At 34.2% G+C, this 144,179-nt stretch overlaps 5 protein-coding genes, 3 long non-coding RNA genes and 8 pseudogenes across 13 annotated transcripts; 7 read left to right on the top strand and 9 right to left on the bottom strand.

The window, feature by feature from the left end:
- The first annotated feature begins 2,246 nt into the window (after positions 1 to 2,246).
- LOC145614235 (uncharacterized) lies at positions 2,247 to 6,228 on the top strand. Of its 4 annotated transcripts, XR_014107076.1 has the most exons (5): positions 2,247 to 2,339; positions 2,924 to 3,041; positions 4,341 to 4,567; positions 4,673 to 4,742; positions 5,816 to 6,228. It is a non-coding gene; the product is annotated as an uncharacterized LOC145614235 (long non-coding RNA). The 4 variants fall into 4 exon arrangements; XR_014107074.1 differs by lacking the exon at positions 2,247 to 2,339 and having other exon boundaries at positions 2,346 to 3,041; positions 4,368 to 4,567; XR_014107073.1 differs by lacking the exon at positions 2,247 to 2,339 and having other exon boundaries at positions 2,346 to 3,041.
- A 4,830-nt stretch (positions 6,229 to 11,058) lies between these two features.
- On the top strand, positions 11,059 to 11,682 carry LOC145614434 (histone H3.2). Its single transcript, XM_081669493.1, has one exon. The coding sequence runs from the start codon at positions 11,121 to 11,123 to the stop codon at positions 11,529 to 11,531; it is 411 nt and encodes a 136-aa protein (XP_081525619.1). The 5' UTR covers positions 11,059 to 11,120; the 3' UTR covers positions 11,532 to 11,682.
- A 4,928-nt stretch (positions 11,683 to 16,610) lies between these two features.
- LOC145615142 (protein WHAT'S THIS FACTOR 1 homolog, chloroplastic-like) lies at positions 16,611 to 18,387 on the bottom strand. The gene has a single exon (XM_081670214.1). It carries the CDS (start codon positions 18,354 to 18,356, stop codon positions 17,106 to 17,108), a length of 1,251 nt encoding a protein of 416 aa, XP_081526340.1. The 5' UTR covers positions 18,357 to 18,387; the 3' UTR covers positions 16,611 to 17,105.
- A 19,104-nt stretch (positions 18,388 to 37,491) lies between these two features.
- Positions 37,492 to 38,635, bottom strand: LOC145614794 (vacuolar iron transporter homolog 2 pseudogene; annotated as a pseudogene).
- Positions 38,636 to 47,380: 8,745 nt separating this feature from the next.
- LOC145613723 (vacuolar iron transporter homolog 4 pseudogene) lies at positions 47,381 to 47,974 on the bottom strand (annotated as a pseudogene).
- An 8,417-nt stretch (positions 47,975 to 56,391) lies between these two features.
- Positions 56,392 to 57,701, top strand: LOC145615032 (uncharacterized). Its single transcript, XR_014107206.1, has 3 exons — positions 56,392 to 56,664; positions 56,899 to 56,951; positions 57,623 to 57,701. It is a non-coding gene; the product is annotated as an uncharacterized LOC145615032 (long non-coding RNA).
- Positions 57,702 to 70,810: 13,109 nt separating this feature from the next.
- LOC145613722 (putative lipid-binding protein AIR1B pseudogene) lies at positions 70,811 to 71,176 on the bottom strand (annotated as a pseudogene).
- Positions 71,177 to 73,765: 2,589 nt separating this feature from the next.
- Positions 73,766 to 74,134, top strand: LOC145613721 (putative lipid-binding protein AIR1B pseudogene; annotated as a pseudogene).
- A 3,080-nt stretch (positions 74,135 to 77,214) lies between these two features.
- LOC145613720 (putative lipid-binding protein AIR1B pseudogene) lies at positions 77,215 to 77,583 on the top strand (annotated as a pseudogene).
- Positions 77,584 to 86,652: 9,069 nt separating this feature from the next.
- Positions 86,653 to 87,579, bottom strand: LOC145614446 (vacuolar iron transporter homolog 3 pseudogene; annotated as a pseudogene).
- A 3,792-nt stretch (positions 87,580 to 91,371) lies between these two features.
- LOC145613719 (vacuolar iron transporter homolog 1 pseudogene) lies at positions 91,372 to 91,983 on the bottom strand (annotated as a pseudogene).
- Positions 91,984 to 99,864: 7,881 nt separating this feature from the next.
- Positions 99,865 to 100,677, bottom strand: LOC145615187 (vacuolar iron transporter homolog 4 pseudogene; annotated as a pseudogene).
- Positions 100,678 to 104,852: 4,175 nt separating this feature from the next.
- On the bottom strand, positions 104,853 to 106,030 carry LOC145614576 (vacuolar iron transporter homolog 4-like). The gene has a single exon (XM_081669633.1). It carries the CDS (start codon positions 105,950 to 105,952, stop codon positions 105,275 to 105,277), a length of 678 nt encoding a protein of 225 aa, XP_081525759.1. The 5' UTR covers positions 105,953 to 106,030; the 3' UTR covers positions 104,853 to 105,274.
- Positions 106,031 to 113,422: 7,392 nt separating this feature from the next.
- Positions 113,423 to 117,007, top strand: LOC145614624 (uncharacterized). Of its 3 annotated transcripts, XR_014107131.1 has the most exons (7): positions 113,423 to 113,839; positions 114,046 to 114,285; positions 115,132 to 115,303; positions 115,512 to 115,947; positions 116,047 to 116,109; positions 116,242 to 116,395; positions 116,650 to 117,007. It is a non-coding gene; the product is annotated as an uncharacterized LOC145614624 (long non-coding RNA). The 3 variants fall into 3 exon arrangements; XR_014107129.1 differs by having other exon boundaries at positions 115,132 to 115,947; XR_014107130.1 differs by having other exon boundaries at positions 113,423 to 113,880; positions 115,132 to 115,947.
- Positions 117,008 to 120,828: 3,821 nt separating this feature from the next.
- LOC145614371 (transcription factor VIP1-like) lies at positions 120,829 to 130,906 on the top strand. Its single transcript, XM_081669422.1, has 4 exons — positions 120,829 to 121,553; positions 126,328 to 126,460; positions 130,107 to 130,191; positions 130,342 to 130,906. Exons 1-4 carry the CDS (start codon positions 120,952 to 120,954, stop codon positions 130,698 to 130,700), a joined length of 1,179 nt encoding a protein of 392 aa, XP_081525548.1. The 5' UTR covers positions 120,829 to 120,951; the 3' UTR covers positions 130,701 to 130,906.
- An 874-nt stretch (positions 130,907 to 131,780) lies between these two features.
- LOC145614343 (galactinol--sucrose galactosyltransferase-like) lies at positions 131,781 to 136,149 on the bottom strand. The gene is made up of 4 exons (XM_081669390.1): positions 134,826 to 136,149; positions 133,653 to 133,830; positions 132,823 to 133,190; positions 131,781 to 132,506 (listed from the first exon to the last, which is right to left on the bottom strand). The coding sequence occupies exons 1-4, from the start codon at positions 136,056 to 136,058 to the stop codon at positions 131,955 to 131,957; spliced, it is 2,331 nt and encodes a 776-aa protein (XP_081525516.1). The 5' UTR covers positions 136,059 to 136,149; the 3' UTR covers positions 131,781 to 131,954.
- Between the last annotated feature and the right edge of the window lie 8,030 nt (positions 136,150 to 144,179).

The raw sequence follows: 144,179 nt of genomic DNA, 5'->3' as shown, positions 1-144,179 counted from the left end.
TATATTTTTTCTTACCAGATGAGTGATTTCTCGTGAAGCCGACCATTTTTTGTTGTTTAATAATGTTATAGCAAACGAAGAGAACAACAGTTCTGGTCTATGGAGGTTATAATTCGCACTAAGATTTTTTAAGTGATGAGCAATTCTATGGGTTATTTATAGGCTAATACATCTCAGTAGTTAAAATTTCTGGAGCTTGTTGAATAGGTTCCTGAAAAATGGAAACCAGATTCCAATTTCGATTCAAAATATCTTGTCTTTTAATATATATTTTACTTTTTGCAAAATTATTTCTATGGGTTATTCATATGCTAATACATCTCAGTATTTAAAATTTCTAGAACTTGTTGAATAGGTTACTAAAAAATGGAAACTAGGTTCCAGTTTCGATTCAGAATATCTTGTCTTTTGATGTATATTTTACTTTTTGCCTCTAAAGGTCACTTGAGGTTGAGGCAGCATTTCTTGCCCAAATTGTAAGATATCCTGCAAAAAATTTATCAATTTTTTATAAGAGGGAGCCCCTGTTAATAAATTATTTTGTCTGCCAACAAAAGTAATAATGTATGTTTACTGTTCATATTTATACAATTACTTTTACATGTTGAAATACTAATTTATATACTACGTAAATTTGTTAATGTTTTTATAAATTTGTTAGTTAATGTGTTTAATTATGAAGTCCTTTATATTAATTTATGTTAGACCTGTCAAATGGGTCGTTCAGGTCAATTCGGGTTTCGGGTCAAATTCATGTCATTTTTTCGGGTTACGTTTGGGTCGGGTCAATTTTTAGGACCAATATTCGGGTCAATTTCGGATCGAGTCAATTCGGGTCTAGTCAGTTCGGGTTGGGTCAATGCGGGTTAGGCTAAGTTTGTTGGGTCACCAAATTAAATTCACTTACAAAAATAGTTGGTAAAATAGTAAAAAAAAAAAATTTAAAAAAATTTTAAAAAAAAAAGAATGAAAGAAAGAAAGAAGCCTTAAATTAAGTAATTAACCATTTTACTCTATTCAATTCCGGGTCACTTTGGGTCGAGTGACTTCGGATCTGGTAGATTCGAGTCAATTAATTCGGGTTAAAATCAGGTTGGGTCGCTTCGAGTCAATTAATTCGGGTTAAAATCAGGTTGGGTCGCTTCAAGTTCAGGTCGGGTCTTTTCGAGTCGGGTTAAAGTCAGGTCAAGTTCAGGTTTCGGGTTAAAGTCAAGTCAAGTTCAGGTTTCGGGTAAATTTCAGGTCGGGTCTTTTCGAGTCGGGTTAGTTTGGGTCATTTTCAAGTCAATCGGGTCACAGGTCGGGTCAGGATTATCAGGTCTAATTTATATACATAATCTCGATAGTTTTTCATTAAAGTAAATTAAAATTTTTGCAGTCATTTTATCACGATGATATCTATTATCTTTATTATATAAGTCAAGAGAGGGAGGGGGGGGGAGTGAAAAGTTGGTGTTCAACTTTTTAACTATCCAAATTGTCTCTATAAGACTGCCAGATTACGCTAGTTTATAAAATTCTACTAGCTTTAAGAATTTGCCAAAATTAAGAAAAGAAAAAATAAAAATAAAATTATCATAATTATTGCAATCTTTCGAGAAAACAAATATTATATGAAAGTCAATAAAATATAAAAATAATATTCTCTTGCCTTTTTTTTATGCATCACTTGCCTAATTTTGGGTATTTCTTTTAAATGCATTACTTGCGTTATTTAATTTTTTAATGCATCATTTTTATATTTGATAATTTTGTATCATGATTCATTATGCTTTTCTAAAACCCCACCCAAAATTTAGGAAAAGTTGTGATAAATAAAAACATTTGGTCGGTCTTCCAAAAATATAGTAGTATAAAACATCCTTTTGGTTATTCCAAAAAAAAAAAGCCCCTTTGACAGCTATATGTTCAAAATAGAACTTGAATGGTTGGTAACTGGTTTAATAAGTTAATTATGACATGTGTCGTTATGTGATTGATATTAGTTGTTTAATGTCGACCCCCTTTATCAACCACCGGCCGCCTAGTAACCACCACCACCATATCCCCAACCGATTTCCCTACCATTTTTTTCATCCAAGGTTGTCACTCCTTCTCTATGATACAAGCACATGAATCTAAATGATCTATTTTACCTAAAATTATACAGTACTTTTCCTCAAAGTAACAGTAAAATACCCTCTTTGCCCTTATTTGTTGTTTGTTGCCAAGTGGTGTTACCTTACTCTCTCCCTTTCTTGTTTAGAGGAAGCTCGAAAAAACCAATTGAGTCGTCCGAGTTCGAACACGACGACGATTTGGATGAAGGCGAGGACAACTCAAATGCCGGAAACAAGAAGGTTAGATCTCTCTTCTCTTAAACTCTAATTTCAGATCTCTCACTTTAATATCTGGGTTGGATTTTTGTGTTGAGTTTGGAAATTAGGGTTTGATTTTCTTTTTTTTTTTTTTTTTTAATTTCAAAATCTGGGGATTTTTGGTGTTAGTTTTTGGGGATTGTTAGCACGATTAATGTGTTAATATATGATTCTTGGCCTTGCCTTTGCGTGTTCATTTTTCGCTTGCCATTTTTAGTTCTTTCCTCAATTGTTTTAGACGACTAGTGGAGCAGAAATTATTTAGCTTTTGATTGGACTATTATCACCTTGTTAAGTTGGAACTATTAATTCTTGTTTTAACGCTTTGTTCTTGTTACCCTTTGTTAAAGAAAATTATTGATTTAGGGTGCTCAATTAAATGTAAATAATTGCTGTATTGTTCATGTTGATTGGCATCGGAGTAGTATTGTATTGAGTTTTGAGAGTTGATTTCCTAGATAAAGATCAAGTTTGTGCAGGGAAATCAACTCCCAATACATATCTAAATTATAGAAGTTTTTACTTTTTCTTTTATTCTGGCCTTTGTGTGACTAAAAAACTTGAAGAGTGATCCTGTACTTGCTCAAGCCATATCTGGGAAAGATTTAACATCTCAGTAGACTATAGGAGATTTTGCGGCAACGCCATCATCAAAAGACGAGGCAAAAAGAAGAGGAGGAACTTGTAAGTATCCTCTCTTTGTAGCTATCTTCAACTATGATTTGGATTGATTTCAATTCATGTGATTTGCAATAAACTTTCTTCAGTGGTATGAAGTTTAGTATATACTACTCAGGAGATTTTTTGTTTGTAGATTTTAGGTATGAGGTACAAGTTTAGAATGACTAAAATGTTTACGTAACTTTGGTTTGGGAGAAATTTCAATTTCTAAACTCATATCTCAAATCACAAGGTATGAGGTGTAGATACCCAAAGAGGTGGGTTGGTATAGCTCATAACAAACCTCTTAAGTACATATTTGATGCTTTGAAAGTGAAGCGCTTATTTGAATTGTGAATTCGGCTGTAGCTTTAAGCACTAAATAGGACTATAAACTTTACTGTAATTGTATAACGGGTTTCATTTTCTGTGACTAAAATTGAGTTTAAAAATGGTTTTCTGCTCTCTTCTTTGTGAGGGCTGCTTAGTAAGGGTGTGCTTTTCTCTTTTTTCAGAGGATAGTGACGGTTTGCTTTTACTGTGGCTATACCACTGATGCACATAGCTCATGCTGTGATTTGAGGACTGTGATTTGAGGATTCTATGTGATGATCAATTTGCTTTGGATTCAGAGACTTTTATAAAGTTGTTCATTTTTTGTCGCTTATTGTTGTTTTAGCAGGTTATCATGAGTTTCATGATATTTATTTCAGTTATTCAATTTCAGGTTATCATAATTTTATATGAGTTGGTGAAATTAGAGTATCTAATGTGTTGAAATTTGAACTTGTTGCTGCACTTTTGATGTAACATATTGGTGTATTCCTGCTGTATTCTTGTCATTGCAGTTTAAAAAAGCTCGTTTTCTGGTTGCTATTGGGTTTCCCAACTATGTTGTATATTTTGGTGGGGCGATCAAATTTTGTCAATTGTTTTTAAGGGTTTTGGTTTAGAGGAAGAATTGGGGGTAAGATAACTATATTGAGGGTTTTAAGGGTTCCTTCAAATTGGGTGTTAGATAATACGAAGTAATAATTAAGACTTCAGAGGATGATTGAGAAATAAGAAAAACAATGATTGAGACATTACTTTTCAAATTAAGTTTTGATTTTTAAAGAATGTTCGGCCAAATTGACTAACAACCATAGATTATATCAACAATGCATGCAAATGGACTCCGTAGATACTTAATTTATGTTTCGGTCTACTCGTGGTTCATTTTAAGATACAGGTTTTTGATTGAGGATCATAAGATATGAAATTCAGTATATACTTAATGCTGGCTTATACATGCTTGAAATCTCCTCTAATTGCCTCTACCAGATGAAGCTCATTGATGCCAAAATGCAGGAAAGGACCCCCTTTTTAGTGGTTAATTAGCATTGTGAAGATACTTGGGGATGTTGAAAGGGGGCACCAAGTTACAAATTATGAACCTCCCACTTCACTTGACCAACCAAAGGCAAAAAACCTCCTCATGTAACTCCTCCAATTTGATCTTCGTATAGCTTCTCCGAGTTATAGAAGTCCCTTCTTTTCAAATGACACAGGTGTCTTTATAATTTTGTATACTTTGTTGTAGCTACACTCTTTTGTGGCTGAAACTATCTTGTCTGATTTTTGAGTGAACTTTTTTCACTTTCAATGATTTGCAGAACTCTCGTTTATGTCTCAGGAGTTTACACTTATCTTGTTAGCAGTTTGGTTGTATTGCAGTTTTGTCAGGTGAGCAAGTTAACGGTCCTTTTTATTTATATACTTCCTCTGTTTCTATTTAGATGACCTATAGCTTGGGGCATGATTTTCAAGGAAGAGGAGAGAGAGTGAATATTGGGTACAAGTAAACCCTTGTTTATTAATTAAGTACATTCATTAGGTAATTAAACCAACAAAAGAAACAGCCCATTATACCACTCGCCAAACCCACCACCATTCACCACTGACCTATTCCTCAACTCTGCAAAACCACCGACACCAATTCCTGAACTCTGTAAAACACCTCCTTGTCCCACCAACCACCACCCATTGTACTCATTTCACAACATCTAATGATCTAATCAGTCCCAACCCACCACCCTCATTCAAACCACCGCCACCCTCGTCTAACCATAAAATTGGGCTTAGAGTGTGGTTTGTCCACATTAATTTGTTTCAGAGAATTTTCATTCAGTTCAATGATGTTCAGTTTAGAATATTGCAAATCTTATAGTTGTTTAATTAGGGGTTTATTGTTTCATGTCATTTGACCTAAAAGATCTTGTAAATGCTTGGTAGTATAAAGTAAATTGGGCAATCTTTTTAACTATTTGGCCTAGGGTTGATTGTAAGCTCTTTTGCCAAATTGCAATTAACCTGATATTTGAAATTTGAGCTGGGTGATATAAGTCTTTCTAAGTGTTTGGTCGTACTTTTGCAGATGAATCATGAATGACATATCTAGCCAACTTTTAAGCAAAATTATGTGTCGTGACATGTATGAAAATATATTATTCTGAAATTTCAAATTACATAAAACTTCCAAATAGCTATCCATTCAGATGTTTAATGTGGCTTGAAATTTCCTAAGAGTCAACAATAAAACGATAATGCTATTTACTGGTCAGATACTCAGATGCTAAAACAATATCCTGGTTTCAAGTTTCAAAGATCTTACTATCAACTTTAGTTAAACAACTTTAAAGCTGGGTGATATTTCTGCATTTGCTTGTTTATAGGACTATACTTTGTATTAATTTTCTTATGATTACAACATGTTCATATATATTTTAAATGGATTGTTCATACTTTTGATATCTTAGGTACAAATTCAAAAGGTAGCATCAACTACCAAAAGAATACCAAATAAAGAATGCATTACCTTATTAAGAACCTGTTCAAGAAAAGACAGTCAAAGAGAGGGCAACTCTTGAAGCTAATTAAAAGCTCTAGAAGAAGCAGCAACATTGGAAGCTGCTAAATGGTGCATAGCAAGCAGAGGAAACTGATCAACCGAAGCTGCTAATAAATAAAGCCTTTTTATTTATTGCAATGTTGATTTCAATTTTCTAGTAATAATTATTTCTTCTTATTTGAGTTTTTTTTCTTACTTTAAAAATGATCATTGTTAATTACTAATGATATTCAATTTTTGGTTGTCTACATACAATAGGTACGGCTAGGATTAACGCACCAATCCTATATTATAATGAAATGTTGTTCATTTTAATTTTCAGATATTCATTTCTCAAAATATATTTTATCTCAAAATGTTCTAATTTTTATTATTAAATGTTCATTTTTCAAAAGAAATGACAAGCTTGGTTGGAAGACTAGCCATAAATTTGCATTAATGGAGTAAGAATTATTGACTAGCCTATAATAGTAGGCCTGGATTGAAGAGGTTAAATGGTTTGGCCCATAATTTTCCCCCTCCATTTAAGGGTAATAATTTACACTAACCTTCCCTAGAGTTACACTCACTACTCAACAGAGCTTACAAATTCTAAATGAAACTTAACTAGAATAGCTCATACATTTCACATTCTCATCAAACAAACTTTTACTCAAGGAGGTAAGGAGATAATAACTCCTATAATGGCTATATGTAAATGCTTTTTTAGTGGGCTAGAACTCTAGAAGAGGGAAATAATGCGAAGCCAAAGACTAGTGGCGGGGATCTGTTCGCGGTGTGGTTTGGCAGCAAGAGTGGTGGACATGAAGATGGCCACCCAATATTGATTTGTTCGTCTCTATTTATTTGAAGTATTCATTGTTTGTTCATTTTATGTAGTGCAACCCTTAAATCTTATGGTAATTAATTAACTAAGGGCATGTTCACATTTACTGAACTGAGCTGAGCTAAACTGAACTGAGCTTAAATGAATATTTTATGAGAGAAGGAAATTAGGAGCTGAATTGAACTAAATTGATTGGAGCTTAACTGAATTGAACTAAATTGAACTAAACTGATTGAAGCTAAAGTGAATTGAAATTAAGTAAATATGAACAGACCCTAATTACTTGTAATATTATTCTAATGCCATGCATTTCATTTTACCTTAGATTATTTTCTTTAATTTTCGTATAATATCCTAATGTATTTGTTAGGGTAATAAATTCCACTAACCTCCCCTAGGGGCTAGGGTAACAATTACATGTCTTGTCAAAAAAAAAAAGTTAACAATTACATGCAAAATCTATATCTATATCTATAAAAATAATTTGAACTTGGTCTTGAGATTATCGTAAATTCTACATGACCATTGATTCAACTAGTGATTTTTATAATTATTAGTGAAAAAAATTGTATATATACTAATTTTCGGGCCCTTTTTTTTGGGGGGGGCCCTGTTCCGTCACCCACCTTGCACTGGCCCAGCCCCGTCACTGCTAGACAAAGTAAATATAACTCATGCAATAATTTTTAATTAGGAAGTTCCAAATATAAAACATTGCTTGGCAACTAAGCCACTCAAAGATAATTTTAACGTGTGCAAATTAAATATTATGACATTTATAATAAAAGTACATGTGCATATATTAAATTTAAACTGATTGCCAAATTTTAAAAATTTAAAGGAACGGTGATACTAAATAATGTATAATTTAAAGATCACAACAACTTTAGTAGAGATAAAGTTGAAAATCAAAACATTACAACCACTTAACCATTTCCTAACCCATCGTTAACCATTCCAAATTGAAAGGATAGTATAGGAATGTTATTTATATATATTATGTATTATATATTATACATATATATTAGTATATTACTATATTACCTTGTTCTTTTGGTGATTGCTCGTTACAAAAAAAGATGTTTCACAATGAGAATGATTGATCGATAAAAAGGAGGGAAAAAGTGATAAAATGAGATTTTAAACGTGAAGAAAATGAGTAAAGAAACAAGATTCTTATAAGGTGATTAACAAAGAACTTAAATGCACCAAGTACACTACTAGTCTAAGTATATTTATTTATAGAAAGCAAATTAATTAGGGTGGAAAACAAACCACCACATATATTTCTTTCATAGTTTCATATTCATATGCATGTTTTGAGACTATCTATTTTTGGTTAAGTAGATAAGCACGATCAAAATCATTATCACATTATGTTTGCAGTAATAGAGTTGATACTTTAACATGGAGAGTTCCTATTTTGATTAAGTGGAGAAGCACAATCAAATCATATTATTAGAGAATACCTGATTTTGGTTAAGTGGAAAAGCAAGATCAAATCATATTATTAGAGAATACCTGATTTTGGTTAAGTGGAAAAGAAAGATCAAATCATATATTTTTAAAAAAACCTGTTTTTGGTTTAGTGGAAAAACACGATCAAACCATCCATATATTTTGAGAATTATACCTTCTTTTGGGAATTACTTTTCAACTTGATTTGAAGAATAATGACATGATGAATATATGGTCCAAATTTGAGACATAGAAATGTTAATTGTTGAACTTACATACTCCTAATGTCATCCAAGACATTACATTTTGATCTAGTTGAGTGTTTTTCCTTCTTAAAAAGGAAAGCTTTATCACGTGAGAATACTCCGTATTAATATATACGTAGAGATTTTAGTAGAATTTTTACAACAAACATGTTGGCTAACCTTTTATTATAAACTTTAAGATTTTAATTTGCTATATTCCCATAACAAAAATTGAGAACGTATTATCTTCAAATATTGGAGTACATGTCTCACGACTCACGCCACCTCTATTTCCACTTTTATTGAAAAATTAAAGAAACTGAAATCGTGGTTTTGTAATTTTGTTTATTTTTTATACTGTACTAGCTAACCAACATGTCTCGTGACTTCTTGAGGGTGTTTTTTAGAAGGTTTACCAACTAACCAATGTGGAACGTAACCTAATAGAGGCATAGAGCTATTGAGTAATGAGGCCATCATTTAAGCTAATTTGAACTTATCTATGAGTAACATATATTGGACAACATTTGATTTAAGTCACAAATTTAATTAATGCCTGAATATAATTAGTTACCTATTGAATAAAACGCAATACCCAAGTGTGGACTCGATAACTACAAGCCAAGCTAAACATACTAACACGGTAACAAGTCGAAACCCTTTGTTACTTAAAGTGGGCCACAATCTACCAAACCAAGTTAACTTGAGATTCAATTTGTCTGCACAATTATGGACTCAACTTGAATTCAACTTGAAATAATGTTACCGCTCTACTTTTTTTTGAGGGGGGAGATTAAAATTCATTAATAATAAGCCATACGGCACTTACATAAGAAATCGTAATCGAACATTACTAAGACAATTGAACCAATTACAAGTTCGAAATAAAATAAACTACATTGCATGCGCAAATCGACTTCTTGAAATACCCTTGTCTCATATAACGCTGTCCTATGCAGCCTCTTGCAAGGGGGTCTGGCAATAAGTTATAGTTTCTGACGTGAACCTTAATTGACTCAGAAGTCTGTACTCCTCGACCTAAATTCAAATTTGGTGTCGTACACTTTATTATTGACAAGACAATCTCCGATTCAAACACGTATTTCGGCTTGGAAGCATAACCCTTCAGCCCAAACCAAAAGAAGATCAAACCAAAGCCCCATAGCAAAAAAAACCCGGCTCAAATCCTGCACCAGAAGATCGGCACACCGATTTGCACTCCCCATAGTACACAAACGCACCACACAAGAAGAAAAAATAACAAACCCGAATAAACCACACACACAAAGACAGAATAAAGAGACCTAAAAACCGCACACACCACTAATAGAAAAAACAGAAGGAGACCTAAAAAAGAAAACTAAGAACGTAAACATAACAACCGACCCCGCAGCCCATCCGAGCACCACCACCAATTCTACGAGATTCACCTACCCAAACCACACACCGCCAGACAGTAAAGCCCGAACCGCAGAGACCCGCCCGAGAGGCCCAAACCCCTGAACCGCGGCAGCGACGGCTAGAAGCACCAGACTGAGAACGGCCCTACACGAGCGACTCAGAGGGAGATAACTCTCCCTCCCCATTCTCCTACAAAACGTCGCAACGTCGGGCGAGGCGGTGGAGCAGAGAAACGGCGGGGAAGCGGAAAAGAAGATCGGCGGCATGCCGGCTGCAAGGCCGGTGAGGATAAGAGGCGGCCGATAAGGGGCAGCGGCGCTTGTTGCTAGGCCGACTGGACAAAAAACCAACACGAAAAACGAAAAAAACACCATAAGAAAGTAGATCGGAGGCTCGCCGACAATGTGGCATGGGCGGCGAGGCACACGCCCGCTGGCGAGCCTTATGGCCGGAGAAATTTTTTCGAGAAGGGTAGGGTTTTGGGAGAGAAAAAGCTAGAGAGAGAAAATTAATTTTAATCGGGATGTTACCGCTCTACTTGAGTTAATTAGATTCCTATAAGTTATTTTATTGAGTCAATCATGATACACATAAAAAACCTTATTAATAATAATCTAAACTCAATTTAACCTGCATCTGATTCAAGCTGAATTGAAATCTAACTTGAAATCATAATATCATCAAATAGATGCTATTTGTATACGAAGTATTATAATATTATTAGTGACAGGGCTTATTTGAAATCATGTTTTTATAGAAGCAAATTTTGTTGCCTATGCTATGGAAGTATGGAGGTTCACCTCATTAGCCTGCTAGATGTTACTACTAGAGCATTGGTGATTGCCCACTTAACGTGTGGCAGAGTATCTTAAATCTTCCAACTTTTGTTTGAGGTATTGACTATATACATATATTTTGTTTTTGAGGAAAGGTATTGATTATATTTTACCATTTTTTTGTGAAAAAAAAAATCTTACGGAGTTCTCGTACCATTTAGAAAAGAGAATAAAACGAGAACTAGTGATACACGGATCGCGATCTGTGTGCTCCCTCACAAACCCAATCTTCACTGTTCATTTTATTAAAATCGAACCCCTCAAAATCAACCTCAAAACACCTTTCAAACAAATCAAAAAACTCCAAATTTTCAAACTCCCGCCTTCTCTTTCCTATATAAACCCCCTCTCATCCAACCATTTTCGTTCATCTGAAACTCAAACATCCAAAAAAATCAAACTTCCCTCCATTTTCTCTCTCCTCTTAAACCTCCAAATCCACCATTAATGGCTCGCACAAAGCAAACTGCCCGTAAATCGACTGGCGGAAAAGCCCCAAGGAAGCAGCTAGCCACCAAGGCTGCTCGCAAGTCCGCCCCAGCCACCGGCGGAGTGAAAAAGCCCCATCGTTTCCGCCCCGGAACTGTTGCGCTTCGAGAGATCAGGAAGTACCAGAAGAGCACTGAGCTTCTCATCAGGAAGCTCCCATTTCAGAGGCTTGTAAGAGAAATTGCTCAGGATTTCAAGACCGATCTTCGCTTCCAAAGTTCCGCTGTCGCTGCTCTTCAGGAGGCTGCTGAGGCTTACTTGGTTGGTTTGTTTGAGGATACTAACCTTTGCGCTATTCATGCTAAGAGGGTTACTATTATGCCTAAGGATATTCAGCTTGCTCGGAGGATTCGTGGTGAAAGGGCTTGAGATTAAGTTTGGTTGATTTTGATTTTTAAATTAGGGTTTGTAATTTGGGGGTGAATTTGGGAAATTAGGGTTTTGTAGTGATGATTTGTGTATTTAAAATGGGAATCTGAATGTTTGTTTATGTTCAATGGTATTACGGAAATCTAATTATTCTTATGGTTTAATACTACTTTTGTTTAATTGCTCGTCATTCTTTTTTTTTTTTTTTAAAAATTTTGTTGAATGCTACTCGTATTATATTTTGATTTGAAATAAGAAATTATTCTGGGAAATTATTATAGGTTTGACTAATTAACCAAGTTAAATTATTTGTATCAATTTTGATGGTGATTTTGGACTAACATCTAATTAGAGTTTCTTTGTATTGGCAATATCACTAATTATGTTTTCTTTGTATTGGGAATCTGAGGAGGAAAGAATGCAAAAAATAATGTTAATCTGACAAAATTAATCTGTTCAACAAATCAGACAATTCTAATTTCTGTAGAGATTTTAAGCATCTGGATATAGGATGCTCATTTCTTGCTAGCTGCGGCAGTATGAAGACTATGAAAAATGAAACCCGAGCTACGCCCTTACATTACCATACTAATGGAGTACATACTGAAAACAGGACAAGATAAACTATGTTTGTTTGGTATGCAAATCACTACTACATGTAAGGATTAATCAGCAAATAGCTTCTGCTCAAGGACTTCGGGCTTGCACCTTGTTGAGTGCCAAAATTGCTAGTTTCTCACCGGAAAGGTTATACAATGTCTGTATCTGAATAAGAAATGCAGTTCTTTGACTCATTGCCCTCTTTTCCATCACTTGACAAATTTAAATGCAGATTGTGGTTGCCTGTTTTTATCGCGTAACTGGGGGAAGCTTCTTCTGACACAGGCAAAGGTATGAAACTCACCGAGGGAAATATTTTGTATGAGCTGAGGTGACCTTTTGTTTTTGGTAGCAACTTTTGACGCCTCAGAATAAGTTACTGTGAGATCATCCGAGCTTTCAACCAATACATGCACAGCACATCACTGAAAGGTGCATTACCATTTCTGCTAGCTCCGTATTTACTAAAAATAATTCCCCAGACAGCCAATTATGTTCTTGCCACATATACCAATAGATTCAGACATTTTCGGATCATATATCCGCAAAGTCAGATGTCTACTCAAACACAGCTTGAATGACCTGAGAAGAAAAATAAAGAATAATCAGGAGTTCAAACTGGTCTTATCTTAGCTGACTTCTTCAAGAGGCATGAGGCAATTCAATTCTTGATAAAAAGCTATTAAGCTGATACTGCATTACTGCCACAGGCTTGTTTGTTTTTTCAAGGTTAGTACTTCGTTTGGAAAGCAAAGGGAGCTCTTCATAATAATCTAGCAGTCTGAAAGCTGTTTAGGTAACATTAACTCCTCCGTACTCTGTTGAAAGAGTTTTAGATAAGCATAGACATGACAATGGCAGGCTACTTAAGCAAGTAGTCCATGACAGCAACTCCTACGTTATCTGCTCAGGCTCTTCAGCTTAATATAAGTGAAATAATTACTGCTAACTAAGCCATTAGTCACCTTCGTCATTGGTGCTGCTACTGCTGTATCTTAGGGTCATGTAATAAGGCTCAAAGAAAGAAAAGTACCATTGTAATAAATATAACAACTCAACATTTTTGCAAATTGCCTACAGTGCTTTAAAAAACAGGAATAGATTTTGTTTAACATTAATCAGACAACAGCATTATGGTAAAACATGGAAATTGATTATGGCACACCCTTAATTGATTTTGGCACACCCCTACGTGAGAAGAGCGTAGAAAACTGTGCTCTCACATAGGGGTGTGCCAAAATCAATTAAGGGTGTGCCAAAATCATTTTCCTAAAACATAGATGCATCATATTTAAGAAAAAAAACATCCTCAGCTACAGATCAAAAGTCCATATTTTACAATCTTACTCTTACAGAATTTTTGAAAGAGAATAACATGATGTATGTCACAAAGTTTTCATAATGCAGAGTTCTCAATGACAATCTGCTCAGGAAATAGAGCTTTATCTGACAGCTCAATTCCAAGATATTTGAGAAACTAATAAAGGAAAACATCAGGCTTGACGTTTAAAAGTAGTATGCACAATACAGAGAGCAAAAGTAAAAAAAAAAAAAAAAAAGAAGTGTAATCCATCCAATTTGACAAGTGGTTCATTCTTCTATATTGTGGCCCTCAGATCAAGTGATAAAATAACCACTTAATAGCAATTTTTCAAATAGTAAAGCATGCATCAACCAATGTTCTATAATAATGAAAATGAAATTAATGAAAAGCCATGGTAGTGCAAAATCAAGGCTAGAAATCTTGTTATGAAGTGCTTTGCTGTTCACCTATTTGAAGCATGTTCTGAGCTTTGAAGAGTTTGTCATCATGACTAGGTGGTATCGTTTGGAATAACCACGCAAAGTTTCCAGAAGATTCTTGTTTCAGAGAAGCAGGCTTGCAGGGTCATGCTGCAGAAAGACATAGACGTGTCATCCATATGGAAGCCATGAAATTTTTATTGCTACTCTTGCTGATCATACTTCATGGTAACTAGCAACAAGAAAATTTGCAGTTGCAGGAGATAATGAACAAGTAAACTAGCATTGCAGAGAAATAATATTAAAAAACTACTCTGTCCTTAAACATAGTGCAATTCACATTTGGTTAAAAGCAATAAACCCAGATATCAGTGCTTGATGCTTCATATCGCTCTTAGGTCCCATACATAAGAAACAAAGGGTCACACCGTAAACCAATAGAAATAAGTGGCTTTTGTGATGAAGAATTAACACCAGAGTACCAGGCATTTACAGCATAAGTTGCATATTCAAGAAATCTCCAGATATGTTCTTCACATGCTTCATTGTATAGATGAAGAATAAGAAGAGAACCTTTGATGGAAGAATGAATGACAAGGGGCATATTCTTTTGATGTAAGGTCTTACGGCTGTAAATAATTTCCTGTTCAAGAAGTTAGAAAAACTCAGTCAATTGAAAGTTAAAATAGACCGCAAAATTTAGATAACACCAGGAGATATCAGAATGATAGATTTAATTATTCCAATACACAAATATAAGAAAGAGAAAGTGTACATGCCTGGAGGTCTCTAGATAAGTATTTGGACAGTTCATCATTCTGTTTCTGATAATTATGCCAACAAATTCCCTTGGTTCTTGTCCTGCATAATAGTAAGCAGTTGATTGCTGATCGATTCCAGGCCAATTTTGGTCTCTTCTTGTGTTCGATTCTGATGATAGCATTTTGACATGTTAAGGTGAGTTTTTATCAGGAAATACTAGTACTAAAAGTGATGAGAGACTTGTAAGGGCATGGAGATTTCCTTGACAAGAAACAGAAAGAAAAGTATTTCCAAATTGCGGGAAATCAAAGTTCTTCAGGAGCCAATAATCTATATCAATATAACAATTTCAGTGTAAAATCTGAGCACCCACAGCTGAAGGGCTAAATGACGGTTACTAATCAATAGGCTCCCTTATATTAAAAATAAGGTGACTAACTAGCAATTTTAGTTCATATAACTATATAAGGGTTCAAAATCTACAAAAATCAGTGTAAACCCTTATTTTAAGTCACCTTTAGTCTTTCTCAGCATTGCTGCTCCTCTCATAGCACTGCTGCTCTTTATTAAGATCCTGCAGTGCAAGTTCATACAAAAATATGAAGAGAAAAACCCAAAGAAAAAAAATGTTTGCTAACATGATACCAAACTCCAATTTCACCAATATTTGCTATCACAATGCTTAATACAAGTATTCATCCTACATCTTATGTATACCTTTGGAGGGGTGGGGGGGTGGTTGCGTGGGCAGTTTGCTATCACAATTTCACCGAGTGTTTCATGCAACATCAAATTTCCAGAGGGAGACGCATAGTGGCAAGTTGGACAACCAGGGTAATTTTCATAGATTGAGGTCTCAAAGTCCTCAGACTCTCAGATGAATTGAGACATTCGACACTTGATTTAGGGTCAGGCTATCCAATGCAAACTATTTAAACAAATATAATTATCAGCAACAAAAACAAATCAAGAACAAGACTTCTATTGTAGAAAAACTTCAGATAGCATCTTACCAACTTGACATTCCACTTCAGATATTTTGGCACTCTCTGCATCCTTTTGAGATTCATCAAGACAATTTTCCAATTTGCATAAAAACGGGCAGAAAATTGTCTTTACAGCAAACAATTTGTTCTTTACAAGAGACCTTCCACCCATTTCAAATATGTCCACTTTGTAACGGAATTCAGGTCATTCCCAGAGGTTTAATAATAAGTAACTATTTTCAGAGCCTCTTATCCATCTTCTATGAGATCGAGGATGAAGTTGTGATCTAAACTGAAAGCTGTATTATTTTATATGTTGCAAAGCTCTTTTAATTTATAACGGCTGCATTAGCAATTACTCTACAAAAAATAAAACTTCAACATTCCATATTTCTTAATATTAGATCACTACCTTTAGGCAATTCAGATGTCAATATTCCACAATGTTGAAAACCACAGTACAGTATGAGTATGACTGTATGCGCCCATAATTCATTACAGATGGATGCTCAGCATAAATTGAAATATAAGTAAAACGAACTAAGCAGGAAGAGAAACAGAAATATTATATAAATACAGACTTAAGAACCGAAACAGCTACAAACATTCCTGTTTTTTGTTCTGTCACTAATATCTTCAGGATTAAAAATAACAATGACTTCTACATATAAAAGTTATATTTGTGTAAGACATAATCAGAAAATTAGTGACATCACAATCAGAAAAAAGGCTTGGAATGATTATATCTCATACAACATTTTTGAAAAAGAGTGCACCAAAATTGGCAAAATAAATCATTTGTACAAAGTTTTCAACCACTACAGGAATTCTTAATGGCAATCAAGTATTTCACTATAATCCACTGAAATTATATAGTGGTCTTGTTCACTTTACACTCAATTAGAGGGTAATAATGAGATCCAAAATCAAAAGAAAACAACATGCCTAATAATAAAAGTAATAAGAGCACAAGATAGAAGAGTTCAGATAAGAAAATACCCATTAATTTAATAAGAAAATGCACATCTTTTACATATAAGTATATCGCTCAGCCATTGCTGTCACAAAGAATCCTACAGCAGAGTACGCAGAAAGGAAGACCAAACCAAGATCAAAAGGGAAGTAAGGAGAAAAAAAAAAAAACCCTGCGATTTCCCTTGTATTTACAGCATTCCAGCTTTTATGAAGATTTCATCAACTTAAATCTCAACAAAAGGTGAATTACTCAAATATGGCACTTGAGTTTTCATCTCACAACCAGAATAGCATAGAGGTTTTACAGTATTGGATGCTATGTCAGAATCAAGGGTCATATTATTGCATGAGCTTCAGATCTTGGAATCCTATTGCTTTGTTTTGTTAGATTGGTTGAGAACTTCTAAGCTCATTCCATGTTACTATTCCTGATATAAGAAAACAGCAGCTAGATTCATTGTCCACTTAATTAGTGCCCAATCAATGAATACCACATATTCTCATTTTCTCAGGAATCGTCCTCAAATAGTATCTTGTAAAACCTTTTCCTTTCCTCAGGATCAAATAGACGTCCAGCCTGACCTACTGGATCTTCTTCTTCAGATATCTCCACATTCTTGTCCTTCCTTGTCTCTACTTTAGGCATTATTATACCTTTCTTCTTCCTCTTCTCTAAATTCAATAAACGCCCTCGCTGATTGTACTCATGCAACCCCTCTTGCATTAATTCCCCAAATTTGTCCTTCACCACAACTAGTGGATCCTTGTCAATCAGCTTTGAGGCATTATATCCCTCTCGGAGGAGAACCGTGTAGGTCTTATACTTGTTTGTTACATAGAATATGCCAGGATGTTTTAACAGCAAAACATTTAACTTCTCTGGCAAAGCAAACTCTCTCTTGAAGTGGCCTAGCTTTATGACAGACATTTTCTTCCAAAGAGTTAGTGATAATAATTCATGTACCAAGGCCACTGTCCTTTTCTCATGCTCCTTTGATCCTTCAACCAAGCTGCTTGGATTTGTGTAAGGTGATATATATGGCGTTGAATTGAACTCATTAAACCTCTCCCATGATTTAATCCATGTCGAAGGCAATGAACACGAAAAGTGAGGCTCTAAATTCTGCTTGCTAGCTGACATTTCAATGTGCGAAATCGGCAACTCAGGGTTCCATGACACAAGCTCGACCTCCATTGAACTTTTCCTCCCACTATAATTAATAAGCCGAAACATTTCTGAATATTTTGGAACTATTCTAATCAGATAATCATCAGGAAAACCGAAATTCCGCTTCAATTCATCAAGCTTTACCACATTAAGCCTTTGGTTTGAGCTCATCATCAAGATTTTCGCCAACCGCTCAGCAAATACAGGCTCCTGCTCTTCTTTGATGGCCTCTTCCTCCTCTACTAGGCACATCATTCTTTTGGTTAGTTGACAATAGAGCTCGTCGTTTTCTCGAAAGACCTCAAAGCAACATGGATACTTGTTTAGCCAATTGAGAGCTTTGCCTTGAAGATCAATGGTCTTGAACTTTTTCTGGATGAAATTAACAGGTGCTACCTGATTAGGGTATCTCAGGATTATGTTCTTAATTTGGTTATTCACAATCCAACGACGGTTATGGGTTAGAGCTGATTCAAGATCTGGGTCTTTCTTCATTGACCAAAGAGAAAAATCTCTAATGAAAATCGAAAAAGATGGCTTAGAACTGTTGTTTGTAAACTTCAGGTTTTGAGAGAACCTAATGATTTTCATGTTGAGCAGGTTTCGTTAAAAAAAACCCCTGTTAAAATAGAAAAAAGAGTATCAATATCTTGATAAATGCCAAGAGAACAATCAAAATGCAAAGATTTTATGAAAAAATTTAGCAGCATATGTTATATGCCAATGTGACTAATAGTAAGAAAAAAATGGCAGGGATACCATGAATGCGCGATTGATAGAACTGAAACTATGGTAGGTTCTGCCTCAGGCAAAAGGCATAAACTTCAGATTCAAGACATGTCCAGAATGTAGAGAGGATTAAAAGACCATCCATGTAAATTTTAGACAACTCTATATGAGTATTTCTGAAGAAAATACCTAAAATTTCACAAAGTTATGATTTTGGGACATAATACAACAATTTTTCTAAGTTCCTTCCCTAATTTTCAGACTGTAATGGATAAAAGACAAAGACAGAAAGTAACTCCCAATTATATTTTCAGCTAAATCACTGACTGTAAGCATTACACAAAAAGTAAACACAGCTCATAATGCAATCAAACCAACGAATTTTCTGCAGATTTTCATTTTATAATCAACTAAACTCAGAAAGAAAATCAATTGCAGCAGAATTCAGGAGGCAAAAAGCTATTAAAAGAAATAACTGCAACACATAGCAGGCAACTAGATGAACAGAAATATAATTTGATTACTTTCGGAACTCGAACCTAACATGAATGAAGACCATTATTAACACACTTATACAAAATCCGATACCCAATCAGCGAATAGAAAGGTTAATGCAACAAGTATAATATGGACTCACCCTAATTAGATTTCTAGGATTATGTTAAGAACTCGGAATTGATACTACTATTAAATAAAGGATCAAAATTATAAGTAATTTACATCTTAATGACTAATTTATCAAATACAAACAAACCCAAGAAAAAGCAAGGGAAATCCTAATATCACTATATCAGTACCTAAATACTCGAATTTGTCTGTTGCTCAAACTTATGTCATAGCAGATTATACTCAACAACAACTATACTAATAATAACAATTGACTTAATTAAAAAAAAAAAAAAAAATCATTGATTTATCTTATTAGATTTCTTGGGTTATTCAGAAAATGGAGAAGACACAAATGAATCTCTAAAATTTGTGATTTTCACTTTGGTTGTAAATTATTTCCCTAATTTTTACAGGTAAGTAATATTCAATAAAATTGAAATTGGGAAATGAATTTTGGAAATTTTAATCAACAATTGCAACAAGCATAACAATAATTGCAACAAACAAATTGAAAAGAGTGAGAAATAATTTGAGCAAAGTAAATGATTTGAGAAAGATTGAAGCTGAAATAAATGTACCTGAAAAAAATTAGAGATGAAGACAGTGAGATTGTTCGCAGGACAGAGAGTGAGAAATATTGGTCGGTGAACGGTGATGGTGGCTTACGGTGGAGACTGCCATAGTAGAGTGTTGAGTAGAGAGTATAGAATAAGAGACTTGTTAAGGTTTGTAATTGTGAGGCACTTTTCAAGTAGTTTTATTTTATTTTATTTTATTTTATTTTTGCTTAACATACATAATTAATTTATTTTTTTTTGGTGAAAAACATACAAAATTTTTAACAATCTAATATATATATATATATATATATATATATATATATATATATATATATATATATATATATATATATATATATATATGAGAAGTTCCTTAAAATGAAAAGGATGAGAAGGATTTATATATATATATATATATATATATATATATATATATATATATATATATAGGATTTTATTTTCTCAGTACGCCACGTAAGATTATAAATTTAAGTTGTAACCAATTAAATAAGAGATTATTAATTTCTTTTAGAATTAAATAATTCAAATGCCACGTAAGCAAAACTGGCGAATGAGATTTTTAAGTTTAAATCAATTAAATATTATATATTATCTTTTAATATTAGGAATTTTGATAAAAATATATAACAAATTTTAGCACATAAATAAAATAAAAAAAAATAATTTTAAAAAAATCAAACAAACCGTGTGATTACGGGCTTCATCTAGTGGAACAAATTTGGTAATTACAAACGGTAAACTATCCATTTTGCGGGTTACAACCATCACTTTTAATTTTTGCAATTTACAACAACAAAAAAGTCACCAAACATTTTAAACTACAACCAAAGATAACCCCGAGCCAATATTAGTTTTGGACCATTTATTGATATGATGACGTCATATTCCGTTAAAATGATCAAAAATTGGATTTTGATTGTATTTTAAAATGTTCTCTGATTGTTTTGGTGGTAAATTGCCACAATAAAAAGTGATGGTTACAACCCGCAAAATGGGGAATTTTACCGGTTGTAATTGATAAATTTTCCTAACAATGGTGGAGCATGATTTTTTAATCTAGAGGGACAAATTACAAAGGTTTAATACTTTGACATAAGTTACAAAAAAAAAAAAAAGAAATAATTTGTACTGCACTATTTAATTGAAATTGCATATGACAACTAGAGGTGTCCATAATTTGGATTAAAACCGAAAACCAATCCAATCTAAACCGAATTATCAAGTTGGATCGGATCCGAAGTTTGAATCGGATCGGATCGGATTCAGATTTTTTGAAAATTCGAATTTTCGGATTGGATTGGATAGACCCTAAATGGATCCAATCCAAACCGAAAAACGAATTGTAAAATTAAGCTTGTATAAATATGAATATCTGTGTTTTTTGAAGTTTAGTTAAAATACTTACTACTACATAAAATAAATTAGGGAGACTTTGTATTAATTAATTAATGACTTGATGTTGAACTATTTATTTTAATCATGGTTTCGAAGACTTGTATTTATATTAAAGATTTATTTTTATAATTGTATTAGACTCTTATAAAAAATAATGTATTATAATTCGGATTTTCGAATCGGATCCAAATAACCGAATTTTAGTCAGGTTGGATTGGAGAGAAATTCGGATCGGATTGGATTGGAAAAGTGAAAATCGAATTATATTTCGGATTGGAAAGGATTTGGAATAAATCCACACCATAAACCGAACGGACACCCTTAATGACTATCTATACTTATACTTATATATTAAAAGGTGTTTCTAACAATGCCAACGTGTCACGTAAGCTCCCCTCACTACGCCATGTCATCCATTCAACTACTCAGTATGCCACGTGGCTCTTCCTTCCATTGATTTTCATTACATGTCATGCATGCACTCATAATAAAAAAATAAAAAAAAGTTTTCCACAAGATTTGAACTCACAACTTCTAATTCTAAACTAATTTCTTATCACCAAGCTATGTGATTTTTTATGTAATTTTTTGAATACAAAATATTGATATGTAGCAAATGACAATATGAATAACAAATTTAATTACAAAAAAATTATATCATAAATTACAATGTATGTTAATGATCAGTTAGTTTCACGTAATAATCCAGGGCATCGCCCGAGCCCAAAAACTAGTTAATGTTGAAAAGAGGAGTTGCTAAAAGTGTCATCGCATATAAAGAAAAATTATCCAATAAAGGAATAAAATTTGTTTGTAAACCCCAATTCCAATTTATGTAAATAAATAATCAATAAATAGTTAAATACGAATCTTAAATTCAAAATCAAATTAGCTTTTTATAATCCTAATTGATGTGCCCTAACGTGCTCAACCCTCAACCATTGGAATCGTAACACCATATCACAACCTCAAACTAAAATCATCATTACCTTAGTATGTACTAAATTATCTTTTTATTTATTGACCATTCAAACTTCTTACATTTGAGCCGACAAGCTATGTGATTCCCATATGTCATTGTACATCTTGAGGTTCAATACTCTTTACTTTTACACCCTAACTTCTCAACAATAGTTTAATCTAAGTAGGGGTGAAAGTGAATCGGTGTAAAACCGAACCGAACCGAAAAACCGAACCGAATAAGGAATGTGGTTCGGTTTTTTGGGAGGGTGGTTCGGTTTCAGTGTCAAAAAAAAAAAAATCGATTTTCGGTTCGGTTTCGGTTCGGGAAATTGAAAAACCGAACAAAACCAAACCAAACCGAATTATAAGCCCAATCCTACAAAACCCTTGGCCCAAAACTAAATACCCTAGGTATATAATGAAAAATAAGAAAACCCTAATCACTCTCAGCCTCCCTCTCTCTCTTTCCACCCTTTCTCTCTCCTTTCCTCTTCTCCTCTTTCCCGGATTTCGCCCAATTTCCCGTTCTCTCTCCTCTTCTTCGCTTTCATTGTCTCATTCTCCTATTTTCTTTTCGTTTTTCTTGTCTCTCCTCGCCACCATTAACGAAAACATCGAGCTTTTGATTAATAAAATTCGAATTCGCTTCACCATTAACGAACACCATCAACTAAATTAAAGGTTTTGATTTCGAACACCATCAACTAAAGGTTTTTCATGTCAAATTCGACTATAAAAACTCTAGATCTAGAGTTTTCATGGTCGAATTTGACCATTAAAAACCCAAATTCGACGTTTTTTCGATGGAATGTGAGGTTTGTCCTCTTTTTCTTTCTTTTGATTTGGTTTGTGTTTTTTTTTTTCTACTAATTTTTGTCCAATTTTTTCTGATATTTCGGTGATTTTTATTCCAATTTTTAGTTCAATGAAATTAGGGTTTTATCTTAAATTTTTCGAATTTATAGCAATTCGATATTATAGTAATTATGTCTAGGAATGTTTGCGGATCTGGGTTAAAACTTGTTTAATTATGTATGTATAAATGGGTTTGGTTTCGTTTTGTTTGGTTTTAATTGGTGTGTTTTGGTTTGGATTTTTTTGCAAAATTTGATGTTTATGATGTTTGATATGAAAATTCGGTGTGGTTCGGTTTTTTTTAAGAAAACCGAAATTTAGGTGGTTTGGTTTGGTTCGGTTTCAAAGCTAAAGTGGTGCGGTGTGGTTTGCAAAATCAAGAAACCGAATTATGGTGGTTCGGTTTCAGTTTGGGCAAAAAACCAAACCGAAAACCGAACTTTCACCCCTAAATCTAAGAAGTCATAAGGGTCCTAAAGAGCATAGCCATCAATTAGTCTTTTCTAACGGGCATTAGGAGAGACAAGATGAAATAATATTATAAAATACAAAAAATAACAGTTTTGGAGAGATAATTACCAATTCTCAAGCCATTTCTCATACCTAGGTCATGGTCATGACTTCTGGCAAATCGTGGGCAAAAGATGATGGTGCGCCACTTATTTTGTAATACTTTGCCTATTATGTTATTTTTAATATTCTTTTTTATTGTTTTATGTGCATAATAAAAAAAGAACATATTTATGATTTGAGCAACCAAAGAGAGTATATGGACATAACTGAGTATGAGAATTGAACATGAACAAAGTGGAAGAGAGCAAAGCTATTGGTTGCCTAAGTCAATGGAAGAGAAATGCCATGTATTAAATATTTGATAACCACCATTGACGAGGAACTAGAAATGGAGGAAAGTTAGGCATTTACAAATGCACAACAAAGGGTATTCATGTAATTATACATATGTACAAACAAATGTGTTGAAACTTAAAGGTTTTGATGATGATGAACTTAAACTAAAGCAAACTCAACTAATAAAGGTTTTTAAGTGTTTGATTAGTTTAGGTGAAATTGATCTTGGTGATGGAAGAAGTAACTTGAGCTAAGAAGACATGAGGAAGTCTTTAAACAGAAAGTTAAACTATGAAGAAGAAGAAGAGTTCTCTAACAAGAACTAAGTTCCCTAACAGGAACTTGAAGACAGCATGCTGAGGTGTCAGCCTGGACTGCGAGTGAAGACAGTAAGTTCCTTTAGGAGCTTAGTCTGCGTGAAGCCCAAGTAACCTACTTATACAGAATATGACGCAGCAATATTATTTAGTTAAGATTTTATCTTCTAGATTTATTGTTAAATATGTTAAGTAGGTTATGCACGAAATTTATTAGAAGCGTGACAAGTTGCTTGGTAAATAAAGATAAAATTGGAAAAGATAAAAAAAGATAGATTTTATGAAAAGATTTTATTTAAAATTGTTTCTTAAAATCGGTTTGTTAAAAAGATTTTATTCTCTTTAATATTTATGTTTCCATCTTATTTTTCCAAAAAATATTTTCTTCAAGGGATTTACTTAAACCGTGTTTTAGGATAAGGCAAGTTAACTTGTTTATCTTTTAGAAAACCTACTTGCTATACAAGTTATACTTGTATAAATGGTAGAGATCGAATTGCTTTAGGTTTTTGTGAGTTTATGCGTAGAGAAATCACAGAGCTTTAATTGAGTAAGTTTACCAAGCTTCTAACCTTGTCATATTAGTTTCGGATTTCGTGCATAGCTTACATATCATATACTTCCTCCGTTTTCTTTTAGATGCAACACACACTTTTTCACGGTATTTAAGAAATGTGGGGTTCACATGATATAATACACTTTAAAATGGGATGAGTGGTTGTTAGGAGTGTAATTTAGTGGGCCATGTGCTTTAAATAAGGGAGTATAGTTTTTCCCTAAAGTAACTTTCCTTTTATAGTGTGTAGCAAGTATTGTGACATTTCCTTTTTAAGGAAGTGTTGCAAGTAAAAGAAAACAGAGGAAGTACTAGGTATCAATACTTGTATTGGTTGGGTTATTTGGGTGTTTGTATATTCTTATTTACATACAGTTTATGTAAGCTTCTAGTGTGAAGCTGAGAGTTTTTGTACTTTGGGAGTACGAATGAATCTAAGTGTGGTACTTAGATTGGTGTAGCAAGTTCGTTCTGGAACTTGTGAGTAAAGGTCTGATTATAGTAGGTCGTAACTTGGTGTTTGCCCTATTATAGTGAAGTTGTTTGTGGTTGAAATCCCTAAGGTAGGGTCGAGGTTTTACTTATTCCAGTTGGGCCCTGGAAGGTTTCCTCGTAAAATCTGTGTGACTTTGCAAGTTCCTATATGTATTGTTTTATAATTCTGCAAAAGTAGTCACTAGGAACTCACATACAATTCACCCCCTCTCTTGTATTGTTCGTCTCAACTAACAGAATGCATATTCTGATATCATTGGATGATCAAATGGTACCACTGAATATACAGTGATACTATATATGCACATAATGGTATTATATATGCATTTAGTTGTACAAAATTTATGCATAAATAGTACCACTAAGTAGGGCTGGCAATCCCTGACCCGACCCGAAGTTATTGAGAGAAACCCGAACCCGAACCCGAACAACCCGAATTTGACCCGATTTGACCAAAATGTCATATATTGTTGTAAGATTAAGTTTTAAACTATTTTTGATAGTTTTTAAGCACAACCCAAAATTGACCCGAAATCTAACCCGAACTCGACCTGCTGACCTGAATTGCCACCCCTACCACTGAGGATTCAATGGTTCCATATAAACTTTCAGTGGAATAATCAACATGTGGTCCCCCATCACGTGATACAATCCGACCAAAAAATAGGTGGGGTCCACCTACATACCTCTCTATTCCTATCTCTCTCCTCTTTTCTCTCTCTATCTTGTGTTTTTAAATTTTTTTAATCAATGTTATGCATTTATAAATGCCTAACTTTCCTCCCTTTAAAATTCCTCACCATTGACTTGGGCAACCAATGACTTTGCTTTAATGCAAGAGCATACACACCCTAATAGTGTAAAAACCCTGAATACTTGGTAACTATTAATGCATTAACTAAAATAAATGGTTCAGATTCTAGAGTCACCATATTATTTGAACTACCCAATTGATATTTCACTTTATCATCATCATCAATTACCTTACAACATGTGATTTCCACAGTAATAACACAAACCCTTTTGAACTATCACAATAGCTAGAATGTGTTTAAATGGTTTATTTTTGTGAATTTGGTCATTTAGGATGGTTTAGTTGGAGAAATAGATAAAACCAATGCACGATTTATTTAAATTTGGATTAAATGGGGCAGACTTAAAGGATATATGTATGGAATTATGTGTAGCAAATGTAATTTTTGTTGTTGGTATGGGAGAATAGGGTATCAACCGTTCGGTAACCTTGCAAAATTAACAACATCAGAAATTAAGGTGGGATAAGGCTCTAATATATGGTTTTCTTACGGGTTTCAATTTTCCAATATCAAATATATTGTCATTAGGTAACACATACCAGGCCAATTTTTGCAGCAAAGGAGACCTTCTATTTTCAAATGGAAAAATGGAAATTAAAAATCCAACCTTTGCACTATCTTCCCTTAAAAATTCAATCTTTTGTTTATCCCATTTAAATTTAATTTCAACATTTACCCCTATCTTCATTTAAATTTCCATTACCTGTTGGTGATCGGTTTTTATAAGTTATATGCCACGTGTCAGCTTTTAATAGGTCTATTTTTTTTTAATAATTATTAAGAAAACAAAAATAATTAAAAGAAAAAAAATAAAATCCCCGAGTCGTCGGTTATCTCTTATCCGGCGACATCAAGGCCGAGAATTCTCCCCATTGCCACCTCCACCTCTTCTTCTCCGGCGACATTAATCCCCTTCCCTTCCCTATCGCCACTTCTCTTTCACAGGCAACCCAACCCAACCCACGAATCCTAACAACCACTCAAAACCCCATTTCTCTCCTCTAAAACTCCAAACAGGTTGTGTGGTGGCTTCTACTTTTTTTATTTTTTTTATTTTTTTATTTATCAACAAAGTGCGAATTTCGATTTGAATTTTTCAATCTAAACTTATGATTTGCGGTTGTGGTGGTAGTTTGAATGTTTTGTAAGTTCAATTTTGGTGGTTAGTGGTGTTTCAATTTGGGGTTGTTGTGGTGAGTTCGAATTTGAGTGGGTTTGTGGGTTGTGGATGGATTGATGTTGGTTAATCTGTGGGTGGTCGAGTTTCTTCGATGCTAAATCAGTGGTAGTGGATGGTTGTCATGGTGGATGAGTCGATGGTGGTAGATGGTTGTCATGGTATATGACTATATGAGGAGTTGGGGGTGGTTGATGGGAGTAGGAGACGGTGGGCAGTGGTGAAGGATGGTTGTGGTTGATGACATTGGTGGGCAGTGGTGAAGGATGGTTGTGGCTGGCTAGTGGGTTTTCGTGGTGGGAGTGGAGGTGCGTGTTTTGGTGGTAAGTGTTTTGGGTGGTTGCGAGGGTTTCACGGTGGGTGGGGCTATGGTGGTAGCCATGGATGGGGGTAGCCATGGTAAGAGGAAAAAGATTTAGAATAAAAAAAAAAGATTTGAACATGCAATATTTAACAGGTTGGAACTTTCGATGAAGATAGGGGTAAATCGGTAAAGGTTGGATTTTTATGGGAAAAACAAAAGGTTGGATTTTAAGGGAAGAAAGTGTAAATGCTGGATTTTTAATTTTTATTTTTTCTTTTCAAATTTATCAATATAATTTTACAAAGAATAACCCTGTACTAACTTACTAACAAAGTGTTCTATAGCTTGAATTCTCTTTTCATCTTTAGATTTTGTGGTCAAATCAATAACAAAATCATCGCATTCTACAAACTACCTCTATTTTTGAAAGTTCGACTCACTTACTATTCATGTATGTAGTCAAAATAAAATAACTTTGACCATATTTTACATTCTATATATAAAAAACCATTAGCATATGGGATCTTATTAGTTTCCTCTAATTATAAAATTTTCAAATATGAGAACATAACCGAAGATATTAGAACATAGCCGAAGATATTACCAAGTCTTCACTGACATAATATGCATGCTTTAGTAGGGTCAGGCAGAACCGCTGTTCATGGTCAAAGATGTTCATTAGAGACCGCGTAAATGCAAAGTGAGTCGAACTTTCAGGAATGGAGGGAGTATTTCCTTACAACCAAGTAATTAGAAATCCAATTTTGTCCCTTTTTAGTCATGTACGATGATGCAAGATTTATTTTACAATCACTAGCTCTATTACATAAATAAAATTTAAATATTTACTGCATCTTATTCCAATGCACATAGGATTAGTATTATCGAAAAGTAAGAAATCTATATCTATCTATACACATATACATTTACATAGTATTTATAAACACAAACCATCATACGCATTATGCTACATGTTAATTTTATTTTTCACCAATACCATAACTTTTTTTTTTGTTTAATCCCCTTCCTCATATTAAAAAAAAAAACTAGCTTTAATTCAATACGTGTATGAATGTTGTTTGGTTCAGTTTTCCCCAACTTAATATCTTGTACAATTACATTCAATTTTTACCCCTTCTTCTCCTTCATAAACTATTCATTTTCCAATAAAAACATATTATAAATAAAAATTTATATTGTATACCTATAAATAAACAACCCGTGCATTGTATGGGGTAGAAGGCTAGTTACAATTTAGGTAGCATACCCTTGAGATTTGGTGTAGACCAAATTAAAAGAGTTTCTTAGAGATTTTGAGGTGCCACCGTGCCAATTCCATCATCATTTTCACCATTATTAGTATTCACATATTACCAGCTTTTTCTTCAAGCTTTCAGTCCAAAGTCTTCACTTGTTTGATCTTCTTCCATTTAAAAGAATATTCTTACAACAACTTTGGAAATTGGTGCTTGAATTAACAATTTTCCACACACTCAAAAAGAATTTGAGTGAAATTTGAAGAGTTATTAAATCAAAATATTCACTCTAGCATTTCAACAAACACCTTGAGTGCATGGATTAGTTTCAATACTTCCACAACAATAATGCTGGAACTGATAAAGTATCCGATAGAAGCGTTACCGCTTTAATACTAATGGTGTAAGCTATAAGCTTATATCTACATTAATGGCAGAATACTAAAAGACTAGAATAGACCAAAGGGAAAGAAAGAGAGAGAAGTAGAAGAGATAAGAAGAGATTGCAATTAGTAACAAAATTCATAGCAGAATTCTTAAAATTTAGATGACTACTTTAATTTGGTGCCATATAAATTAACTTTTTATTTTTTCTTATATAATCATATGTGTCACTAACTTTTAATATATTTCTTCTACAACCAATGCCTATACTAGGCCCTACTTTATTTTCGAATATTCGATGTTAGATCTCTCAGGTACAAAAGACTGAATATGCTAACTATTATATCCTAATGAATAAACAAAAATAACTTATTTAGTTTAATTTGCAAACTAATAATGCTAAAATGCTCTTGTGACTACAGTGTCCAGCTGTAAAAGACACTTCAAACCTACCATTTAGTAGATTTAGAAATACATCCATTGCCTACGGTAATGAGCATAGACAATGGAAATATATGTGCTTGTAAAATTAAATGTGTAGCATTACCTGATACCCCATGATGTATGAAGTTTGCATGATACGATATCCGACTAAAGAGAAATAGAGCCCATGTTGAAATATTTTAATATTCATCAATTATTTGTGTACCATTCGACAAAAAATGGTATAAAATATTTTTTTCATAATTATTCAAATGAAACTTGATAAATTGATGAATATATTATACATAATTGACTAATTGAGTGCTTATAATATACAAATGTACAAAAATATCATACACATAATTATAAGTGTGAATATATACAATATAATATACGTGCATTGTATATTTATTTGTTAATATATATATGATCTTTATGTAATTTGTTTTTTTTTCATATTTGTAAAATTATTTTAGTTTTGTAAGTCATTACAAAAATTTAGTTATATATTTTTTAATAAATTAATAAATTATTTACCATTTTTTATTAGATGCTAATATTTATTGATCTGTTTTTATTTAATATTTTTTTTTAATTTTTATTTTGAATGTTGAACCATTTGTCAAACCAATTTTTTTTTGAGTAAATTGATTACTACCAAGTTTTTGCCAAGCTACATGGGGTGAAGAGAACATACCAGAAAAGTATGTAGGCCAGACTCATGTTGGTGTAATCTTTGACTACTCCATCTAGATTTATACTTTCTATAATTATTATAATTGATTTAGAAAATCTCAAGGCCATATTATGCAATGATTGTGAGAAGAAAACAATTGCTACATACCACTGTATTCATCTCAAGTGTCTATTTTGTGATCTTACAACACTTGGCTTCTATGACATTCTATTGTAGCATTGAGATAACTTATTGTAACTCATAGAAATTGTCAAGCGAATTGACGTGTCTTGAGAAAATATATACATAAAATCTTTGTCTTGTGTATTTGATAGTTGTATAACTTTCCAAATGATTAAACTTTTAATTATTGATGGAAAAGATTGATAGAAAATAATGATTGAGTCATGTGTTTACATATGAACACAAATTTATGTGTATTATTGGGATATAATTATATTATCTTTGTCTTGGGTGTTTTCAATCGTGATATTTGTGCTATTGCTACCTATTACAACTTACTATGTGATGTATCTCTCTGGGTGGATCCTTTCTACGTACGCCCATGATTTAACAAATGTCTACTGTTGCCGTTGAGAAGAACGATGAAGAAATGGGTCTGGATGCTTGAATGGAAGCGGTTTGATGGTTATCTAATTTTGATTTTTATGCACCTTTAAATTTCTAAAAGTTTTGGACTTTGATTAGAGTTTTTTGGGACTTTTTATTTTAAGGTTATTAAATCTTCAGCCAATCGATCACCATCCACTTGTTACCACTGTCACTCTTCTCACTCTCTCTATTTTATTTTTGAGTAACACTATTGTAGGCGTCGTTCGAAATGCGCCTACGTTAAGCATGTGTGACTATGCTTGGCACTCTTAGGAAGTGGGAATTGACATGTACGATTAGGGACAAGGAAAGTAGGGAGCCGCCAACAAGTTTTTAAGGAACTTGTAAACCGTTCACGAATCATAAAAGGCAACCACGAAAAGGGACAACGAAAGGCAACAATGATTGACCCGTGAAGGTTACACCCCATTCATAATCCATGAGATTACTAACTCCATATGGTTCGGTACCACGAAAGGATGATCGGGAATGATGGTACAAAGTGAGTCATGGAGTCACATTCGCCCGTGTTGGCCTCTACTCGATTCTTATTGTGAAAAGTATTCCTGCGATCTCAAAGGCATGCAAACAAAATATTCAATTTGCTCCAAACTATTATTATGCTAAATTGGTTGAATATTAATGCACACATTATTCTAAAATATTGGTGACCACTTGATTTAATAACAAGATTAAAAAGGAACCTAAACCGGTTGTCCAAATTATCTTATTAGTCGTGATTTTCAATTACATATTCCCTTCAAACATGCAATATGGAGATCATAAATAATAATAGAATAAACATTAATATTGGAAGCAATCTAACAATAATAACGTTAGTCAAATCAAATTATAATAATAATCATAATATTAGCAATAAGAAATAATAATAAGTAATTAAATTAATTAATTACTCACATTACGCACGTTCCTTAAAATTGCTACATCATGAACAAATTGTCAGTAACTTCAATAAAAAATAAATCAAATTGAAATTAAATAAAAATAGAGTTGATTTGGTCCAAACCCTCAGTTATTTGTACCTTTCACGCCTTGGTTTAAGGACGGAACCTCGGGTGTTGTATGGACTCCTTGGAGTGCTTAAGGGAAGAATAGTGTTTAAGAATATAGGGTTAAGGGTTAGAATATGAGAGAAAGAGCATAGAAATGATTTTTGGTGTAAAAGAGAGGAAGAGAGAATGATTTGGTGCCCCGAACTGTAGAAAGGAGGGGGGTATTTATAGGAAAAATGAGCTGAGGGAACACACGAAACCCTAAAAAGATAAAAACCATAAAAAAATTGCACTGCGACACGGCAGAGGGCACCGTGACACGTTGCCTGGCACCGTCAGACGGGGCAAATTCCCGTGACACGGTGGACAGCTGTGTGACGCGGGAAATATTTAGGGTACGGGGAGTGAAACGCGTGAAGGGTTTACGCGGAAAAAGACACGAGAAAATTCCGTGACACGACATACTTACCGTGACACGGTAGTGTCCACCGTGGCACGGTACAGTACACCGTGTCACGGTATGGGAAAACACGGAAATTACACGGAAAATAGCACCATGACACGATGTTCAGTACCGTGACACGGTGCCAGGCACAGTCAGACGGGGCACACTCCCGTGACACGGTGCTTTTGCACTGTGCGCGGTGATTCCAGGTTTTTACCCATTTTTAAAATCATCATAACTTTTGATATGTAACTCGGAATAAGGAATATAATATATCATTGGAAAGCTTATCAAGTATACTTTCCAACTCAATTAGAATCAGGTAAAAATGATTTGTATATTTTAAGATATGGTCGTTTTAGTAGAAGGGTGTCGGTTTTGGGCCGAGTTTAGTGTTTGGCTCATATCTTCTTCGTTTAAATCGGAATTGGGCTTATGATATATGGTTTGAAAGCTTATTGAAAGGCCTATCCAACCAAATAATAATTGGATCAAAATTATATGGCCATAAAATCAGTTCAGCTCGGTTTTGTGATGTGGATACCAAAAGTGGAAAATAGGTTATGGTTTAGGGAAATGAACTAGAAATTGGATTGGTTTATGAAATATATTGGATAGAACATGGATTTAAGCACCTCAAAGATTAAATACTCAACCTGACCAATAATGGCGGAGAAAGATTGTTCATCATCGGATTTGGTTTTGGGGAGACATTTTTAGGTGTCTACAACTATGTTTGGATATAAAGAAATACAAGGAAAAGAAGAGAAGAGAAAGGGAGAGGGAGAGGGAGAGGGAGAGGGAGAGGGAGAGGGACAAATTCTATTGTTTGAATAAAAGATTGGGGGAATGAAGGGGAAGGAGAGGGAGGGATCCATTTTCCCTCTCTCTTTAATAAGCATAATCCCTTTAAAATTGGAGAGATTTGGAGGGAAAATAGAGCTCACCTCCCCCTTCCTTTCTTTTCCCTTCCCTTCCACTTTTTTCCCTCCCCTTCCTTTCCTTCCTTCTTTGCTATCCAAACAAACCCTAAGTGTTAGATCTAGTTTTTGATTGTTTTATGAGTAATGGTTGTTAGATGTAGTCTTGTTTGGACATTTGTGGGTTATTTATGAGGGTGGTTAGGGGCCTTTGTGGAATTATGGAGATGGTTAAGATTTTTTTGGTGGTTTTTGTGGTGGATGTGGTGATTTTTGAGATGGGTAGTACAATAAGTCGTGTGGGGGGGGGGGGGGGGGTTATCAGGCTCGTTTCTGAGAATTTCGTGGCCTATGGGCGAACTTAAAAATTGGGGCCCTAATCAACTAATACATATCTATATTATTAATAGGGGTTTAAAAAACATTTGGGTATGCAAAAATTAGTTTATACAAGTAGCACTTTATTAATAGTCTAATCATACATTTTATTAATGCCAATAACACTCAATAAGTCAATAGCACCTAAATTTCGCTAGCCATGAGAGTCAAATATACACAAAAAAAAAAAAAAAAAAAAAAATCAATCTCAATATCATGGTAGAAGCAACAACACCTACAACAAATATATAACTAAATTCATTATTCACGAAAAACAAAAGAAAACAGAATACAATCTACTCAATTCATTCTATAAATCATCAATATTTATTAATATGCTCCCTCCGTCCCTGAAAGAACGACCCATTTGGCCTAATTTTAGTCCCAAAAAGAATGACCCATTTGCATTAAAACACCCACCAATTTGCAACAATATTTGTGCAAAATTAGCTTTCCCATAAAAACATTTTGATTTTCCATGTAATTTTATTACTTTCTCTCTCTATTTTTTTTACAAACCCCATGTAAATTTATCTTTCTAACATACTTTTACTTCTTTTAATTTAACTTTCTTAATATCCGCGTAATCAACTCAAATTGGTCGTTCTTTCGGGGACGGAAGGAGTATTATTATTGGACTAATATTACGAGTATATAAATTCATATTTCTGATAAAAATTAAAATAACAGTTGAATAATTCGAAAAAATCACATTAAATAACGAAATCAACAAGTTGAATTTGTTTAATTCTTTAATTCGTATAATCTTCATAAAATAATATATATTTAAACATTAACACCCAAATTGAAATCAAAATATTAAAAATTAACACACAAATTAGTATGGAAATTAAATCTATCCAATTGAATAATAAAAATTGGGAACAAATTAAATAAGAAATTAGAAAAATTACCCAAATATATATATGATTATTGGTCGTCAAACTCATGATTGTCTATAGCTCATTTTCGAGCATCAAATCAAGTACCGTGAACCAGGAATCCAAATTTAAAGTGACAGATTACATAAATTAGGGGAAAGTGATGAGAAATACAAAATGTGAAGAACAGTTTTATTATAATTAAGATTTAAACGCTTATGGGTGACTACTAACTAGGGGAAAATACGGATATTATACTGTTAGTTTGGGAATTGATTTGGAGATTAAATTGACAATTAGTATTAATTCCTGGAGTACAATGGATCATGGTACTCCTTACACAATATGTTTGAGTTATTTTGCGTACACTTTATGTTATTTTGCTTAAATGTTGTGTTATTTTGTTACAACAATATGTTATTTACTTATTTACTTCACTCTCCATTCATGCTATTTTTATTTAACATAAAATAACAAGTACTTATTTAAAAATAACATGTATATAAATTGAAATAATAATAAGTTCACATCAAGATAACTTTAGCAGTGTTGAGTTTAAATAGAATCGAACACTTCAAGAGGTACTAAATTTCTTGACATGAACACATTTGAACCCTTAAATGGCTCCAAATCAATTGATTTATAAGAAACCCAGAAAATTGGAAGAAGAAAAGAGGAGAGAGAAAGTGTCTTTGTTTTGATTGGAATAGTGAGAGGAAGAGAGAGAGTGAGAGGTTGATTTCTGGGAAACCCAGAAAATTGGATGAAGAAAGGAAGAGAAAGTGTGTGATTTTGAGTTGGAGTAGTCGAGAGAGGAAGAGAGAGTGTGGGAGGAAGATGACTGAAAAAAAGAAGGCAAAATAACATACATTTATTTATAAATAACATATATATAAACTGAAATAATAAGAAGTTAATATCAAAATAACAAGAATTTATAAATCTGGAGTAGAGTAAGATAGAAATTGCGTAAATTGGGAAGGAAAACAAAGAGGAGATATTAGTGGAAGATTTTAAGTTGTAATTGATTATGGTTTTTTATATTTTTTTTATTTTTTTTTTTGACAACAGCAAAAATGACATTAATTAAAAAGTGTTTACAACATACACTAAGCAACATAAAATAAAACAAAGGGAATTAAAACTTGTAAACTTCATCTTCGTAGGGCATATGTTGTTTGAAATAACCTTCCTTCGGCTTTGAACATGCTTTCGAAGAAGGTAAAACTGACCTATGCTTGTCTTAGACCATACTTCTTTTGACGAGGCGGAGAAATTGCTTAAGAACCATTGGCAAACGGACATGATATTATATTTCCTTTGAAACTGGGCATAATGGGAATGGGGTGGAAGGAAGGAATTCTCACGACCATAAACAACGAACAAAGTCACAAATTGTGACTTGGTACCTTGAGCAACAGGCACCGGATTCTTCATTAAAGAAGAATTAAAGTTTGACGCGCTATAAACCCCCAAAGTTTTCATTTGGCGAGCCGCCTTCGGATTTGGGTTTTTCAAGGCAATGATCACTACAACCATTGCAAAGCAACTTTGAGGCAGAAAACAAATTAATCCTCTATCAAATTTTCGATATCTTAAATCGAAAATCAAAGCCAACACAAATCGTGAAAACAAAACCAGACCCTCACCACCCAAGCAAACTACTAAGCATCCCTTCACCGTCAAATAACCTTTGACCCTTAAAAGAAGCAGCAACTGCAAGAAACCATACTCAAAGGAGAATTGAAACAAACTCCACCACTCGGACACTAAAACTCCACCAATTGATTATGGTTTTGGAAATTGGAGTATTCAACTTCCCAAGAATGAAGGCAAAATTTCCATACATCCGATTCAATGCCTGCGCATTTTATTCTTTTGTTTTTACTTTATTTTTATTTTTATTTTTTTTCCACATAATTTAGGCTTTCGGATTTGGGGCCCTGGGCAGTTGCCCCGGCTGCCCTGGTCCAAATACGGGCCGGGTTATTTTTAAGGGGCATTGAATGGTGTCGTCATGGAGGGTGGGGGAAAGGGAGGGGAAATGCCGGAGCAAGGGGAACGGGTTGGGCGCCGGTTGCCGGCCACCAACAGTGGAGGGATGGCTGGTGGGGAGGGAGGGCCGTCACTGGTGGGGAAAGGGTTTTTTTTTAAAATATCAAATTTTTTTAAAAACATAGATACATAATTTATTTAAGTTATAGATTTTCTTTTTTGTAAAAAAATAACCAATGAGGACATGACACGTGCATTACTACCTGGTTTTTGGGAGAAAAAAAATACAAACTTGTGTTTATTTTGGGCAGATTTAAAAGTTGGGTTGTTTTGTGAGAACGAGGCAAAAGTTGATTTGTTGTTGTTAAATTTTCCTATTAATATTTTAATCATTTTAGGGTAACTTTACAATGGATGTACAACATTTATCGTACACTCGATTTTTTAAAAGTGTATTAGTAGAAGTAGCACATTTGGGAGAGAAAAGAATAAATTATCTAACCCTACATCTGTACAAGGAGTAAAAGAAATGAACTACACGTCTACACCGAACACGACCATTTATCAAGCTTGTAAAGACAACACATTATTTAAAGCATTAATATCTCTAATTTTCAATAAGTTAAAATTATAAAAAACTAGATATTGTTAGACCCTGTTCTCTTCACCTTAAAAAAATAATATAAAGTAAAAATAATTTTAGTTCAGTAAAGATAAGTTTAGTTCAGTAAAATTAATTTCAGTTCAGTAAAAATAATTTTAGTTCAGTAAAAATAAATTTAGTTCAGTAAAATTCAGTTTTCTTAAAGAAGAATTATAATAGAAAATCTATAAAAATAATTTCAGTTCAACAAAAAAAATTTCAGTTCAGTGTTATTAATTTAAGTTCAGTAAAATAATTTAAGTTCAGAAAAAATAATTTCAATTCAGTAAAAATAATTTCAGTTCAGCAAAATTAAGGTCAAAAGAACGGGGCCTTATAGTAATTATTTATTGAGATGATCTTAGCAATATCTCACACAAACTATATCTATACTTGCATATAAATCACAAAACTATAAAATAGACATTAAATTTTGGGGACGCAGTGGATGCATGCAACTGTGCAAACATCTAGCGTATATATATAGAAAGGTAAATATATGCTAATATCATATGTGAGAAACAAATTATAATTCGCTCAAGTCTCAACTACATATATATAAATCTCAGGGCTCTTTAATTTAGACAAAGACAACACAATATAAACATGTAACACTCTAGTTATATACTACAAATCTTTTTTCTTGTGGTTTACAAGGTCGTACTTAACCATTATTTACTTTTAAATCATAAACCAAATGACCCAATCAACTTGGTTAATCCAAAGGTTATAGCCATAGCAAGCCAACCACCCAACAAAACCCTTATAGAAGCCCTTACAAGGGGTGCTCTTCCTAGAAACGCCCCTAACCACCCAAACATTGCCAAAGCCGCAGTCACGGCCACCACCACCACCACAAGCCTCACCTTATAATCCTTAATAAATGATGCCGCCAATAGTGGTACCAAGGCCCCTAAAGAGAAGGCTAGGGCGGAAGCAAATGCTGCTTGTAACGGGTTTGGCAATCGCTCTTCCTCTTCTTCCTCATCCTTTTCTCCTTCCTTAACTTTCTCTCTTTTCATTTGAGCAACCTCAATATCAAGTTGGGAGTACACGGACACGAACTCTCCAATAGCCATGCTACATGCCCCGGCTACTAGGCCAGCAAAGCCGGTTAGGATCATTGCCTTGACATCTTGCTTCACCGCACCAACTCCTAGCATGAGTGATGCTGTTGAAACAAGCCCGTCATTGGCTCCTAAGACCGCGGCTCTAAGCCATTGAGAACGTTTCGAGTAGTCCATATCGGTGTTTTTATTATCATCACCTTGCTTTTGGCTCTCTTCATCAATGGTTGGTCTTATAATTTCCAACTTGGTTGGAGGGAAAGGTATTTGTTTAGTTGCCATTTTTATGAAATACAAAAGAAAGAAAAAGAAAAGAAAAAGAAAGAGACTAGTTTATTAAGTGCATGTAAAGGTATGTTGCAAGAGAAGGGTGCATGGGAGGGGTTTATAAGGAGGGTGGTAGGGGAAATTTTTTAGTGGGATTTTCCACCAAGAAAAACCACTTATTAATGGAAAGTAAAAGATTTATGTGTGAGATTGTACACATACATGAAAAACAAAATAGTTGCTTTATATCTAGTCAAAATCATCATTCATCAGTGAAATTTACTTTAGAAAAGTGGATTTTATATTGCTTTATTGGCTTTTTATCGACACTACTCTCTCCATCCCACATTAGTTTATCAGGTTTTTTACCTGTATATAGTATCAATTCATTTGTCTCTTTCTATTTTTGGCAAGTAACTACTGGTTGTTAATACTTATTCATTCCTTAGTTCTTTTAATTACCAAAACTTAGCGTCCCATTCTCTCTTTCGTTCAATAATAATAATAAAATAATTACTACTCCTTATCTCTCAACAATTTTACTCCGGACTTTCATTATTAAAATAACAATTGATAATCAGACTTCAAAACTCCATTTGAAACTAAAATTTTAATTTGGCTGGAGATAGAAAGTACAAATTTTACTTGGCACCTGGTGTTAGGTGCCCCAAAGGTTGAGTTCTTGCTTAATTATTTCTATTCTTTCTTTATTTTGCAAAATTTAAGATGAGCATTATTCACCAAATGAAGAAAAAAAAAACCATTTAGTAAATTCAAGAATGAGCTCATTGAACATTAATAATGAAGCCAATTTGTAGAACAAGCTTTATTTTCTCTTTAATTTTCTCAATTATTTGTTACTTTATTTATTATTTGTTATTTTATTTAATTAATATCTTTATTGTTTTTGAGTCTTGATGACCATCGCTGTTATAATAAAGCATGATATTGAAACATTAATAATAATCGCACTTATTGGAATCTTACCCTCAAAAACCCACCTTATTGATTGCAACAAATAGATTGTATGTTCAAGATTCAAAACAATTCGTAATGCATGCAAAAGGGTGGTAGCTTAGGTAGGAAGCTAGCTAAAGGCTTATTTTCTTGTAAAACTATATCTTTACAAATGTAAAATGTAATGTTTGAAGATTTTATTGTGTTACTTTTTCTTGAAATGTTCATAGGAGTATCATCGATTGAGCTAGATGTAGATAACCTTAAAAATTGCTTTGTTATGCATGTTTCAAGATTTCCTATCACAATTGGTACTCGTATTATTGTAACTCCTCCAATACGAAAGCAAAGACATACACTACTACTTCAATTGGAAGAGTTTCGTAAAATCTAACAAGAAAAGTTATCGCATTAGAGTTTGTGCAAGTGATGTGTTGATTGAGTTGGTAACCTTTATGGACTCGTAAGTAATTGAAAATCCGTTGATGTGAGGATGTAAATTATTTTTTTTAAAAAATGTTTTAACCAACAAAACCATTCACTTCACTTCTATGCTTATTTAAATATGTGTATGTAAAAGTTGATGTCACCTTGATCATGTCTTGATATGATGCTTTACTGCTTACGAATGATTTGTGAAGCTTTTTTGTAACTTTAATTACAAAATTTAAAATGCACATTAAGCTTAAATGTGAAAATAACAATTCGGTAAGATTATACTAATTGAGTATTTTGTTGAGCTTAAAATGTTTTCCCATTTGTTTTCCTCATTTTCATTTGGGTAATAAAGGAGTGAAAACAAATTTCCCACATAAATAACTCTCTAAATGATGAAAAATGTTTCTTTGAAAGAAAGATAAGCCATATTCTCCTTCATTCCCTCCCCCCTCCTCATTTATCATTTCCTCTAATCTCAACCATCTTCGTCAAACTTCTACTTCCATTTTCAACTTTCCTAAGAAAAGAAACATTTGAAAACTATTTTCCAATTGTGTTGCATGTTTCCGTTGAAAAGATGTTTTACGTTCTATTAAAATCAATTTTCATGAAAATTGTATTTATGTCAACCCAAATGGATAAAGGTACATTAAGAATTTAATTAGATTATTTTTTTGAAAGTCCACACTCTTGACAACAATATACTACCAAGATATTAAGTAGCTGAATTGTGTATACGATTCGTAGGGCCTATTCACATTTACTGAACTGAACTAAATTGAACTGATTGGAGCTGAACTAAACTAAACTGAACTTGTTAAACGCGGGCCTGGGCCATACCCGCAAACCATGAGAGATAGTCTACTTCACAAGATCAAAGGAGGTTCCATCCCAAAACCATATGGCAATAGAAGGAGTAGCCCCTTAGCCTTTTAAAGTATTTAACTCTCTCTTATTCAACCAATGTGGGACACTTATATGTGGTGATACACTTCAACAGAACTAAATTGAGCTGAGCTGAAATGAATATTTTATAAGAGAAAGAAATTAGAAACTGAACTGAATTGAACTGAAGTTAAGCTGAAATGAACAGGCTCATAGTGTAATGATATTATAAATGCTTGTAAAGCTATTATACTACATATATAGATTCTTAATTACAATGGCTCACTCATTTGTACAAGTGTTGATGTGAATCCATCCCACTAATATTTTTGCCTTTCAGTTAGTCGATGGGTGTCACGCTCACATGCATATCTAGTCTATACCATCTACATAGTCAATTGCTTTACAAAATTAAGAATTGTTGTGATTTTACTACCCACCGTTTGTTATCCAATTAGAATCCTCGTTATCACACCTGATCAACTACCTCCATTTTAAAAATAATGACCTATACAGTTCAAGGTTAATTATAATTCTCACAAACACATAAGAATAAAACAAGTGTGTATAGTCTACTAATAATCCGTATCTGAATCTATTTGATACTCCGTATTAAACTTATAGAATTAAATAATACTTGTACATGAGTTTGTTAGTTTTATAACATATATATTAATATTAGTTTAGACGTTTAGTTATATGTAATATTACCTCTATTTCATAATGAATTTATTTTGACATATACTTATCACATCATATCCTCTTACCCATAATCTCACCTTCTCTCCTACAACCCAAGCTCTTATACTATGTTAAAGTTTCGAGATAATGTGAAATGGATCTAGACAACCCGAACAAGGAGGAGGTGAGTTTGGCCCACAAACAAAGCAAAGGAAATCTCATACTAAAGTCAGTTAGCAATAGTAAGAGTAACTCCTCTACCTGATAATGTGGAAGTAACTCTCCTCTTTTTTCAATGTGGGACACTAACAAGTGGACTACAATAGATTTCAACACTATCTTTCTACTAATGTACTATTTTAATTTGTCTGCAATTGGTAAGATCTTCATAAAACATAGTTATTCAAAGTTGGAACCTAAGCTAGCTCTAGTTGAGCAACATCTATATTCTTTCTTACAAAATATAATGACCCATATGATATAAACCATTATCATTTAGTTTTGACACATATTTAGATAAAATCTTGTTATGAATTAGTTGGGACACCATTTATTAGCACTACTCAAAGCAATAAAATGAGACAAAATGGATTTTTGAGTGGAAAAGCACTAGTGAATATTATATAATAGAGTGTGCTCTTCGCAAGAATACCACCACTTGAAGTTGTATTATATTTGCATAGACGCAAGCAACACACGAGACGACATTTGCAAATCAAGTGATGGATACTATTACGTGCACTCAATTGGACTTAGGAGTGTATCATGCACTATGTTTTCTTTCATCCAATAATTGATTTATCAGAATTCAATAGCTAGCCCTCATGCATGATATAAGATTTAATGTAATGTTCTATTTCGATCTTTCAAAAACTTAAGTGCTAGACATGTATATAAAAGGACATAAAAGACCCGCATTTAGATATCACCTCCTGCGTTTTCTAATAGATAAACAGATAATATATAAATTGTTAACATACATTTAAGAGGGGAGGGGGGGGGAGGGGAGGGGGGGGGGGGGGGGAGGAAGGGTACCCCACCCCCACCCCCACCCCCACCCCCAAAGTGTCTCTAGTGAGATTGTATCCCATAATCTAAACTTTTTCATCAGACCAAAATTTACTTAGTGTTTTACTACTATACATGCATGTAATATCACGTAAAGTTAGATTTATAGTATACATATAAATTGTATTTTTACTTACGATACACCTTGGCATAACAGAGTGAACAATAAACTCTAAATCTTAGCAGCTTAACAATTTTTTCTTGTTAGTAGTAAAAAAATTTCAATTAATTTGTCTGTTTAATAATTATATCCCTGAATTAAAGTGCTTGTTAAAGTTTGGTGTGACAAGTAGATAAAAAGAAAGGAGTTAATTTAAGTATGTATTTTCAACCAGTCTTTCACTATGTATAATTTTAAAATGATGTGTAAATTTTCTACCAACTTAATTTGATAAGTTGTAATAAGCTTTTATTCTTTTATGTCAAATATACAAAAATTTATAATTAATTTTTGCAAGGACATTATTATATGTATCCACACCAAATTAATTATCACATAATTACGAAGATTAAACTTTAGAAATAGAAAATGAAATTAAGAAGTCTATAAAAATTATACCTTGAATGACAGTGTATTCTGATAACTGTAAACCTTTTAATGAAAACTAAAATTGCTTTGATTGAGGACTAAATTTGGAAAAGAAATTAGAGTCTTTGTTGATACTTCAATTATATAATCAACAACATGGGTCAACATCCAACGAATAGCAATGATTCAAAGTTTTACTCTAAAAAGTACTTTAGGGCCTATTCATATTTACTTAATTTCAGTTCAATTCAGTTCAGTTCAGCTCCAATCAGTTCAGTTCAGTTCAGTTCAGTTCAGTTCCAATCAGTTCAGTTCAGTTCATTTCAGTTCAGCTCTTAATTTCCCTCTCACATAAAATATTCATTTCAGCTTAATTCAGTTCAGTTCAGTTCAGTTCAGTTCCAATCAGTTCAGTTCAGTTCAGTTCCAATCAATTCAGTTCAGTTCAGTTCAGCTCCAATCAGTTCAGTTCAGTTCAGTTCAGCTCAGTTCAGTAAATATGAACAGGCCCTTAGTCGACAAAAGCTCAATTGTGACATCGATTTATCAGGAGATTGCTTGTGCTCTTATTTCTCACACCACTTGATAGCAAGTAAAATTGAACTTTCACTTGTTTAGGTTCAACCCTTAGTTTTGGTTCAACTCTAAAGGTATATATATAAATTGAAAACCGCAAAAAAAAAAAAAAAAAAAAAAAAAAAAAAAAAAACAGAAAACCACAAGTTTCACAACCAACATACTCCGTAACATATATGATAAGCTTAGCAAAACCCCATGATAATCGTTCAAAGGGGGCTAATCAATTTTGAGCAATAACCTACAAAGAAAAAATGGAGAATAGTACGTCTTACTTTTGAGCAGCAACCTACACAAAAATGATTGATAAAATAATCCTAAATTTAGGCATTAATATAACCCACAAAAGAAATAAAAATCAAGAATGAAGAATGATCTCAAGTTTGGTGGATAAAATAATAAAGATAGTCCAACTAAATTCACAACAAGGGTTTATGTTTGTTTAAGTTAATTAAATTTTAATGGCCCCATCAATTAAACACTAGAAAAGCCTCTTATATGCAGTGTACATAAAGGAGAAAAGGACAACTAACGTAGTGTTGGAGTATTTTAACAAAGGAGTGTGCTCTTCACACGAATACCACCAGTCCGATTTTATTATTATTGGAAGATTGAAACACATCCATGATTCCATGATCCAATTAAGTCTTTAATAACTGTTGTCAACCGTGTATATTGCCACCAAACAAGAGAACTTCTTTTTCTTTATAATCACCAATTAAAACTCTTTTGAATGACCAATTATAAGTAATGTTAGTAGAGAGTAAGGGATAGCTCAAGTGGTTAGAGCTTTTCTTCCGTTTTCAGAAGATTTTGGGATCGATTCTCATCCCCGTCCTTGTGGCTCTCTAAACACCAAATTAAAAAAAAAAAAAAAAAAAAAAAGAGAAGGTACTGTTAGCATGAAGACATGTGAGATTCCAATCTTTTGCCAATTGCCAGTATTTAAGCATTTTTGATCATCACTAAAACTAAGTACGTACTACTACTGTTTTATGTCCAAAAAAAACAAAAGGAAAATACATGGCTAATGTGTTAAAAAGAATATTTTATTACAAACAAGAGCTTCTGTTATTAAAGTTTCATTAACAATATGAAATTAATTAAACTTGAAGACGCAATTTACAAAATTGCATTGTTATGAATATCTAGATTAATTCTAAGCAATAATAGGTGTCTTACACTCTTACTACAAGTCTACAAGCACTTAATTATTAATTCACTAATTAGTAATTATGACCCTCTTCCATTGTTTCCTCTCAAGTACCTCATCCTATTTAATTTTAGCTACTAAAATTTTATTTTGAGATCCAAGACTTCCTTTCATTCTACTCCCTCTATCCCTATTTTTTTGCTCCATTGCAAATAATGGGGTCAAACTTCAAAAATTTTGACCATAAATTCTCATTAATCAATAAGAGGTAATATATAAGGTCTTGTTAGATTCGTCTCATTGTATATTTTATTAATATTGAGTTTTTATAATTTTCACGCGTAGGTATAAATAGGAATAAAGTGATTTACATTACAAGACGCATCTTGAAGACCGCGCAAAGTCCAATGGGGCAAAAAAAGAGGGACAGAAGGAGTATACAACAACGATCAAAAAAAAAAAAAAAAAAAAACCCGTATCTCCCATCATTGTATCTAGACTACCTAGTATCTACCACATTCTCAAAATAGACCTAAAACTTTGTACTTTGATACTACTAGTACATTAAGACGGAAGCGTACGTACTCCCTAGAATTCTTTAATTTCCAATCTAAATAAGCATTTTTGTTCTTTAATTAGATGAATTTATGCCTGCACTTATGCAATTTGAAGATTCGTTGTATCTTTTTGAGCTCGATTTAATGTATACCAACTATCGTGTGTTCTCTGCTCTTTTGTTCTTTAATCAAGCTCAATGGAAATGGGGGAACCAAAGCCAACAAAGGTAAATTATGCATGGTATGTCCTACAACATGCTCAAAAGCAATTCCTTAGGTTTCAAATTGGCAATTTCTTGTGATGAAGTTGTATTTAAGTTTTGTTTGTACTCTTTGTAACATTAGGGCTAGTAAAGCTCCTTTAAGTAGCTTAGTGAACTTAATCTATCGTTTGTAATACTTTATTTTGTTAATTAAGCTCATTTCAAATTTTTTTTTTTAAAAAAGAAAAATCTTACGATTGTTCCTAATTTTTACCAGACGACTTTTGGCATTGTGTGCTTGTGAAGCATTCTAAGGTAGCAAATACCCCATGAGGGATTCAATCAATTTGCATTGCTAGGTTGAACACATTGATGATAGCCCTACGTCCACTTAATTAGCCGCATACAGTCACGTGCACGGTAATTTATACATTAAAATTAGTCATGTAGCAATCAACGTAGTGGTGATTACAATAGTAGAAGTGTACTTCAATAATTTTTCAAGGGAAATCAATCTATACATACGACGCGAGTAGTTGGAAGACTTATGTTTCATGTAAAAGCCAACTAGCTTTGGTTAATTGATTAAAATATTCGGGGTTGTATTCAAAACTAATATCAAATTTCGTCTATGTAAATGCTCTTGTGCTCTGCACCATAATAGAAAATACGGAATTTATGCTTTCTGAATACAAATAATCCTTTCATCAATAAGTTAAGGCATAAAAGAAGAGATAAATGATCGACGTACACTCAAATCTCATGCTTAAAATTTTAATGCCTTTTTTTTTTTTAATGTAAAAAACTAAAGTATTTTTACATTTTAGTGTTGAACAAAGTTAAACTTAGGCCCTGTTTGATTCACCTTAATTTTGCTGAACTGAAATTATTTTTACTGAACTGGACTTATTTTTACTGAACTGAACTTAATTTTACTGAACTGAAATTATTTTTACTGAAATTAAATTATTTTTACTGAACTGAAATTATTTTTACTGATTTTCTATTATAATTCTTCTTTAAGAAAACTGAATTTTACTGAACTGAACTTATTTTTACTGAACTGAAATTATTTTTACTGAAATGAAATTAATTTTACTAGAACTAAACTTATTTTTACTGAACTGAAATTATTTTTACTTAATATTATTTTTTTAAGGTGAAAAGAACAGGGCCTTAATAACTTACCTAAAATAATCTTAATCTTGGTTTCATTCAGCTAAAATCTTTTATAGTAATACATAGATATTTAATATTAGGGACAGTTTTGCAATGGCTACAATAAAATTGTAGCCACTGTATCAAAAGAAATCTATACCGTTGATTATCATTATGTAAATAAAGGTCATTGATTTAAAAAAAAAAAGAAAAAAAACAAAAAAAAAAAAAACTGGACTACTACGAAAGCTCCCATTGGCTTCCATTAATGTTTGCTGCAAAGTATGAAGAACCAAACGATCCACTTAACGCGAAATCCATCAAGTGCAAGAATAAAGTTGATCCTATCCAATTTTCCATATACTGTACTTCGTATTAAACTATCCGATGCATAAAATTGTATTCCTTTTTTCAAGGTTATTAGCTGGCAGTTTTGATTAATTGTTTAGTTATACACTAATCCTTATCCATGTTTATTGTTCTTCCATTGTAATTTAATGGAGATTTAGGTTGATTTTATTTTATTTTTTTTATTTTTTTTTTTTAATTTGAAACCGGGAGATTTAGGTTGATGGTTGAATATGAAAATCATCAATGGCAGAGACAATCAAGAGTTTTTTTTCCCCCCAAAATAAAGCAATTTTAAAAATTATAATTTAGAAGTCAAATGTATGAATGGACAAGATTTATCATTAATATTTAAACGGTCAAGATTAAAAGTAATTACAGTGGCTACATTTTTTATGTAGCCATTGAAAAGTCATCCTTAATATTAGTACACATACAATGAAATAACTCAATAATGTTACCAATTTCGGTTTATCAATAATCCAAAGGTGACAACCATAGCCACCCAACCCCATAACAAAACCCTCAAAACAGCTCTAAACCCCGGAGCACCATCCAAAAACGCTCCAATCCACCCAAACACCGCCAACACGACGCTTATCGGGCCTTCAACCACACCTAGGGTTACATTGTAACCCTCCAAAAGCAATGCAACCGTCAAAGGCACTAGGGCTCCAACCGCGAAAGCAAAAGCTGCCGCGATAGCTGCCCTTATGGGATCCCTTCTAGGCTCATCATCATCCCTTTGACTAGACTCGTTATCGAGAGTTGAGTCTACGGAGATGAACTCGGCGATAGCCATGCTACAAGCCCCCGCTATTAGGCCTAGGAACCCGGTGACAATCATAGCATTGACATCTTGACTAACCGCACCCATACCTAACATGAGGGATGCGGTTGACACTAAACCATCGTTGGCGGCGAAGACAGTGGGTGCTAACCATTGAGCCGGTTTTGAGTGGTCCAAGTTATCTTCTTGATCTTTGTCATGTTTGATTGTACCTTCAATGTTGATGAAGACGGTTGGAGGAAGTTGTTTGTGCTCAGCCATTTGGTTAGAATTAGTTTGAGTGTTTAATTAGGTTTTATGAGAGAATGATTAGTAAGATAAAAGAAGTTTAGTGAGTAACTTAGTATAAGCTCTCTTAATTGGGTAGAGCTATTTATAGATTAGAGGGTGTTTCACGTTAGTGGAAAGGATCTCTCGATTACTAATTAATAGTCACATATACTAGTTTTTTTATATCTGAATATAATGTAATTGTAACTTTGTGAAAGAAGGTCTTGTAAAAAGGTGAAAGAAAATGCGTGAAGCATGCAAGAAGAGAATACAAGACAAAAACAGAAAAGCTAGAAAAGGCTATCTCCACCATTCAAGGAATATATAGTTATGTAATAGAATCATTTATTAAAATCCGTTATGACCACACTTCTTTAACAACAAAGTCTCTATCTTTACGATGAATGGTGTTGCATGAAAATTTTCTCTCATTTGTTTAATTTCTATTTTGACAATGCAAAGATTTTTAGAAATTTTTTTTTTTTTTTTTTTCCTTTTGCAAAGAGACTTAGGTATTGTTATATTCACTTTAATTTCATTATATTATCTTATCTTATCTTATTAGTCTTGAATTTATCAAACCCTATTAATTTATATAATTAACGTCATTATATTAAAACTAGGGTCACTATGTTCAGCATAACGTTGGCTGATACATGTAGAACTCAGGTTCACAACAATATTATTGTGAATCAGCTGATCCACAAAAGTTTTAATACAGGTCGACAAAATTAGGGTCACTATATTTAACATAATGTCGACTAACACATTGTGGATCTTAGGTCTACAATAATATTATTATAAATCAGATTAGCACAAGGTTTTTCCATTTTGTAAGATTAACTATGATACGCTCAATCTTAGTTTTTAAAATCACGTACGAACAGTATTCCGCCTTGCATGACGAATGTTGCGCAACTTGACGTTTAAATGAATTATATCAAATGATTGTCAACGTATATTTTAATTAAGAGTGGATAAAGGAATGCTGAGCGAGAAAAGCACGTAAATTAGGTAAATAACGCTAAAACATGCATATAAAAAATTAAGGAGTGTGCCATTCACACGAAGGCCTCAAGCACCCATTCTACAATATTCATGCACTTGAATTTGCTATCAATTTTCTAATAACTCCACAAAGCTCCACTAATAGTCTAATATCCATCATATTATAAACAATTACATGCATAAATGCAATAATGCATAATGTAGTATAAGTATTGTTTCGGGTGAAAACAATGGGACCCTGCTGAAGGTCCGAAGATGTGGTGAAAACTGGGCTCGGTCCAAGTGATGTTGGGCCGAGGGTTTCCTGCACAGCAAACACACGTAAACTAGCCTCGGGGGTGTTGCCGAGGAAGGCCCCTCCGATGCTAAAGTCAGTACAATGTGTAGAGAGAGAAAGTTATGCAAGGGAATTAATTGCTTGAGGCTTTTTTGTCAATCCATGTACAAATGCGATATTGATAGCTTTTATACCTTTGCATACATGGGAGAAGTGGGCCTTGGCCCAATTGACTTGCTTTGTGGACTGATCTTGACTTTAGCACATATGGAGAGTTGAACCTTGACCTTGGGCTTTTAATTGGATCATTTAATGACTAGGCCCAATTGGACTAAATTGGACCCAAACAACTTGCCCCCCAGACCCGATTTGGAAGTATGACGGGTCGGGTTTAATTAATCAGAAAAAAGGAGGGAAGTAAATGATTTAATTAATCCAAAAAATTTGAATTTAAATCGCAATTAATGAAATAACGGTGGCTGGATGAATGATTGTGGAAGTTGGACGGATAATGGGTGGTTAATCATGGGAACATGTGTTTAATGGTTACTTAGTGAGGTATTTAAGGGAAATTAAAGGCGCGGACTCCCAGAATTCCCATTTCTGGAAATATAAACAAGAGAACCGCTTTCTCTCCCCTCACTTCTTCACATACACGAACTCCGACTTGTGCAAAACCCTTGATTCCGCATCAAAACTTCCTTGAATCCCCGAGAATTAAGCTTAGAAACCGAAATTCGTCACTACCAACTTGTAGATCGGCAAATTCCGCTTCAGATTAAGGTAATTTCCTTTGATTTTAGTTTATTTTTCTTCGAATTCGAACTCTTTCCCTTTTTTTTCGACTTTTTCTTCAAAACTCAACAATGGTGAAAGGAGTCAGAGGTAGAGCCCGTGCTCCAAGAAGGGCAAGGCAAATTCCCGATCCTAGGAACAGGACTGGGACATGGAACGGACAAAGAGTGGGGCCTGACCCTGCTGAAGGGATCAGGGCGACTCCAATTTCTTCGGCGCCTCCTGAAGGAACGGAGGGGCCGAGCACTTCTGGACAGGACGAAGGTGTCCCTGCTGTGCTTTGGGATGTCCTTCCTGGATTTACTGAGTGGGAGGATGCTAAGGTAGCCTCAGCTATGATAAAGAACTACCCCTACCCATGGTGGGTAGAGCATGCTGATGTATATCGGTTTGCCGAGCAGATTGAGCTGCACTACGGCATTATGGAGGCCGATGGGTATTGGTGCCGAATGCCCCTAGCATCTGATAGAATCCATCGTCCACCCCCGGGGTATGTGGGGGTGTACACTAGACAGCTTCAGTATGGGCTGAGGTTCCTTTTGGATGAGTTCATCCGAGACATGCTCATCCATTACAAGATCTCCTTATGCCAGCTAACACCAGCCAGCATCCGAAGGGTGATGACTTACTTGTGGGTCTGTAAGTTTTTCAGATATACCCCAAATCTGCACTGCTTCAAGAAAGTCCATCGGTTGGTGCCGAATACTCAAAGTGGGCATGGACCTCATGGTCCTGGGTGGTATCGGATTGAGTCCCGACCCCAGTACCTGACAATGTGGCCGAATGATTCTTCAGATAAAGGCTGGAGAGGCCAATGGATCTGGGTTAGGGCACCCACAGATCCAGACCACCCTTATGTCTTCAGCGCCCCCCGATACCTCTCCAACCCTGACCCAGAGATGCTCAGCTTGGGTCCTTTAGAAAACGATGGCCAAGGAGACTTCAATCTCCATCAGGCCAGCATTTTTGGGAAGATGGACAACCCAGGGGGGATCGGTCGATTGAAAACAATTCCAGCAACCTGGCTCCCATATAACCATTATGTTTTCAAGGAGCATATGCTTGCTGCTATCGGCCTCAGCCGAAAGTTTAAAGATGGTAAGCTATTTCGGCTGGGGCCGAAGCCTTTTCTTTTTATTTTTTGCTTTCGCATTTATAACTTATCCAGCATTTTGATGTTGCTGAACTGACTTTTGCTCATTTTCTGCGTTCAGAGTTGAACGAGGTCACTGCCAGAATAGACTACGAGCGTCTCAGCGTTGACCAAGGGAGGACCATACTGACTCGGGCCCCCTCCATCACTGAGCCGAAGGATAGAGACGTTCATCTGGACTCGGCTCATTTCCAAATTGAAGCTTCTGCCCTCTATCAGCGGCAGAAACCTTGGTGGAAGAAGAGAGATCCCTGGTGCCAGCTGCTGGACGAGGAACTCGAAGCTGCTCGTACAGCCGAAGAGGTTGCACGGGCCATCGAAGCTTGTGAAGGAGGAGAAGGCTCCTCCAAAGCAGCTGAAGAAGCAGCAGCAGCAGCTAGGGACGCTGAGGAAGAAGACGAGGCTTTGCTGAAGACCTCGGTGAGTGACAGGGTAAAGTCGTATCCCCTAATCAAAAGTATTACCTAAGTCCTCTAACTAATGCAGATAGAGAAGTAGGGTCGAATCCACAGGGAAACTAGTCTTTCTATTCCTAATTAATTATTATAATCTAAATTATCAGGGTAACCAATGTTGTTGTAATTAAAGACTATACTACGAAGAATATGAGTAGGGAAAATAAAGTAGGGAGAAATCAAATATTAAAAGGCCTAGGGCATAGGTTCACCAATAAATAATATTCCAGGGTAAAACATATTAATCAATCATCAATGTATCAATTAATCAGATCATAAAGGGCTTTTGCTACGTATTACAATCACAGAGTTAATTTACCGGTATTAAATCTCATCTCTCAAATCTCGACTTAACCATTTATAAATTAAACTGCCTATTAAAACTAGGCCTTAATATTAGTTCTCATCTCTCGAATCTCGAATCAATATTGCTAAACTCATACAATTAAACCAGCGCTAATCTAATTGCATAGCATTAAATCAATCAATAGGAAATTAATCTAGCATTGACAATACAATAAATTACCCCCTCATATTATTTATGGATCCCCACAAACCCTAGAAAGGAAACTACTCGCGCATAATTAAAATTAAACTAATCAGAGCAATTAAAGAAAACATAACAATAATAATAACAATAATAATAATAATAATAATAATAATAATAATAATAATTACGTATGTATACTTAACTAACAAAATAAAAGCAAAGCATAATTGAAAAGATATGATGAGATTAAGAAAATATTGATACTAAAACTTAAAGAAAACTATAGTAAAATTAAATTAAAAGAAGTCAACTAAGACTTGCATAAAAACGAAATTGACGAACGAACGAACAAAACAAAGAAAATTCCTCACTGAACGAAATCACGGAAAAGAAAACTAAGCTAAAAATTATGAAAAATAATATCTAAGCTAACCTCCTAATAATATACTACTACTCCTATTTATAAACACTTCACCGCCAAAACAAAACTAAGTGGGCCTAACAACGAGCCCATTATAATGAAGCGAAACTGACGGCTTGCAGCATAAACTCGCCCGATCGGGCCCGGTCAATTAATTGGCCCAGCATCTCTAATTTTCTTTGTGATTGGGCTTCTTTTCCTTTGAACCCAAAATCCTTAGCTAGCTTGTTCATTACTTGATCCGAAATATTAAATTGGATCACCTCATAAATTGAGCCCTTATTCACCGAACTAAATTTCTTTAACTCGGCCTTGAGCTTTAAATATACGATCATAAAATACGATTCGACTCTAATATCTTCGTAGTGGCTCAATAAGCCCGAGAATCGTAATAAATCTGCAAATTCCTACAAAATGATACCAACTCTACGAAAACACTAGAAAGCGTATATTAGTAATAAAAATAGCTCCATGGAGCTCAAATAAGCACAAATATGACCGTGGGACGGGGAATAAAAATATATATAAAATAGACTTATCAGTGAGTTCTCAGACTTAGCTTTTCAGCTTCTTTTTTCTTCTCTTTTTTTTTTTTTTTTTTTTACTCACATTCTTCCTACCCCCCTGTCTTTTGTAGTCTGAAGAGAGCAAGAGACAAAGAGAAGGGAAAGCCCCTGCTCGTCCCGAAGATCAGATACAAGAAGAGTCTGAAGAATCAGACATGGACGAGCAACCTCTTCTCAAAAGAAGACGAATGATGGCCATCATTGGCCCTCACGATTTCCAGACGAGGCCGAGGCCCGTCGGCATTGAAATAAGAGAACCCGAGGAAGGCGGTGGATCGCCGAGGGTTCCTCATCCACCACCTCAATCACCACCGAAGACCCCTTCACCACCTCCTGAGATGGAGGTGGATCAGAAAACTCCCGATCCGAAGGGAGGGGTCCAAGAAGAGGTTCAAGAGAGTGCTGCTGTGCACAATGATGAAGATGCTGTGAAGCCCGATGCTGAGGGTTTCGCAGCTGATATTGCAAGAGAGGTTGAGGCTTTCGTCCTCACCCCTGAAGAAGCAGATGTCATAATAATTGACTCTGCTGAGAAGGAGGAAGAAGCTCAGGAAGAAGCTGAGCCATCTAAGGCTCAGGAAGCTCCATCATCATCCTTTCCTTCTTTCCAGACGCTGCAGTCTGGAGAAATGGGCTTCTCGGCCCCCCGCATTCCACTTCCAGATCACATCTGGGATCTCATATGGGGCCAGAACCGAGAAGGTGCTGCAGCCTACTTCGGCAATTTTGCTGGCCTATCCGAAGTAGACAGGGCGAGGATCTAGTCGCTGAAGGCCACTGCTAGGATGGGCGAATCCAGCAGATCAGTTCCAGACCCAGCAAGATCTAATAAACTGCCGATGATGCAGGTAAATTTCTTTCCTTGCCTTTATCTTTTTTCAGTTCAACTCTTCAGTTTAGTTTTTTTTTACTGACTTGTGCCTCTGTTTCCAGTTTGTGCACAATCAGACTCTCACTGTAGAGCTGATAGATTCCCTACAAGATAGGGTTGATGCCGCTGAGTACGAGAAGAAAGTGGCAGAGGAGGAGCTGAAGCTTGCTAAGCTGAAGCAAGCAGCAACTGAAGAAAAGCAGCAGAAGGGTGAAGAATATGAGAAGAAAGCTGCTGAGGCCCTTCAAACCTTCTGCGCTGCCATGGAAAAGGAAGTTTTTCCCCCACTGATAGAAGGGGAGAAATTCCTTCAGTAGCATATGGGAGTGGACATCTCCAAATTCAAAGCTGCCATTGAGAGCAGAATCAGAGAGGGAGCTGCTGCACAAGCCGAAGTGCAATAAAAGTTGGAAGCTCTTGAAGCCAGTAGAATGGCTGCTGAAGAGATGCTCCAAGCTTGAAATGTCCAACTCTCGGAAGCTGCTACTGCTGCTGGAACTCAGAGAGTTAAGCTCCAAGAGGTTGAGGATCAGCTGAGAGCCAAGAAAGATGAACTGACCCAGACTCAGACTGAAGTTTCCCAGGTTCAGCAAGAGCTGAACGAGCAGAAAGATTCCTCCTCCAAGCTCGCTGATGAGCTGAAGAAATCCAAGGAAGACTTGGAGGAGATAAAGAAGAAGTTGGCTGATGTTGAGGCTCTACTCAAGGTCCGTATCTACACTCAAGAAGAGTACGACATGGGTTTCAGAAACAGGTTCAGAGTATGCCGAAGAGTCTGCCTACACGCTGAGCCGAAGCTGGACTAGTCCAAATGTGCTGAATGGATCCAGGATCCCGAAGACCCTCACATGAAGTATCCAACTCCAATCGAAGCTGACATCCTTGAGGCTGGAGAAGCCGAAGAAGAAGCTGAAAGAAAGGAGATGGAGGCTGAACAAAGGGAAAGGGAGTCTCAGCAAAGTGCAAAGCCTGCCTCTTCAGCTGCTGGGAGTCTGATCCTCGGGCTGAAGCATAGGAACTCGGGCAGTCGTCTTCAGAATCTTGCGGTTCATCGTGCGTTCAACTTTAGACTTGCCGCTTCTGAATTTTTTGCCTTGTTTTTTGCTTCAGCTTGCCTTGATGTACAAACTGCTTTATTTGTTTTTTAATGTACCTCGGCAGCTGTAACTTTCCGTTTGTGGGCGGCTGCCGATGCTTTATTATGTCCTTTGAACTCTTGAACTTGTAGCTCGTTTTCCGAGCATTAATCTCATTTATCTGATACGTTTTCTTCAATTACTTTGCCTTATTTTGAATGCTTTAGTGTTTCTGAACTTGACGAATTTTTGCAAAAATTTGCTAAGTACAAAGCTCTTAGCTTGAAGAATTCTGCTGAAGATAAACTTGCACTGACAGTGCCTCTTGCCCCCCCCCAGTAATCTGAAGACTCAAGTCTTTGGATTACTGAGTTGGGTTTCTTTAACTTTCAGACGAAGCTGAATAAATTTTTTTTTAACAGTTGCTGTTATCCTTAATTTTCTGTCTATCTTTAAAAATGGATATCTGAAACACAAGGCCAATTGAAGGCAATGTTTCAGATAATGGCTTTCTGGGATACAAGGCTCAGTTAAGGCAATATCCCAGAATTGTCCATGGACTCATGTCTTTGGAGAACAAGTCTTACTGAAGTTTGACTTCAGCTGAAAGACCAGAGTTCTTTAAAAAGACGAGTTTGTCAGCAATCTGAAACCCAGTTACCCAAAGGCGAAGGTTTCAGACGAGGCTGAATAAAAACCCTTAAAGAGTAGATAGAATAAAGAAAACTTAAAAGAATAAAAAGTTGCAAATAATTATAGAAATGGTGAAGGGGTCTTTCATTAATAATTCAAAATGTACTTACAAAGATTGTTCTGCCCCGAAGGGTTTACACATGATATTTCTTAAGTACGTCAGCATTCCAGTGATTTTTCAACTCAGTTCCATCTAACTGACGAAGTCGATATGTCCCTGGCTGAAGCTCATCATAAATTTCGTAGGGTCCCTCCCATGCAGCTGAGAGTTTCCCATGGATTCGGCTTTTCTGAACTGCAGCAGCATTCCGGAGGACAAGGTCTCCAATTTTGAGAGGCCTTGCGTGGACCCTTTGGTTGTAAAATTTGCTAATTCTCTGCTTATAAGCAGCCATTCTGTCTCGGGCTGAGTGTAATACACCCAAGTCCATTTCTTACTCCTAAAGCATGACCAAAGTCACAAACTTCTCTTACAAACTTGAATACTTGGCCTCCAAGTTGTTGACATCATACATGATGTCAATAACATGACCTCATAAACTTCCTTGACCCCCAAGTTGTTGACATCATACATAGGATCCAAAGTTCAGCCATTTTAAGCCAAAAGTCTCTTGCCCTCAAAGCTCCATCCTTCTTTCTTCTCTCTTCCTCCCATTTTCGTACTTCTTCATCCCGTATATGTTCCAGGCCATTTTTCAGCCACTTCTGTTCATTTTTAGCATTTTGATATTTGAGACAAAGTTGTTCTTCTCAAAAAATCCTTGAGGTTAGGCTCAAGAATCACCCAATTCGGAGTTATATACTATGAGATATGGCCTCTGCAAGATCTGACTCCTCCTTTTCAGCGTGAACCTTTCTACTTTAGGTTGTTTTGCGGTTAGTATTCTAAAACTGATATTTATTTTCAATTTATTATTATAAGGTTTTATATTTGATTTTATTACTCCATATAAGGTTTATTTAGGAGATAATTCATGGTAGTAAATCTAGGTGAATAGTTGTAAAGAGTCAATATAATTGTTCATGCACAACTAGTCTAGGGTCGTTATTTAATGGTTTAATGTTCATGGGTTGAAGAGTTTTTGATTTAGGATTATTGGTTCCTTGTAGGGGGAATTGCAAGTTTGAGATTAAGAAATTTGTGTTTGTTGCAAAAGATCAAGGTACGTACTCGTGGCTAGATCTTTAAATAAGTGATTTTATACAAATGTGTTTTGTGTTTTGAATGATGAAATATGTTTGAATGTTGAACAAGGATTTATGAATGTTTATGAAATGAATATTGTGAAATGTTTTACTGTTTGATCTTTGGAAATAATTTCAATGTTCTAAAAGTTGTTTATGCACATACTTGACTTCAAATTCATTTTAAAGTGTTGAAATCCCATACATGGGAATTGGAAGGTTGATTTATCAAAGATATATATTGGATTTTTATGACTCCCACTATGTGGAGATAAAATTGAAGACTATGGACTATGTATGACCTAGTCTTTCCCCTTGATAGCACTATGTAAGGAGTTACTAGCTTGGGGGGTGTGCACACTTAGGTGGAAAAATGATTTGTGAAATGAGGATTGGATCTATCCATGCTTTGTCTTAGACTATTTTTGGAAAATTATTGATTTCGGAAATTGATATATTTTAATATGAGAATTTATATTCACGAGTGGTTTGAATCAATTGTGATTGATTAAAGTCGAAACTTTTGAAAGCATGTTTAATGAACTAAATTGATTTTACATGTTTAGCATTTGTATGTACTTAGCATTTTGGCTAATACGTATTTCTCTTTTGTTTTGGCTTGGCCCTACTTATCATTAATGATAAGTAGATAGGTGATGGCGATCAGAAGACGTGAATTAAATGCTGCATTGGGGACAATGGGCGGTGATCACCTAGTTAAATTTAGTTATTATAGTATCAATGTTTTAGTTACTTCAGAAATTTCTTGAACTATTATTATTATTATTATTATTATTATTATTATTATTATTATTATTATTATTATTAAATGACAAGTATTTTCTTCCGCTGCAAATCTCTGTTAAGCCTTACGTAATCACGTGGCGGTAACACTCCCATGTTACTCCATAAAGTTGGATTATTATTATTGTAAATATTAGAGAGTAATTTGGGGGTGTTACAAAGTGGTATCAGTTTTCGGGTCTTAAAAAGATAAATATTGGTATATAAAATTGATGGGTAGACCTAAGAAGGGCATATAGGATAGAGTTTCGCATTTGTTTTTTCCGAAAGTATATATTAAGTATATATTTAAGTAAAAACTACTTTCTATTTTAATACGAAGAAAGATTAATAGTGGGGATTATTGGATTGACAATGAACTCTGGCTAAGGCAGGATTTGGGCTCTGGGCAACGTCGACCCTAACCTCTCCTATCTGGGATCTCATTGATCCAATTAATCCACATTATGAATCAAGTATTTAACTATAACCATATATAATATTTTCAAAATTAAAAGAATTTGGAACGTATTCAAAAGGTGATTTCGAACTTTACGTGAATTATGTGCATATGGACTAAGCAAACGTCCAAACTATGTTTTAGAATATAAAGGTTCGAATTTAGTTTCGAATTGCGTCAAGATTGATAGTCCAAACGTCCAAAATTTTATCTTCGGGAATTTCTCCCCGAAGCTTGAAACCTAGGATGGGGTCCATCCAGCTGGATTCTGGGCAGCGCAGCACACTTCAGGTGCTTCGTCGACACTTCTTTCACGGCGCACCTCCACATATACAGATCTGTTCAGCTCAGTGAGAGTTGAACTGTCAAGTTTGGAGAGTGCGTCGGCTTGAGCATTCTGACCCCTCGGGATCAGCTGAACTTCAAAAGTTCTCAGCTTTGCAATGACTGATTTGATCTTGGCAAGATAGGCTATTATGGAGGGCTCTTTGGCCTCGTAGCTGCCGCCGATCTGATATGCAACTAGCTGAGAGTCTGTTTTCAGACAGACATGCTCGACTTCCAGAGAGATGCACAATTCTAGGCCAGCGATTGCTGCCTCATATTCAGCTTCGTTGTTCGAAGCCTTGAAAGAAAATTTGAGTGCATACTCAAAGGATTTGCCTTCGGGAGAGGTTATCACTACCCCTGCCCCCGAACCATTTACGGTGGAGGATCCATCCGTAAATACGGTCCAGATTTTCTTTTCATCGTCTAGCGTCTCATGGTACGAGCATTCGGCCAGGAAGTCTGCTAGAGCTTGAGCCTTGATGGCTGCTCTCGGATGGTAGCTGATGCTGAATTCGGTGAGCTCGAAAGCCCACTTGGCCAGCCTACCAGATTTTTCAATTTTGCCGAGAACTTTTTCCAGCGGCTGATCAGTTAAGACCACTATCTGATGGCAATCAAAATAGGGCCTCAGCTTCCGAGCAGCTACCACTACTGCAAAGGCAACTTTCTCGAGTAGAGGTGACAGGGTAAAGTCGTATCCCCTAATCAAAAGTAATTCCTAAAACCACTAACTAAATATAGATAGGGAAGTAGGGTCGAATCCACAGGGAAACAAGTCTTTCTATTCCTAACTAATTATTATAATCTAAATTATCAAGGTAACCAATATTTTATTGTAAAAAGGAATTAAACTACGGAGATCAAGTTCAGGGAGAAAAACAATAATAAGAAGGCCTAGGGTCACAGGTTCACCAATAATTAATATTCTGGGATAAAACATGACAATCAATAATCAACATTGCACAAATAACATGATTAACAGGCTCTCGCAATTTATTAATCAACATAGATCTAACAGGCTCTCGCAATTTACTAGATCTAAGTTCCTATTGAAAATAACCTTTAATATCAAATTAACATCTGCTCGATTCATCAATTCAATATTGCTATACTTTTACAATCAAATCACATCTGCTCGATTCATAATCTAATTGCAAAGAATTAAAACAATTCAACACGAAATCATTATGCAATATCAAATATCAATAATAACAAATTATCCCTTCATATTAATTATGGATCCCCATAAACCCTAGAATTAAATTACTCAGACATAATTAAATCTAAACTAAACGAAGCAATAAAAGTAGTCATGATAGAGTAAAGAAATAAAATAAATAACTGAGATTAAAAGAGAAGAACTCGTTACCAAAGTTAAAAGGAACAAGAGTTGTAGAGAGAGAAAATAATACTAAGAGTTTAAGAGAAGAGAGAAAGAGAAAAGTTAGAGAGAGAAAGAGAGAGTAAGGGAAGGGAGAAAAGAATTCCCCCCTAAATTCACTTAACAAAAGTGTATTTATACTAAGCTAGAAAATCCTAAGTTAAAACAAATTAAACGACGCTTAAAACGTCCTCCAGAAACACGCGCTCGATCGGGCGAGGCACCGCCCGATCGGGCGCGCCTTTTTGATCGGACGAAGGGCTGCTGCGATATAAGTCTTCTTTGCCCGATCGGACGCGCCATCGGGCGGATCATCGGGCGGACCATCGGGCGGACACCTTTGGGCCGCTTGGACTCCTCGTTTGGGCTCGTAACTTGGCCCAAATCAAATATCCTCTTTGGGGCTTAAATCATTCGGTCCAAATGCATCGTCTTCACACAAGTCGAGCCCTTATTCACCAGCTTGATTACTCTAACCGATCTTGGGCTACGAAAGATGGTCGTGCTCCTCCAATGCTCGTAGTTGCTCCATAAAATCCCGGGAAAATGTTCCAAAGGTGCAATTCCCTACAAAACTCAACCAAAACTACGAAAACACTAGAAAACACATATTAGTAATAAAAGTGGCTCTAAAGAGCCAAAAACACTACTAATTATGACCAAGGGACGAGGGTAAAATACTATATAAAATAGACATATCAAACTCCCCCAAGCCAAACCTTTGCTTGTCCCTAAGCAAAGAGCTCATCAATGAACATATAAAACATGCCTCACCCCAATAATCAAATCAAGCACAAACGATTCAACGAAAATCTAATGAACCTGCTTCAATATCAATCAATCTCATTCATCCAATTACTCTTCCTCCCCAACAATTGTCAAGTAGAGCAAACCAAATGAGCATATAGAATTCAAGACTAGTGCTCACACACTCAACTCTCATTTATGTGGCAAGTAAAAGATGTACTCGATTGCTCTCCATCCCAACCCTTTTATGTGAACAATGCCCTCCCAAACTCACAACACTCGTGTGTTTAAAAAGACATACACTCAACCTAATAGTCGACTCGGAATATGTCAAGTCATAACTTGCATTGATAAACAACACTTTCACATTTACACAACTCTATGCACAAGGTCGGAAGGTCTTTAAAGCTTGTAATGTAAGGCTAGGTTAAGGGGTAGGATAAATTTGGGGATATGTGAGAGAAAAAGCTATGCATTAAGGGAGCCAAAACCTAATAAACCCATGATCAAAAATAATGATCATACACATCTCCAACATAACCAACTCCAATAACAATCCACCAAATATACTCCAAACAATATAAACAATCCCAACTCTTACAATATTCACTCATAAAAATATGATAATATAAAACTTGAGTGAATAAACAACTTTGAACTCATAACTTGAAATTTCTCATTGAAACTCATCTTTTTTTTTCTTTTTTTTTCTTTTAATCAACCTTCACTTAGAACATTTGAACATCAAACATTTTTTTTTCTTTTTTTTCTCTTTTTTTTTTATTTTTTTTCATTAGAAGTTCACTTTCTTTTTTTTTTTCAACAAATTTCTCACTTTTTTTTCCTTGAACTTCTCTTTTTTTTTCTTTTCATCACACTTTTATTTTTCCAAGGGTATTCAACTTTTAAACTCATCAAAACAAAAATATGATCAAGAACAAATTACTTCTCAAAACCCACCCAAATTGTGCAAATAATGTGCACACTACAAACTCCATCACCTCACTCACTAATAGCTCCCCCAAGCCAAGCTTGGGACTAGTAACTAATGGGGAAAATAAGGCTTGTAATGTGGCTAATAAACAATAAAAAGTCAAGGCAACAACGTGGGTAGCAAGAAGGGAACAAATGTATCTAAATAAATCCGAAGGCTACCTAAAGAACAAATGCCTTCGTCCTCCACATGTGCATAATAATGAGTTATGAAACACTACTCATAGTTGCAAACCAATACTCAAATTCATTGACATACCAGGAACTATTCACACATTCCTAACCAAATCAACTAGTCAAGCACTATATTCACAAGTAGTTGGAAAAAATTGACGCATGTTTAGGAATCAAAGCAATTAAACTTCAAATCATGTTCAACAAATCCACAATATTAATCATCAAATACCAAGAATCAAAACAAATTCGAAAAATTTTCATCAAGGGGCACAGGGAAGCATGATTCATAATTCATTGGAACGAAACTAACTTAAGAAAACAATAAAATCTATACTAAGCACGTCAAAAGAAAAAAAATAATAAATAAAAAGAGAGAGGGTGAAAGATATACCATGCGTACACGAGAACCTCCCCCCAAGCTAAATTAGACAATGTCCTCATTGTCTTAAAGGGAAGCTAGTAGTCAAGGTGACTACTCATCATCATCACCACATCAATGTCACCAAAGCCTCGAGGATTGCAATGCATCTCTTTAGAACAAAATTGGGCAAGAATGAAACAAAGTGTTAGTGGGAAAAAGTCTAAATTTGAGTCAGGTGCACTATTCTGATCATAACTTTTGATATATAAATGATAATACAATGATTCTAATTGCATTGGAAACTAGACTTGAAGAGCTTTCCAACAACAGGTCACATGCAAAAATTGGATAAGAAACACAAAAGTTATGGCCTGTCGAAGTTGACAAAGTTTGCTGACGCGTACGCGCGCCCGATCGGGCGAGCTCTGCCCGATCGGGCCCGAGCTACTGATTTGACGGGCTGATCGCTGTTACTCTCTGCCCAAATATCTTTTGTACTAGTTTGTCGTCTTCTTTTTCGCTATCTTGATCAAAACCTGCACAAAAAGGTACTCCCACAAGCATAAGATACACTCTCCTTACCTCTCTATAACAAAACAAAAAGAAAATACACAAAAATAAAAGACTAAAAAAAAAAACTAAATAAAAAGCAACAAAATACGGGTTGCCTCCCGCAAAGCGCTAGTTTATCAAGGTCCCGCTCGACCATACTCTTTCTCTCAATCGGAAGAATTCAACGCCTTGAGTAACTTATCAAACGCCCCTGCAAACATTTCATTAAGCACTACATAGGGCTTAATAGCAAGCACATTAATTCCTACAAAGAAAAGGTTAGGAGCACATAAAGAGAACTCAAGGTAGAAGTTAAAATCAAAAGAAAGAGATGAAAATACACCACAACCTTCTACTTCCTCCGTTAAAAATTTAGAATTAACAGAACAAACATGGAGGTAGTCATTGTCTTTATCATCCAATAATGACTTGAAAATTTTACCCTCACAAATAACCTTATCATCAACAAAGGAATTTTCTACCACCGTTTCTACAACTAATGATTTTTCAATCACTGATTCGTCACCCAATGATTTTTCAACCACACATTCTATAACCAATGGTTCTTCAACCTCAATAACATTCGTATTATTATAGTGTCCATAGACTTTTTCATCAAGAGCCTTCCAATAACTGTCATTAGCAACTAATCGTTTCCGAATATGATCATATGTATATGGAAAGACTCTAAAATCATCAGGAGCAGGCACGAAAAACTCACTATAAGGGCATTCAGGATTTTCATGACAAAGACGATATTGACAACAACAGTATTCAGGTGCTGCATAAAAATCATATAATTCTTGTAGTGGCGTAAGCATGGGTATTTTCAACTCATAAAAAAAATAAATAAAAATAAAATAAAAGATAAAAAAAATAATAATCTAGACTTTAATAACAACTAGAAATAAAAATAAAACTGTTTCCCAGGCAACGGCGCCAAAATTTTGACAGGGTAAAGTCGTATCCCCTAATCAAAAGTAACTCCTAAAACCACTAACTAAATATAGATAGGGAAGTAGGGTCGAATTCACAGGGAAACAAGTCTTCTATTCCTAACTAATTATTATAATCTAAATTATTAAGGTAACCAATATTGTTATTGTAAAAAGGAATTAAATTATGGAGATCAAGTTCAGGGAGAAAAACAATAATAAGAAGGCCTAGGGTCACAGGTTCACCAATAATTAATATTCTGGGATAAAACATGACAATCAATAATCAACATTGCACAAATAACATGATTAACAGGCTCTCGCAATTTATTAATCAACATAGATCTAACAGGCTCTCGCAATTTACTAGATCTAAGTTCCTATTGAAAATAGCCTTTAATATCAAATTAACATCTGCTCGATTCATCAATTCAATATTGCTATACTTTTACAATCAAATCACATCTGCTCGATTCATAATCTAATTTTCAATGAATTAAAACAATTCAACACGAAATTATTATGCAATATCAAATATCAATAATAACAAATTATCCCTTCATATTAATTATGGATCCCCATAAACCCTAGAATTAAACTACTCAGACATAATTAAATCTAAACTAAACGAAGCAATAAAAGTAGTCATGATAGAGTAAAGAAATAAAATAAATAATTGAGATTAAAAGAGAAGAACTCGTTACCAAAGTTAAAAGGAACAAGAGTTGTAGAGAGAGAAAATAATACTAAGAGTTTAAGAGAAGAGAGAAAGAGAAAAGTTAGAGAGAGAAAAGAGAGAGTAAGGGAAGGGAGAAAAGAATTCCCCCCTAAATTCACTTAACAAAAGCGTATTTATACTAAGCTAGAAAATCCTAAGTTAAAACAAATTAAACGATGCTTAAAACGTCCTCCAGAAACACGCGCCCGATCGGGCGAGGCACCGCCCGATCGGGCGTGCCTTTTTGATCGGACGAAGGGCTGCTGCGATATAAGTCTTCTTTGCCCGATCGGACGCGCCATCGGGCGGATCATCGGGCGGACCATCGGGCGGACACCTTTGGGCCGCTTGGACTCCTCGTTTGGGCTCGTAACTTGGCCCAAACCAAATATCCTCTTTGGGGCTTAAATCATTCGGTCCAAATGCATCGTTTTCACACAAATCGAGCCCTTATTCACCGGCTTGGTTACTCTAACCGATCTTGGGCTACGAAAGATGGTCGTGCTCCTCCAATGCTCGTAGTTGCTCCATAAAATCCCGGAAAAATGTTCCAAAGGTGCAATTCCCTACAAAACTCAACCAAAACTACGAAAACACTAGAAAACACATATTAGTAATAAAAGTGGCTCTAAAGAGCCAAAATCACTACTAATTATGACCAAGGGACGGGGGTAAAATACTATATAAAATAGAAATATCAAGAGGGTAGCGAGTCTTGGCATCCGTCAGAGTGTGACTGACGAAGTAGATCGGTTGCTGAATTTTATTTTCTTCCCTCAGCAGCACTGCACTGATGGTGGCTGGTCTAATAGCCACGTACAGAGACAAAGTTTCTCCCTCTACTGGGTTAGCCAGTGTTGGGAGCTGAGCCAGATGCTCCCGAAGCTGCTTGAAGGCTTCTTTTTGCTCTTCTTCCCAAACGAGCTCTTTTGTTTTTGGGAGTTTCAGGGCTTTGAAGAAAGGTAACCCCTTGTCCGAAGCTCTGGAAATGAACCTCGAGAGGGCTGCCATTCTTCCGGTGAGCCGCTGAACATCCCTCTTTGTTTTCGGCTCAGGAAGATCGAGCGCTGCTTTGACTTTGGAGGGATTGACATCAATCCCCCTCTTGCTGACCATGAACCCAAGGAATTTCCCTGACTTCACGCCGAAGGCACACTTCTTCGGATTCAGCTTCATTTGGTGTTTTCTTAAGGTGGCGAAGGTTTCAGCCAGGTCCTTAACATGGTCTTCAGATTTTTTGCTCTTGACGATTGAATCGTCAACATAAACTTCCATGTTTCGGCCTTTTTTATCGGCAAAAACTTGATCCACCAGCCTTTGATAAGTTGCCCCCGCATTTTTCAATCCAAGGGGCATCATTTTATAATTGTACATCCCGGCGTTCGTGACGAATGTCGTCTTTGCTCGGTCGTCGGGGTGCATAAAGATCCGATGATACCCCGAGAATGCGTCCATGAAACTAAGCAAGGCATGGCCACTTGTCGAGTCCACTAGCTGATCGATCCTCGGCAAGGGATAGAAATCCTTCGGACAAGCCTTATTTAGGTCCGTGAAGTCAACGCACATTCTCCAGGCACCATTGGCCTTCTGAACCATTACCACATTCGCCAGCCATTCTGGATATTGACAGGGCTCGATGAAGCCTGCATCCAACAACTTTTTGACCTCGGTTGTAATATCTTGGTTCTTATTTGCGGAGTAATTCCGCTTCTTTTGCTTAACTGGCCGACACGTTGGGTCGACGTTGAGCTTATGGGAGATGAGGTCTGGACTTATCCCAGGCATATCAGCTGCCGAGAAAGCAAACACATCTTTGTTATCCCGCAGGAGTTGAATAAGTTCACAACGGGTGCTCGGATCAAGGTCCATCCCGATTGTTACACATTTCTCGGCATCTCCTTTGGTCAACTCAACCGTTTCAATCTGCTGGTCCAGGTCCATTGTTGATGGGCTGGACTCTTCACAATCTGGCCTGCTGTCTATATCAGCGGGCTACCCAGACTTTTTCTTCTTCGGCTGGCTCTCTGAGTCTTCCGGCTGAGATGAAGAGCTAGTCTTTTCTTATTCTGGCCCTTTTTCTTTGGGCACAGAACCTTAGGCCAAAGCACTTAGACCTTTCGGCTTTTTTGTGCTCGGCTCTCTTTCTTTTTTTTTTCTCCTCCTCATCCTCATCGTCGTCATCTGGGCGTCTAGTGGATGGCTTGAGGTATTGCACCTTCGGGCCTCCTTTTGGCTGCCCTGGATCCTTTCGAGGAAGTCGGTGTCTGAAACGTAGACCATCAGCTGATGATAAGTTGAGACAACCCCTTGGATCTCGTGAATTTTGGGTCTCCCCAAAATCATGTTGTACACTGAAGGAGCGTCGATGACAAAAAATTCAGTCATGACGTTCCTAGCTGCTTCATCGCAGCCGATGGTGACAGGAAGCAGAACTTTCCCATCAGGATAAGTTGAAGCCCCATAGAATACCGGTGTGAGGTGTTTGGGCTTCAGCTTGATTTGATTATAGGCCTTTCGGAACAAAATATTTGCTCCGCTACCACCGTCAATTAGAACTTTGCTGACGTCGTGGTTGGCCACCGTGGCGATGATCACCAACGGGTCCTTATGAGGGTACGTCATCCCCCAACAGTCAGCGGCTGTGAACGTCATGTTCGGCACCGGTGACTGGGGTGGCTGAATGTCAGCATGGTTCACCTGATGGGTCAGAGCCCTGAGGTGACGCTTGTGCTCCCTTCGAGAGCATGCTCCTCCCGAGATAACATGGATTGGAGGAAATTTTCCCTCCACAATTTTGCTGTTCTTTCGGGGGAAATCAATTTCTTGTCGAGAGTCCTTTTCGGACTTCTCAGCCTCTTTTTTCTCGCGATGATCCGCGATATATTTTTTTAAGTACCCCTTCCGAACCATATCCTCGATTTGGTCCTTCAGCTGGATACACTCTTCAGTGTTGTGTCCCGGTGATTCATGGAACTCACACCACTGATTTTTATTTTTCCGCTGATACCACTCTAGGAGTGGTCTCGGCTTTCTGTAACTCTTCTCCTCCTTCGTCACGCTGTAAATCTTAGCGCGCGGAAGAGAGAGCGGAGTGTAAGATTCATATCTGCCCGCAAAAGGAGCAGAATTTTCCTTCTTCGACTCGTTGGCCGAAGATTGTTCAGAGGCTTTCGCCTTTCCCTTTGCCTTCTGGCCTTGGCCTTCAGACGAGGGTGTTTGTTTTTGTTTCCCTCCCCCAGATTGAGGTTGGGTTTTTGTTTTGCTCCACTCTTCAGCTCGGATGAACTTATCCGAAGCATTCAGTGCCTCCTCCAGGGTCCTGGGTGAATTCATGACCATGAAGTCGGAGAACGGTCCAGTTCTGAGACCGTGCTGAAGGGCGAAAACTGCCAGCCCTTGGTCCAGCTGAGAAATGCTGGACGACTCGTTGTTGAAGCGAGTTAGATAGTCTCGGAGGCTTTCAGCCTCCCCTTGCTGCAGACCCATGAGTTCTGCAGTAGTCTTCTCTTGGCGGTTTGCCGTAGAAAACTTGCTCTTGAACTTGGAGGACAGATCGTCCCACCCGGTTATTGAGCCTTCTTTCACTCCCTTGGAGATCCACGCTTGCGCGACCCCCTTGAGAGTGGTTGGAAAATATTTGCACCAAGTCGCTTCGGACCTGGGGCAAAGATGCATGTGTGCCTCGTAAGAGGCAATATGGTCCTTCGGATCCGAAGTTCCATCATAAGTAATGTGCGACGGGATTTTAACCGTCGGCACATGGGCTTCCAGTATCCACTGCTCTAATGGAGAACTGGAAGGCAGCATCACGGCCTTTCCCTTGTTCCCAGCCGAAGGGACCGCGCTCCGCCCTCTCAGAGAGGTAGAAGTGGTTTTCGTCCTTGGCTGGGAGGTCTGGGCCTCGGCTACAGGGTAGGAGAGGCGGCTGTGCACGCTCCGTTCCCTATCGCCGAGACGGTCATGAACGCTTTGACGAACAATTTCTGGCCGAGAGGCAGAACTGCTGCTTTTGTGGGATCTACTCGTAGTGAGTTGAGTGGAAGGTTCCCTGAAGAAGTGAGAGTTCCTGTTTCTCTCCCTCTCGGTTCTCCAGGTGTCCTCCTCCCATTCTCCAAGCTCCTTGAAAGAGGAGGGTTTCCCCCCCTCCTGGCCGAGGTTCCTCCGCTGATCCCTGGTTTGCGGAGGAGTCCGGTCGTGTGGGGGCGGCATATTTTGGGCCTTCATGGCTTCCATGAGGACCGCTAAGGCTCTCACTACTTCCTCCGAGTTGGGCCCCGTCAAGGGTGTCCTCGGCTGAGAGCGAGAGTAGGTGCGAATGCTCCGGGATTGACTCCGAGCATGAGATTGGGTCCTTTGAGTGGACCGGTTGTCCTCATTTGACCGAGGTGGACTCGGCGGATGATTGGACTGGATTAAAGGAGATTCGGATCTCTCCCTAGGCTCTCCATGAGAGTCGGGTCCCGCAGAGGGGCTCCGATCCCGAGGAGGAGATGGACTAGGAGTGGGGCGTTCTAAGGGACCCCCTCCTAGTGACTTTCGGCGTTTTCTCAAAGGAGAAGCACCGTTACTCTTTTTCTTGTGATTCTTAGCCATCTGAACTAAGATTGAGGTTGAACTAATGAAATTGGCTTAAAGATTTTTTGAAAGTCTTCCCCACAGACGGCGCCAAATTGTTTCGGGTGAAAACAATGGGACCCTGCTGAAGGTCCGAAGATGTGGTGAAGACTGGGTTCGGTCCAAGTGATGTTGGGTCGAGGGTTTCCTGCACAGGAAACACACGTAAACTAGCCTCGGGGGTGTTGCCGAGGAAGGCCCTCCGATGCTAAAGTCAGTACAATGTGTAGAGAGAAAAAGCTATGCAAGAGAATTAATTGCTTGAGGCTTTTTTGTCAATCCATGTACAAATGCGATATTGATGACTTTTATACCTTTGCATATATGGGAGAAGTGGGCCTTGACCCAATTGACTTGCTTTGTGGACTGATCTTGACTTTAGCACATATGGAGAGTTGAACCTTGACCTTGGGCTTTTAATTGGATCATTTAATGACTAGGCCCAATTGGACTAAATTGGACCCAAACAAGTATAAATAATAACTGAATGAGCTTAATATCGATCCAACTTGAGCCTTCATTGCACAACCTTTATGTCGTACAAAGAAAAACATATACTAGGTGAATGAAAATTTTAAGGTATAGCAGACTGTATCTTGCTAGGTACAGACAAAAAAATGCGGAAAGAACATGTAGCTGTTTTGTAAAGAACATACAGTTTTTTTGTAAAGAACATATGGCAGTTTTGTAAAGAACATTCAATTTTTTTTATTTTTTTATTTTTTATATCTAAAGAACATCTGTAATATTAATAAAGAACATGATATTACTATTTAATGAACATTACTTGTATATACCCATCATAATTTTAAGACAAAATTTAAAGAACAATTCATAATAAGTAATGAATATTATATCACAAATAAAAGTACATTATACTAATAATTAAAGAACATGGACATATGTTCTTTTCACTTTTTTTTGGGTGCAAATATGTTCTTTTTACCTTAGGTATATGTTCAGTACATTTTAATAGTATGTTCTTTTCACTATAACTATATGTTCTCTACATTAATAATATGTTCTTTCCTTGAAACGTCTGTACCATGCAAGGTACCCACGCCTGTAGAAACCACACACTGCTAGGTGAAAGCTAAAGGTATGAACAATTGTGGAGTTTAATACGTTATTCGAGTTGTATGATTTAATTTATTTTCTACGTTTTCTTTATATTAAGTGAAAGCTAAAGGTTTGAAAAAAAAAAAAAAAAAGGTTTGAACAATTGTGGAGTTTCTTTGATAATATAGTTGATATCAAATCAAAAAATAATAGATCAGACTATTGTAGTGTGGGTGGCATATTGGCATTCACTCTCCTTTGGTTTAAATATGCCTGCTATTTTATATTTCTTTACCAAAAATTTGCGTATGTTTCTCACTCAACGATCCATAATCCATTCCAAAATCATGTGCAGAAGTTCCCTCTAATATAAAATGGTAATAACATTCTTGTGAATGTCAAGTTAGGAAACATTTGTCGTGCAGGGCGTAATATATAACCCATGACATGATTTTAACATTTTTTTCAAAAAAAAAAAAAAAAAAAAAAAAAAAAAAAAAAAAAGAAGACATGATTTTAACAGCAAAAATTAAGCTTATGAAATGTAGAATATGATGAAAAGAAGCCATCTTTTTATTGATAATACTCTGATTGAAAACCACACAAGCAAGTGATGAGAAAAAAAAACACACACACAAGCAAAATTAATCAAATTACACAAGGGTGCATGCAATACATAATTCACTCATGATATAAGGGAATTAACTTCACAAGAAGAAAACATGACTTAGGCACGAGGAGGGCATAGGAAGCCACTAGGGAGCTTGCAATCACAATAGTTAACAAGAGCTGTAAGATCAACGTCGAGGTTGAGGTTAACAAGCCCTAACACATTAGCATGAACTGCGGTGCAAAGGCAGGCAGCAGCATCAAGCTTAATGAGGTTACCTACAAGGCTACAACAAGCCGCCTTCTTAGGGGATCCAACACGAAGCTGAACAAGATCAAGCACATCTGCACATACATTCAACTTAAGGGTATCTGGAGGGCATGACTTAAGAGGACGAGCCACATATGAAGCGAAGGCTAGGTTGAACAAAACAAGGTTCAATGCTAGAAAAAGAGCAATTGAGGCGGTGTTTTTGGAGGCCATTTCTAATAACTTGGATAAATTTCTTTTCTTTGAAGCTAATAACTCAAAGAGATGAACACAAGAAATGAAGTAAATTGTTTGTGTTGGATGATGAAAACTCTCATCAAAGTTGAACTATTTATAGATTTTTCAAGGCCTTAGTAAATATGGGGGAATATTTTGAGACATTGAGCTGGATGAATAACAATTATGGAACCATCCAATAATGTTTAAGATATCACGGGTTAGTTATCACGTCGCACATGGATTTATATTGAACGAAATAAGACATATTAATAAAGACATATTTTTGACATAATTTTAATCTATCTGCATGTTGTCATTGGAATAAGTTTAGGGTTTTAAGTAATTAAACAACTAGTTAAGCATTGTTATTATTAGGAGTAGTACACTAGTACATATATATGTTGTATTGGACGTGGTATACTATTTCATAAAATGGTTTACCTATAGAATCAAATAAAATCTGAAGTACATAATTGTATAATTGGTACTATTAGGTGGGCTACAACTAGAGTTATGGCTATTTACGAAAATAAACAAATAAACAATCTGTTCCTATTAAAAAGGTTAAGTAGATGAACCGAAGGTATCAAAATTAATAATTTGATAACAGCAGTAACGCTAATAGTAACAACATTATGATTATTATATTATATAAAAAGGTAAATACATATATTTATATATACTACCTCCGTTAACTATTATTTGCAAATTGCAACAAAGGGGTATTATTTGTGAGATATAAAATATTCCTCTTTGTTAACTATTATTTGCAACAAAGGGGTATTATTTGTGAGATATAAAATATTCCTTTGTTGCAAATAATAGTTAACGGAGGTAGTATATAAAAAAAATACTATATCCGTCCATAAAAGTCTATATGATGCACAAAAAAAATAAAAAAGCCTATATGATGGTTGTTAGCAAACAAGTTGTAAAAATTGGGTTTAAAATCGATTATTTCTGACTTTCTCTCTGTTGAGCCTATGAATAACCCACATATGAGCATTCTTCTTGTCCCACACTAAAAACACTAAATACTAAAAGGGGGAGTGTAGTGGTAATAAAATCCCACATTGAAAGAATTCAAGAGTTACCACCACTATATAATACAAGGGGCTACTCCCCTCATTGCCATATGGTTTTCAGGTGGAACCTCCTTGGTCTTGTACAGTGGTGGACTTGCACTCTTTCATGACGGGTGCGGCCCAGACCCGTATTTAATATGGTATCAGAGCCAGGCCCATGATCTCACGATTGGGGCCTTAATGGCTAACCCGTATTTAACACTCTCTTTAATTTATGCTTTTTTGGGTGTATAAATTTTAATAAAAATATGCTAATTTCAATAGAACTACGAAGTACATTGTTTGAATTTAGTGAATTCCCTTGTTTCAGAAAAAAATAATAAAAAATTAAAAATTAAAAATTAAAATTAGTGAGTTCCCTTCTGGCCAAAGTTGTTGAGTATAAGTGTTATTTTGGAATGGTAAAATCCTATAAAATTATGGAAAAATTGCTCGGAATAATCCCACATTTGGGCCGTCCGCTAAAAATAATCCCACCTTTGGATTATTTTTAAATAATCCTACCTTTGATATCAATCCGCTAAAACCATTAGCATGACTATTTATTCATTAGTAGTTTCAATTGAAAATATCTATAATTTATATTATTAAAAAGAGTTTCAAGATCATATGGCACATGACACTCTCCTGATTTTTTTGTTATCTATTATTTTATGTCTTCATACATTAGTAAAAATAGAATGAATTATTAAAGTCTTAATCTCAAGATTGATGAAAACTTAACCATTGAGCTATGTTATACTATGTGTCTTTTATTGCAAACAAAGTTAATACTCCGTATATGACAGCATAATTTAATAAACAAAAATTAATTAAAGTACATATTAGCATTGTATCATATAATTATCCAGGTCATTACCCGAGCCAAAAAACTATTGGAAGTATAATAACTCAAGGCATTACCTGAGCCAAAAACTATAATAACCTAGCCGGGCATAACCTATATTATCTGTCCACCTAACCCCTTTTTTAGTAACAAAGAATTAAAGAGTCATAATGCTAATTTGTTTTATTTTCGCAAATAGACATAATTCTAGTTGTATTCCACCTAATAACATCCAATATACATGTACTCCAGATTTGAATTCTTTGTGTTAAGCAATTTCAGAAGTTATACGATATTCTCATATTTTACATACTAACAATACCATTGCTTAGTTGTTTACTTTGTACGCATACTTTCTTTGATAACATGAAAATTAAATTATGTCCAAAATATGTACATATCAACATTAGCTCAAAGTAACAACCATGTGCAAATGTGCAATAAGGCAACCCGTGATATTCTAAACATTATTAAATTAGATGCTTCCAAAATTCTTATTCATCCAGCTCAATGCATGTCTCAAAATATTCTCCCATGCATACGAAGGACTTGAAAATCTATAAATAGCTCAACTTTGATGTGAGTTTTCATCATTCTAACACAAACAAATAACTTCAACTTTGTTTTGATAATCTCTTTGAGTTTGTGTTAAAGAAGCAAAATTTGTTCATAATGGCCTCCAAAAACACCGCCTCAATTGCTCTTTTTCTTGTGTTGAACCTTGTTTTGCTTAACGTAGTCTTTGCTTCATATGTAGCCCGTCCTCTTAAGTCATGCCCCCCAGATACCCTTAAGTTGAACGTGTGTGCAGATGTGCTTGACCTTGTTAACCTTCGTGTTGGATCTCCTAAGAAGGCCGCTTGTTGTAGCCTTGTAGGTAACCTCATTAAACTTGATGCCGCTGCCTGCCTTTGCACCGCAATTCATGCTAATGTGTTAGGCCTTGTTAACCTCAACCTCGACGTTGATCTTACAGCTCTTGTCAACTATTGTGATTGCAAGCTCCCCAGTGGCTTCCAATGCCCTCCTCGTCATGCCTAAGTTTTTGTTCTTTTTTATGTGATGTTAATTTCTTATTTGAGTTGATTGTGTATTACACTCTTGTGTAATTCGATTGCTTATGCTTTTGCATTTTTCTTTTCAATACTTCTTGTGTGGTTTTGTACGAGATTGATAATAATAAGACGCTTCTTTTCATCGTACTCTAAATTCCATATGCTCAACTTTTGTTTTTGAAATCATATCCTGCGTAATATAATCCATAATATATTAGGCCTTGGATGAGGCAGAATGCTTCCCAACTGACGTTCACAAAATGTTATTATCAATTTATTATAGAGATCTTTAACTCATAATTTTAGAGAAGATTATGGATTTTCTTGAGAAGGAAAATTACACAAGTTAAGAGTTTAAGGGTCTGTTCTCATTGACTGAACTCAGCTGAAATGAACTGAATTTTTTATAAGAGAAGGAAATTAGGAGCTGCACTGCACTGAACTGAGGTGAATTGAACTGAACTGACCTAAATTTCAACGTATGAGAACAGGCCCTAAGACAGTCTAAAGAGAAATATTTGGATTATTGCATGTAGAGTAAGATAAACACGTAAACTTGGTGAAGAGTGCTCGTGGAGTAAAGAAAAAAACATCCAAATTTGGTTAAGAATGCTAAAAAGGCTTATTTAAACCAAAGGAATGTTCCATACACACGAAGGTCATAAATCACCCACACCATATTATTCTATTCTTTGATTTGCTATCAAGTTTCCACAAAGATCCATTAATAATTTAATATGCAAAAACTAATTATTAATTTGTAAAACCGTACAACAGTACAAGAGCTGAACAAGTTGAATGTGTAAAATCTAATTCTTACTTATTAATTTCATTATAGTCCTCAGATCAAGCCCCATGGGGTTAGCAAAAAAAAGTAGTAAGAAAATGGGTATGTAAATCAATAATGATAGAGAAAATTTTTGAATCTATATTGTGAAAACATGTCATGAATGAGAAGAAAACATTACAAGTAAAATGAGCAAGATAAGGTAACTTTTGTAATTTTTATGGATATTGAGAGTTTGTAACCATGCACCTAGAGTAAGTATTACCCAATACCATGGTATGGGTAATATTATCCAATACCACATTTTTTTTTTCTTTTTCCTTTTTTTCCCCTTTCCTCTTCATCTTCTTCCTTCCTTAAACCCTTTTCCCCAACTCCATGGATAGCTCCCATTGTCGGCCAAGCCTCCGCCCACCACACTTCACCTCCGACAGAAAGAAGCCCACCCCACCAGCTACTAGCTTGGTCGAAATCCAAAAACACGCAACTACCTTCATTAAAAATCACCGAAAACCACCCAAAAAAACATAACCCAAAAACGAGAGACACAAACTTATGGCTTTAGCCATTAAAAACGGTGAGTTCTATGCTGGAAATCGCTGAGTTCGGTCGAAATTGACGCCGGTAATTTTTTGTCGGTGCTCAGTTTTTATTAATTTCTATATTGTTATTATTGGTTTGTGTACTGTTATTCTTGGTTTTTATACTGTTATTGTTAATTTATATACTGTTATTGAGAGTAGAGAGACTGCATTTTTACAACATGGGTAAGTAATACGTGAAATTATATTTTTGCCCCTGGTATGGGCCCAACGAGCCCAGACCTGGTAGTGGTCTATCACTACTCCATGCACCTAGGCTTATGTCTTAATAAGTTTTTGCTGATATAAGCCTTTTTTTTTTTTTTTTGGTTTTTGTCATTGCTTCATCCATACTAAGTAATTATGGTATAGATATTTAGCTAATTATTGGCCCGGTGATACTTTGGATTATAATAATTTGTAAGTTTGACAAAATTATATTTAGAAGATTAGTGTTTAACATTATTTATAAGTGAATATTTATAAGTGAATAAAATACAATAGTAATAAATTTAAGATTAATGAGGGCTAGTTTATATTCATTGTACTTTACATAATAAAATAGTAACTTATGTAAATAATACATATTAAATTCTATATATTTTTGGTGTTTATAGACCTATAAGGGCTGATGAGAATCGATATCAGGATCCCCTGTTACCAGAAAGGAAGCTCTAACCACTTAATTGTGAAATGTATTATTATGAACTAGGTTAGCTCCCGTGCAATGCACGATGATCTACAGTTATATATAATTATAGATTATTGATTGATAAGTATTTTATTATAAATTAGTTGAGAAATAATAAAAGTATGTGATATGTCGATTTTTTAATTGTAGTTTCTAATACACAACTAAAACAAAAGTAGGCAAAAAATCAAAGCTATATATTTTTCTTGCTATAAAATAAGTCACAAATTACTGCGTGCATGATTTTTGGTTTATATTTTAGAAAGATTTGTGAAATATTTTATTGTAAATATTATAATTACTACTTATTAATATGGAATATGTATATAATGACACGTGTCATTGCTGGTGTATCTTTTACTATATAGTTATTGATTGATTACTTTTTTTTAAATAGTATATTATTATGTAATTACTTAGGAGTTACAAGGAGGTGATAATAATTATTCATTCATTCATTAATTAATTTATTTTTATCATTATTATTATTATTATCATTATTAGTAACAAAGGGCATGATACAATTTGTACGTTTAAATTTTCGTAAATTGTCATAGTGCAATTGTAGTCCACCTAATAATATCCAACATACATGTACTCCAAATTTGAATTCTTTGTGCTAAGCAATTTTAAAAATTAGGATACGATGTTCTACGTAGTAATAATGTCAAAGCTTAGTTGTTTAGTTTGTACGTATACTCTCAATGATAACATGCAAATTAAAATTACGTGTAAACATATTTTTAGCTCAATATAAAAACCATGTGCGATGACCAATCCGTGATACTCTAAACATTATTGGATCCTCCATAATTCAAACTCATCCAGCTCATCAATATCACAAATTATTCTCCCATGCATACTAAGGTCTTGAAAATCTATAAATAGCTCAATTTTGATGTGAGTTTTCATCATCCAACACAAACAATTTACTTCATATCTTGTGTAGTTGTGTTCATCTCTTCAAGCTAATTCTAAAGAAGCGAAATTTATCATCGTTAAAAGAAATGGCATCCAAAAACACTGCCTCAGTTGCTCTCTTTCTTGCATTGAACCTTGTTTTGCTTAACATAGCCTTCGCTTCATGTGTAGCCCGTCCTCTTAAGTCATGCCCCTCGGATACCCTTAAGTTGAACATGTGTGTAGATGTGCTTGATCTTGTTCACCTTCGTGTTGGATCTCCTAAGAAGGCAGCTTGTTGTAGCCTTGTAGGTAACCTCATTAAGCTTGATGCTGCTGCCTGCCTTTGCACCGCGGTTCATGCTAATGTGTTAGGCCTTGTTAACCTCAACCTCAATGTTGATCTTACGGCTCTTGTCAACTATTGTGATTGCAAGCTCCCTAATGGTTTTCAATGCCCTCCACGTCATTCCTAGGTTTTCTTTTTTCTTTTGATGTTTATTTCATTACTTTATGATTAAATTGTGTGTTATGCCCTTGGTTAAGTTGGTTTCAGTTAAGCTATTGCATTTTTTATTTCTCATTAATTGTGTAATCTTGTACGAGAATTATTGCTCAATAAGTAATTTACTTATTTTACAGATTGATCTCAGATATTTTGTAACACCCCCGAAACTCGAGTCTTTAAAAACAATAAGAGTAACCTTTTTAAACTTTCAAATCCAGCCTTCGAACCCTGGGAGTGTTACTGCTACACTTATTCTCCAAAAAAAAAAAAAATGCAAAGCCAAACGAAATACTAGTTAATAAACTAAGTGGTCTAAGTGGTGGCAAATTAAAATAGTCATTACATCAATCTGCAAATTAGTTTAAAAACAGTAATTAAAAGAAAAAATAAATAGGTTTAGAGGTAAACTAAATTGTCTTAGCCACGTAATTATTCTAACGTCTCTTCACACGTAAGAGAGTATCCTCTTACCAACCTGCAAAATAATCAGAAACAAGAAAAGAGAATAGAATTGACAATAAAACTCTGTTTCATGATTAGAGAACACTTGGATGGAAATTGTTTGGTTACACATTGATTTAATTCATGTGCTTATGTTTATGAAACATGTTTTAGTGAATTGATTATGTTTGTATGGAATTATGGATGCAAACATGTTGAATTATATTGGATTAAATTTTTGTATGGAGTGTTGATACAAGCATAATTTTATTGGATTGGTTTGTTAACCACATTTGGATTATTAAAGGATTGGAATTGAATGGTTTAAGTGGAATGAATTTATTAATTATTCCACAAGGTTGCTATTTATTTTATTTATTACTCAATCATGATTTGTTAGTATGTTGAGTAAAGGTGAATTAAGCCGAATGGCTAGGTGGGTTGACTATGTTCAACAATTTTGAATAATTTGAAAGTTTAATGGAATTAAAGGTCAACTTGTGATGTGATCACCATTTTCCTAAATAAGATTAAAATTGAACTGATGTATGATTGTTATGTATGGTCTTCTTGTTGAGTCGGCTATTAATTAAAATTGTAATCACGTAAAGTGAAACATGGATGAGCAATAAAACTCTAGAAAGCGTGCACTTCTAGAGTATTGACAATTATGGGTTGGGGTACACGGTGGTAGCCCGTGGCTTTTCGAGGCTTGTTTGACCAACATGTCCTCTTCTCTTTTGGTATTTACATTTTATTTTATAATGAAAGTTAGATGGGATCCTAGACTAACTTTGTGAGAATGGAGTCGCGCCCATTCTTGCATCGCGCTAAACTTTTATTTCAAATGGTCATTTGGGACCAAATTGATTTGGTGGATTGGACAACCTGGTCTATTGCTTACTCCAAACTAAATTAATTAAATTAAATATAGAGTCAAGTGTTTGGAATTAGTTAGTAAGTATGTTGAGTCAATTGAATTATTTAAGTGTGGAGTCTTGATTATTGAATTCACGTTGTATGTTTATTTACTTTAATTAATTGAGCATGCTAGGTTTTGTACGTTGTAGGTTGTATATACTCAGCTTTGCTGATTGCGTGCTTTTGTGTGTGTTTTCTTCTGGTCATGGCCTTCACCTTTCAATGACCCTGTGATGATCCAATTATTACACTTGTATTATTGGGGAGCAGTATGCACAGGTTAGCTTGATGATGTGAAGTTCAGGGGTTTGACATACGCATTGTCAAGGGATTGGTGTGATTGAGAGTATTCGATTCTTGTGTTGAACTTATTTATGCTTTGCTATTTCGTTTACGTTTTGGATTTTAATTATTGGTTTGGTTTTAAATAAGGGCCTTATAGGGTTCCAATTTGTAAGCTTTGACTTATTCGTTTTCTAAACTATGTTATTTTAAAGACTTATGTTTGGTTTTCCGCTGCAATACTTTGGTAAAGCCTTAATGTTTTAACACGTGGCGGTAACATGCCAATGGTTCTCCACTATTTTATTTAAATTAAGTGGTTTGGAAAAGGGAGAATTATTGGGGTGTTACAATACGATAGCACATTCATCACATATAATTACATAAGCACGTAGTTGACACACAATATTTCAAAACCATATCCTAACGGGATTTAAAGATAACGGACATTGAAAATTAACTTGATCGTGCATAAAAACTCAAAGTAATTAACCTCCGAAACGTTTACCTTGTAGCCTCCGTCTACAAAAAAACGGTTCCAAATTAGATAATTATATGACTAATACAAAAATTGGGCGTAAGATTAATTTATTATCACCACCCATAATCTAATCACCCAAAAAAAAACGACTAATACAAAAATTGGGCATAAGATTAATTCTATACTCACATCTTGTACATGGAATAAATAAATAGGGTAGCCCTTTCGGATATAAGAATGGAAAGTCATGGCAGACACAATATTGATCCCTGGTTTTGACACAACTCCCTAGTAAGAGATTCTATTCTCCCTTGACCCCCCTAATAGACACCTTTTGGGTATAACACTTAATTCTAGCCTTATACTTGCTAAGCCAATCCATTCCCAATATCACATCAAAGTCATTTAAGTCAAACTGAATAAGGTTTTCAAGCAACTTGGTTCTAACAATGTTAACTGGAATGTCTTGGTATATGGATCTACAAGGAACTACCTCCCCTGAAAGAATTGTTATATTGGTTTAACACAAATATGAAGGTTTAAAAAACATGTTTATTCAGAAAAAAAAAAAGTAGCTTTAAAAGAAAAAGATGCCCCAGAATCAAAAAGTAAGTAAGCAGATTTTGAGTAAACAAGAAAAGTACCCGTCACAAAGTTGGCATTAGAGTCAATCTCACTCTGGTTCACGACATAGATCTTTCTATTACTGGTCCTACCATTGTCATTGTGGTTGCTTCCTCCAGCATTGTTATTGTTGTTTTTGGCCATTCCCTCCTTATGCGTTGCCATTTTGGCTCTGAGAATTGTTGTTATTGAAATAGTCGTTGTAGTTTGAGTACACATGTATTACCTAATTCTCCTTACATGATTCGTATGAAATACAATGAAAAATTTAGACATTACGTGCACCATTTAAATCTCTGTATTGAACACTTCCATTACAATATACTTGAGGGCCAATTTGATTACCTCACTCCGAAGAGACGATTCAAATTCTTCTACACACGCTATTTGAGAAGGGACCCTTTGCTCAACTTAAAAAGAAGTATGTTGATTTATTCATTAATGGTGAATCAAATGATAAATATTATTATGATGGAAGATGGATCCCTACTGTGAAATACCTTGACAAGGCAATGATGGAAGCCAAGCGAGACTTTGACTATAAGCTGGATGATGACAACGAGGATGAGCCCTAGGAAAGTGAAGCTCGTGAAAGTCAAGGGGAAAATAATGATTGAATTTTTTTTGAAAAGTTGTGTTTAGTTTATTTGGTTCAAATTTTTATTCCATCATATCATAATAATATTTATCATTTGGTTTACCATTAATGAATAAATCAATATACTTCTTTTTAAGTTGAGCGGAAGGTCCTTTCTCAAGTAGCGTGTGTAGAAGAATTTGAGATCGTCTCTCCGAAATGAGGTAATCAAATTGGCCCTCAAGTATATTGTAATGGATATGTTCAACACAGATATTTAAATGGTGCACGTAATGTCGAATGTTTTTATTATACTTCATACAAATCATGTAAGGAGAATCAGGTAATGCATGTGTACTCTTCCTAGTACTTGACTTTCTTGTTGTTTTACGTTCTCATACCATCTAATAAAAGAAAGTAAATAACCACATCATAAGTACTAAATAAAAGTATTGTTATACACACCGATCCCTTATCATGACTCCCACACTCACGGCTTTCCTAAGCTTAGATTAATTTACAAAACTAATTAACAAGTTTAAAACCTAAGTCATTAATTTAATTCATTTTAGTCCCTAAATTTTGAAAAACATAGGCTCTGCATAACAATTTGTAACACCCCCAAAATTCGAGTCTTTAAAAACAATAAGAGTAACCTTTTTAAACTTTCAAATACAACTTTCGAACCTTGGGAGTGTTACTGCTACACTTATTCTCCGAAGAAAATAAATGCAAAGTAAAACGAAATACTAATTAATAATGTAAGTGGTCTAACCGGTGACAAAATAAAAAAGTCATTACATCAATCTGCAAACTATTTTAAAAACAATAATTAAAAGGAAAAATAAATAGGTTCAAAAGTAAACTAAATTGTCTTGCTACGTAATTATTCTAACGTTTCCTCACACGTAACAGAGTACCCTCTTACCAACATGCAAAATAATCAGAAACAAGAAAAGGAGAAAACTCCCAAAAATCAGATAAAATGAGTAATTTCAACTCCATCCCATAAAATAAATAATTTTAGTTAGAAAACATCTTATACATAATATAGTCTCATAAACATTATAATATAGTCTCATAAACATCTTATACATAATATAGTCTCATAATACTCAACCAAATTCAAATTGTCATATAATAAATTATTACTTTAGTTAAGAAAGAGAAAGAGAATGCCAGTAATCCGGGACTAGTCCCTATCACCACCTACTTCACAGAAAGTCACGCATAACCCCAAATAGCCATAAAATAAAACAGAATGTCCCTAGTGTGCACACCCCTCACTAATACCCATTAATTAGAAGAAAGACTAACAACAATATACAATAATTTAAACCAACTAGTAGCAACCATAACTACTACTGGACAACCTGTTCTTCACCTTTTTGGGTTTCATTTCTCTTCTTAGATTTAATTTCATTGCATTTTATTAGATTAAACCATCCGAATACACTAGACACAAGTATTGCACAAATCAATTTAATCCCAAGTAACAGTATTTCAATTTCAGTATTATTAAAATATATTCATTCTATATGACATACCAACTACAACTCATTTCCCAATAGGCCTTGGAGACCATCAATTACACATACTGAATCATCGGATTCTCAAGATTTTAATTATTTTAAAAACTCATACGATATCAAATATTCAGATTTTCGAAAATACATATACTAGTACACAAAATAGAAAACTAGTATATAATATAATTCCATAATATCATACAATAGCACACTCACCACATATAATTACATAAATACGTAGTTGACACACAATATTTAGAAACCATTTCCTAATGGGAATCTAGATATGATAGAAATTGAAAATTACCTTAATCGTGCATAAAAACTCAAGTTAATTAACCTCCGAATCGTTCACCTAGTAGCCTCCGTCTGCACATAAACAGTTCCAAGTTAAATAATTATACGACTAATATAAAAATTGGACGTAAGATTAATTTATCACCACCCGTATTCTAATCACCCAAAAAAAAAAAAAAAAAAAAAAAAAAAAAAAAAAAAAAACTAACTAATTGAACAGTTTGATGATAGATATTATATCATCATCATCACCAACTTTCGACCCCAAGATCCACTAAATCAACACAAAAAACACAAAGTCTAATCGAGCGGACCAATTATCAAAACCAAAACAAGGTGGAAAGTGGCGAGTTGCATATGAATTCTGAACTCGGTACTTCGGCTTCAAAATTTATTTATTTAATTTTGAAATAATTCAATGAAAAGCTTTTGATAGTATAACAAGGGTAGATTATGGTGTTGAGCTATGATTTGCTAGTGAAAGGTAAGGTTAGGGCTTTCAAGAGATAGATTACCTATGAAAAGATTGAAAGAGATGATGGGTGTTCTTTGGAGGTCAAGCACAGTAACGAAATTTGAGGTTAAGGGGATTTATATAATTTGAGTTGTTTAGCTTTGGCTCTAGAATTTCATTAGATAAGGTCAAACTTATCTTGAATTTGTTACGTAATCTCGATAAACAAATTTCTAAAATTCCCTTTTATCAATTTTCAAACCAAATTCTGTAATTATCAAAAATCAATTTTTTTTTAAATAAATCCGAAAATAAAAATAATTATTATACAATTTGAAAATATTAATAATTAATTTAAAAGTTTATTTTTTTGAAAGAAATCGTTTACTTAAAATACTCAAAAATTTGGGGTATTACATATTTCATTATTATTATTATTTTATTTCTCAAAAATTTTACCTAATGAAATAATGAGTGTATATAGTAGAACATCAAAAAATAATTTATTAAAAGAGGAAGAAATGTAAACTAAGGGAATTTCCCATGTTTGATTTCAAAATTTATGTAACATTCCGTATTAAAAAATGGAGTGTCATATAATTTCTAAATTTATGAATTTAGAAGGAAAAGAAAATTAAAAGGAATGCTAATTCATTTTTTACTTTTTTCCATTGTAATCAAATACTGAAAATTATAATCATGCCCATTTGGGATTGAGCAAGTGTGGGAAAACCATGCCCCTAGAGAGGTTTCCCCTTATGTACTTATGGACATTCTGTCTTCTGATTAATATATCTTGCTTTGCGGCCGTTAAAAAAAAATACTAAAAATTATAATTACAAATTACTTTACTTAATCTTCTCTTCCCTTTTATTGTCTGTCGTTTTAGAGTTTTAGGGGCAGAGCAATAACATATGGAGCCCCATTTAATTCCTTAAAATTGGACCCTTATTTCATAAATAAGAACTAATAAAAAGTTTTTTAAGTGTTGGAAAAATAATGAAACCAAACGAAGTATTCAGTAGTAAATTTGGAAGATTAGAAGTGAAAAGTTGTTAATTAGTCACTTAGTCATTGTAAGCTCAAAGAAAGGATGTAGCCATTGTAGTCTTGTAGGTGAAAAGAATTTGTTTATACTAGCAGTCATAGTGAACATAGAACATATAAGAGCTTATCACATATCCAAGCTTTTACGGTGAGGCTTTGGATGTATGTCCACACAGCTAGTGAAACATGACTTTACGAGCCATTATATGTCGAGCAAAATCTAAGTTAATAAGTCTAATTTACATAACTTTGTAAATCAAGGGGTATATATGTCTTCAATTTGTACCCCAAGAGAAATGACAAAGAGCAAAACACTACTCTAAAATGCTACTGGAGCGAAAAACCGGTGTTCATTTATGTTTTTCTACTGGTGTAATTTCCAAACAATAGTTTTGCGAATATCAATTTTATGCACAGGGAAAAAAACTCAAAATCATAGACCTTCGCTAGTTCACAAATTGTTTCTTCATCCATAACGATTAACAACCATAATTAGTCGGCACATTATTCCAACCCCTCATACGTCATAACTAAGAAATCATAGCATGATTTTCACAATAGATCTAGCTCATTGCAAATTGTGCCAATCATAATTCAAAACCGAATTATTTTGGAAATGCAACAATTTTTCGGTCCGGACATAAAAAATTAGTGTACATGAAATTTAATTTCGGGTGACATTAGATTACAAATTAATGTAGTTCCCTTAACGTACAATGCAACGTATAAACTGGTTGCATTGGTTTTAAGGAGATCATTCAATCTAGCTTCACTCAAGCTATCCCACGATATCAATTAAAATCGTGCAATAGATATGTGTGAAGCCATAGTATTATTAGATGCACCTGAAAGCATATACTTATAATACAAACAATTACTCCGTATTTTATATTCGATCGCATATCTTATTGTAAAATAATCAACAGAATTAAAGAAACAAAAATCAGATAACTTATAACTTAGAATATACAATTGACCAAACACAGGATTTAACAGAAAATTCTAAAGATTTAAACTTTTTTTTGGAGTTTTCCTTAACCCATAATTACAATCATTTCAAGGCAATTACAGAGGTAAAATTCAAATTTTTCATAATTATAGATTATAAACTAAATGAAAATATCAATTGCATACCTTTAATTGACTGATCATGGAAGTCATCTACATCAGATAGATCGCTCAAAATTTACTGCTTAATTCTGTAAATCTAGGGTTTAAGGTTTAATGGGGTTATTTCTATTTTAAACAAAACTAGAAGTTTCTCGTCATTTTTTTTTTGACGGGCTCTTCTCATGTTTTTTCTGTGGTCACAATTGGATTTGTATTTAAGCGAACCTATTGTGTATTGTTGTCCTGTGGTTTATCCATTGAAGAGCCCAGTTAAAAAAAGGTCCCATTTGCTTTTCTTTTCATCGTACTCCGTACAAATTTTCATACGGAGTAATTTTAATCCGCGTTACGTGATTATGCAACTTTTTTTTTTTTTTTTTTTAATTTTTAATTTTGTTTTCCTGTTTTTAAAGAATGTAACTCATTTTTTATAAGGAAAAATCATTTTTGATTAATTTTCAATTTTTTTTTTCTAATAAGTTTGACCAACAAAAATTATAAATCAAACCGACTTTAAAATTAAGTATAGTGGTACTTTGGGGTAGTTAGTTTAATAAAAATGAATACTGTAAAATTTTCATAAAGTTGATGGATTCACTTTGCATAAGTTGACTGGACTTAAAAAGAGTCAAAATACTTACTCCCTCCGTCCCAAATTACTCACAACGTTTTGACCTTTTGTACTATTCACACATCTCACTTTGGCTATCTTTTTTAACTATTATATGAAAGCCAATGTAATCATGTAAGATGTTGTTGGATCTATTTTAATTAATGTATTGTTTATTAATATAAACTTTTTATAACTTATATAAGTATATAATAAAATATATTGACGGTCAATCTTGTACATCGGCAAGCGTGTTTAGTCAAAATATTGCAAGCTAAGTAAACTAGGACAGAGGGAGTACAAAGTATTAATTCATCTTGTTAGGAATTCCCACCACTATATCATCTAACAATAAATTTATATGCAACCTCCGTTTCATATTATTTGCAATGATTATATATTTTTCCTCTCGACTTTTATATCAAGTTGTTGCAAATAATACGAAACATATGTAGTATTATTATGTTTGATTTATTACCAAAGTTAATACGAGTAGTGTTTTTTGTTAGTACATTTTTTTACCAAATTAATATGGTTGATTTGTGCTTAACATTATTTTCTCTAAACTTTTAATTCCTCCATCTCTTTTTATTTCACACTTTTCTTTCGTCACGTTTATTTGTCAATTCACTAATTCAACCATTAATTAAGGGCATTAACAATAAGCAAAATATATAAGAGTTGATATTTAAAAAAATATACATTATGACAAATCTGATAAGATCTAACCACATGAATATACGTTTCATTACGACGTTATATAAATCACATAACATGGCCAAAGGAAAGTGTATAAATTGTGACACAGCCAGAACTTGTAAACTAAAAATACAAAATTAAGCAACAATATACAATTACATGCATAAAATTTTAAAACCTACTTGACCCAACCAACTTAGTTAAACCAAAAGTAATTACCATAGCAAGCCAACCACCCAACAAAACCCTCAAAGAAGCCTTTAAACCCGAAGCTCTCCCCAAAACTGCCCCTAACCACCCAAACACCACCAAAGCCAACGTAACCGCCGCCGCCACCACCCCAAGCCTCACCTTATAATCCTTAATAAACGATGCCGCCAGCAGCGGTACCATAGCGCCCACCGCAAAGGCAAAAGCCGAGGCACACGCTGCCTGCAATGGATTAGGCAACTCCTCCATTTCACCTTCTTCTTGCTCTACCTCTATTCCTCCGTTTTTCATTTTCTCACGTTTCATCTGAGCCACCTCGATATCGAGCTGGGAATACACGGACACAAACTCTCCGATAGCCATGCTACAAGCACCACCAACTAAGCCAGCAAACCCGGTAAGTATCATGGCCTTGACATCTTGCTTAACTGCACCTACTCCCATCATGAGTGAGGCTGTCGAAACGAGCCCATCGTTGGCTCCTAAGACCGCGGCTCTAAGCCATTGAGAACGTTTCGAGTAGTCGAAATCGTTGTTTTCATTAACAACTTGTTCATGTTGGTTCTCTTCATCTAGGGTCAGAGGAAGAGCTTTTTGCTTAGTAGCCATATTTAATGTAATAAAAAGAGGAGTTCAAATATTTTTAATATGAGATAATAGTAAGATGAGTTTTGTAGTTAATTAAAAGAGTATGGTGAGCACACGCCTACAAATAAAATGGGGATTTATAGGAAGTTGAGAGAGGCAATAATAATAGTGGGGATGAGCACTACTTATCTTATGGTAAAGCAAAAGATGCATGGATAAGTAGTAGTACATGTTTATGAAAACACTAGCTAGTAACTTTATTAATTTATTTGTCGTCAAAATCACTATTTCAATAATTTAAGGAAAGTGGAATTATTTTTTTTTTTTGGCTTTGATGCATAAGTTTAAAAGGGTGGTTTAGTAGTTATCATAGGCTTTTGTTACTCTATACTTAGTACTCGTATTATCTTTGTGTTTCATTTTGACTTTATACACTATTATTAATATAATTCATTATGACCAATTTATTGATTTATACATGTTTGATTTATTTTGATCTTATTAATTAAGATATTATAACTTTAATATTACTCAAAAAAGTTTCTTTATTAATATAAATATACTTAATTAGTCATGTGGGGTTTTACCGATTCACCTCAATCAATATACCTATACTAAAGGCGAAACCTGAAATGACACTTGTCATAACCTGGTTAAAAATTTTCCCTCCAAAAGATCTTTTTTTTTTTTTTTTTTTTTTTAAAGCTTCTTAGAGAAGTATTTAATTTAATACTTACTTTACAATAATATTTTTTTTCTATTTGGCAAGTATATTCATTTTTACACATTGAATAAAGATTTATATATTTATTTAATTTATGACGGGAACAAAGTCATATAATACAATAATGTAATATTATCTATAACTTTGTAATGTAATTCATGGTTATTTTTATTAGTTGTGCATGCATTTCTTCCTCTATTTCCTTTAAAGATTCAAAAAAATTGTAATTACAGAACTTTCATACTATTTTGCAATTTGATATTATTTTTTATAGTAAAATAATTGTATTAAACTAATGATAAATATTGAAATTACCGTGCATGGCACGGGATCTAACCTAGTATATATTTTCTAATATAAAAAATCTATAATTTTTTTTTTTTTTTTGCCAATTGATATTTAAATAAGTTGAAATCATGCATAAGAATATTTGACTAAGGAAATTAATTAAATATGTGGGGTTATTTGAAGTTTTAAAATAAGAAAAGAACCATATTCAACCATATATATGTGGAATATTGCTCAAAATGTTCAAGGTATAGTTTTTAAATATCAATATTTTTACAATTAATATAAACTTATTCTCAATTCCAATTAACAATTACAGAGTATTAATCAAAGTTCGCATTAACAAGCATATGTAATGTTTTTTTAAAAAAACAAATATATATATATATATATATATATATAGGTTGTCATTTAACCTAGTTACATGTAGATCTATATACAATCTAATGTAGTGGGCTTCAAATACTATCGAGCTTGGCATTTTAAAGGTCAAATCGATGCATTTTAACACAAAAAAAAAGATGTGTTTTTTGGGATTTATTTTGGTCAATTTTGAGCTTAATTTGAACTATTAAGGGTCAAAATAACCCCAAAAACCTTATTCAAATAATTTTCACATCTAAAAGATAAAGGCCTTGTTTTGCAATTGGTTGCTGGCTATTGGCTGGTTTGACTGGCTGTTTGTATTAGCTTTTTTTTGTTGGCTGTTTGACTTTTTATTAGTCTAAAAACATGTTTGGTAAAATTGGCTGTTGGATGCTATTAGTAACTTAGGTAGTCCAAAGCCAAAAGCTAAAAGACATGTAAACTTGGGCATTTTTTACGCGCAAAACGAGAATTTACAAAATTCAAACTCAATTCTCGATCCATAAGGGCAAAATGACCCTGGCCCAAATCTTTGAATGTCCATTGCACGTCCAAATTCAATTAAAAATTATACATTCGAATAAAATAATTATGAATTTATTTATTAATTTCTCACGAACAAAGTAATAGAAAAAGTTGATTATAATCAAACAATATGAATGGATTGCTGAGGCAGAAAGCATAAAAACATTAGTAGATAATAATAATAATTAGGGAGAGCACAATTGAAGCCCGTAATAGTTGTAAAAACGAAAGAGAGTGTGTCCCTATTATACAGTCTCAACACTTACGGTGTGAGAGCGCATACACATGACGGAATAGTAAATTACAAGACTATGCTCTCCACACATATGCCACCCACCTGTTCTTAATACATTTCACTATCCAATGTTTGCGTATAAAGTCATTTAATAATCTTTAGGTTGCTTTATCAATTCTTATACGAAGTATATAGTTGTCCACGTTATGGGGTTACTTCATTAATGTTATAGGAGTTATTTGGTCAGTATTACAAGGATTACTCAGCTTGAACATTGTTATAAGGTTTAATCAGGTCAGTATTACATGGATTACTCGGTTAGTGTTAAGGAGATTACTTTGTTTTTCTATAAGCGACCACATAGTGTGGTCAGCCGCTCACAAGACGCAGTGTTTCTTATTATCTTCTGTCTTTACTCTTTACCTATTAACTTCCTACTACATAATTTAAGTTCGTTGTTCACTAGCACGATTTGGCTTTGGATACTATTTTTGATCAAATAAGTTAGTTTAATTTGACTTCGTTTCTTTAATGCATGATTTATGTACGTAGAGATAGATCGAATTGGTCTAGTCATGTATGATTGTGTTAAATAATTTGTCTCAATTCATGCTAAGTGTACACTTTTATACAAATTTCGTATACCATTAGATGATTTAACATACTAATGTTTGGATATTGTGCTTCATTGAATGTGTCAATTTTTTTTATTTTAGTTTCTTGAGATATATGTGTCATTATTATTAGTGATAAATTTTATATTTTATTTAATCTTTAAAGGGTGTGAACTCAAGGAGTGTGCCGAATTTATTTTTCTAATTTTTATTTATTTATTTATTTAATTTTATTTTTATTTGTTTATTTATTTATTATTTTTTTTAATCTTAAATGAATTTTTACTAATGTTAATGACAATAATCACTAACAAATAGATACACGACATAAATGATCTAAAGTTTGAAAGCCCTGTCAATTTCTCACTCAGCTATTGGGAAGATATTATAAGGAAACTCGTGACACGCAAAGGGACATGTTATTGCATGGGAGAGAAACGATTTGCACCCCTTTTATTAAAGCTAAACAAATAAAGATTTGTCTACCAATAAGGTTATTCTTAAATTCCACTAATCCACAATTATTAAGTTTAAGTTCTTAGCCAGGATCGAGTTTTTTATGATTATTTTTTTATTAGTGACATTTCCAAGAGTGACATATGTAGGAGATTATGAGAGAGTGAGGGCCGGGATAGCTCAAGTGGTTAATGCTTCCTTCCCGCTTCCAGAAAATCTTGGGATCGATTCTCACCCCCACCCTTCGTGGCTCTCTAAACACCACAAAAAAAAGAAAAAAAAATGTAGGAGATTATTCAAACTCTAATGTTATTTCATCACCTTGCTTAGATTAAACAAATTGATACTACTCCATGTGCCAATTGCTTGTAAGGATCACAATGCAATGAATCTCGAACTTGATCCTAAATTAAACCGTTGTATCCAATTCCATTTTGTTTGTTTAGGATACGTAATTACACCATTTGTAAAGTAATGTGATCGATCATGTATTGTAACGAGATAACAAGTACTGCTATCGAGATACAATAACAGTAATAATGAGATAACATATAATGTTATTAAATAACCATAATTGTAACGAGGTAACAAGTATAGATGAATTTTAGTGATAATATATATTGAGTATATACAATGATATAGCATATGAAAACGAACTAATAACATGTTAAGTACAAATTACCATTGAGGAACAATTAAACCAAGTGTAAAAGCCATAGCCACCCAACAAAACAATAAAACCCTCAAACCAGCCCTAAACCAAGATGCACCACCCAAAAACGCCCCTAACCACCCAAACACCGCGAAACCCATACTCATCACCCCTGCCACCGCGCCAAACCTTAAAACATAACCCTTAACAAACAACCCGGCCATCAAAGGGATCATGCCCCCCGCCGAGAACATAAGGGCCGACGAAACAGCAGCCTGTAAAGGATGCACTAATCCTTTCTCGGCCTCTCTACTCCGACTACTAATAGACCGAAACTCACCCACCGCCCTGATAATTGCCCCGATGAGGATGCCCGCTAATCCACAAAGTACTATTATACCCTTGACATGATAATGTTTTGTGATCACACCAACACCCATCATAAGTGACGTGGTAGTAAACAACCCGTCAATTGTCTCTAGGATCATGGTTCTAAGCCATTGAGCTTGTTTTTTGTACTCAATTTCGTCGTTGGCTATTCGCTCAATGCGACATTGGCTCATCTCTTCGTCGGGGTTGGTTTTGTGTTGGGTTGTTTCATGCTTCATGGTAGTATTTACTAACTGATTTGGCTCCATTTTTTTTTTAATTTTGTGTAATTAGAAATTAGAAGGGGTTACTAAAAGAAGAAACGGATGACTTAATGAGTTATATGTTATTACACAAATTAAACTATGCTATTTATATATGTTTAGCTTATTAGGTGGTTTGCCCACTGAAATGTAAAATATTAATCAAGATTATTTAGTTTAATGTTGATGACGAGAAACCTGTAAACAGGCACTATTTTCTTAATTAAATCATGTACCTAACAAAACCACAACATCATCAATGACACTAGCATTTTTAACCCCGGTTGAAGATTCACTGATTATACTTATACATATACTCTTCGATGAATCACTGATTATACATATACTCTTCCATCATAATTCATATGTTCATCTTCGTGTTCAATTGTTCATGTTACATTCACGTTAGTCAACAAATCATCAATAACTATATACTAAAAGACACACTAGCAATGACACGTGTCATCTCCTGGTGTGTCTTTAGTTATTTTTCTTTTTTTTTAAAAAAAAATTATTGATTAAGGAAATCAAATTATTTACAAAAATAACATTATTTTATATACATATTCCATATTAATAAGTAGTAATTATAATATTTACAATAAAAAGATTTCACAAATCTTTCTAAAATATAAACCAAAAATCATACTCGCAGTAATTTGTGACCTACTTTATAGCAAGAAAATATATAGCTTTGATTTTTTGCCTACTTTTGTTTTAGTTGTGTATTAGAAGCTACAATTAAAAAATCGACATATCACATACTTTTATTATTTCTCGACTAATTTATAATAAAATACTATATATAACTGTAGATCACCGTGCATTGCACGGGAGCTAACCTAGTTGTTATGAAAACGGACATGTGCCATCTTCTATAAAAGCAACCCTAGCGGAAAGGAAGTTTATCTTGTTCACATATTCACCTTTTTTTTACTTAATTAAAACCCTTTTTTTATTCTAATTTTTAAATTAAGAGAACGGATCAACTAAATTAATGAAAATTTTACAGTAGTTTATATGATAAATCTTTCATATCATTACTTGTAGTTTATATAGTCAATAGAAGATATCATTCAACCAATAAAGGATATCATCCAACCAATTACTTGTAGTTTTTAGTAGTTTATAAACTACAATTTCTACTCCACTAATTAATGAACCTAAAATAGACCACTATTGAGAAACATCAAATCATAACTTTCTTAGTTAGAAAATGGACTGCTGAGAGAGAATACACTTAGAAATATATTAGTATAATAAATTAGAGTGTGCTCTACACAAGAATTCAACCAACAAAAAATAGTGTTGGAGTCCACCAAATCCAACTTACTAACTTTAAATTCATGGTCTTTTTCTTGCCTCTTAATTGAGGAAGTTCCAGTTAATCAATTTCTTGTTCTATAAAATTATCTCATAAGTGTGCGGTGATTGATTGTTAGTTATACTTAATTACTTAGGTCGTTTTTAAATACTTGCAACAACTATCTCTTTTGTTAGTTACACTTACTCGGGTCCTTTTTAAATACTTGTAACAATTGTCTCTTTCATTCATTTTGAAAACTTATACCACTTTCTATTTTGACATGTAACTATTGGTATATATAATTTCTGTTTTCCGGTCAGGCCACTAGCTTCTCTGGCACTAATTCAATGATGTTTTTCTCTCTTGCTAATATAATCCCATTTTACTGACTCTTTGTTGTTTATCTCTTCCACAAACAATTAAACAATAATTAGTCCACTAACATACTTGTATTAATTAGTTTATTCAGTTTCATATGTTGTCCAAAACCCTTCTTAAAACTATGCATGCACAAACAAAATTACAAAAGTCTTGCAATGGTAGTTATCTTTAGGTTAGACCAACACCTCGCTATTCTATGTTATTATACACCAAGTAAACGGGACAATTAGTGAAGATTGTGCTTGGGCCATTTTTTAAAATTTTTGGTAGGAAAGCTGTAAAGTTAAAATTGCATGGGTACGTACACTATTAACAATAGGTCCGTATGTACGTAAGCTCATGATCATATGATGGGATAAAATATAGTTAAAATAAAATCATGGTAATGTATAGTGTAGGATCATAGTTGTTTTTTTTTTCCCTTATTGGATATAGGTTTAATTTATAGTTGATAAATTCAAATAAGTACATCAAACTAAATTTAAATACTATAGGTTATATACTACAAGTTAAGTATAACTTTATATATAATCAAATAACTTTTTTCTAATTATGTTAAATAAAACACTGTATAATATAAACTTATTCACCATTTTTTAAAATTTACGCGGCCATAAATAGTAGGTTGCTTTAATTTGTTACAAAGTATTAGTGCTGATCTAATTGATTAATTAATTAATATAGGGACAAATATAGTTTGTTACAATGGTGTTGGTGTAATTAAAATGTAGCGTGCTCTATGCATGTCTTATGAATTCATCTTCTTTTAGTTTTAGGGGCCGAAAGGTGACATGGTGCATCCATGCATGCACATAAATATATAATTTATTCAATTTTTGTATATATTCAGTTGAATTCTCATTAGATTGTAAATTTTTAAACTAAATTATCCTAATAAATTAAAATATCATAGAATACCCTTTTATCCTCAAATGCTCTTGGAGACGTGCAAAATATTGAATGATAATTTAACCAAATAGGGGCGAAGCTAGGTTTTTAAACTTTAGGGGTCCGAAATTTATACTTTGTATTATTAAATAGTATTGAATTATAATTATGTTTCATTGCAAAATTTACGCTTGTGCACTATTATAAATTATTTTTGATCGTATTTTTACTACTCTCTTCGTCTTTTATATAAGTTTAATTACATTTTGAGTTTGGTGGTCAACATTCAACCCTTTGACTGTAGAAAGACACTAATATAAACATCAAAATCATATCATATTATTTTAGAAGTATTATTACTAACTTTATATTGAATATATATGTGGTTAAAATTATAAAATGGAGACCGTAAATGTCTAAGTTTAGCTATAGAAAAGAGACGAAGGGAGACAGGGAGTAGTTTATTTAAAAAATGTTATTAAGAAATATGTTACTCGTAGTGAATGTGGGAATATATATTGATAAGTAATTTTAAAACAAAAAGATTGGAATGTGGGAAAAACTACAAGTAATTAAATGAAAGATGTTACTCCGTAGGATCAAAAGAAATACAGGAAAGCTAATTGAAGAAATTAAAGTTACAAAAAAAAATGCAAATAAAAGATTAGGTAGGAATAGAACTTTGGACCTTGTAGCGGTAAAATGCGAAGTTTAAGGCCTGTTCACTTCAGCTTAGTTTTAGTTCAATTTAGTTCAGATCAGTTCAATTTCAATCAGTTCAGTTTAGTTCAGCTCCTAATTTCCTTCTCTCATAAAATATCCAGTTCAGTTCCAATCAGTTCAGTTCAGTTCAGCCCCTCAATCATCTACTACCACTGAGCTATGACAAACAACAATAAAATTAAGTTGACATTTCATCTATATTTTATTATCTTAAGGGGGGCAGCTTTGACATAATACAAGAATCGTCAGTTGGAGGCCCGGCCCCCGTGGCTCCGACCTTGATCAAGGATTGTGCTTTACACACGATAAAATATAAATACTCCAAAATCCTTTACATAAGTCCCTTAAATTAAATTTCACCTCTAAACATTAACTACTCTAATAGATTAACTTTGTAAAAAAAAAATATATTAACTTTAATTTCACACTCTAAACAATAATGCTTGCTCACAAATTCTTATATGTGGTTGGTCACACCGTGTGGCTAGCCATTATCGAGATTACTTCGTTAGTATAATAAGGGTACTTGGTCAGTGTTAAAGAGTTACTTCGCCAGTGTTATAGAGTTACTCGGTCAGTGTTTAAGGGGTTACTCGGTAAGCATTACAGGGATTAGTTAGTCAGTATTGCAAGGGTTACGTACTTTGTTCTTTTATAAGTAGTCAGACGATGTGGCCAGCCATACACAAGACGGGCTGGTGCGTGCTACATTTTTTATTGGTGTCCTAATCAAATGTCAACTTAAATTATTCGTAGTTACCATGAACTTCTGGAAAAAACAATTTAAAACCTTAAAGAATGCTTTCAATTGATTAAATTGTTGCCTTAGACTCAACCTCTAAGCCTTGTTCAACCATTTTGTTTCTTGTCCACTGAATTTTTTTTTTGTTCTTCCCTTAAGTACAATATTTCAGTTATATATAGAATCATAATTTGGCACACTCTCCTAGTAGAAAAAAACATATTATAATGTGAATTCATTTCATCAATGTGTTTTTTTTTTAAATATTACGATATAATTTAATTTCTCATAATAGTTTTGTCTCAACATGATTTTATAATTTAATCTACAAATTATCATCAATAACACCTATTTTCATAATTTTATGAGCTTATTAATATACATGTTTACATTAAAAAAATTTGCATCAAGTTTTGCAATTATTTAATAAGGAAACGATCAATAAGAACAGAAGAAAAGAGTTAAATCAATTAAAGTAAAAGTATTTTGGGAAATTCTCTTTGGTAGACTTGTATTAATTTAAATTCTCAATGGTAAAATTAAAAAATCATTAATATCCTTGGTAGACTATGTTTTAAAAAGTTAAGTCAATGTGTGTGTGTGTATATATATATATATTAATGAAGGTATTAGGATTTGAACCTAAGACCTTTTACACAAAGCTCAAACCTCTTAACCACTGCTCCAATTTAATTTTCTAGTATATTACTGAAACTAATAAAGCTATATCCAAAATTTTGGGGACCCTAAAATTTGGGGCCCTATTCTGTCGACCACCTCGCGCTGGCTTAGAACCGCCATTGTATATATATACTATTTGGTTAAACTCGTGCAATATAATAGATGCATAGTTGTTAGATGAATAACGCATTTATACTCTAATTATACATTAATGTAAAAATATCTATGTATTGTGTACTTTTATTAAAAATACATAGTCAGCGACAAGTTTTTGTTTTCTCTAATCTCCATTTTTAACTGTTTGTGTCATTTGAAATCTTAAAAGATTGCTTGGAAAATGAAATTGAAGTTCGTTAGATTCGTGTTGATGTAATGCTTGAAATTATATATTTCCTATATTTTTTAGAAAGTTATAATAATACGTAACTTGAGATATCTTAATTTTTTTTAAAGTGCATATGCTAAAGAGTACTCAATTATGTTTCGAAATGAACATTTGACGAATGTGAATGACAAGTGATGAGTGTCATTTCTGACACTATTTTATATATATGTTCCTTAGATTTTGGATAAGTTCCTTTAGCATTTTAGTGTTTTTATTTAGGTTTTTGATATTTTGTGGCTTATTTCTCATTTGTATGTTTTGATAGGTTATTGAGTGGCTTTAGAAGGTAAAAAGATCAACCAAATGAAGGAGTCAATGCGGAGCACAATTGGAAGTTCCTGCCGAGGAACTTGAGAAACTGACGGAGATGAAAACAGCTTGCTGGGCACGTTTTGTTCGTCTAGGTTCATTGAATCCACGAATTTGGGAAATCTTGGGGAATAATTCACAAGATCTACAGCTGTTGGAAAAGATAAATATGAATGAAAAGAAGATCTTATCAATTGGTTAAGATATGGAAGAGATATATTTTTCACAGTTTTATCTAATTACTTTCCTTATCTTTGAAAGATTCCCAATTATCTCTTAGCCTATTTAAAGCCACGAAATCATAGAGAAAACAAGCCAGGCACTGAAGAAGAGACGAGAGAGAAGGGAGGCTTCACTCCAAAACCCTTCTAGGGTTAGGAGTCGTTGGTCACTCTTCGTGATACATTGCAGCGAAGGAATTCGGAGTTGCCTGAGAGGAACTCAGATCCGAATCTAAGAAACTTGATGGGTTCTTGTTTCGTTTTCTTTTCTTATCTTTGTATTATGAGTCCTTAGCTTTTTATGCTCAGTAACTATTAGTTTGAAGCCATGTATTAAGTATTTGAGACGAGTATTGTTGGTTTTAATGATTAATGCTTTAGAGTATTCTTGAATTATTGTTTTGTTCATACGAATGATGATTTCTTATAAGTAGGTGTACAACTATTTGTTTGGGTCTGATTTCTTTTGCTAATTAATACTACTAAGTCCGTAATTGCTTGGGAACATTAATCGAGTAGCAAACAATTGTAGAGGAGGGCGTTCCACTCTATTAATTGAAAAGTAATTTTTGATCGAGGCCAAATCACGTAAGTTCCGGAGTGTTGTGGTTGTCTTGTCCTGATGTTTTCCTAGTTCTTAATGCTGTCATCAGGTTAAATTCCTTGCTCGTAGTATAGGGGTTATCTGTTGGTTAGGGTTAGTGAAAGTCGTACGGGATCTAACCATTAATAAGGGAAAACAGAGGAACTTGTTCCATAAGTCAAGCTATTCTAAAGGGTTAAGTATTATGTCTGTGATTATACATTTGCTTGGTGGATTTCTATATATAGTTGTTGAGTATCTCAAGTTCCTTATCTGTTCTTGTTGTTATTAGTTTAAGTTCCTAGTTGTTAGTTGATTTTTATCCTTAAACACCCCCCCAATCATTTACTTCGTTGTTTTGAGTCTTTGTTAAGTGTCTTGGATCTTATTCTTAGTTATTTGCAAGCACATTCTTCGTGGGATCGACCCCTACTTCCACTAATTACAAGTTAGTAGTCTTAGGGTAATTATTATTAATTTGTGTGCGTTTCGACACCGCATCAACAAGTGTTAGAGTTAGTGAATGTGTGGCGAAAACAAATTAAAGACGTAGTGATAGAGAGATTAATAAGGAGATAATCAAAGGCGAAACAAATAGTAAGGACAGAACACATAATATTTAACGTGGAAAGATGAATTCAAAACAAGTTTCTAAAATGTTAGGAGGCGATTACTGATCGTAGTATAATAACTCTCACTAACGAGTAGTAAAAAAGAAAAGTAGATTCATAGTAGAGAAGTTTGATATTATACAAGGATGCCAGGGTTGATAGCAAGGCTTTTGTATGAGTATGGCTTCTTATGTGTATATCTTGATTGAATTTCCATCACTAATATTTATAGTTGAGAATGAAGGTTGAAAGAAATGGCTAGAATTTTCTGGAACTCTCTTCATCATTCTTTAATTTTAGTCATAATATTTTATCACAAACCATATTTTTTTAGTTGCTTTCAATTTCAAGAGTTCTCTAAACATTTAAATGACTTACATGATACAAGTTAATAGAAAAATCTAGAGAAATGAAGAGTTATATTGCTATACTAACCATGCAATCTATCTAATATATATATATATAAAGGGGAGTTTTTTCCCGAGTTTTTAGAAAGCCACGTAGGATTTAATTTTCATAGCGCTCCATGTAGGATTATAAATTTTGGTTGTAGCCAATCAAATAGGAGATTATTATTTTCTTTTAGAATTAATAGTTCAAATGCCACGTAAGTAAAATTGGCGAATGAAATTTTTAAGTTTAAACTAATTAAAAATAAAATATTATATTTTAATATTAGAAATTTTATCTAAATATGAAACAAATTTTAGCACATAAATAAAAAAAAAATGTTTTGAAAAATTCAAACGAACCGTGCATCGCACGGGCTTCATCTAGTATGTATACAAAAAAATCTTAAAAACCCATAAATACTCCATCAAAATAATGGGCCTATACAACCATAAACGGCCCTTTGGACGATGGACTAATATATATATCTTTCCCTAGGACTGAATATGAATCAACTTTATGCATGCATTTCCAAGCTTAATTCATCAGTAAAAACATTTATACAAAAATAATACATATTACAAAGTATCACAACATTGTTATCCAAATGGTATAAAAACATTCATCAGTAAAAACATTCATAAAACAGAAATACTACTATATCGACGTTTAATTAAAACATAAAAAAAAAAAACAAAAAAAAAACTAATTGTATGCGACAATTTGGTAAAAACAATACATTTAGAAGAAATTTAGACTAAAAAAATCTAATTTTTTTTTACCAAATTATCGCTAGAGATCCGTAGTAATTAAGTTACAGCCCATGGGACCCAATCAACTTGGTTAGGCCAAAGGTAATACCCATAGCAAACCAACCACCCAACAAAACCCTCAAACAAGCCCTTAATATAGGTGCTTTCCCTAGATACGCCCCTAACCACCCAAACACCACCAAAGCCACCGTAACAGCCGCCGGCACAACCCCGAGCCTCACCTTATGATCCTTTACACTCAATGCCGCCAGCAGCGGCACCACGGCCCCAACAGCAACCGCTAGGGCAGAAGCAAATGCCGCTTGTATAGGGCTTGGCAAACTCTCCTCCTCCTCATCCTTATCATCCTTCTTTTCTCTTTTCCTTTGAGCTAGCTCGATGTCAACCTGCGAGTAAACCGACACGTACTCTCCGATGGCCATGCTGCAAGCAGCGGCAACAAGGCCAGCAAATCCAGTGAGTATCATGGCCTTAACATCTTGCTTCACTGCACCTACACCCATCATTAGGGAGGCTGTAGTAATAAGCCCATCATTTGCCCCTAGGACCGCAGCTCGTAGCCACTGAGCTCGTTTCGTGTAGTCCAAGTCATTGCTTTCCCCCTCTTCAGCGCGTTTTTGACCTTGATTGTTGTCTTCATACACGGTGTTTGCTCGGATTGTTTCAAGCTCAACGGTGTTACGATGCACGGTTCGTCCAGGCTCCATTATAAGGAAGATAAAAAAAATAAGTGATTGTTTTGTTGGATAAATTCGAAAATTGTAGGTTGTTTTGAAGTGTTGGAAGGTAATAGTGAATGTGCTTGTACATGGCTCAAAACCAAGTTATTTATAGATGTAGGTTGATAATTTGATAATATATAAACTACGTAAGTGGTTATGGAGTTGTCCACTAAGATAAGAACTTGTCCACTAAGATAACTAATTGCATGGAAAATGCTTCTGAATAACGTAAATGGGAAAGTAATGGAATTTTGTTTCTCCTTTTGACATATGTTTTATGCTTAGCTTCACTTAGTCATGTAACGTAGAGGTAGAGGTTTTTAAGTTATAGAATTGATTGAAAATGGATGGGTTATGTGATAATTGATGAGGAGAAGAGTTTGAACCACGTTTAAGCTAGTCGGAATTAAATTTCATCCCAAGTTATTTAGCAACATAAGGAGTAGATTAATTATGATCGCCTCAAATCAAGCATATAATTGATTAAACATCTCATTTTTTTTTCACGTAGTACAGCTCATAGGTATACACACTGCGTACACAACATGTATTTTGTAAATACTATTGCCTCTCCCCACCCTCTCATATGGTCATATACTCATATCATGTTATACTATATTTTGGACAATATTGAGAAAGGGCTTGGAATATCCAAGAACAAGGGAAGAGTTTGGACCACACACTTACAAGCGTATAAAGTTATAAGCAGTTACACTACTCTATAACCAATTCATCTCGCAATGAAGGGAGTTACTTTGCTTCTCAAAGAACTAACCGTCTAAAGGGTTACTGTAATAGATAATCTCTCATTTTATCCGACGTGGAACAAATTACATTTGTGAACATGGCAGTTCAACAAAGGTTTAGTGAAGCCCCTTTTCTTCCTCTCAAAGGAAAATAGCACAACTGCACTTATTATTAGCGAGAAGATTTATCGTGAAATAATACGATTAAGATATAACTAATAATCCACATGTAAATTGAGATTATACATTGATGTATTTGAATGAAATTAAATGAGAGGGAGACCTGTATATGATCAATGCAAACAAAGGGTATGTTCACATTTACTTAATTTAAGTTCAGTTCAGTTCGGTTCAGCTCCAATCAGTTCAATTCAGCTCCAATCAGTTCAGTTCAATTCAGTTCAGCTCTTAATTTCCATCTCTCATAAAATATTCATTTCAGCTTAGTTCAGTTCAGTTCAGCTCAGCTCAGGTCAGTAAACGTGAACAAGCCCAAAGTCTTAAAATTTATCAATTTCATACATAACACAAATTTGAAACGGATTTTCTAAATCGAATAACAACCGTATAACAATCATCCACTTGAAACATATATTAGTAAGCATGATGTAAGCTAATAAGTAATCCAAATTTTTGGTATAAAAGATTCAACAAGCCAAAGGAAGAGATATATACTTTAATATATCCAAGTGTATTCTTTTAAATTCTCGATATTTTCTTAAATTTCCACTAATAACAGAAAAAAGACATACGAGAGATGGATTGCTGAGTATGAGGGCACCAAAATAGTAGTAGTAGCTAAGTCAAATGCAACTTTTAAGCATTTTATATCAACAAGAGTGTGTTATCCACATGAACACCACGATGTTCTTCTTATTTAATTCATTTAAGCCTCCAACTTTAACTTGTACCCAACTAATTTTTGGAGTGTCCTTAATTGATATATTTCTCATTAATTATATATTCTCAAAAAATAACTAACTTACCTTGTCCACTCTTACGGGTATGACAAAATTGTACGCAACATATTTTTGAGATTCATGTACTCCATTTAGTCTAAAAGATATAATTAATACATTACTCTACTCAAGAGTTGGCTAATTAAATAGGTAAATTTTACTTGTTAAAAAAAAAAAGTAAATTTTGGTTAATATCATCACTTTATATTGCTAAGTGTTTTGTTATCAATTATTTTATGAGAAATAAATTTTTAATGTTATCTTCTAATATTAACTATCAGGTAAAATTAGTTATTGGCAATTAGTAATTGTAAACGTGATTTCGATATGATTCATCTGATTGTATATTATTTTTTAAATACATTTCGACACCTCTTAATTTTGATTAACATATACGTTAATTTGTACTAGACTAGAAATAATCAACAACTCAAGTAAGCATAATGGAAACATAAACTTCAAAATTCATGAAACTTGAAGATAAAAATTGAATCAAACAAAGAATATACATGGCCTGAAATCCTCAACTTTTAAAATAATAACAACAATTTCCTGAACCAAAAATAATATACTCCGTATACAAAAGATGGAGCAATAGTGATGAAGAGGAGCGACTTTTTTCACAATCATCTACTAAAACTATGATCAATAGTGATGTTCTTTACATAATCAACAAAAATTAACGAACATAAAAATATGTACTTTATATACCTAATAACCTAGGTCAAGGTTCACCTAAGAATTTCCATTGAAACATAATCCTAAAATGATAAATAAAAATAACAATAAAAATATATATATATATATATAAAAAGTTTAAATTTTATTTAACTCTAACCCCAAATTTTTTTTTTTTTTATTTAAATATTTAGGTGTGTAAACACAGCCACGCGACGTATATACCCTAGTAAACAACTTGATTATTTCAGCCAATATTCTATTAGACATGGTGGACAATTATTGCTAGTAAAAAGCTAGAACAATGCATATTCATTTGTTACTCAACAAATTAAATATATCTAATCTTTTTTCAACTTTACTACATTAGCAAAAAGGTTCACTTGTTTTATTGGATAATGAAATTTTAACAAGGATTAGACGCACTAAAATCCTTAATTAGTGCTACGTTTAATATTATTAAAATCAAGGGAGTGTGCCCTTCACACGACTACCACAAGATACCCCATAAAATATTGTTGCACTATCTATCTTTGACGCAAGTATATCTTTGAATTCTTAGCAAAATTGCAAATCACCTTTCCACCCAAGAACACTTGCGCAATTTCTGAGAACTCTTTAGTATTTACTTAAAGAGCTTATCTTTTCGTTTTTTGGCCGTTGCAACATAATGGAATGCTCTATATGTGTCTAATTTTATCTGTACCCTTTTAAACAACATCAATGACAATTGACGATGACACCATTACCAATCCCATCATAAATGTAGTGACGGGTCTGGAAAATATAGATAAAATTAACAGGATCGGAATATAATAATCCTAAGTATGTATTGAACTTCTTCTCATTTCAATTCCAATTACATTTTTACTCTAAAGAATCTCAATTATGCAAGGACACTTCATAAAACAGTCTTCTTTTTTAATTTTTATTTTTATAAACTAGTCTTCTTTTTGTGTTAACTTGTTCTAAAAGTTCTAAAAATGCAAGTCATTTAAGTTAAAATAAAGTTTTGATTAAAATGAAAACAACCTAAATAATTGAGATTCTTCTTGTTAATTTTTCAAGTATATAAATAATTACTTTAATCAAAAAAAAAAAAAAAAAAAAAAAAAAAAAAAAAAAAAAAAAAAAAAAACCTTGTAAGAATTTTTAATAGGATCTAATTTGTGTAAGAAAATACATACTCTAGCCTATCAATTAAGCAAAATCAAATAGCCAATGTGCCTACGCCTTTAGCTAGTTTTTGAATCAACCATACGTTCTGTAAAAGATGTTTTGCTTAATTTTAGGTCTTGCGTTTGAGTTACAAATCATTTTTTTTTTTCTCCATTAAATATAATTTTGCCTTAAGATTAGATATTAGAGCGCTTTTTTTTTTTTTTTTTGTATACGAAGTATTTGAATATGAAAAAAGTCTGAAATTTTCTCATACAATGATGGTGCCATTTAATTTGGATTAAAACACTATCTTAATTTTTATGGAGGTTTAATAAATTAATTTACATTGGTTTTAAAGCCTTCTGTTATAGCAACTGACAAATATGATACTACTACATACAAGTATATTGTATGTGAATTTTTTGGTGATGGCAAGTCATGTACACGTTTTACATGGTACCATGTTGTTAGCCAAACACGTTTTGTATGTATAAATTTAGATAAACCAAATTTTCATTTTCACACCATATACTAAAACTTCCTTATTACTCCGTAGTTTCTCAATATTTTCCACCGCATGTTATAAGAAACAGATGATGTATATATTCAATCAACAATTCTATAATAATCAAAGTCTTCTTAAAGTGGATGATCACCTCCACAATTTTTTCCCACATCTCTTAAACGAAAACGAGGGTATCCATGCTATTTATATTCATTTTATCCCAAATAGAATTCCACAAGTTAGGGTTTTTTTTTTTTTTTTTTTTTTTCCCTCCCCTACCTTTTAGTTGAAAAACAACTCAAGTAGTTGCACAAGAAACATTAATCAAAGGTAACAAAAATTAACTTTTTACTCAATTAATTTTCCACAAATATCCAATTAACAAGCTAAGCATTGATTAGGTGCTTACAAAGGTAAGTAAAACACGTGATGAAGTAGCCTAATTTTAATTTGTTACAACACCACCCCAAAAAAAAAAAAAAAAAAAAAAACACCCTTAATTATTAGATAATATTATTATCAACTTAATTAAATTAGAGGCCATATGTCCCCATCCACCTTGTTAAACCAAAAGTAATAGCCATAGCAAGCCAACCACCCAATAAAACCCTAATAGAAGCCCTTACAACCGGTGCTCCTCCTAGGAAGGCCCCTAACCACCCGAACACGGCCAACGCCATTGTCACTGCCGCCACCACCACCCCAACCCTCACCTTATACTCTTGTATAAAGGAGGCCGCCAAAAGCGGGACCATAGCCCCCACCGAAAATGCCAAGGCCGAGGCTAATGCCGCTTGTAGAGGGTTTGGCAACTTCTCCTCATCTTTTTCCTCCTTTTGATCATCTCTTATGTTATCTCTTTTTCTTTGAGCAACCTCGGTATCGAGTTGTGAGTACACGGACACAAACTCACCTATGGCCATGCTACAAGCCCCGGCGACTAGGCCAGCAAAACCAATGAGAATCATGGTCTTGACATCTTGTTTCACCGCACCAACTCCCATCATGAGTGATGCGGTGGAAACAAGCCCGTCATTGGCTCCTAAGACCGCCGCTCTTAGCCATTGAGCTCGTGTCGTGTAATCAAACAAGTCTTCTTCTTCTTTCTCCACATCTTGTTGATGTTGGCTCTCTTCATCACCCATGTGGTGGTTTCCTCGAATTGTTTCGAGCTTGATGGTGTTGGGGCGTACGGTTTGTTTGGATTCCATGTGGTCGAAAACTCGAAAAGGGTTGATTTTGCAAGGAAGTTTAAGAAAGTAAGAGAGAATTTTGGCTTAGAATGAAGGTGATAGCTCTAGTGTTGTGAAAACATACTCTTTGAACTAAGCTATTTATAGAAGGAGGTTGAGGTACTTTTGTACATTTGTCTTAGTGGTTATTTTCCCACTAAGATAAAAATATGTAATATTGCACCTAATTGGACATTTATGTAATAATTAATTCGGGAAAATACTGTGTTTTACGTGGATAATGATCAAATGGATTTACTTTTTTCTAGTGGAGTGTGGCGGACACAAGCTCTTTATTAAACAAAGTTAGTTTTTTTTTTTTTTTTTTTTTTTTTTAAGAGAGGGACTAGAGAATTTTTACGTTAAAGGTTGGTTTCCCACTAACATTAATTAGTGCAAGTGGCCAAAATTTCTATTACAAATAATATATATGTAAGCTGAAATTAAAATGAATTTGAATGTGAAATTGGAATTTGTTAGAGGACCAACTCAACCAAAAGCTTAAGCTGATGGTTGAGGCCCAGGAATATGTTTTATACTCTATCACTCCCCCTCACATGAAAGGCCCTTTGGGCTTGAAATGTGGATGCAACACAGGCCCACCCATACCTGGTGCGAATTAATTCCACTTCGAAGGAGGGGCGGATGAGATTCGAACCCGTGACCTTTGTGTCACGCTGGCTCTGATACCATGTTAGAGGACCATCTCAACCAAAAGTTTAAGCTGATGGTTGAGGCCCAGGAATATGTTTTATACTCTATCAGAATTGAATACGAACTTTTAAAACAAATTGAAATTTATAAATTGAATCCGATTTTGTGAAATACATTTCATTACAAATATATGTGATGTGTACATTATCTCTCCAATAACTTAATCCTTATTTATGTATATGTGCATGCATCCTGTTTCTTCTTTGATGACATATGGTAATTAAGGAACTAAGGACGTTAAATATTTACGTTGTGTTATTAAGGACTCTAATATACATGCTATAGATGTGATCTTGCTTTGTAGTCTAATGTTATAAGGGAAATGAGCTATTGGTGTAGGTAAAAATATGTTGACAAACCAATGTGACGTACGTGCAATCTACCATTTAAAACGACATTGTGCTCACTATCATTGCTTTTATGATCTAGTTTGGGATATAAATCTCTGATTTGAATAAATAAATTTTGTTAAAATATCCAATAAAAAGGAACCCACAAGTCCACAACAACCAAAGAAACTGTGGCCCAATTTAACCAGTTGGGCTAAGTGATCAAAATTGTCATAACTCATATCCATGTTTGCTCCTTCTATTTTATCCCCTGGCTGCCACCGTTTCTTAAAATTTGTCACATTACTACCTGTCTAGGGGAGTCAGTACGGATAATCGAATCGGGTCTGATATGGTCGGGTCGGGTAAATTTTTAAAGTTAAGTTATACTAAATTATTATGTCCACACGAGTCCAAATCGATATTTTTCAGATCGGATTGGGTCAGGTGTGCTTTTGACACCAGTCTACCTCCGTTCTTTAAAATTTTCACATATTTTGGTTTTACTTTTTATATATATATATATACGAGTAATGAGTTAATATATACTTCGTACAAGTACTTCGTTTTTTTTTTTTTTTTTTTTTTTTTTGTAGACACCATTTTACTTTTGCACTGTTAACAAATTAGAATTTGACTAACTTTTACTCCCTCTATCCCTATTTTTTTGCCCCATTTGACTGAGCACAGTCTCCAAGACATGTATTAAACGTCTATATCTTTACTTTCATACACGTAAAAATTATAAAAACGTGATATTTATAAAATATACAACGAGACGAATCTAACAAGACCACTCATGATTAAATTATTTTTTGTATATTAACGGTAATTTGTGGTCAAATTTTTCAAAGTTTGACCCCAAAAATAGCAATGGAGCAAAAATATAGAGGGACAGAGGGAGTATGATTTATAACTACGATAAAACATAGTCATGCGGGATCCTTTTTGAATCGTCTCAATGTATAATTTATTAATATCCACGTTTTACAATTTTGCAATATCGATAATTAGAGAAATTAATCATTAAAAAAGTAAGTTGACAAGCATAATAATAGAAAGGTGTCAACTAATAATTGGAGGTAGTAATAAGGTGATTTGCGAACTTTCTCTCCATTCATTGAGAAGGTTTACGGGCCAACATTGGCATCAAGACTTGGGTTTTCGACCAAGTTTGTTATGAGGAACCTAAGCTCAAAAGCATTTTCATGAAAGACTTCCCTTTCTTGAAAAAAACTGTTTTTATGTCAGTGGGACACCTCAATCCTCTTTAGAGGAGGATTGACACCAGCCAAGGCCAAGGAAGACTTTTAGACTAAGGGATTTCACAAAATTGGCCCGTTCTTCCATAAGTACCTCCATATTTCGCTGAGTAGGATTCGACAATGAATGGGGTGGCTCGAAAAACCTTTCCGACAAAACGTCGCGTCTTGCCGTTGGAAATGTAGCTTTTCCACCTAAAAGAAGTTATTTTGGGGAACGTTGTCTCCACTAGAATCAATCAGGAGAGCCTGAAAAGTGACTAACGACCCTCAAAAAGTGGATCCCGCTCTAATTGCTCCGAATTAATTAAATACATGCGGCTGGCTAGCATTCTATCTGCAAATCTGCTTACCGACTGACGGATACTCGGCCTATCGGATTGATGAGACTGTTATACATGAATGGCATTCCCAAACTGTAATCATATTTTTTAACATCGACAATCAAGTTGTCCCAATCAACCGTGAATTGGTTTTTGATTTTGACTTCCATCCTAAGGATTTTTTTTAGTGAACGTGTCACAACTAATAACTCCTATATTATTTTAACATTGGATCCTTTCCATAATTCTTTAAGTCCGCATGACTTCTTTGGGAAAAAGAACTTGAATAACTTTGTTTTTTGAAGGCTAGGTAGGAAGTGGAGAAGTTCAAGAGAAATTCATTCTTTTCAGGTCAGAATCTGATTGATTTTGCCCTCCCTCAAGTGGTATACCCTTGGCCATTTCTGGTAGGAAATGGGATGAGAACGTTCCTCATTTCCTACCTCCTTCGAAGCTCCCTAGCGAGGGCCGCCTCTACTCACTCTGGTGCCTTCATGCCTTCATCCCCTTACCAGAAAATGCAATATGAGACCGTCGTTTCGGAGCGCCTAATTCTAATACAATAGAGGTCTATCACTAGGAACCAAATCGGAGAAACAAGAAGCAAGGAAGGTATTGTAGTTCCCGTTCAATTGGGTGAACTACTTCGGTGCCATAAACCAAGGGATAGGGGGTTGCACATGTTGAAGTTCGGATTGGACAGAGGTACGGTGTAACACCCCAATAATTCTCCCTTTTCCAAACCACTTGCTTTAAATAAAATAGTGGAGAACCATTGACGTGCTACCGTCACGTGTTAAAACGTTAAGGCTTTATCAAAGTATCGCAGCGGAAAATCAAACTTAAGTCTTTAAAATAACATAGTTTAGGAAAACGAATAAGTCAAAGCTTACAAATTGGAACCATATAAGGCCCTTATTTAAAACCAAACCAATATTCAAAATCCCAAAACATAATTAAAATAGTAAAACATAAATAAGTTCAACACAAAGAACGAATACTCTCAATCACACCAATCCCTTGACAATGCGTATGTCAAATCCCCGAACTTCACATCATCAAGCTAACCTGTGCAATACTGCTCCCCAATAATACAAGTGTAATAATTGGATCATCACAGGGTCATTGAAAGGCGAAGGCCATGACCAAAAGAAAGACACACACAAAAGCACGCAATCAGCAAAGCTGAGTACATACAAGCTACAACGTACCAAAACCAGCATGCTCAACTAATTAAAGTAAATAAACATACAACTCGAATTCATCAATCAAGACTCCACACTTAGACAATTCAATTGACTCAACATACTTACTAATTAATTCCAAACACTTGAAATTCAATTGACTCAACATACTTACTAATTAATTCCAAACACTTGACTCTATATTTAATTTAATTAATTTAGTTTGGAGTAAGCAATAGACCAGGTTGTCCAATCCACCAAATCAATTTGGTCCCAAATGACCATTTGAAATAAAAGTTTAGCGCGATGCAAGAATGGGCGTGACTCCATTCTCACAAAGTTAGTCTAGGATCCCATCTAACTTTCATTATAAAATAAAATGTAAATACCAAAAGAGAAGAGGACATGTTGATCAAACAAGCCTCGAAAAGCCACGGGCTACCACCGTGTACCCCAACCCATAATTGTCAATAATCTAGAAGTGCACGCTTTCCAGAGTTTTATTGCTCATCCATGTTTCACTTTACGTGATTACAATTTTAATTAATATCCGACTCATTCATGTAGACCAAACATAACAATCATACATCAATTCATTTTTAATCTTATTTAGGACAATGGTGATCACATCACAAATTGACCTTTAATTCCATTAAACTTCTAAATTATCCAAAATTGTTGAACATAGTCAACTCACCTAGCCATTTCGGCTTAATCCACCTTTACTCAACATACTAACAAGTCATGATTTAGTAATAAATAAATAAATAAATAACCTTGTGGAATAATTAATAAATTCATTCCACTTAAACCATTCAATTCCAATCCTTTAATAATCCAAACATGGTTAATAAACCAATCCAATAAAAATATGTTTGTATCGACATTCCATACAAACAATTAATCCAATATAATTCAACATGTTTGCATCCATAATTCCATACAAACATAATCAATTCACCAAAACATATCTCATAAACATAAGCACATGAATAAAATCAATGTGTAATCAAACAATTTCCATCCAAGTGTTCCCTAATCATGAAACTAAGTTCTTTCCTTTTGGTACCTAAACATGCATGATACTACGTATAACGAAGTAGACATGTACGTACCTCGTATAAACAATCCTTTGAGCCACTTTTAATCACTTAAAATTCTCCTAGGGAATAATCACTTCCTAGAAAACAACCAACAATTAATATTACTAACCCAAGTAATTTCCAACAATATAATATGATGAAAAACTTATTAAAATAAAAAAAAAACATATTTATATGCTTAATTAACTTTAAAAATAATTAATTTTATTAATCAAACTCAAGGATAAAATTTTAAGCATAAAAAAACTTCGTTAAAAAAATGAAAAACCGCCCGAAAATCATATAATATTTGGGTATTACATACGGTATCCCCATAGGGCGTAGCGAGTCGCTAACATATTGTTTGGATAGTATTTTAGGAAGGAAAGGGAGGGAAGGGGTAGATAGGGGAGGGAAAAGAAGGGGAAGGGAGGGAGGAAGAATTTTAATTCCCTTGTTTGGATATAAGAGAAGGGGAAGGGAAGGGAGGGAAGAATACACAAATTAACGCAACTACTCCACCTTGCACTATCCACACACCACCTCGCACCAGTCCACACACCACCTCGCACCAGTCCACACACCACTTTCATCGCACATCAACACCACTCTAAACCTCACACCAAACTGACCAAAGCAACCCTATCTCACAAACTGGCCATAGCAGTCCCATCTTACCCCTGTTCGGCCACAACCACTGGTAACAACCACCACTGGACTGCTGCACACCCACAGAAACAACCGGCCAGCATCCCAACAACTATAATCGCACCAAATCAACCAGCCACCGTCACACCACACTACCGCGCTACTAAGCAACGTCGCTAGCCCATAATCCAAAGCCGGAAACTCCAAATTTAGCCCAAATCGATAACTCTTCGCTCAATTATTTCTATTCGAGGCTGCAATTTCTTCTTACCTCAAAATCGCACTCCACAAAATTGCAGTACAATATATAATCAACAAAATCAAACTAAATTTGACACTTACCTTGAAAAAAAGCAGATAAATTGTGAGAGAGATGGCAAGTATGAGTAGATTAGTAGTGAAATCGCACTCCACAAACCCTGAAAATTGGGGGGGGGGGGAATTGCATTTTGGAACCCTAGAAAATTGGGGAAATCGTGAGGAGAGAGAAAAAAATCACATGAAAAGTGATGTTCAGATTTTTGTTAGAAAGTAAAGGGTATATTATTTGTCTTCTTACAATACATTTATTTGTTTATACAAAGTTTTCCTTCCAAATCTTCAAAATTGGAAAGATTTTACTCTTGAGTAATTAATAAATTATATTCCACCCATTTTCTTTCCTTCTATTTCCTTTCCCATCCTAATTTGCTATCCAAACAAAGGAAATTATATCCCTTCCTTCCCCCCCCCCCCCCAAATCCCTTTACCCAAACACACCCTAAAGCGAAGTTTTTGGACTTGTATTTTCTCGTTTTATTGATCATAATATAGATTGATACGCCAAAAAGCGCGTGAATATTACAGGTTACCATCGGTAAAGGCACCCTTTCTTAGTGTGAGATTACAGAATAGGGACAAGTTTAACCTTAGAAGTTTATATAGTACGGAGTTTTCGGTATTCCATAACGGTGTGTTTGGATAAAGAAATGGGAAAGAAAAGAAGGGGAGGGAGGTGAAGGGGAGGGAAGAGAAAGGGAGGGAAAGACAGAAAGATAAGTTTTCCTTCCAAATCTCTTCATTGTTGGAGAGTTTAATTTTTTACAATTTCTTCCCTCAATTTCTCTCCCCTCCAATTCTCTTCCTTTCTCATTTGTTATCCAAACGAAGGAGAATCCATCCCTTTATTTTCTTTCCTTTCCTTTCCCTCCATTTCCTTCAATACAAATATAGTGTAAAAGAAAGTAGATAAGGTTGAATGTAATACATACCTAAAATACCCATGTGATGGTCGTTCATAGGGGCTACCAAATTCAAAGCAAAAAAAAAAAAATGTTTGATTTCCTAAGAGACCTTCGTTAGATTTTAGAAGGAACAAATGATGAACTACATTCTTCTGGATAAAATCCTAAAGAATTACAAAATCAATTTGATAAAATGTTGAAGCAATCCCGATTGCATTATATAAAATCTATAGATATAACTAAAATAGTTACCGCTGATGTCATTACTTTCCACAAGTCAACTTCTTAATAAAAAATTTCCAGTCAAAACTAATAATGACATCATTATTTTTTTTTTCAACATAAATAAAAATTTGAAAATGGTAAATTAATTATACATTCTTTTAACATATTTTATATTTAAATTGACTAATTATGCAATTTCAATTGGAGATTAAAGGAAGATTGGACTATTTCATTTTCTTATAAACATTATTTTTTTCTCCTACTCCATACATTTTATACAAATTATATGAATTGGGGTGACCACTCTATATTAATTTATCAATTTAATAGATTTTGCCTAAATTATTCATACAACGTACATATTACACACAAATCTTTACCCCTTTCTATAAATATGAGCAACAAAATTACTATTGCTTATGAACAGTACTGTAGCTTATGAACAGTGAATTGCCTTTTTTGCCCTGCTGCTTTCTTTCTCTCTTCTATTATTTTCTCTGTAATCATACTACTTTTTTTATTTTTTTTTCTTACCTCTCTCTTCCATTGAAGCGTACACTGCTTTTCTCACCTCCATCAAAACAATTTTCCCCAATTTCCCTTCTTCATCAACATCAATTCAAACCTTAAATCGTAAAACAGATTCGACCCTCATCAGAGTGGCAAATTCTTGGCCTAACCCTAGATTCCTCTTTCGATTTTCTGGGTTTGCTTATTTTTCCCGATTATCTAGCTGGAAATCAAGGGATTATCAAATTGGATTCAAATTAGAGCTACCCATTTCGTCGATTTTCCGGAAATTGGTTTATTCTGGGGATTTGAGAGGAGATTAAGATCAAGGTGATTGAAATTTTTTCAATTGGAAGCAAAATCGAGGTGCCCATTTCTTTGAACCTTCTATTGTTTAACAATTACAGGCACGTTTCTCATGAAGTAGTTGTTTCAATTTCATAGATTTAGGTGTATTTTTGTTTCTAGATTTTTAGATTTCGTTAAACCCTAGCCCTAATTTCCGATTTTTCCCAAATAAAAGCCTTTTTGTGTTTGAATTTAGAGGAAAACAACTGATTTTCTGAATGTAGGAGAAAGTATACGTGATTATGATGCAGCAATCGCTGCCGGTGACATGCGAATATGGATGAACGGAGCGTAAATGGATGCTTTCGAACCGCGAATTAGCTCAAAGGTCGAGGATGAAAGCAATTAGATGAGCTCCACTATTGCCTGTCGATCAAACACTCATGTTGGCTCTCTGGAGGAGATCGAGAAGATGGAAGAAGATGGAGGTAGGACAACAAGTTCGCGGTCAAAGAATTCCGAAGGTTTGATTTTCATTTATTATTATTTTTTTGCCTTTTTTAGTTCGATTGTTAGCTTGAGGGATTTTTCAAATTCGATTTTTTGTGTTTCATCTAAAATCCTGGTACACACTTTCTCCTTTTATAGATTGCATCAAATTTAAAGTTACTTCCAGACTGATAATTGATTAATATTGTTCAATTTAATTTCTGATTTGGTTTGGACTCAATTTTGGTGTCCTTGTTCTTCAGACTGTTTTAAGTGGTTGTTTCTGAGTTTTTTTTGTCCTCATGGGTCTTTGGCATCCAAAACATAAACTTTTCAGAATGCATTATATCATGAGTTGTTCACATGAGTTGTTCTTGCGGAAAGTTGCCCATCTAAAGTTACAAGTTATAAGAAAATGAAATTTTGATGAAAATTGTGTTGATAAATCAACTTTAAGGTCTGGTTCACAATTTACATATTATATACTGCATTTGCATTATTGCCATCATAGCCTATTCATTTTTAATCGTATATATATGGTGCTCCATGTCTGTCTACATTAATGTTTATTTGTGAGTATATTCTCATTTGCTCAATTCTGACTAAGCTCAAGTTTTGACCTCTTATAACTTTATAAGTAGTTGATTTATATGAAGGGGGATCCAGAGAAAATGGGAGGACAATAAAAGTATATTTTTTATATTTTACTGAACCATTTCTTCTAGGGTTCCTTAGATTCTGTAAAATTTATTTGGGTGGGAATTTTTTGGCATCAAAGATTAGGTGCGACAGTGACACTAGGTTTATAACATTTTGATTTCAATTGGAGTCAGTGTATAAGTTGATTCAAGTGAAATTATGGTGGTTGTTGGTACTGTCAGGGCTGCTGGAGCAATTGCGGCGGTTTATTTTGTGGATTATACAGGGCACTAAACATGTTTAAAGGAGTTTATTATGGTAAAGGGATCAGCAATTGGTACTTAAGAATTGGGTGGTAGCTGTTGTTGACACTTTGACTCTTTGAGGATTTATGCTTTTCTATAAATTTCCGAGGTTGGTTTGTGTTTTTTTCCTTTGGTGTTAAGATATATTGATGTTATAATTATCTTTTTAATATGAATCATCTGGATAAATTGACAAAACTATTATGATTAAAGTTTTAAATGGTTCATATTGTAACCAGTTATATTATGATAATTGATTTTTTTTTTCCAGTTTTGATATTGATATTTTTATCAGTACTTTTTTGTTTTTGTTATAGAATGGGACTTCTGAATAGATGGTGAAGATAGTAGAAACACTCAATTTAGGTAAAGGTCATGTAAAAGGTTGGGAGTCTGCTTTATGAAGACTGGGGGGAAAGAAATTTGATATAGTTCATGAAGCAGCTCAAATCAAAGTAATACACATTATTCAAAAGAGTATTAGAGAACTTAAACTACTTGATTTAATTGCATATAGTGCATGTAAGATGTAAGCATTATATATATTGTAGGACTCTGCTGAAACTATTGATCATGTCTCACAAGGTAGCTTATTGGACATGTTCCAAATGAAGCATGCTTTTGGACTTATGATAGGTCTTGTGTTCATGGAGCGAGCATCATGTGGTGGAACAAATGGTCTATGCAGCTACAACATTTGAATCAGCCTGACTTCCAGGAAATTTGGGCACCATAGCAATGGCTCTCATCCAGGTAAAATAGGATATTCAGGACAATGAGCATTATCAGTGATGAAATGTAAAATACTCCTGTCTTCTGCTAAAGTAATTATTCTGCTACTAAACTCTGCAGCTTCCCCCCGCTTTTCTGGGTGTAATTTTGATTTATAAAAGTGGAAGACGATCAATTTTACTGGTGAGTATCCTACGTGATGTAACATATATCATGTGCTTTTGTACTATTTATATGGTTTTCTGTATTATTTGGCGATTCAAGGTTAGTTGTTGCAAAATCTTGATGTCCTTTGTGTCCTATGTTTTTGTGCAGATATGAGAATTTACTCAACTTTTGAATTATTTTCCATAATTCTTCATGAACTTTACAAAGTACAAATAGCTATGATGGAAGAATTAAAACAGAACGTTTACATAATTACAGTATGCATGAAGAAGGCTTCAACAATAATTTAAGATGTTCAATGGTGAGTTTGAAGCTATCTTATGCGAAGTACTTCAATATCCAAACACGTTAATGGCACTACACTTTTATCTTTTCTGCTTTTGCTACTTTTGTTTCTGTTGTTGAGGAATTCTGGATTGGGATGGGATGTTCTTATGGATTATACAAATGTGATGTCATCTTGCTATAGTATTATAGTTGAACATGTACCAATTTCATACTCAAATTTCCCTTGTTTCTTGCAAGTATATGACAATGAAACTAATGTTTTTTCAGGCTGAATACATGCAGTTTTCGAACTTCAATATGCATTATGAGTCTGACTATGCAGAAACCTCTTGATCTCCAACTTTCAGCCGGTGAATTTAGTGGCCAATGTGTTGGTGAAGTTATAAAGAAGATTATAACTGGTAGAAATAACAATGATTGTAAATTTGATGTTCTTGGTGGAATTATATTATTAATTTTATAAATTTTCACACTACCTATTTTGGCTTGTACTAAAATTATTATTTAGCTTAGGATTAATTAATTCTAGCATTTACTCTCTCTAGACCACTACCATGTACTTAAGGTTGTTACAATCAATCGGATCAAATTTAAAATGGCTAGGGAGTTGGGTGAATGAGGCTCACTATGGATGAACAACGTTTGAGTTTTCGCATTTGTCATTGAACATTTTACCTCATTAATATCTTAAATTACACTTTAGTAAAAATTTATAAAAATTTAATATGTTAAAAGTGTACATTGTGACAAACTTAACATGATCTCATTTGATCATGTATTTTCTAATGTGGAGAGAGAGAGAGGGGTATGTCGAGAGAGAAGGAGCCAAGTTAGAGAAGAGCTGGAAAAGAGATCGAGAGTGATCAGGAGAAAGATACTTCCTCCGTTTCTATTTAGTTGACGCGTTTAATTTTGGCACATATATTAAGGAAAGGAGAGAAAGAGATAGAGAATGAAAAAACAAGTGGGGTAGCTTTTAAATGCAAGGTAAAAAATTTACCCAAAAAGGAAACGTGTCAACTAAAAAAAAAATTCCTAAAAAGGAATACGTGTCAACTAAAAAGAAACGGAGGTAGTATAAGACTGAGAAAAAAGGCCCGGGGAATGAGAAATTTTTTATCCTAAAATTCTTTGTAGATAAAATAATAAATACATACATATTTTTTATCCTCAAATTCTTTGTATTTCTTACTAAATAAACCAGTTATTTTATGAGGAATTAGAATATAATGGTTACTCAAGCAGAAAATGTCCATAAATATATGATGAACATACAAATAACGACAAAACAACAATCGTCTTTAAAAAAAAACACGATAAAACAACAATCAAAAGTTAATACTAATAACTTGGGGAACCGCGTGCAACGCGCGTGGGTCCACAACTTGTAAGCTAAAAGATATTGTTAAAATCATAAAATATTGTTAAAATCATGAAATTTTGTTAAAATCGCGCATCGCATGAGCCTAATCTAATTATTATTATAAAGATAATTAATTTAACAACCGTGGGTTTTCATTGGATAACAATAAAGAAATAAAACTAACTATACCTACATAGACCACGGCCAAAATCAACATAAGTTTAATGAAACTAGCTAAATGATCTAGATTTCCTAATATGCCCATAGAGTAGAGGTGATCAAAGGACGGGGCGGGCCAGCCAAGGCAATAAAAAACAGTCTACATGCTCAGGCCGGGCCAAACTTTGTGACAAAAAGTGCCCAAACCCGTAATATAGGGCGGACCGGGCTAAGTACTTAGGCTTTTTTGGACCGGGCCAAAAAAATCAGCTAAAAATCATAAATATGCATGCCCCTGCCCAAAAAACTGCCCAAAGCCCGCCCAAATTCGGGTCGGTAGAATTTGATCGACTCTACCATAGAGGTTTTTATGTTGTACCAAAATTTGATACAACCTCTGGTTCGTATTATATGCAACTTTGGTGTAATATTTGTAAGATATAAAAAATTCCAAAGTTTGCATATAATACGAACCGAAGGTAGTATTAAAATTTATGAAAATTAATGAGACATAACTTTAATTACTTTCTTCCATTTTTATCCCTATAAGTCAAAAAAAAAAAAAAAAAAAAAAAAAAAAAAAAAAAAAAAAAAAAAAAAAAAAAAATCAATGAGGATAAACTCAAATGAATTATTTACCAAAATAAGATGAAAAATAAATCTAAAATCATTAACCAAGTGTAACACAAAATTTGTTGAAATTTTTTTAAAAGATTTTTTATTTGTCATAAAATACCTTATAAAACCTAAATTTTGTGAGAAACTACCTAACAAAAATTAAAAAAAAAATTGTAAGAAACTACCTAATAAAAGGTAAAATGTTGTAAGATACTATCTTTGGCCGAATTTCCATGGTTGTCCTAATTTCACATTGACCAACCTCAAAACTCCCCCGAATCCATTGCGGGGATTGGTTTTCAATGGGGTGAAGGTTATTTTTGGGATAGTTGGAGAATATTTCAAGTTGGTCAGAGTAGTTTCGTGCTTCGAGATAGTGGTTTTTAGAGTTAGAGCCTTAGAGGTGGTGGTTTTGGGGTTGGATGGTGGTTTCAACGTTGTGGAGGTACTTTTTAAGCAGGATGTATGTGTTTGTTTTGGGGATGAAAATGGTGGTTACGGGGGTGTTTTGAGATGGGTCAACGGTGGAAATCCGACAAAGGTGATATTTTACAACATTTTACTTTTTATTATTAGGTAATTACTTACAACATTTTAACTTTAATTTATTAGGTAGTTTCTAACAACATTTATTAATTAGGTAGTTTCTCACAAAATCTAAGTTTTATTAAGTAGTTTCTAACAAAAAAAATCTCTTTTAAAAAAAATCTTTTACACGACTAATATGATCATTTTAGTCTCCTTAATAATTAACTTTGATTGGTCTTGGACAAGGTAATTAACTTTTCTACATACACCTAGCTAGTCAATTTTAAGGGTTATTTTTAGTACCTGTAACAAAATCCAAGTCTAGTTTAATTAGTTCTTTACCAATTAATTAAAAATTTAATTCCCCCCCCCCCCCCAATTCCCAGGCCGGGAGATCTTGTGAGAGGTTCTGGCTGGTAGGGCCATTCTCCTTACCAACCAAAAAAAAAAAAAATTAATTAAGAATTTAATTGCTCCTACTTCAATAAGTTGATACTCTTTACAACTTTAATTTGTTTTTACACTATAAAAGGGGTGTTGGTTGATATATTAAGAAATTCAACCTAATTTTCTTTGTTTAGGGTGTGATTTGAGCATGTAGTCCACCCTAAATCAAAATTGTGCTAGTTGCTTGGTTCACATTCTGGTATGGTTACAAATATTTCATCTACTGAAGTAACATTCTTATACGAAGTACCCATTAGAATAAAATGTTTTGCGAAGTTTGAACATGCATCATTCTTTTTTGGAGCATGAACATCATTATCAATCACCATATTACCCTCAAGCTCTACAATTTATTAAACTGTTCACATTCTCTTGTAACATCAAGAAAAATTACCATAACTAATAAACTGTTCACATTCACATTCTGTTTGTACACGATAAACTCGTTAATCAATTACATATATAGGAGTTCTAATATCCTCATATAACTCCTAAATTAGTACAAATTGGTTAACTAGTCAAAAATAGCCCCAACAAAGTATCTTTTATTGACAAATAGCCCCAACAAAGTATCTTTTATTGACATTTGTGTCTAATTTTTCACACTTTCGTGATAAAACATAAGCATCTATCAAATTATAAGGTTCTTAATGGAATATTATGTAATTCTTTCTTTAACTACTATTCCAAACTCTTTGAGAATCTTGAAATTGTAATCATCATAGGCAATCCTTGCACCACACAGAAAAAAGAGATTTCATGTACATCAACTCATCCTTTGACTCTTCCTCATCGCTCGCTCTTCACATCACTGATCAAACCGATCACAACCATTTCAATCAGCCAATCGTACTTAACCTTTACTTTGGCACCTTATCCTTTACCTATATCTTTGTAACCAACACAACACTTTCAACTATTCTCTTTTCTACCTTAACTTTCCACAACATAATTATATCCTTTTCACATACTTTAAGTACATGTATAAAGACATTGTACTACACCTAATTTAGATGCTCTTCCTCAATCCTTCAAAACAAAGGTACATACCTAACTACCTATTACTCTACTAGACACTTACCAAACCATAACTTATATCATGAATCATTGACCTAAATATTCCTCAAAACCAAAAGTAACCTCATAAAATAAAACCTTTTTATAAAAAAAGAAAAACATAATTAAACACTTGATCTAATTAAGTATCTAAAAAATCCTTAATCCAATAATTACTCCCATTTCCATCACACTTGTACAACACACATTAGCTGTAGCATCTTCATATAAATTCCTCCTTCTTTCACTCCTTTCTTTCTTTCACTCACATTTTCTCTCTCTAAAAGTCCAACCCCTTCCTTTCTTTCTCTCTCCTAAATTCTCTCTTCCTCCTATTTTCACTACCATTTTTCGCCGGCAAACGACAAAACGACGCCGTTTTTGTCACTGCCGCCGTAATGAACCCTCAGAACTACTCGAACCTACCCAAAATCGAATCGGACTCTGCACCGCCACACAATCGCGGTGTTCCGCTTCACCGCCGGGCACTTTCCGACACCACTTTCCGATTTTCCGGCGACGAAGACGATGACTTTCTCTTCGACATTGAGAATTTCAACCTCTCTTCTTTAGACATCCCGCCTTCGCCTCAAGGCGGTGCTGGTGCTGGTATTGGTTCTGGTTCTAGTGCTCTTCCTATGGCCGTTGATTCGTCGAAGTCTGACGAATCAAGCGGCGATAATCGGTCATCTTCTACTTCTTCTAGAGCTGCTATCCATCCCCCAGTTGCTCCGCATCTTCGGAGTTTGTCCGTTGATGCGGATTTCTTTGACGGATTGTCGTTCGGTGGTGTTGGTGGTGGTGATAGGAGGTTTAGTGGGGAAGGTGGTGGGAATGGTGAGAGGAAAGTTGGGATGCATCGAAGAACGAGTTCGATGGATGGCGCTTCGAGTTCGATGATGTTTGAAGGGGAGTCTATGATGGTGGATGGAATCAAGAAGGCTATGCCTCCTGAGAGACTTGCTGAGCTTGCTTTGATTGACCCTAAGCGCGCTAAACGGTTTAATTCTATCCTCTTGTTTCGATTTCTGCATTAATTTCGGTTTCATTTTTGTATTAGTTTGGTGTTTTTGTTTGTTGGGTATTTTTGTTGGTATTATGTAAACCTAAGTTGAATTTGGGTTTAATTGATTCTTGAAATCCGAGTATTAGTTTTGGACGAAAAATTGTGTGGTTTAATTGTCTTAATATAAGATGTCATAGTATTATTTGTGGTAGAATGTGGGATAGGATGAAATGAGTTTGCAGTGAATATATGGGATAGAGTGTGGAGTTACGGAGTTCGAGCTCGAATGCTAAAAGAATCAAGAATGGTAAGGATGAGGGATTGGGTTCTGGATAAAGAAACATGTTTGATATTGAATGTTCTGTAATTGAGTTTAATGTGTATGGTTTTCATTTTGATTATAGTTTTTGCTGGATTTTGATTGTTCATACAGTTCAGTTGTTTGTGGTTTACCCATAAGGAAAAAAGAATTCTTTTTTTGTTTTGGAATGAAATTATTTTTCTGGTTTGGATGGAGATAGATTTACCGTGTCAAATTGGTTCTTACCTATAAAAAGTGGAGATTTAGTTTAATGATTTTATGCTTAGGGGGCCAGTCTTTGGTGTTATGTTATGTTAGGTAGTATATTTGATAGAGTGTGGGAAAGGCTGTTGATTATCAGTTATATGTGGGATGCAATTTTGTGCACGAATTGAGTAGAGTTTGGATGAGGGATTTTGGTTGAATAGTAATGCATTTGGGGACAAGACTGGATAGTTTGGAAGAGAATGGCTCAGGTTGGACAGATTTTGAATGTTTAAGGAACATATTTTTATCGCTTTTTCAACAAAGAAATTACAGTGCACAGCCAACTTTCTTAAGGACTAACTACCAGATGAAGCAACAAATAAGCTGTTTACCACATTTCTTAAGGATTAATTATGGGGTTGTGGAGGATGAAGTGGACTTGCCCACAAGAGTGTTACACCATGTGAGACTGATAATGAGCTTATGACCTAGAAAAGGCCTCCTTGCATTTGGAATATAAAATAATTAATTTTTTGACATCTCTTAAGTATTATTCTAAATCTAAACAATTTCCTTAAAAGTTCATCAAGATGTCGGCTAAGAGAGATAATCCAGAGGTCTTTAATCACATACAAATGTCATCGAACAGCGGAAAGCTTTGGAAGCTTAAGTTTCCTTGTGAAACTCTATTTACCAAAAACCGAATCTAACAAGTAGTGAGGAGTAAAACATCTGTCTTTTTCCAATATATGTATGTGGCCCAATCGCTGGTAGCTAATTGTATTAGTTGGTTTGGCTAGTGGTTTTTTCTTTAAAGGCCATGTTTAGCAGTCATAAGATTGCTAATAGAAGTGAAGATGAAATTCTACTTCCATTCTGTAATGTTCTTTGCATTTTTCACAATACATTTATTTATTCTATATTTTTTGTTATGAATTGTTACATATTTAACCCATTACCTTATACAAAAGGAACCACATGTGCCCACTTACCTTTTGACCACGTCATTCCATTTCAACACTCTCTTCTTTCCTTAATTAGTGTGCATAAAATAACTGTGAAGAATTTCTACGATCATAGATAGTATTAGCCACATCTTTTGTAAGCCAATAAAGGCGTCTTACACAATTTTTTTTATTATATGGTGAGTTTATATAAATATGATATATATTGTACTGATATAGAATTATTGAAACAATTTTCCTCCAAACATTAAATGACCATTAGGAATATTAATATAATTAAAAGATAGTTTAATTTTTTTTTTTTAATTTATGTTTAGTTGTTTACTATCAAATTTATGTTAATTTTGTTTTCAATATTTTTTATAGTTAATTTTTTTTTAAAAAATTAATTACTTTAAAAAAAGGAAGTAATGGGCTTTCTATTAAATCTAAGCCATTTAATAATACAATAAAATTCATTTCACCAAATTTTCCAAAAGAGGGAAAAAGGTAAGTGAAATAATTGTGAGAACTGGACAATAAATAGATCATCTCAAATTCCATGTAAAGCCCATGGCCCATCTTTCTATTGCTCCATTTCCTCTTCTTTGTTCCTTCACCTCAAGTCAATCAAAGGGCTTCAACTACTCCCTCCGTTTCGTAATAATTGCAACACGTTGACTTTTGTACTATTCATATGCTTAATTTGACTCTACTTTTTATCAATATATGAATATATTGCCATGTAAAAGATTTTGTTTTATGTATATTTTCATTACATAAGGCTTTTATACTTTATGTTATATACTCGCTTTGTTTTTTTAAAAAAATGTATCACTTCCCTTTTATAGGTGTTTTTTTTTTATATGCATCACTTTTATAACTTTATACTATATTTTCTAATTTCTCTCTTACTCTAAACCTCACTCGAATCATTTTATCATTTCTATCTCTGATAGCCCCACTTAAAAGATAAAAAAATCTTCTCTCTCACATATTCTCTTTAGTCCCCATTTTACTTTTACTATAATAAATTATTTATCACTCACAATATAATGGGATAGAAATTTACTCTCCTAAAACTCCGTGCAATCTCAAATGATGCATTGAAAAAAAAAAAAAAAAGCAAAGGGAGTAATTACAATTATTAACGGCAAAGTTGTGCATTGACATGTGTGTCGGTGAAAGCATTACGGTTATTGTGAAAGTGAAACAAAGGGAGTACTATATTGACTATTGCTTACCCTGTAAGCTCACAGTTAGACAAATTAACTTATTTTGCGAGTATTGGTCATTTTACGCAATTAAATAGTTCCCGATAATTATATGTTTATGCTCCCTCTATCACAAAAAAACTTGGCGCATTTAATTTTTCAGGGTTAAAAAAAAGTAAATAAAAAACCTTTGATTGCTAATATCTTAAACTATTTGTTAGTATAATTTTAAAAATTAGATATTATTAAACTACATGCTACATATCCATCAAAATAATATCTTCAAATCCAGTTAGTGGTTTTCAAAGGAATTGTTAAGCATCCTTTGGGAGTGCTTAAAGTAAAGTAGCTGAAGTGTTTTATCCTTGATTAATTCCCAAATCTTGATTGAGGGTATGAGATGAAGGGGACTTGTTCCCTGAATAAAGTTCTACAGTATATTTATCCTTTAAGGTCATTCTGTGTCAACTAAGTGGCAACCAGAAACTCACCCCCCTATCTGTTCTCTAATGGCTGTTCCACTTCCCTTTTGGATGTTTTGAAATAGTTGATCCACTTCCCTTATTGATAAATCCCTACGAAATGACATCCTTACCCTTATTTTATAACTGAACCTCCCTAATGACTTATTTAACCCCACCTACCCTCACTTGTAACTCCCTTCTCCAATATTACCATCCCCTAATAAACCTTCTTTCTGTCTCTTCCTTTTAACTCATCTCCTCACCTATCACCAGCCCCCTTTCTGTCCCTTTCACCAACGCGACAGCTAATCCGGAGGCAAACACGCTTTCTCTCTCTTCTCACTCGTTAGTGTCGTTATCTGGAAATATGTGGTAGTTTTTTTTTTCTTTGTCTGCTGATTCGAAATTCTTGTAGGTCCAGCCAATCCATAGATCTGTATTTTAATCTGTGTTATTCTTTTGTTTTGTTCAGTTGTTTTGTTCAGTTGTCCAAAACTAATTTTATTTTATTATAAAGGTGATGATTTTCATATTTTGGTGGAATGCGGGTGAGGCTGGTGGTAGTAAGGGAAGGTGTGGTGGGATAGTTGTGGTGTACAGATGATGGTGGCAGTGGTGGTAAGTGGGTGGATATAGCTGACAGCGATATGTAATGAACAGTAGTGGATATAGCTGCCCTACATACCTATGGTTTGCTTAGGGGTGAAAATAATTAGGATTTATTCTAAAGTCCAATCCAATCCAACCTGACCCGAATTTTGCTTATTCGGATTGGATTATTTTCTAACATGGATTGGAATGGATTGGATTGAATTTTTGGATTAAATTAGATTGAGAGTGTTTGGAAATTGAAATTTTTGGATCCAAAATAGCCTAACTAATCGTTATTGATCGACTAACTAGTCCACGCTAAATTTGAAAAATGTTGATTGGATAAGGATAACCGTCAATGTTTGGGCTTGTTTTTGTAAAACTCTTGTATTAGATTATAAGTTCTAGTGGCCATTGCTCAACAAAATAATAGAAAAAAGTAATAATAAAATAAAAAGAAAGTGAAGTGAAGTGATAATTTAAATTTGAATTTTTGAATTGGAACCAAATGACCTTATTTAAGTTGGATTGGATTAAAGTTGGTGGAAATTCAGATTGGATTGAAATTGTGCCAAATCTTTTTTCGAAAACCAAATTTTCACCCCTACCTTCGCTTATAGGGGTAAATCTGATGCATGTTAACTGTATTTGAACTCCTGTAGAAGATGGTGGTGGTAGTCTGATAGTATATATTTGTGGTGATCGCTTTAGTGCTGGATCGAATGCTTTGATATGGAATAGTTGTTTAATGTGTGAAAAAAGAATACCTTATAATACTAGAAAAAGAATGACCATAGTTTCAGATTACAACTATTATTTTTACTTTGTACTCTTGCTTAGGTTTGTGCTAATTAATGTCCTTACTTTTTGGCATATTTTTTTTTTCTTTCTTTGTAATCAAATTGTTTTCTAGCTAATTTCCCTGTGACCTAATTAATACAGTATCATTTATCAACACATTCAACAATTGTCGCTGTGTAATTTTGTGTAAAATTGTCCTTTTGGTCAATCAGACCCCTTGGCTGATCCTTTTTATTATTTTTACAGGATTCTTGCAAACAGACAATCTGCAGCAAGATCAAAGGAAAGAAAGATAAGATACACTGGTGAGTTGGAGAGGAGGGTACAAACGCTGCAGACAGAAGCAACTACCCTCTCTGCACAAGTTACATTGATGCAGGTAAGTACAACAAATCACTTTGGACCTCTGTTTGGATTTCTTCATGATTCAATCCCTTTTGTTGGGTGCATCATCTTGTTGTCTTTTTCTTTGTTCACGATTTCACTACTCCCTGTTTAGCATTCATGTGTTGTTCTCTTTAGTTGGTCTAAATCCTCTCTGTTTGACATGTTATCCCTCCCATGATTGTCACCACCAAAGTCATTTCCATGGCGTCTAGAGTTGCTGTTTGATCATTTCAATGGCATTTAATATGTTGTTTGACATTTTGATCAAGTTGATATGCTAATTTGAATGTTTAAATAAATTAATTTGTGACCTTCTCCATTTGCTTGTATCAGAAATGCTTTTCGATAAATTAACTTTTATTTATTAGCATACTATTTCGTAGCTGTACAAAAACCTATGCAAATTAAACTACTAATTTATCAAACACCTTTAATGTTTGGAAATCTTGTCATCCTATCTACCAATGGCTTATTGCTGATGCCATTTACTGGCATGCAGACAGTGCATGATACTATATACAATTTTAAATTCTTTTCTGTGCTCTATTTTACCAAACTGAAATGATTTTGTTGATAGAGTGATTTCTTAGTATTTTGGTAAACTGAAATGATTTTGTTGATAAACTGAAATGATTTTGTTGATAAAGTGATACTATATATAATTTTAAATCCTGTTCTGTGCTCTATATATAATTTTGTTCTGTGCTCTATTTTACACTATCAAAAGTTACCCATATTTTTCCTTTTTCTTCCCGCCACACAGTAAATTACTGTACACCCGGTTTTTTAAGACATTTGTCAAGACTATTGTTTTAATCTACCCTGTAACAACTAAGGATATATGTAAATTTAAAGTGATTATTACCTCAGAAACCTGCTGAATGGATTGTAGAAAATGCTTTATGCTGGGGAAATTATAATTTGATTTATTTAGTAGTCAATCCTCAACCTAAATCGGAACATACTCCAGTATTATTGAGCTGTGATGTATATCCTATGTTAGTTCATTTTCCAGTCTTGACTCTCCTTCAAATCTTGTTTTTGACACCACTATTATATTTTACTTTAAGAATTTTTTCCTTCAAATCTTGTTTTTGACACCACTATTATATTTTACTTTAAGAATTTTTTGAGCCAAAAATACTCTTTAATCATGAAAAATAATACAATGAAAAAAAATGAAAAAGGCAAAACCTTTTAAATCATTGCACGACACTGAACTCAAAATTTCTTGTAATGGTTGAACATTACCCAAGCTGGAATTTAATTCTGGAATAAAATAACAGCTACAGATGCTTGTAGTATGCCTTATGGTATGAAATTCCTGCCCCCTGTTATTAGTAGGGTTTCAATGTGGTGTCTTTCAGTCCAATGTAACTAAAAAGAATGGGGTGTGCCTGCTTAAGTGATGCTAATGTGTACTTGCTTGAGAGTATCAAAATATAGATATTTCTTTGGCATATCTGTGTTTTTGTCACCACTCTTTTCTTTTTCTAGTCAGAGAGCAAAAAACTATTGTGAGTTGGGGGGTGTTGGGGTGATAGAGATGGAAAGGTGAGGAAGTAAACAGTCGAATCTTTGATAGCTTTGGCTTATAGAAATTGTCATAAATGTCAAATTTTGAAAGAGACTCAGGCAAGCCACTTCTTTTCTTGACTAGCAATGTCTTTCCCCTATCGATTTTCTAGGTTTTAGTATTCTTTCTATTAAGTATCAATCTTTAATATTCCCTCCGTTTTTAAATACTTGCTCCATTTCTCCATGCGTGGAGTTTTAAGAGAAATTGGAGAAAGTAATAAATATGGAGGTAGTGGAGTAGTTGGGAAAATTAAAAATTGTAAAAAACAAAAGTAGTGGATGAATAGGAGGAGAGAGAGTATTATGTTGGGTCCACTAAGTGTGAGAAATGAATTAAATATTGTAAAAGCTTTCCAAAAAAGGAAATGGAGTAAGTATTTAAAAACGGCCGGAAAAGGAAAGTGGAGCAAGTATTTAAAAACGGAGGGAGTAATAAGTAAACTAAGGCCTTGTTTGGTTCACCTTATTTGTGCTTATCTAAACTTATCTTATCTGGTCTGATTTGAATGTCAAATTTGACCAAATTTTGACCTTTAATATACGATAATCTATACGGGAAAAATATATCAAGTGGGGTTTGTTAGATTCGTAATAATGTGTATTTAATTAATATGTAATTTTCATGATTTTTTTCATTACGAAATTAAAGATATTTAGCGATAAAAACTGCACATAAAACGATGTTCTGATTTGAATTTATTTTTTCTGATCTGATCTGGTCTGAACTTATTTTTTCTGAAATAATTAAAAATAAGGTGAACTAAACAAGGCCTAACTCATTTACCTTTGTTTTTCCCTCAAAAAAAAAAAAAAAAAAAAAAAAAATCATTTACCTTTGTTTTATGTATTACTGATTATAGATTAAAGATTTAAGGTTTCTTGGAAAAATAACTGTTTATTATTCCAGTTTGTATTCTCATGTTTATCGATTTTTTTTTTCCCAACTGCATTTCACTTGCTCCTGTTTGTGTTCCTGTTTCCTGCAATATAGTTCAACTCCGGATGTGTTTGGTTGATGTAAAGTGTTTCACGGAAAATGATTTCCCTAGTTTCCCTCATTTGCCTTTATTTGGTTTATAAAGGGATGAAATACAATTTTCCAAATGGTGGAAAACAATTTCCTTTACAAAAGAAAGGAAGCCACATTTTCCTCCCTCCTTACTTCCGTTTTACTTTCCTCTCATCCATACCATTTCACTCCTATTTCATTTTTTTATAACTTTTCGTGTAAGAAACAAAGAAAAACTAAATTGCAATTGGAATTTTCTTTGAAAATATGTTGTCCATTGTTTCATTGAAATGTTTTTCGTCAAACCAAATGGAGCCTCCATGGGCCAAATTATTTGTGATATGGGATTGAGGCCCTTTATCTAATGGACATTACATGTGGGCTTCATATATTTTGACGGAAAACATTTTCAAGCTTCAGTTGTTTGATTTGTAAGGGTGGATAGTAGTGATTTTCCAAAGGTGGAGTGGAAAACCTTTTCCGGTTGAAAGGATGGAATGCCACAATTCCCTCCCTACTCCTGACATCCTTTTCTTATCCTCCCATTTATTTCTTCCCATACACTCTCTTTTTTCTCTTCCTCTACTAAGGTCTCTATTCTCTCCTCCCATCCATTTCCTCTGTAGAATTTCTCAAGGACAAACAACGGAAAACTATTTAAATAGTTAGGTTTACCCTTTAAAATTAATTTCCATGGAAAATCTTTTCCTGGAAAATGTTTTCCATTCACAAAATGGATCCGTAGTTGGCATAAAGGGCTGAAGGCCTTTTCATAATCTTGATAAGGAACTGAAAATTTTCTTACCTTTGAGTAAGCTTGGGCTCTTTGGAAGAACCCTTTGGCACTCTAGCTTTAAAACCAGGTTCTAAATTTTATGAAGCATGCACCAAAATCTATCTAGCATGTAATCAATACTTTGTTAACTACTAAGTAACATGCATTTAGATTTATAAAGAAGTTTTGAATCCTTTTGCAGATTTGTTAATATTTACTATGCGCTTTTTTATTGTAATACTCCACCTAGGCTAACTATATGTCTTTTTCGTGTAGAGAGATACTTCAGGATTGAGCGTTGAGAACAAGGAACTAAAATTACGTCTGCAGGCTTTGGAGCAACAAGCGCAACTGAGAGATGGTATATATCTGTTTCCTTAGGAAGAAAAACCTTGTATTTGCCACTTTGGTATTAAATATAACTTAGTAATTTGTGACCATTTATTAAGACAAGTTTTATGAGTTTTATTGATCATCCCTTCCCCCTGCTTTGTCTTTGTTGGCCTCGCAGCTCTTAATGAAGCATTGAGGGCAGAAGTTCAGAGACTGAGGATAGCAACTGGGCAAAATCTATCAGGCATCAACATTTCTGCTGGCAGGGGGCGGTATCCTCAATTTCCGACACATTTGCAGAATGCACCATCCTTCGGTGGCCAGCAGAACCAGCCACAGCATTCTCAAATACTCCAGCAGCAAGCTCAGATACTCCAGCAGCAGCAACAACAGCAGCAGCAGCAGCAGCAGCAACAGCAGCAGCAGCAGCAACAGCAGCAGCAGCAGTTCCAAATGCCTGATCAAGCAGCTGGCAACAACCTGAGTGCTCACAAGGATCTGAAGCCGAACTTCATGGAATTCAATCACAAGGGTTAAGGTGATTCATGAAGTTTTGACTTTCTTCTAGAAAGTTGATCTTGCTGTAAATATAATTGTTGTAGACCAACATTTTCTGTACTTGTAGTTTGTCATAGACCCACAGTTTCAATACTCGTAGAGTCGTAGTCTGTCGTAGACCCACATTTCGTTATTGTTGTAAAATTGCTTCAAAATTTATTTTAGATGAACCACAGTTAGAAAAATTATTCTCCAACATCCCCCTACTCCTAATCCCCTCCCCTCCCCCATAACACCAGCTTTTTAAGGAGATTCTTTACTGCCGACTATTGCTGATTTGCTTCATTGTTTTCTTGTTTAACATAAGAAGTTTAAACTTTGATCGAATATGATTTTGAAATGATTTCCAGAAGCTTTTGGGAATGAATTTGAAATTTATGTGTTTGAACTTATTATTTTATTTATTTATTTATTTATTTTTTTGTTAGGTTTCCTCTAAAAGAAAACTTTTCAATGGTTTGCCCATCGTTAAAAGTAGATAAATTCGTTGGGTAGATGTAGCATGTATCATTTAAGGTGTCGAACTAACATATAAAAAACATGTTTCAAAACTCCGTAGTATGTATTTGTTACCACCCTGTTCTTGAAGATATTGTCATTTTTTGTTCGAAAGTTTTCAGAGTTTAAAAGAGGAAGAAACGTCTAACAATGCTGTTGTATAATATTTCTGTTATTGATGACTTTGATTACAATTATGGAGACATGTGCTTAAACTTGTCAATTTCTTTTGTTATACGTATCTAGTATAATGTCAAAAATCCACGTTAAAAATGTTTGACAAAATAAATGTTTTGCTTGACTTGATGCTTTGCCGTATTCCTAACACAAGTGATATCCCATAATGGAGGCTAGGACCAGTAGTAATGAATTTTAGATGAGACGTGTACGAGTTTGGAGAAAACTTAGGAATCGAGTAGCTATCATAAATATTTGTTACGGGACTTTCTTTTTTAAAAAAAATACATATAAATTCATTACCAACATAGACTGAAGTAGGATCTAAAGTGATGTTATAAAAAATGCTTATTGCACAAAAACATCAAAGAAACATTTTCATAACTATTCAAGAAAACTACGGTCATGACGATAAAATTAATCACTCGTAAATTTTCAAGTACATCTTGCAATGGAAGTAAAACTCTTAAAATAGTAGTTTGGAATTAATTAGTGACACACATACTATACCCTCAACTAGTTAGCAACAATAAGAAAGTTCTTGATTAACATTGAAGCTCAAAATAAGTACTCTACCGTGGAAAAACCAGCATTCCATGGAACTTGAACCTTAACCATGTTCTCTTCATATTCAAACTCCATGTCTTCCCCATTGACTCTACATGATTTCGGCTTTTCAGAAGCGAAAACCCTCATTTCTCCAGCCCCTTTGACACCAACTTGAACCACCTCCTCAGTGATGTCAAAGGGCTTAACAGCTCCTCCAGAGTTGAGCATGTTTACAAGTCCAATAGGGGCAAACTCGACGGAGTTCCAAGGTAAGATTGTCACCGGAGAGACTACAATGAGCTCATAATCGAAGGGATCAAGCGATATTTCAATGGTCTCGGATGGCTTTGAGAGGACTAGTTGTTGTGCCTTGCAAAGGTACATGGCAAAACATTGCACTCCTTCAATAGGGAAGGGCTTGTGACCATTTTTCCATTCCACATCTTTTGGGCCAGTCTTACATGATGTAGGTTTGGAATACTCTGAGTAACATTGATTTCTTCTAAATTCGCGGTTCCATCCTCCTCCTTGGCAATTAAATACTCCAAGAACTCCATTAAACTGCATCAAGTAAACACACAATTTTCATTAAGCTTAAGAAAATCATCAACAATTAGACCCTCTAGTATGGATATCGTTATGAGTTCAGCTAATTGTCCAACAGTTTGGCACGTAAACTTAAACATCAACAATTAGAACCCCTAATATGGATATTGTTATGAGTTCAGCTAATTGTCTAATAGTTTGGCACGTAAACTTAAACATCAGCAATTAGAAGTTAGAAACCCTAATATGGATATTGTTCTGAGTTAAGCTAATTGTCTAATAATTTGACACGTAAACTTTAAAATAAGTTACTAGAAAAATGCTTAGTTACCTTATTGAGGTTCCAAATTTTGAGCATAGTTTTGCCATCATGCAAAGGGTCAACAAAGAGACAATCCCTTGTAGGAAGTGCATAGTACTCGCAACGAAGGATTGAACCATCAGGCATGACAAGCCTCTTGAGTAACGAGAAGTTGTGCTTGCCGACCGCGTCACTAACATAGATCGGTCCACCAGAGATAGCACGAGAAGCAGCATGAAACTCGGCACATGGGTGGGTTGATTGAAACATGTCCCAGTCAGGGTGTATGAAGTTGCCCATCCATAAGCTGTTGTATGCACAATGGACCATGTGACAGCCTTGAAGCCAATATGTACCATTTATGTCACCATATGGGTCAGTTGGCCAAAAGTCGTCCCCTGTTTAAACATCATCACCCCACATTAAGAGTTACGACCATGTGTCAAAACAAATTATAAAATCATAAATAGATCTTAAAGGCCCTTAATTAGGTTACATTACATCCTACTCCGTATTTACTTAAATTTTCCTTATCTTTTATATCAAATTCTGGACTTATCTTAGACCGACTTATGATTGTAAAAGAAATCTCATAACTCTTATTTGATATTAATGAACATTAATTGATCAAACTTACGCTAAATTGTTTTTCTCTAAACATTTTTTTTAAAGGTGATGAAATAAACGAAGGGCCTGTTCTCTTCAGTTCATTTCAGCTCCAATCAGTTCAGTTTCTAATTTCCTTCTCTCATAAACAATTCATTTTAGTTCAGTTCAGTCTAGCTCTAATCAGTTCAGTTCAGATCAGTTCAATAAATCAGATGAGGCCCGAAGTCTAAGAACAAAGAGGTTAAACGTACCAACACGACCGAGACAAATGGTCTCAGTGCCAAGGAGCATGAAATCGTTACATTGCTCCATGCTAGCAATTACACCATTGCCTTTGAAATGCTTCTTTACTGATTCAGTTATTGCCTTGTAGTATTTTTTGGCAAGTTCAACCCTCCCTCCATAGTCCTCTGCCATCATTTCCAACAACTGCAACATCACCAATTAACCAAAAATAATGGTCATTTACAGAACTAATGACAAATGATGATGATGATTTCTACTCATTATTTCCAAGTTAATAGGTTAGTAGTTGTATCCTTTAAGAAAACATTACATCAATAACTATAAAATTAAGAAAATACTATACACGGCCTTAAGGGTTATGTATAAGAAGCTAAAAGAGGAAAGTGTTAATGAAATATCTTCATTAATTACACTGATTTATTCGTATTTTTGTCATACATTCTTAAACTAATACCAAATAACCCTTATGGCTACATATAACATTACCCTAAAATTAATTAATTGGGCAAAATAGAAAATCATTCATAATTAATGAGTCATAAAATTAGCACATGGCCTCCATAGTCCATATGCATCCCACCACCAACCCCCTCTTTTCGGATAACTTAAACAATTGTCTCAACTTTCAGACTTAAAAGACGGAAATATATATACTCTGTATTTCGTAGGATATGATTTTAAATTATGCATACAAGTAACGTGTTTGTTATTGACTATTTATGATGGTAGTTATATTGTACTATTCTTCATTAGACGGTTACAGCTTGTTAACAAGTTAGTTAGCCATTGCTTAAGACGAATATTTCTTGACTAGGACAAGAGGAAAATTACAAGCCATAACTAACTTATCCCATTCCAAATACATTTTCATTTATGCCTAATAAAGATTTGCTAAGGTCATTGGTTAAAATAATATAATGTCATTTTTAATACACAAATAATGATGCATGAATAGAATTAAATAATTCTTTTAGAAACCTTTCTTTCCAAACATTTAGACACGCATTGTATTTATTCTATTGTAATCAATTGTAACTTGTAAATAAGTGACACATGCAAATATAATTGCTATAAAGTCAAGTTGATGGTAAAAATGATAATAATACCTTGAAATTGTATCGAAAAAATAATATAAATGGAACTAAAATAAGGGATAAAAAAAATTGCTGAAAACTTACATGGATGACATCAACTTTGACTCCATCAATTCCACAATCCTCCAAGTGAGAATGTAACCCTTCATAGAGTTCATGGGCCAATTCAGGCTGGACCAGCCCAACACCATTATTAACAATTTTATCCACAGCTAGATCCTCCATTGTCATTTCAAGGCCCGGCGAGAGCTTCGGGGCAATAACTTGGGCCTTTGGTAAGCCTGGCACATTGGGCCTAACCCCTCCCCAATAGCCCATAAAAGCATGCCATACATACACATTCTCAACAGTCTTGAACTCCTCCTTAAGGTCCTTTACAAAGGCCTTCAATCCCATATTGGGCCTATCATCATGGTTGATATCCTTTGGAGACTTATAGTCCCTAAACTTGAAGTTTTCCTCATACTTGATCAATCTACATGGCATTTGCTCCCCGGCCGACGTCCGGTTTATCCCTTCTTGGTCGGTGATTGGGTCATCGTCGTGGCAAATAGATTGCCACCCGTCATCGATGAGAACGAGGCCGGGTGGGATGCCATTTTCGACGAGCCCCTTGACACCTTCCCAAACACCTTGAGGCTCCACTTTAAGGTAAAATGCATCCCAAGTACACCATCCAAACTTGTCCACTATCCCTGGTGGACATTTCTCCTCCAATAGCTTGAATGTCCCTAAATGGGCCTGGACCTCCTTCATCGTATCCTTAACCAACTTAAACGGGTCAGGCCCAGCCCTAACATAAAGAATGGCCCGAAACGAGTCACCAACCACTTTAGTGGACCCACTCTCAACACAAACATCCACATAATCATCAACCGAACCGGGCTGGAGCGAGGCCCTAAATGGGCCCTCAATCAATGGAAGAATCACAACATAAGGCCGGCCCAAATCCTCATCCGACTTAAGGATGAGGATTTGGGTCTCGTGTTCGAGGTCCCGCCCATTGGACCCGGTCCAATGGGTGGTCCACCACACTTTAAACCTGAAAATACTCATGAAGGGAACATCCTTGAGCTGGCCCACGGGCACAACATGCCGGGCTTCTGGCCCGGAAGCCTCAAAGCCCACAAAAAGCCCACCAAAACCCTCTTTCTTAGTCCCCTTGATGTTAGATGGTACGTTGGACAATATCACATGACCATCCACCTTGAAGTTTGACTCTTCCAAGGTAACAATCGGAGACGTGCCATCACAACCATCATGGTTAGCAACTACCTCGGACGTCCCGGTATTCGCCTTGCTTATGCTTGGAGCCATATCTATGGACAATTGTTGCTCAAAATTGTATGATAAAATGGGCTCAAAAGAAATGAGAACTTTTTTTTAGTTTGTGTAAACTACACAAAAACTAAAGAATATGGTAGTAACAATATAGATATATATATATATATATATATATATATATATATATATATATATATATATATATATATATATATATATATATATATATATAAATAAATAAAAATGGGAATAAATGGTGATAATTTTTAACTTTCATGGAATTCGCTAGAAGTTTGAGGTAGAGCTTGTAGTTGAAGATGTAAAGAATATGATCGGAAGGTGCTTAATTTATAGGCATTAATATGTATGATAGCATGAATGTATTGGTGGGGTCACAAATTTTTAATTCAAAGAAAATAAAAGTGGAATAACCGAGTCTAAGCTTAATTTTGGTGAAATATTGTAGAAAAAAATTTGGTTGTATTATGAAAAGGGTCCCACTCTTAAACATTTTTGGACTTGGATCATGTTAATATGTTTTTTTTTTTTTTTTTTTTTAAATTTAATTGACATAAAATAAAATGATGTGGGGTTTTGTAAGATTATCTATTGAAATTGTCTCTTTCACCAAAAAAGAAAAAAAAAATCTATTGAAATTGTATCTTTTTCTTGGGCGTGATTTATGGTGACGGGTTAGTTATGTACCGACGCTTTTAATTTTTAGAGCAAATAACTAAAAATGACATTTAATTAAGATTGGCGTGTATATATTACGGAGTATACTCTACGGATTATGCATGTAGTTTTTTGTACATTATCCAACTATTATTGAGTCAAATGAGTCCATTTGGCCTGGTTTAGATAAATTGATCTGTTAATCTTACCATACGGAGTAATTTCTTACTTTGTAATTTATGTACCAACTTTTAGAATGATATGTTTTTGTTTTTTTTTTTTTTTTTTTTTTTTTTTTTCTTTTTTAATGCAAAGTATTGTCCTGTTTAGTTATAAAAACTACGGAGTAACTAGAGCTGGTTATTGGATAAGATAGGCCAATGATAATAGGGTTAGGGCTAAGCTTAAAGGGCTTTTGATGGACATGACCCTTATTGGGTAGGGTCAATATAGGGCCGAAATGTTTTTCCAGTTTAATTAACAAAGAAAATAGATAATGTAAAAATAATTACATAGATAAATTTTTATTCATATATACTTAATAACTAGATGAAATCTGTGTGATTCACGGTTTGTTAGTTTATTTTTTAAAAAATATTTTCATGTGATTAAAACTGTTATTATACTCCCTCCGTCCCCAAATAAAACTCCTTCCGTCCCTTTTTTACATTCCTGGTTTTCTTTTTGGATATTCCAAAATTACATTCCTTCTTTCCTTTTTTAGTAAGTACAGAGTATTTTATTTCCAAACATCCTAAATTATCTCTCTTTTTCTGTTTTGTAATTAATGCTCACTCTTATTTTCTCACTCTTACTTTCCTATTCTCACTCTTCAATTCTCACTCCTCCTTCAAATTCATGTGCCTAAATTTAGATAAATATGATTGGTTATTAATTATTCAATAGGAGTATGTTATTGGTCTTTTTTTTTTTTTTTTTTTTTTTTTGCAAAGGATTGATGACATGGCATCATTAAATATTAATCAATCTTTATTTTACACAAAGATATCATTTAATGTTTTGTACTTCCCAATGTGTTTTGTTTTATTGTTATTTGTTTTAGGATTTTTTTGACATTTGCTACCACCTAAAACACCTAGCTTCAGATTTGCTACCGTTTTATTTTATTTTTTTTATTTTTTTTTTTTACTTTGCTATCACCCTAAACAGAGTTTGTTAAAAATTACTACCACTTAATGAAATCCGTTAGGATTTCCGTTAAGTTTATTAAAATAAATAAATAAAAAGTCACCCCACTGCCACCGACCCCCTCCCCTCAACTGCCAGTCTGCCACCCATCCCCCCTGCCGGCGGCCGGCGCCAAAAGATTTGGTCAGCGCCGGCGACCTCACCTCCCTCCCTTTTCCCCACCCACGAAGCCTACCCCCCTCCCTATCCCTCACCCACGAAGCCCACCCCACCACCCACGATGCCAAACCCCACCGAAATCAGCCCTCTTCCCCGTTACCCCACCGGAATCGAACCCCTCCCCTTCCCCCACCCAAAAATCGACACCCTTAACCCTAAACCCGAAACCACCCAAACGAATTGAGGGTTTGTGAATTGGGGGTTTGCGAATTTGGTGGTTGTGGCGGTGTTGCGGGCTTTTACGAAATGGTGGCTGCGAATTGAGGAGGGTCTGCGAAATTGGTGGCGGAGCTGGTGTTACGGGTGGGTGCGAATTGGTGGCTGCTAATTAAGGGTTTGCGAAATTAGTGGCTGAGTTGGTGGCTGCGAATTGGTGGCGGAGTTGGTGGAGGTAACAGGGATGGGGGTTGATTCGGTGGTGGTTGGCTTCGGTGGATGGGGGAAAGGGAATGGGGGTTGACTTCGTGGTGGGGGAAAGGGAGGGGGGTTAGCTTCGTGGGTGGGGGAAAGGGAGGGGTTAGGGTCGCCAGTGCCGACCGTAGTTTTGGGCGTCGACCGCCAATAGGAGGGAGGGGAGGGGTGGCAGTTGAGGGTAGGGGGTGGCAGTTGGGTGGCTAGACGGTGGTATGGCCCCACTGACAGAATTTGTAACAGTATAAGGCATGGGGTAGTAATTTCTAACAAACTCTGTTTAGGGTGGTAGCAAAGTATAAAAAAAAAAAAAAAAAAAAAAACGGTAGCAAATCTGAAGCTGGGTGTTTTAGGTGGTAGCAAATGTCAAAAAAATCCTTTGTTTTATTCTTAGTTCCTTAATTCCCGTGTAATTTTACAAACAGGATTGTAAAAAAGGAACGGAGGGAGTAGTACCTTATGGGCAAATTTCAGTCCTAAAATGTTCACCCCATTTGCTTTTTCCAACAACCATTAATATTAATTTTTTACAAAAATTCCCTCCAATTTGCAACAATATTTGTGCAAATTTAACTTTCTATGTCAATTTAGTTTTCACATGTACTTTTGTTACTTTCTCTCTCTACTTTTTTGCATATCCAATATAATGTTAATTTATTTTTTCAATGTACTTTTACTATTCTTATTAGTGTTTATTAATTCCCGTGAAAAATGCCCATAAGGGACTATCAAAAAGGGACGGAGGGAGTATTAGTTTTAATTAAAATATTAGATAAAATTCCTAATCTCAAAAGATAATCATTTGTATTTAATTAATTTAAACTTAAAAAAATCTCATTCGTCAAGTTTACTTACGTGGCATTTGAATTATTTAATTGTAAAATAAATTAATAATCTTTTATTTAATTGGCTACAACTTAAGTTTATAATCCTATATGGCGCGCTAAGAAAATTAAATCCTACGTGGCTCTCTGAAAACTCGGGGAAAAACTCCCCTTTATACATATATTATATATATATATATACTAGTTTTGTGCCCCGTGCGATGCCCGGGTTGTATATCGATTTTTAATATATAACTTTTTATCTATATAGTCTTGTCCATTTATGTATATTAATAATGTTCAACCAAAAAGAATGGTCATCGAGAACGGTTATATATAATCACATGTCTGTTTGATTTGTATTTTTTCCTTTTGTACGTCTCTGGATCCGTCGTTTGTATAAAAAAGATTGGTATTTTATTGAAAATAAAATTCTAAACCAAAATTTTTATTGAAAGCTAGCAAAACTCTACAAAATTACTTTTTTTTTATCCTAATAAATCTATCCAAATTTTATTGAAAGTTAAACTCTAAAATACAAAGTAACTTTTTTATCCTGCCGAATCTATTCAACTTTTTATCCCTTTTTACAAAAATATGTACAAATAAATCCTATTTGTCATATTAAATTAAATTGTTGCCTACGTGGCGCGACATTTGGCGAAAAGTTAGAATGTCAAGTATCGGTGTCTCGTGACCTGGTTAAAAGTTTAGCTTTATATATTAGTTATATGATTAGATAGTTCGATCTGTCCAACATATTTATTTTAATTGATATTTTGTAAGCACGCCCATTATCGACCCGCTATTGACCTGCGACCCGCATTAACTCGACCTAATGTTGATCCTATAAAATATGACTCTCTTTGACCCGACCTGCAACCAACCCGCATCGACCCTGACCTGACCCGCCCGATAACCAGGTCTAGGAGTAACAAGTAGTATTAGATTGTTTTTTAAAATGAAGTACGCAGTAGTATGTGATAATTATTGTATTAGATAAAAGTCATAACACTTTGAATGAAATAGAGGGATATTAGAATTTGAAAGATCAATATAATAGAAAATTAATTTTACTGGTATTATTTTATTACTTTCTTCTAAAAACTCATTCAACACACTTATATATATTTATTTAATAAATTCAACGCAAGTTATAATTAAAGCTTCACAAAAACAAGATATGCATACCAACATACATTTGTGCAATGGAAAGCAATAAGCATTGAAGGAAATTCTCACTATTGGTACAACAAAATGGCCTCTGCTGACTTTTGGTACCCATGCATCTAAAATTTTATTCAATTGAAGGGAGATGATTATTACCAAAGGGTTAGATTTGGGTTAGAATTGGGTTAGATTTAATTGAGTTAAATGAGTCAATTTGGGTTAGATGTGTCAATTTTTTGGGTTAGATTTAATTGAGTTAGATTTATGGCATGTTCAATTTACTGAACTGAACTGATTGGAGCTGAACTGAACTGAACTGATTGGAGTTGAACTGAACTGAACAAAGCTGAAATAAATATTTTATGAGAGAAGGAAATTAGGAGTTGAATTGAACCGAACTGAACTTATTGGAGCTGAACTGAATTGAAATTAAGCTGAAGTGAGTAAAATGAGTCAATTTGGGTTATATGCATCTTTGGTAAGTGAGTTTAATGTGACAATTATTTGGGTAAGAAGTATTACTTTTGTCTTATTTTTCTACTAATATATTTACTCCGTATGAAGTAATAAATTGTCAGATTAGTCACAATGTCTACTTTAATAAAAAATACTGCTCGTACTTTAAAATAACACATTTACACGAAGCATTCCTGATAAATTAAATTTTACTCTCTCGTTGTATCTTTTGATTTTTTTTTTTAAAAAGTGCGATTGGCTTACTCATGCATGGTTGTGTAGACCTTTTAGACCTATGTATTTCCTCCGCCCCTTTTTATAGTTCCCATTTATAATTTTGACGCTATTCATAATGTGAGAGAATATTCTAAATTACTCTTAATATATACTCCCTCCGTCTCCAAATGATAGTCCCTTATGGCCTATTTTTAGTCCCAAATTGATAGTCCCATTTGCTTTTTTCAAGTACCATTAATATCAATTTTTTTTTTTATCAAAACTCCCTCCAATTGCAACAATATTTGTGTAAATTTAACTTTCCCATGTAAATTTTGTTTTTCAATGTACTTTTATTACTTTCTCTCTCTACTATTTTACATAACCAATGTCAAATTATCTTTTCAATGTAACTTTACTACTTTTATTTAAATTTCTTAGTTCTCGTGATTTTTGCCCATAAGGGACTATCATTTGGGGACGGAGGTAGTATAAGACATAACATAGTCATGTGGAGTCTTATTTGATTCGTCTCGATGAATAGATTATTAATCTTTAATTGTTATATTTTATACTAATAAGCAATTAACGATATTTATGGTCAAAATGTTATATTAGCAAATGTGTACAGTCTAAATGGGAACTATAAAAAAGGGCGGAGGGGGATTTACTAATTCCTCGAAGGAAAGGGAAGTAAGACACTATGTGATGGACTTGCGCTCAATTCCCTCTCAAATACTCTATATACATCTGATTAGAATTGTAGAAAAAATATTTCATTTTTATTGCTTTTTGTGGTGAATTAGTTAAATAAGTAGGCCATGAAAAAGGGTCTTTGTCTCCAAAATCTTATGGTTAGTATGTAAGGTAACGGTAATTACACGTGTTTATAGACTAGCCATTTACCAATTCGCCGACCATAATCATATTACTCAGTTATTGGACACGTAGATTACTTGTCATACAAGAAAGTTAACAGTATTTGGAAGTTGCTCATCAACTAACCACCCAACCGTTATGATGCAACTGCCTCACCTGGGATATTATCATATTAGTATGATAACCTCTTGTTACCCGCCCCCGGAGCATGATATCACTAGTATAGTCAACAACTAAGAGTTGTTGTGCATTGGCGATATCAGAATTTTGAAAATGACTTCGTTTGGTATCATTCTGCTTTTTCTGTTTTTCGATTTTTTGTTTTTTAAAATCATATGCTATATGTCAAATAATGAATTAAGAATTAGTCGAACTTATTAAAATCATGATAATTTTGAAAACTAACATCAGAAAATTGAAAACACGTTTTTCTTGTTTCCTGTTTTTGATTTTTGATTTTCAAAAAAAAAAAAACAAAAAAAAAACAATACCAAACAACCCTGAGAATCTGAAATGTTGATTAATGGTTATAAATTACTTTATATATGTATAATTTTTTTTCTTTTTTAAAAAATAGTGAGGTATGGACGAGTGCTTACACCTTTTTTATATTAGGGGCTTCTTAATTACGCATTGTGATTAGGGCCTGTTCTCTTACGTTGAAATTCAGTTCAGTTCAGTTCAGTTCAGCTAAGTTCAGTTCAGTTCAGTTCAGTTCAACTCAATTCAGCTCACTTCAGTTCAGTTCAGTTCAGCTCCTAATTTCCTTCTCTTATAAAATATTCATTTCAGTTCAGTTCAGTTCAGTTCAGTTTAGTTCAGCTGAGTTCAGTTCAGTTCAGTTCAGTTCAGTTCAGTTCAGCTGAGTTCAGTCAATGAGAACAGGCCCTTACTCCATTGATCCATTTCATTCATTAACGATAAAGTAATGAAAAAACTACCAAAAAAAAACGCCTTTTTAAATTCTTTTATATAACACCACAATACATACATTAGCGCAGAGCCACAATGCACAATTAATAACTTATATTAGCGTAGATGCACAATTGGTAACTAATAATAAAAAAAAAACACCACAAATAAAACAAAGTTTGCAACTAATAAAATTGATAATTATTTTATTATTTTTTAATTAAAAAAATAAAATAAATATATCAATTAGCTTTGTCAAATCAATAAAGAGATTTACCATTAAAAATAGATGGTTATGAATGGATTTACTATTCAAAATAGATGGTTCATTGGTTCGTTATGAAATACACCACATATATGATTGAAATATATATTATATTAGTTACAATTTGCTTGAGTAATGCACAACCTATGAACCTAATTGTTCCCCAAAAAAAATAAACACAACCTAATACCCTATTGCCTTTTTAAATTTAACAATATTTGTCTTCCATTTGTAATATGTTCACTAGTGCAACTTTTATTTTTACGTGTATATTTTATATTAAAAAATCACTTAAATTTACCCAAAAAATTGTTGTTGCTTTTCTTTATTTATAACAATGACCTAGCTAATGCTAGCTGGTTGATTAGAAATATAATTATAATTCAATAACTAGCTTAATCAGTAGGTATAAATGGGTTAACAAAAAGGGAGTGTTCTATTGCATCATTTTATACCCACTCCATGATTGATACAAATTTTTATTTCTCTGTACTTGAATAGTTTTAAGGGATTTAAACAACTCATCAATTGGAATGATTAGAAATTTTCTATTAGAAATATTATTGTGTTTAATTTTTAAGATATACTAATATGAATCATCATTACTAAAACAATAATAAAAAAATAGCTATATTATATTATTGTATTTTTAAAAATACTAATATGAATTATCAATACTAAAACAACAATTGACAAAAATAGCTATATATATAATGTATACATATATATAAAGAAAAAAAGGGGCTTGTTCACTTCAGCTTAATTTCAGTTCAGTACAATTCTGCTCCAATCAGTTCAGTCAGTTCAGTTTCTAATTTGTTTCTCTCATAAAATATTCATTTCAGCTCTATTCAGTTCAGTTCAGTGAACATGCCCTAAGTGTACTGTAACAATTGAATAGATAGATAGTTGAAAAATTTGTCGTGATTAGTTTTAAACCTATTGTATACAAGACCAATATCTATTATTGTAATACGA

The sequence above is a fragment of the Chenopodium album genome, chromosome 25 (assembly GCF_948465745.1).
Source record: "Chenopodium album chromosome 25, dcCheAlbu1.1, whole genome shotgun sequence".
NCBI classification, from domain to species: domain Eukaryota; kingdom Viridiplantae; phylum Streptophyta; class Magnoliopsida; order Caryophyllales; family Amaranthaceae; genus Chenopodium; species Chenopodium album.
The sequence above is the reverse complement of the archived record's forward strand: the minus strand, read 5'-3'. Positions and strand labels throughout refer to the sequence as shown.

Bases quoted from the DNA above. Each gene is read 5' to 3' on its own strand.
- LOC145614343 (XM_081669390.1), bottom strand. From the start codon at position 136,058: ATGGCTCCAAGCATAAGCAAGGCGAATACCGGGACGTCCGAGGTAGTT. The intron at 133,191-133,652 runs GTACGTTTAACC...ATGTTTAAACAG, and splicing joins CATTTGTCTCGGTCGTGTTG to GGGACGACTTTTGGCCAACT. The intron at 132,507-132,822 runs GTAACTAAGCAT...TACTTGATGCAG, and splicing joins AAATTTGGAACCTCAATAAG to TTTAATGGAGTTCTTGGAGT.
- LOC145614371 (XM_081669422.1), top strand. From the start codon at position 120,952: ATGAACCCTCAGAACTACTCGAACCTACCCAAAATCGAATCGGACTCT. The intron at 121,554-126,327 runs GTTTAATTCTAT...TTATTTTTACAG, and splicing joins GACCCTAAGCGCGCTAAACG to GATTCTTGCAAACAGACAAT. The intron at 130,192-130,341 runs GTATATATCTGT...TTGGCCTCGCAG, and splicing joins ACAAGCGCAACTGAGAGATG to CTCTTAATGAAGCATTGAGG.
- LOC145614434 (XM_081669493.1), top strand. From the start codon at position 11,121: ATGGCTCGCACAAAGCAAACTGCCCGTAAATCGACTGGCGGAAAAGCC.
- LOC145614576 (XM_081669633.1), bottom strand. From the start codon at position 105,952: ATGGAATCCAAACAAACCGTACGCCCCAACACCATCAAGCTCGAAACA.
- LOC145615142 (XM_081670214.1), bottom strand. From the start codon at position 18,356: ATGAAAATCATTAGGTTCTCTCAAAACCTGAAGTTTACAAACAACAGT.